This window comes from Sciurus carolinensis, chromosome 4, assembly GCF_902686445.1.
Source record: "Sciurus carolinensis chromosome 4, mSciCar1.2, whole genome shotgun sequence".
Lineage (NCBI taxonomy): Eukaryota > Metazoa > Chordata > Mammalia > Rodentia > Sciuridae > Sciurus > Sciurus carolinensis.
In genome coordinates, this window is record NC_062216.1 from 112988917 (window position 1) to 113094999 (window position 106083).

A 106083-nucleotide genomic window follows, 5' to 3' on the forward strand; every position below is an offset into this window, starting at 1 on the left:
GAGTCAGGGTGGAGCTAAGTTGCCCAACCTGCCTCCCATTTGCAATCCTACCTCAGTCTCCCGAGTTCCTGGGATTGCAGGTGTGCATCACTGACCTTGGCTTCCCTCTTTTCTTGAAAGACTATTTTCTTGGTCTCCCGACATCGCTGTCTGAGTTTCTTACCATTTCTCTGGTCACTCCTTCCTAATCTTCTTCATCAAATCCTTTTTTTATGTACCTGGAGCTTAAATTCCTAGTCCTTAAACTTGGCGGGTCACGTATCCCTTTGAGATTCTAAAGCATAATCCCATCCTGCCTGCCTTCTCCCGTACAATTCCAGGGGCACTTGGACTCAGGGATACCCACTCACAGGGCCCAGATTAGGAGGTTCAGCCTTGAAAGCTGGAGTCTGTCTCCACCTCTTCTTCTGGGTAATGCCATCCACCGTTAGGAATGATGGCTTCTAGATCAAAATCCAACTCTCATGGAAGCCATTTTCTCTTCTTTTCTTTTCTTTTTTATTTTTTCATTTTTCCCCTGTACCAGGTATTGAACCCAGGATACTTAACCACTGAGTCACATCCCCAGGTCTTTTTTTAATTTTTTTTATTTAGAGGCAGGATCTCACTAAATTACTGAGGCTGGCCTCAAACTTGAGATCTCCCTGCCTCAGCCTCCCAAGTCCCTGGGATTACAGGCGTGCGCCACTGCCCCCAGTTCCATTTTCAGTTTTTCACCTGGACGTCCCACCAAGGCCTCAAACGCATGAGCTCCATTTTAGTCTGGGTTTTGTTTGTTTGTTTGTTTTGTTTTTCTGCTGTGACTAGAAGATCTGACCAGAACAATTTTAGGGAAAGAAAAGTTTTTTGGAGGCTCACAGTTTCAGAGGTCTCAATCCATAGACAGCAGCCTCCATTCCTTGGAGCTCAAGGTGAGGCTGAACATCATGGCAGAACAGGGTGGCAGAGGGAAGCAGCTCATATTATGATCAGCAAGCAGACAGAAACTCCACTCACCAGATACACAATATATACCCCATAGCCACGCCCCCAATGAAACCTCCTCCTCCAGCCACACCCGACCTCAACTTCGTTACCACTCGGTTAATCCCATCAGGGATCAATTCACTGATCAGGCTAAGGCTATGACCCAATCATTTCTCCTCTGATCCTTCTTGCATTGTCTCATGTGTGAACTTTTGGGGGAACCACATCTAAACCATAATAGGCTCCAAACTGAAATCATTATCTAATGCCACCCTCCAGGTTCCCTGTCTGGGCAACATCACTCCATCTCCAAAGAAAGAAACCAGACATCACCTGCAGTCCTGAGGATGCTACTAGAAGCTGCCTCACAACCTTGTTATGAGGTTAAATAACGTGATACAGGAAAAGCACTAGTCATGCCTGGCCCATCCTGGCTGCTTGGTGTGTGCCAGTTACTGTCGTTGCTGCTGTATTGCTTTTTCTTTCCCCTTCTGCCCGCTTAGACACCAAGTCCTGCCAATTCCATCTTCTGAATGTCCCTCAAGTTCACCTTTTTTGCTCTATTTCTATGGATTCTCTCTTAGTTTAAGTACTTATTATCAGTGGTAGAGGATTGTAAGTTACCTCCACTCTTATCCCTTCAAATCTAAGCCAGCTAGAATCCGTTTGCCCAAATGCAATTCTGATCATGACAATTCTTTTTCTTTTTTCTGGTCTGCTACTGGGGATTGAACCCAGGGGCACTTTACCACTAAGCTATATCCCTAGCCCTTCTTATTTTTAATTTTGAGACAGAGTCTCACTAAACTGTTTAGGGCCTAAGTTGCTGAGGCTGGTCTCGAATTTACAATCCTCCTGCCTCAGCCTGCAGAGTCACTGGTATGACAGGTGCACATCACAGTACCCACACCAATCATGACAATTCTTTCGGTTAAGCCTCAGTATCTCCAGAGATCCTGAAACAGTGGCCCTGAGCCCTTGGTGCATTCCTACAGAAATTATTATAAGTACAGGCCCAGACTCCAGAGAGTTTGATTCTGCACATCCGATGTTTACCCGAGCACCTGCATTCCAAATGCACTGCCAGCACCCCGTTATAAAACGAAGTTGAGAATCAGGGAAGTGCGAACTCTTTGTGGTAGACAAGGCCCTTCTTGACCTGGCCCCCACAAACTTTCCCACTTCACCCACTCCTTCTTCCTTTCTCCACTATTTATTGGTTCCTCATATATTTAACAAATATTTACTGAGTGAGCACTTAATAAGCACAGGTACTGAGAACACAATGATAAGCAAAATAGACACAACCCCTGGCTTATAAAACAGTTGGAAAGATAGATAGTGACAGAATTTTTAAAAATGCAAAACAAAAAAATGAATTACTGAATTCACTTACAAATACAATGGTATCTATCTTAAAACAAGATTGAAATGAAAAATAAAAAAACGTATATCCATGTGAAAAGAAGAGAAAGATACTGACTGAATAATAAACACTAAGGAAAGGCTTGGGGTGTAGATCAGGAGTAGAAGGTTTGCCTAGCATATATGAGGCCCTGGATTTAATCCCCAGTACAACAAAATAAAAATAAATAAATAGGGTGGGCTCAGTGGAACACACCTGTAATCCCAGTGGCTTGGGAGGCTGAGGCAGTAGGAAAGCAAGTTCAAAGCCAGCCTCAGCAACCTAGTGAGGCCCTGTCTCAAAATAAAAAATAAAAAGGGCTGGAGATGTAGCTCAGTGCTTAAGTGCCCCTGGGTTTAATCCTTGGTGCAAAAAAAAAAAAAAAAAAAAGTAAAAAATAAATAATTTAAAAAACAACTAATGAAAATGTAAACACAAACTGCTATAAATAATTTTTAATGAAACATGACACTATGAGAGTACATTACAAAGAAAACTGACCTTAAATTGAAGGCATGGGAAACTCCCTAAGGAAGCAATATTTGAACTGAGATAGAAGGATAAGTTCATTGAAAAAGCTGCAGTATGTCAGGTATGGTGGGGCACACCTGAAATCCCAGCAGTTTGGGAGGCTGAGGCAGGAGGATCTCAAATTCGAGGCCAGCCTCAGCAACTTAGCAAGGACCTAAGCAATTTAGCAAGACTCTTTCTTGGGCTGGGGATATAGCTCAGTTGATAGAGTGCTTGCCTTGCAGGCACAAGGCCCTGGGTTCAATCCCCAGCACCACCACCAAAAAAATCTTTCTTAAAATAAAAAAGGGCTGGGGATCTGGCTCAGTAGGTAAGTGTTGCTGGGTTCAGTCCCTAGTACCCCCCCCCAAAAAAAAAGGAGGAGGGGGTGGAGGAGAAATAGCTGGGTGCCATGTCTCGTACCTGTAATCCCAGAGACTCAGGAGGCTGAGGCAGGAGGATCACAAATTCTAGGCCATCCTTGGCAATTTATTGAAACTCGGTTAAAAAATAAAAGATTTGGGGATGTGGTTGGGTGGTAAAGTGTCTCTGGGTTTAATCCCCAGTACCAACAGAGAAAAAGAAAGAAAAAAAATGGTTTGTCAGTTTCTTACAAACATACCCTTATCATGCAACCCAGCAAACCATTCCTGGGCATTTTATCCACATGAGAACATATATTCACACAGAGATGAACAGCTTTATTCATAATGACTAAAAATTTGGAACAACACTGATCCATCTAGTGGTAAATGAATTAAATAAACTGTAATAACTCCCTACAACAGACAATAGGGGACAATTTTTAAAGCAGGGGGAAGGTGACTACTGACAATTACAACATAGGTGAACCCCAAAACAATGTGTTAAGCTAGACAGTCAGAAAAAGAAAGCTACATAGCAAATGATCCCATTCATGAGATAATCTGGAAAAGGAAAAACTGTAGGGACAGAGAACATATTCGTGGCAGCCAGAGCTGGAGGCGGAGGGTGAGAGACCCCTCTGAAGGAGAGTGACAAACACGTCGAGGTGATGAAATGTTCTGTTTTGATCACAGAGCGGCCCCACAACTGCATTCATTTATTCATTTGTCACGTCCCATTGAACTGTATGCCTAAAAAGGGCGAATGACCTGTGTGCGGAGTATACCTCAATACATCTAAAATTTTTAAAGCAGGAAGAAGAAGAGGAAAAAAAAAAAAAAAAAAAAAAAGACAGATGTGGGATGATCACAGGTTAAAGAGTTATATGGATAAATTTGGGGATAATATCCAGCGATGGCAGGACATACAGATCTGAAACTCAGAAGAGTTTGTATGCTGCTGGATACCACATCATGTCACAGTGTATTCCGCTTAATCCCTGTGTCTCCCAAGAAAGTTCCTACCTCTTTTTTTTTTTTTTTTGTGCCAGGGATTGAACCCAGCACTTGACCACTGAGCAATATCCCCAGTCCTTTTATGTTTTGTTTTGATACAGGGTCTCCCTAAATCGCTTAGGGCCTCAATTTGCTGAGGCTGACCTTGAACCTATGATTCTCCAGTCTCAGCCTCCCAAGATGCTGGGATTACAGGTGTGCACCACCATGCCCAGCTGCCTCAGCCTCTTGGGCTGTTGGGATTACAGGCATGCACCACCGTGTCTGGTGCTACCCATTTTTTTTAATCCCTGCACAAGCATTCCCCCTCCATGAGGTTCTCTGTGACCCCCATTCTTCAGCACCTGGATTGGGATCTTCTTTGGAGCAGCAACTCCATCCTGGCTCCTCTTTGCTCTATACCCAGAGTCTAGACTACACCTGGCATATAGCAGGAGCCTTACAAATAGTAAATGGATTAAAGAGTTACTCTGTCCTCTGACAGTACCTTGGACCTTTTCATAGCACCAATCATACTGTATTTTCTTTAGTCAATTATCTCTCCCCTCTAATGATCCCTTTTATTATTGTCTCCCCCAGTTCTCCCCCACCACGGCACTGGGGATTGAACTCAGGGGCACTCTACCACTGAGCTACATCTCCAGCACTTTTCTTTTTTGTTTTTTTTTTTTTTTTAATTTTGAGATAGGGTCTCATCAAATTGCTGAAGCTGACCTTAAACTTGTGATCCTCCTGTCTCAACCTCTCAAACCACTGGAATTACAGGCATGTGCCACCCAGGCCAACCTTTTTATTTTGAGACAGGTGTCATTAAGTTGCCAAAGCAAGACTTGAATTTGCAATTCTCTTGCCTCAGCCACCAGAGTCACTGGGATTTTTTTTTTTTTTTTTTGAAATGGGGTCTCAAAGCTGGCATCCAACTTGAGATCCTCCTGCTTCAGCCTCCTGGGTAGCAATGTCCAGCTATTATTGTACATTTTATTTGTCTTTGTATTTCCAGCTCACTGTGGAACCGAAACAAATTAAAAGACTTCAACCTCCAGGTTGGTGATTCATCCAGGAAAAGGGGCAGAGGAGTACCCTTGAAAAGCACCTGCCATGCCTGGGTCCTATTGTGCACATTTAATCCCTGCAAGGCAGACAAAACACACTATTTTGGGTACCTGACTTGATCAAGGTCACTCAATGAATAAACAAGCCAGGCTTCAAACTCAGATTTGTCTGACTCAGAAGGCTATGCTTTTTTCCCATCCTCTCTTTTCTTTAAAATCCTTAATTCCATCATTGTCAATGCTTTCAGTCCCCCCCCCCTTTTTTTTTTTTTTGCCATGCTGGGGATTGAACCCAGAACCCTGATGCTTGCAAGGCAAGCACTCTACCAACTGAGCTATATCCCCAGCCCTTCAGCCCCCTCTTAAATGACTATTCTGAACCCAAATTCCTCCGATAATCCCTCTTTAACATTCCACAGCGCCTTTGTTTGTTCATTTGTTTATTTTGAGATCATCCGCTTTGTTGCCCAATCTGGCCTTGAACTCCTGACTCAAGAGATCCTCCTGCCTCTGCCTCCCAAGTAGCTAGAACTAGAGGCATACACCACGATGCCTGGCTGACAAAAGTCACATGAGCCCCCAGTGCCTGTACTCCTCCTTTTCAACGGAGATCTTCTGGTTTTCTTTATTTCCTCACCCACCTGCCCCAGGGTCAGCCACTTCAATAATGTTTGAGACCCAGATTCTTGCTCTCTCACCTCAGGGAAGCCCACCATTTTCCCTCCCTCCCCTAGGATACAGAGTATTTCTTATGTGGTTGTATTGTCATAAAGCCACACTGTGTGACCTTCGATGGGATCTCAAAAGCATTCCACATCCTTTTATGCGTCGTGGGTGGATCACACAGCTTGCCACGTGTGTCCCATTCTCCTGCATCTGGCCCACTCTTGGAATTGGAGGACAGCAGGCACAAATCCCAGCTTTGCCACTTACTAGTGCTATCATTTTCAAGATTCAGCTTCAATGTCACCTCCCCAAGATTCTTGGGCTAGATCAGTGGTTAGTGCTACTGGTGTCCACGGTTCCCTGGACTCAGCCTAGCAGAGCAGCAACCACGCTGTGTTGTCCTTGCTGGGGTAACTGCCATCAGCCTGGCTACCCAATACCACCCTAGCTAAGGAAACCTCCATCCCCTCTCTGCACCTAAGATGAGATGTCCTCCTGTTGGCTCCTTTCCTTCTTGACAAACTTCTTGAAAGAGTAGTGTACACTCTGTCCCCATGTAGGCACGCGCTGCCTCCTCCTCAGCCCTCTGCCACCCTGCTCCAGGCTCCATCCTTCTGCTGGAAGTGTTTTGCCTGCCCTCATCGTCCATGTCCTTGGTCACTTTGTTCATCTGACCCTGTGGACTGCCCCTCCATGAGAGTCGTCCTCCCTGGCTTTTGTGACTACTGGTTCTCCTGATATCTTCCAAGGAACTGACTAGGGTGTGGGGCCTCTCTTTCTCCTTTTCTTGACTCAAGTCCCCTGGTACAGACTGTCACTTCTTTTCTCTGATCCTTGTCCTTCCCTCTCCCACCTCAACACACAGTTGATTTGCACCCAGATTCCTTCAGTGGGTGGTTCCAGAGGGGATTCCTGCCTAGAGCTGTGCAGGGTGTTCTGTGCGCCAGGACACCTGGCCGAGCAGACAGCACAGAAGCTGCCTTTTCCAAGCTGTACACAGGCTCCCCAGGCTGGACCTGCTGCTGGGTGCTCTCCGGAGCTTTGCTGTCGCAGCTGCTCACAGGCTCACAGCACAGCCCCCTAGGCACTTCTGGCAGATCAGCTGAAGCGAAAGCAGGGAGAGCTGACCGAGATGTGAGTCATGGCTGATTGACCTGATGATTTTGAAATCGGTTCTCTGGTCACTCTTCTCTTCCATTTCTCTTCCACATCCCCTCTTTTCCAGAGACTTGTTTCAGTCACCCTGTCCTATGCCTACACTGAAAGGAAAGAAATAGCAATGAGCAGGAAGCAAAAGGAAGAGGAGTAAAAGGTAGAAGCAAACCAGACAAGAAAGGAGACCGCTGGCTTTTCAATTGTCCCAAAGTTCTTGGAGCACATTGCCTCATTCGATCCCTGTGGAACTTTTTTTTTTTTTTTTTTAACTGTACCAGGGATTAAACCAGGGGCGCTTAACCACAGAACCACATCCCCAGCTTCCATTTTATAAATTTAATTTTATTTTTTAATAGAGACAGGGTTTCACTGAACTGTTTAGGGCCTCACTAAGTTGCTGAGACTGGCTTTGAACTCAAAATCCTCTGCCTCCCAAACATGGGATTACGGGCCTGGGCCACTGAGCCCAGCTCCCTGGAAACTCTTGAAGCAGACATTGCTATTGTCCTTACTCTCCAACCAAGGAGTTGAAGGCTAGTACAAGTTACCCAAGGCCATGCAGAGAGCAGTGGAAATCCATGTCTTTTGATGCCAAGTGCCATGTTCACCCTTGGGTGCCAATGTTCTCTGGGCAGAGCCCAGTGAGTTAGTCGTCTGTGGGAATGGCATTGGGGTATTGGAATTACACCTGAGGAGAGACCAGGAGCACCAGGGTCAGAAGGGGAGAGGATATGAAAAGAGGTGAGGCTACCTCTTCGTGGGGACAGGTGACTTTGCCAGAGAAGGTTGGAGGAGTGGGAGCTGAGGGGGCTCCCAGAATTCACTCTAAGCTTCGACACCTACAGCATCCCGGGCAGCTAAGTGTTCTGGACACTGACTTTTCCTTTTTATTCTTGGGGAACAATCCCAACTGAATCAAATAAAAAGTGAACATTCTTTCATTCTTGCATCCTTCCTGCCCCAAGCCCTCAGAGCATAGACCCAACGCCAGCCTGCAAAGAATGCCAGGGCCTTCAAATGCACAGGGGTGCCTCCAGAGAAATTCCCGATGTCTAAGGTTCAGACTGGTCCTGTACACCCACCCCTGCTGCACCCCCTCACCTCTGCCTCCACAGCTGCATCTGAAGTCCTACCTCTTTATCCCCTTCCCTGTCTCTCCTCAGTCTACTCAGCTGCACTTTTTGGTTCCTGCCCCACCTCTCTTAGTACCTCTCTTGCGTTATTTAAACCTAAACTGTGTCTGGAGCTCCCCCCACATGCCCATTCTGCACCTGAGTCCTTTTCCTGTCAGTTCCACCCCATCCCTCCTGCCTCAGAGGCTCTGCCCCACCTCAGAACCCCTGGGTTCCTGCTTGCAGGGGTCCTGCAGCGGGGCTCAGCTGAGGGAAGCCTCACAGGTGACCCCCTCACCCTCCCACTCCTCCAACCCCTTCTATCGCATCACCCCTCCTTTTATTTATTTATTAGCACATTTAATTGTCCAACTGAATGTGGACTCCTCACTTTCTCCAACACACTGATGTCCCTCAATCCTTGAAGAGGATGGGAATCAGTCCCTCCTTATTTCATCTAGAGACCCCACACTCAGTTGCTATTCTAAACATCTCCCTCCTCAGGACTGGGCAAGAAACTTCCAGTCTAAATGATAAATAGAACTAAAGGACTCCAGACCCTCACAATCCTCCCTAATCCTCTAATCTCCCACCATCTAGTTTTCCCAGTGCAGCCAGCTTCAGCCCGCGGTGGGGGAATGTAGAGGGGGTAGCAGGAGTGACCCACCATATCTGAGTCATCTGTGAGTTAAACCTGCCTTGCAGGTTCCCCTCCCCCTCAGCAGGATTCGGGAATGCAGGACAGATGGGGGAGAACTATTTCCCTTTCTTCAGGTCCCTCCTCTGCTCAGGCTCTTTACACATCTTTGTTCTGGGAAGCTTCTCACCAGGAGCCCTCCTCCTCTGCCCTCTCCCAGGACTGGTTTCACAACCACCCTATTCCCCTCTACACCTTGCCTCTTCCCCCACTCCAGAACCCCAGTGTTGGAATCCAGGGGGTGAACTCCTCCCTCATGCCCCTCTCTCCACCTCTCCCAGAAGCTATCAGACTGAGTGAAAGTCTTGAACCAGAGAGGAATCTGGAAGTGGTGGAAAAGGGCAGGCTGGCACTGGATGTCTGTGGTCGGTATTTGCCCCCTATGCTGCAAGAGGTCAGGAATGTGGTCATCAACGTTAGCTATGGGAGATAAAGTGCAACTGGCAGCTCTCCACCCCCAGGCCTCAGACTGAGCCTCCACAGGCCCCAGAAGGCCCCAAACAGCTGAGGTGGGGCAAGGATTAGAATGGGATCTGCACAAGGGCCTCCATAAGAATTCTTGATCTGTTTCATTATTAACAAACTTCAAAGTCCCTCAGGAGTCTTACATGATTTACAGACCTCATATCCCTTGAGCCATCTTTAAAATAGTGCAGTGGCGCAAGTCTATAACCCAGAGGCTCAGGAGGCTGAATAGGAGGATCGCAAGTTCAAAACCAGTCTCAGCAACTTAGCGAGGTTCTAAGCAACTGAGGGAGGCCCTGTCTCAAAATAAAATATAAAAAGGACTGGGGATGTGGCTCAGTGGTTAAGCACCCCTGGTTCAATCCTTGTTAATAAATAAATAGGGCTGGGGCTGGATGTAGTGGTGAAATGCCCCAGGGTTCAATCTGTGATACAAAAAAGAAAAAAAAAAAAATCAACATTCTCTGCCTCTTCAGTGTGTTGCTCTGCATTACATGATTCGTATTTGTTCAAGGAGTGAGCAAATGACAACTAACATTCACATTCATTGCCACACAAAGAGACAGATTGGACAGACTTTATTATATTCAGTGAAGAAACTGAATTTTGGAGTTAAGTGACTTCTCCGAGGCCACACAGCCAGCAAAGTACCCAAGTTGGCTGACTTAAAGTTTAAAAGCAGCAAAAGGCTGTCAAAACTCTTTATTGTACAATTCTTGTATGATTCTGCACAAAATGACAGTTCTGGAACCCGGTGGGAGTGAAGGTGAAAGCAGGCTGGAACCAGTAAGGTCCCAGAAGTCTTCATGCAAAACCAGTGGGCATGGTTTGTATGTTATTTTGTATCCCATTTGCTTCCCAGTTTTCCAGGCCCTGACCCTCCCCTGACCAGTTTCCCTTTAGTACTGTGGGGTTTTCCCCACCAGAAGGCTGCAGGCCTGGAACAATCCAGAATCACACCCTGTGCCTCCACTTGGCTGGTCCCCTGACCAGGAACCTCCCAGGGTCCCTTCCCCTCTCAAGCCTACCCTCCTGTCTGGCCCCACCGCCTCAGTTCACCTGGCAGCTCGATAAGAATCAATAGGTCCACTCCAGAGCAAAGATCAAGACGGAGTGTGCAGAACCAGGTCCTGCCAGAAAAACGAGCTGCCAGCACTGATGACTTGAACTTGGAGATTCTCCCAGTTCATTTAGCAGGGGGGCGGGGACAAGCTTGAAATTCCGAGAGCATTATGAAGAGGGGCAGGAAAAGAAAAAGAAAGTCCTAATAAGGAGGGGAACTGGTAACCAAGGTAGAATCTCAGCTAGAATGTCTCTAGGTGTTGTCTGCCCTCTCAGGTCTCAAACCGTGTGGGACCCATCACAATCCTCAGGAAGGATTTTGGTCTCTTATAGTCACTGCTGTTTTTCTTGCTCCTAGAACAAGGCCTGGTGCACAGTAGGTAGCCAATAAATATTCAAATCGTAAGTGCTTCTGAAGCATGTTTACCCGAGAAGGTTGGTAAACCTGATAAGAGGGGTGCAGAAGTGGTCATGTGCCCCCTGTCCAAATCACCAAGTGTTCCACTTTGCCAAGGCTCCCAGGAATAAATTGGGGGAGGGAAAGCTGTAGGAGGGGGTTGAGAGACTGAGTTTATTTTCAGGAGTCTGAACCTATTTGATGAGGGAATGTGTCCCTTGTATTTGAGAATACACATTTGTATGTATGGCCGGGCCTGCCAGCGTGCAAGTGGATTAGCGCAGACCCCAGTGTTTGGGAACCAAGTGCAGAGAGTGTGTAAAACAGGACATCTGAGGCTAAGGATTGAGCTGCTCTTCCTCTTCTCCAGTTCCCGGCTTTTCTTCCCCAGGCCTCCTGGAGCTTCAGGAACCCCCAAAGATCCCCTGTTACGCGAAGGGAACTTGGGAGGCAGGTTGAGGATCGCCAGAGAGACCCACATCCCACTCCACCTCGTACAAGAAACCCCCAAATTTTCAACCTACCAGTACCTCCTCTACCTGGGAAGGGGAGTACTAGAAACGTCATTTCCTGCCTGACCACAGCCAAAAACACCTGCTGCCCTTTGCGACCCTGATTAGTCACCCCTTTCTGAGGAACAAGGGTGGCCTTCGCAGGGCTGTGCTGAGGGTGCGGGGGTCGGGGTGGAGGTGGGTCAGGAGGGCGGGAACCCAGGGCGCACAGCCCCCGCCGCGGTCCACCTGTGGCTCAGGCTGCAGAGGCGGCACCGGTGGCAGAGGCGGGGCCTGTTCGGAGAGGTCCCCACCTCCTGCCTCGGGGATATAACTTGGGTCGCCGACCGCCACCGTCTGCGGCCTGAACCTGAGTCCTGGTCTCTCGCCATCCTATCCGATAACATGAGCTTCACCACCCACTCCACCACCTTCTCCACCAACTACCGGTCCCTGGGGTCCGTCCGGTCGCCCAGCCACCGGGTCCGGCCCGCCAGCAGCGCGGCCAGCGTCTATGCAGGCGCCGGGGGCTCAGGCTCCCGGATCTCAGTGTCCCGCTCCACCAGCTTCCGGGGCGGCTGGGGGTCCGGGAGCTCGGCGGCGGGAATGGCTGGGGGTCTGGCGGGAATGGGCGGCATCCAGAGCGAGAAGGAGACCATGCAAGACCTGAACGATCGCCTGGCTTCCTACCTGGACAGAGTGAGAAGCCTGGAAACTGATAATCGGAGGCTGGAGAGCAAAATCCGAGAACATCTGGAGAAGAAGGGGCCCCAGATCAGAGACTGGGGGCATTACTTCAAGACCATCGAGGAGCTGAGAGCTCAGGTAAACGGGTGCGGAGGGAGGGCACCCAACTCCCTGAGGACGTGCCGCCATTCATTATCTCTCCTCCCCACCCCCCAGCTATAGGAACTTTACTGGAGTGGGGTGCACTGACTCCTTCCACCCTTTCATTATCCATCTCACCCCCTAGCCTCAAAAACCCCAAGGATAGTGGGTAGACGTGGGAGACCTCCTCCCCCGGGGATGGTAGGAAGGGGACAGGCATGAGAGCTATGCAGGAGTGGACAGTGTGGCAGAAGGTGAGAAAAGAGCTATAAAGTGGACCTAGTCACTGGCTTCTGGCTAAGTGGGGACAGTTGGAGGGTTAAACGGATGTGGCTAAGGCTGAGTCATCCAGGAGCAAACAGAAGGCCTACCTGTGGGAGGGGCCAATCCTGAGGTGGGGGGCCCAGAGCAGGGGGTGAGCAGGTGCACTGGGAAAAAATGCCAGGAGAGGGCCAGGGAAAGAACTTGCTAGTAACTGTTCACTTCCTCTAGCAGGCCATCCTGTCTGGGTCCAGCAGCAGGGGCAGAGTGCCGGGATTAGGGAGTTCATGAAATGGGAAGTGGGGCAAGCCTCTGGCTACTTCTGGGACTGGGAAGTTTTCACGGAAACTCATAACATCATCATACACTCAGCCCACCCATCATTGACTTTCCTCTCACCGAGCAATCTCTGTCCACAATCCCCCCCAGATCTTTGCAAATTCCGTGGACAACGCTCGCATCGTTCTGCAGATTGACAATGCTCGTCTGGCTGCTGATGACTTTAGAGTCAAGTAAGTCTGGGGGTTTGGAGAGTGGGGGCTAGAGCTAAGAATGGTCTGCTTCTAGGGCTGGGTTAGGTAGAGGCTTTCCAGGGATCTTACTCAGGTGTGAGTGGAGAGTTAAGGTTCATTTACTCATTTAACTATTCACGCTTGTCCCCCACCATGTGCTGGAGGATTACCACCCAATTCCTGACTCAGGTTGCTGGTTCACAATGGGCACAGGAGGTGGCACAAGTTGAGAAGGTTCTGGGTCAGAGATGGGGGACCCCTCTGATCACCTCTACACCTGCAGGTATGAAACAGAGCTGGCTATGCGGCAGTCTGTGGAGAGTGACATCCATGGGCTCCGCAAGGTCATTGATGACACCAATATCACTCGGCTGCAGCTGGAGACGGAAATTGAGACTCTCAAGGAGGAGCTGCTCTTCATGAAGAAGAACCATGAGGAGGCAAGCAGGGCCACTGACCTGGCCAGGGACCCAAGGGACTGAAATAAGGGGAGGCAGGGAATAAATGGAGCAGGCCAACAGCAAGCCACCTTGTAGGGAAATTTAGAACCAACAGCCCTCCAGGCTGGGACTGTAGTTCAGTGGTAGAGCACTTGCCTAGCCTGCGCCAGGCAAAAAAACCTACCAGTCTGAACGTCAATCAGCCTCCTCCAGTGGAACACATGTGCTCTGTGGATCACCAGAATTACGATGTGAAGAGGCCAAGATGGTGTGGGCAAGAGGAGATGAGGACACAGAGACAAGCAACCAGCACTGAGATTTAGGATTGATGGCAGAACCAATAGGGTTTTCTAGAAGAGGTCTAAGTAGCAGGTTGATGGAAGGAGGGTAAATGAAAGGACCTGGTGAAGTGAAGAGAGAGAAAAACCACCTGTGAGTGATAGACTTAGGCAGGGAGTGGGTGGCATTGCTTTTGGAGAAGTCCAGAACTAGCATTTTGGAGAGTACAAGCCCTGAGCTCCCTCTGGCCTCTTCTCCAACTGCTCCCGTCAGCCTCCAAGAAAAGCCTACCATAGATGGAGGGCCTGGTTGTAACTCTGATCCTGAGTCCTGTCTCCTTTAGGAAGTCAAAGGCCTTCAAGCCCAGATTGCCAGCTCTGGGTTGACTGTGGAGGTGGATGCTCCCAAATCTCAGGACCTCAGCAAGATCATGGCAGACATCCGGGCCCAGTATGATGAGCTGGCTCAGAAGAACCGAGAGGAGCTGGACAAGTATTGGTCCCAGCAGGTGTGCAGTGGGAAGGGCTGGCTGCTAGGGTATGGAGGGAGGCAACCAGGGAAGGGGAGACCTGATGACCCTAACCCTCTGCAGATTGAGGAGAGCACCACAGTGGTCACCTCGCAGTCAGCGGAGATTGGAGCTGCTGAGATGACACTCACAGAGCTGAGACGCACAATCCAGTCCTTGGAGATTGACCTGGACTCCATGAGAAATCTGGTAAGCACCTTCTCATCATCACCTATGCCAGCTCCTCTGGCCTTGGGCACAACTCTGTCTCAGCCCAAATCTTCCCATCATGAGTTTCCTTAGAGCATCATTTCTCTTTGTATTTCCCACAACTCCTATCTCCACCTCCCACCCAGCACTTGGCAAACAGGAGGTCCTCAAAAAATGTTTCAGGGCCAGGTGTAGTGGCACACATATGTGTGTAACCCCAGCTATTCAGGAGGCAGAGGCAGGAGAATCATAAGTTGGGAGCCAGCCTCAGCAACTTAGTGAGACCCTGTCTCAAAAACAAAAACTCTTTTAAAAAGGGCTGGGGGTAGGCTGGGATTGTGGCTCAGTGGTAGAGAACTTGCCTAGCACATGTGAGGCCCTGGGTTTGACCCTCAGCACCACATAAAATAAATAGATCAAATAAAGGTATTGTGTCCATCTACAACTAAAAAATGTTAAAAAAAAAAAAAAACAAAGAAAGAAAAGGGGCTGGGGATGTAGCTCAGTGGTAGAGCTCAATGGTAGGTAGCACCACTGGACTCAATCCCCAGTACCGTAAAAGAAAAAAATGTTTCAGAGAGTAAGGGATGAGGAGTGGACTCAACTTGCCCTGCCCCTCCCTTCTGTGCTCTGCAGAAGGCCAGCTTAGAGAATAGCCTGAGGGAAGTGGAGGCCCGCTACACCATGCAGATGGAGCAGCTCAATGGAGTCCTGCTGCACTTGGAGTCAGAGCTGGCACAGACCCGGGCAGAGGGGCAGCGCCAGGCCCAGGACTATGAGGCCCTGCTGAACATCAAGGTCAAACTGGAGGCTGAGATTGCCACTTACCGCCGCCTGTTGGAAGACGGAGAGGACTTCAGGTGAGTAGGGACTCCCACCCACACAAGCAGGGGAGTCTTCCCCCCAAATCTAGAGTTTTTAGAAGCCCCTAAGGAGCTGTTCATTGGTATCCACTGAGCACTGGGCTGCTGGTCTGTGGGTGTTCCTGAGTCTTCAAGGGAATGATGGTTACAGAAGTTCCCTCCCTTGAGAAGGGAATGACTCGGTATTGCCCCTAGCTATACTTGGGTACAAGTAAGATTTGGCTTTGGGTTTTCCTCTTCTGGAGGCCGGGACTGAGGGAAATTGGAACATAAATTTAAGGGCCAGGAGACTTTTATCTCTACCTTCCTTGTCTACCTTCTCCTCTGTGGGGCTGTTCATCGTCACGGTTTGGTCTTCTGTTACAGTCTCAATGATGCCCTGGACAGCAGCAACTCTATGCAAACCATCCAAAAGACCACCACCCGCAGGATCGTGGATGGCAAAATAGTGTCAGAGACCAATGACACCAAAGTGCTGAGGCGCTGAGGCAGCAGGAGCAGGGGACTCTCAGGGAACAGGAGAACAATAAAAGTTCAGAGCATTACACATCACTTTGCATCTTCTTTGGCTTTTTCTTACAGTGCAAATGCCTTGATCCTACAGTCCCATCTCTGACCAGGCAGAAATTCCCTCTGACCCCAGGGGTTTTAGATGAGTGTGAGAAAGTAGGCGGAAGAGGGTCTGGATTCTTGGAAATACCCAGAGGGAGCAGCAGAAGGGAGGGTGTATGTCCCTCAGCAGTGGGGAGACCACAAAAGACTTGTGAAATCTTTCCCTTGAGGCCTAGTGATGATATAGGACCTCTGACTGGCAGCTGTTCAGTAGCAGAAATCTGAGCCAGAGGAGGACGTGGGGCCAAAGATGAGGGCCCAGGAGGGAGCAGGAGGCAGGACCAGAGCACTGACCCCACCCTACCTTGCCACTCTGCATCCTTGGCCCATCACCCAGGGCTTCCCATGCAGTATACTCCAGTCCCAACCTGCACTCTTGTCCCCAAACCTGTGGTCCCCTAGTCTCTGCTCCTACATTTGATGGGAATGTAGTTTTTAGAAGTCTGTAACACAAAATCCCTGTTCTGTGACACTTACATTTTGGTGATGGGAAATAGATAACAAACAATAAGGATAATAAATATGCAAATTATATAGCATGTTAGAGGGTGATAAGTGTTCCAGGCTGGGAGGAAGAAGGCAATGGGATTGGTCGATGAGGGAAGATGATGTGTGATGACCTTATGAATTTTCAACTAAAGCAGAAGATGGTTTTTACCTAAAAAATGCAGCCACATTTACTCTGCAAAGTAAGAATATGGGTGTCTTTAGTGGAGAAAAGTTAAAGGCAGCACCACTGAGGCCTATATTCCCTAGGAGAGACCTAGAGGACGCCAGGACAGGAAATCTCCGGAGGGACAGGGTGGAAATCATCCATGCAGGGCCCTGAGAGAAGGGTTAGGAAAGGATGGGAAGCAAAGGGAGTAAGGCCACCCTGAACAAGGTCTGAGCCGAGTTACAGGAGAGGTTAACTGTGCAGGCCAGGTCCCCTGCCCTCTGGGTTTCAGGACCCTTTAAATGCAGGAAAACATCCTATCCAAGAACAAGGGGCTCTGGTGAGATGCTTCTCACCCTTTTAAAATGTACCTTCCCTTGGGCTGGGGTCATCGTTCAGTGGTAGAGCACTTACCTAGCACGCATGAGGCACTGGGTTCGATTCTCAACACCACATAAAAATAAATAAAATAAAGGTATTCAAAAGTGTACCTTCCCTGGAGAAAGAAAAAAAAAAAAAAACAATTATTTGCTTCACTTCTGTCTGTTCTCTCCCTAACCCCCACTTGGTTTCCACCTCCCCCAACTTTTGTTTTGTTTTATTTTTTTGTACTGAGGATTGAACCTAGGGGCATTCAACCATTAAGGCACATCCCCAGCCCTTTTTTATATTTTGTTTAGAGACAGGATCTCACTAAATTGCTTAGGTTCTCACTAAATTGCTGAGGCTGACTTTGAACTTGCAATCCTCCTATCCCAGCCTCTGGTGCCACTGGGATTACGGGTGTGCCCCACCACGCCTGGCCATCTCCCCATTGTTCAGGGGTCTGCAGGAGACAAACATTAGGGGGAAAATGATTGAACTTTACTTTTCTGAGACTTGTGTTAGGGAAGCACTCCAGATGGTTTCTTGCCCCCTCACTCTCCACCATCTTCCAGAAATCTAAGTACAGCATTGAATGAGCTTCCTCAAAATCATACAGGAGACCCTGAGGTTCCAGGAACCACTCCAAAGGGTTGTGCCACCCTGGCTGGCAATCTAATTCCTAAGAGGGAATCCAGCTTTCCTGGGTCCCTGAAAGAGAGACACAGATGGCCCAGCTGCCAGGGGTTGGGATGGGAAGCAAACAGGCATAAGAAAGTTACAGGACGCAGACCTGCCTGAAGGTAAGACAGAAAGTCCCTGGCAGCACCTGAACAGTACTTAGAGTTGAGTCAAGCTGATCAGAGAAACCCAAGAAGGTGCACCTGATACGATTATCCCTCCCATTAGACAATGTCTTACAGTTCCCAGGGCGCTTATACATTTGATCCTCATTACAATCCTGTGAGGTATGCAAGGCAGTGGATATTATTGGCTCTGGCTCAGAGAGTAGGATAGTGAGGGTCACAGAGATCATGTGACGTGTCTGAGGTCATAGAGCTGGAAGCTTAAAGTAGGAAACCACATTTGCAGGTTCCTTCCAAGTTCCTTCCTCAGTGTGCTGTAACTCACTGGCTGGCTGCACTTTAGAATCACCTGGGGAGCCATACAAAAATACTGAGGCCTGGGGGCCTCTTCCCCAGAGATTCTGATTCAGTTGTTCTAAGGTGAGGCCCCCCAAAGTGAAGACTTGGGAAATGTTTGAAAAGCTCTGTAGGCAATTCCAATAGGCAACCAAGTCTAGAGCCAGAGCAGACCTGTCCCCAGGAGCAGTACCAAGGCATTCCTTCCTGACTCCAGTCAAGGCAGAACCTATTTTAAACAAAACCCCAGGTCGCTAGGGCAATCCTCATTCTCCAACAGGTGAAGGTGACCACCTGAGGGGCAGTTCATTTTGTACTCCAAGCACCAAAGGGAAAAATTAGCTATCCCAAAGCTGTGATGGAGAGTTTCTTGTCCCATTTTGTATTCATCCCATTTCATCCATCCCCTGCCCAGATGATCAGTTTATAAGTGGTACTAGAAGGTATAAAACAACATATATCATACAGTGCCACATGTACAAAAATAAAAGACAACTAGTATTAAGTATGAGACCTTCAAGAAAAGGCTCTGACAGTGGTTTCTCCAAAGTTGACTGGGTTTGAAAGCAGCAAGGTCCTAGTTACCTTCTAAAAACTGGCAAAAACTTCATTTATGACCTGGGGCTCCATGAAATGATTGGCCTGTGGACAAGAAGACTTCGGGAGACTACAGTTGTTGGTGGGAAAAGGAAATCAAAGGCTCTGGTATGGTCTGGCTGCTTGAACTGCACTGGTGAGCTTAGAGAAAGAACGCAGCAAGTTCAAAATTCTAAATTCTTAGCCTAGGAGGATCAGTGTGCTTCCAAGACTGCCTAAGTGAATATTTCAACTCCTGTGGTCATTGATTGATATAGCTAAAACCTCACCTGCAGGTTGGTAATTATATCCCAAGTTAAAATCACAACCTTGCCAGAACTTAGTGAAATCCCAAGGTACTGATTGAGGCAGGATCCCATGAATGAGGAGACAGGCTTTGCGATATCATTAGGGATGCTGAAAGACCAGACCCAACTAAATCTCACTGGCTGGCAGAGGTAACCCACTCTTCTCTGTCTGATGAGGCTGGTCCTGTCTTGCTTGGAGATACTGTAATGGCTTCACCTGAGGTCGTTAAAATGCAATGGGTGCCTCAGATGTATAAGAGGGGGACCAATAGAAAGCCTTTTTGTTGTTGTTGCTGTGCTGAGGATCAAACCCAAGGCCTCACATATGCTAGGCAAGTGCTCTACCACTGAACTGCATCCTCAGTCTCTCACCATTTTTTCTAAAATATTTTGCTGCAGACCAAAATAATGTTTTTTTGTTGTTGTTGTTTTTGTTTTTTTTCAGGGATTGAAACCAGGGGCGCTTAACCACTGAGCCACATCCCTAGCCCTTTTTATATTCTATTTAGAGACAGGGTCTTGCTAAGAGCCTCACTAAATTGCTGAGGCTGACCTCAAACAGGTAATCCTCCAGCTTTAGCCTTCTGAGTAGCTGGAATTACAGGCATGTGCCACCACACCCAACTAAATTGTGTTGTTTCTTGATTTTAATGTCCTCTTGGACAAACTAAAACATCTCTAGAACTAGTGAGTAGAGTCCTGTCTTGAACCATTAGTAAATAGAACTGATCATCCCTTACCTTATTCCAGATTTGAGTCAATTCACAGACTCAAAGACCCCTAATCAGGGGGAGTTCTAGTATTTTTAAGTATGTACTGTAGATTTTCCTTATAGCTTTCCAAGGTACCTCCACTTCTTTACCAGATAACTGGGAATAGGAAAATGCACACAACTTTCAGAGACAGAGCCACCATATTGCACAATTTCAAGGCACCCCACTCCCACGTTTGCAATCTTGCAGCTCTGCTTAAGGATCACCAGATGCTAACTCTGCAAATAAGATCTACCAGTTAGAATGAAAGGTTATGAGAGCCGGACATGGAGCCGTCTGCCTGTAATCCCAACAACTGGGGAGGCTGAGGAAGGAGAACTGTGAATTCAAAGCCAGCCTCAGCAACTAGCAAGGTCCTGAGCAACTTGTAGAGATCCTGTCTCATAATAAAAAAATAAAATTAAAAAAAAAAAAAAAGGTGAGGATGTGGTTCAGGATAAAGCACCCCTAGGTTCAAAACCCAGAACCAAATAAATAAGTAAACTATAGAGTTGCTTGAATATTTTTTTTCTGTCTACCAATAAGCAAAAAAATCACCAAAAGATATTTGCTTTTTCTCGGCAGGGGCAGTAATACAACATCTTTATTCTACCACAGTATTTCATCAGCTCTCTGGCTCTCTGGCAAAGGTTGGCCTGCAGGAAACTTGACCGTCTCACCATCTTCCCACAGGACAATGTACTGGCACACTATATGGATGACATCATGTTAATAGACCTTAGATGCTTTGGTAAGACACATAACACACCAGAAGGAGGAAATTCAAAGACTTCACACCTCAGTAAAGTTCTAGAGTTCAGGGATCTGGGATGTTGGAACAGCTCCTTCAGAGTGAAAAATATGTTGCTTGCTGACCTTATAATCCCTACCACTAAGAAAGAAGCACAAGACAAGATAAACTGCTCTGCCCCATTTGCCAAAAACCATTAAGACTGAAAACTTCAATGCAAGGGTCTGCAGCTAATCTGGGCTGGAATGCAAGTAACTCTGCCACATGGCTTTATGAACTTCCTTTCAATAAATAGCTCTTGACACCTGACTACAGGACATCACCTAAGTATTTTGAATCGCCCAACACAAACCAGTCTTATCTAAAGCCTTAGAATTGGGTGTGTGGAGCACATTTAGATCCTTCTCAAACCTTTCCTGAAGGTGTAACTAACCATATCGCACATCCAGGAAGCCCAGACTTAGTGGAACCTGCTCCTACATTGCTTTCCTCCCATACCCCCACCTTTTGGGCTCTTTAGAAGTTCCCTGTGAACAATTGATCAAGAAAAAAAAATTCAGTCCAAGCCCTGAAAAACAACAAGGAAGGAAAAATCCTCCCAGTGGGCAGAACTTCAAAAGATACATATGTTTGTTAATTATGGCCAGAGATAAGATCTATACCAATTCATGGACAGTGGCTAATATTTTGACCAGATAATAAAGGACTCAGAAGGAAAAAAACTTCAGGGTTAGTGACAAGGAGTTCACTATGGGGGGATATGGGTTGGCCTCTAAGAATGGGCCCAAGATATGACTATTTGCATGTAACACGAATGTTCAACAAAAGGGCCATCACTAAAGATAAGACTCTTAAAAATCAGTAGATCATCTGGGCTATTCTGTTGATTTGGTGAGCTCCTTTTCTCAGCCACCTCTGTGCTTTGCCCCATGGCTTCATGAACACAGTGGCCAGGGTGGCAAGGACAGAGGTTATTATATGGGCTCATGAACATGTGCCTCTCCTCATCAAAGTTATTCACTTATTGTCACTGATGAATACCCAGTGTGACAAGTCACCTTTGAGCCCCTGACATGGAGCCAATCCTTGGCAAAGGAATTAGCCACTTGAGGTGGGTTATTACATTGGATGGCTTTTATCAAGGGGGATACAGTAATTTGTTCTCTCCAAAAGAGACACTTTGGACATGGATTTGCTTCCCTGAGAGCATCATCCAAGGACTTTGTTGAATATCTTATTCACCATTATAGCCATTACAGCATGCCATGCCCAGCATTGCTTCAACTCTTTCATAGGAAATCCAGAGAGGAATACCACCAGTCAGCACGTCAATTTTAGCCCAGTGAGACTTGTGTCGAACTTCTAACCTATGGAGCTGCTACGTGAAAAAATGTGTGTTGTTTTTAAACTACTAAGGTTGTAAGACTTTGTTACAAGAGCAAAAGATAACCAAGACACCCTCAGTGGACAACTCGTCTTCTCTCATTTCCAGGTAATCTATGTAATGTACTTGTGGTTAAAGGACAAGGTTAGAAAAGAGACCGAGAGCTGTGCCCAAAGCAGTGAGCTTTGCAACAGACCAGACTGGAACATGTCAGAAGGTTACGGGAGACAGACCTTCAGGAAGGTGAGATGTGTCTGAACAAATCAAGAAAAGATTAAATACTGTCAGAGAGAAGTACATAGAGATCCCTGAAGATTTATGATTTAAAAAAAATCAATAACCTAGGACTGAGGGTAGGACTCTGGTAGAGAGCACTGCCTGCCATGCACCAGGCCCTGTGTTCCAGCCCTAGCATTGTACAAATAAAAATAAAAACAGAAATAAAATAACCTTCACTATCTCTGGGGAAAACAAAACAGTGGTGTAGAAAGGAAGAGTAGCCATGATATATCAAAGAACTCTTGTGCAAATCAGATTCGCAGAGTCATAATAATGGCAATGCCCAAAACTGCTGTATCTAAAATCCTAACATTGCTGTATTGGGAAGATGAGGAGATGGGAAGCGGGTATGTGTGTCTCTGTGTTGGCAGTAGGCCTACCCTTAAAGAATGGCTAAAGAAAGTTCTCTGGACAGAAAGGAAATGACAAAAAGAGGAATCTTAGAAAATTAGGAAGGAAAAGAAACGAAGAATTAAAATATGGGTAACTATATTTTCTTTTTCTTCTTGAGTTTCCTAAATTGTTTAATGTCTGAAGTAAAAACCACAACACTGTCTGATATGTTTCTATATTATACAGGAAGAAATTAAGATAATTGTATTACACAGAAAACAAGGTAAAAAAGAAAAGCATAAAGAGACACACCTATAATGTCAGCTACTAGGGAGGCTGAGGCAGAAGGCTGGCAAGCTGTACCACTGAGCTACACTTCCGTCCTCAGTTCTTTTTTTCTTTTTTATCTTTTTGGTGAGACAGGTTTTCACAAAGTTGATTCTCCTGCCTCAGCCTCCCAAGTCACTGGGATTACAGGCACGCATCAACATGCCCAGAAAACACATTATTTTCAAGTGCTTACTGAATATATGCCAAGATTAATCATATCCTAGACTATAAGACAAATCTCAAATAATTGAAAAGAATTAAATCATATAGAATGCTCTCAGACCAGTGAGCCAATCTGGAAACCAACAACAGAAAGATAACAGAAAAACCTCTAAACACTTAACTTGGGAACTAAATGATACATGTCTAAAATAACCATGGGTCAAAGAAGTCTCAAAATAAATTTAAAAATACACTGAGCTGGGCATAGGGGGGCACACCTGTAATCCCAGCAGTTTGGGAGACTGAGGCAGGAGGATCTCAAGTTCAAAACCAGCTTCAGGCCTGAGTGAGGCCCTAAGCAATTCAGCAAGACCTTGTCTCAAAATCAAAAAATAAAAAGGGCTCTCTCTGCTTCCTATAGCCATGTCTTGAGCTGCTTTCCTCTGCCACACTCTTCCATCATGTTCTGCCTCACCTCAGACCCCAAGGAATGGAGTTGACCATCTATGGACTAAGACTTCTGAAACCAGTCACCATGCATCCAAGAAACTTCACTCAAATTAAGTTGGCCTGGAATCAAGAGTACCAGTTTGTTGTCTGGATGATTTGGCTGATATGGAGAGAGAGAAGAACAAGCCAGGGCCACTGCAGTACTAAGCACCAATGTTACCACAGAAATCTAAAAAAAAAAAAAAAAAAAAAAAAAAAAAATTGAACTTGCCTGGCTCAGTGGCACCTGTAATCTCAGTGACTCAGGAGACTGAGTTAGGAGGATCACAAGTTTGAGGCCAACCCAGCAACTTAGTGAGACCCTTAACTTAGCAAGACCCTGTCTCAAAAAATAAAAAGGACTGGGATGTAGCTCAGTGATAAAGCTCCCCTGGGTTCAAGCCCTAGTAGAAATAAATAAATAAATAAATAAATAAGCAAATAAATAAATAAACTTAACAAAAATTAAAGTAGAATATATCAAAATGTTCTAGAACATATCAAAATGGTAAACAAATATAGCAGTGTCAACAGGAAAATTTATGTTTAGGTTAGAAAAGAGGGAAAGTAAGTCTCGAATTAATAATCTCAGCTCCCACTTCAAGAACCTAGGAAAGTAGAACAAATAAAAATAAATAAGAGCAAATAAACCCCAAGCAAGCAAAAGGAAAGAAATTGTAAAGGTAAGAGCAGAAGTCAGAGTTGGGGATATACTCAGTGGCAGAGCACTGACCAAACATTCATGAAGCCTTGAGTTTGATCCCTAATTTTTTTTTTTTTTTTTTGGTTTTGTTTGTTTGTTTGTTTTTTTGTTTTTTATGTTTCTGTTTGTTTGTTTGTTTGTTTGTTACCAGGGATTGAACCGAGGGGCACTTAACCACTTAGCCACGTACATCCTGGCCATCCTTTATTTTATTATTTTTTTAATTTTATTTAAAGACAGAGTCTGGCTAAGTCGCTTAAGTCTCTGCTAGATTGCTGAAGTTGGCTTTGAACTTGTCGTCCTCCTGCCTCAGCCTCCCTAGCCACTGGGATTACAGGCATGGTTCACAATTTGATCCCTGGTACCTCAAGAAAAAAAGCAGAAATCAATGAAGTTGAAAACAGAAAAGCAGTACAAAGAAAAGAAAGAAACAAAGAAACAAAGAACTACGTCTTTGAAAAAAGTAATAAAGTTGACAAATCTTTAGCAAAACTGACAAGTTTTAAAAGACAAATAACCAATGTCAGCGATAAAATGGGATTTTTTTTGGTAGATATAGACAAGCTTACTTTAAAATATATGTGGATTGTGTGGTATTAGTACAGGTACAGACACAGATCAAGGGAACACCACCAAGAACCCAGAAACAGGCCCACAAGAATACACCCAACTGATTTTTGACAAAAGTAAAAAATCAATGCAGAAAGCATCATCTTTTCAAGAAATAGTGATGGAGAAACTGGACATCCACAGGCAAAGACCTTGAGCCATCTCGCATTTTATGTAAAAATTAACTAAAACTTGCTGGGTGTGGTGGCATACACTAGTAGTCCCAGCCTGGGCAATTTACTGAAACTCGTCAGATAGATGGAAGGACAGATAGGTAAACAGGGCTGGGGATGTGGCTCAGTGGTAGAGCAGGTGGGGTTCAATCCCTAATACTGGGGGGAAACAAAGTTTTATAAAGAGCTCCCCGCTCTTCTTTTAGGAGACTTTGGGGAGGTTGGAAGGGGGCTGCCAGAGCCAGGGAACTCGCCAAGGGCTCTCCCAGGAGTTCAAGGACGAACTGGAAACCAGGAGACTCTCACCTGGGTTGCTGGGGAAGGCGTCGCTCAGGGCCTTAGCCCAGTCTCAGGGCGAGGGACACCCAGGCGCCACCTGCTGACCGGCAGGGCCGCAGCGCCTTCGCCTGTCGGGATCCAGAGTTGCCAGGATCCCAGGACGCAGCGGGAAAGCGGGCGTAGGCAGGAACGCAGCTTCCCCACGCAGCTTGCTGGGCTCTGAGCCGAGAGGGCGGGAGGCGCAGAGCCAGGGCAGTTCCCCAAACCGCACACCAAGTTCCTTAAAGGGGGTCCCGCCTTCCAGCCCGTCTGTCCTCGTTCCGGTTGAGTCCAGCTCACTCTGTCCTCCCCTTGGGTCCCGGGCTTTGATGCCATCTCTCTGTCCCTGCTGGCACCCGCATCCTGCTTTAACATTGGCAGAGGCTTTAAGGGGAATCCCACCCCGCCTCAAACTGCTTTCTCTTCCCGTTCCTTCTCACCTCCTTGATTGAGGTTTGCAGGGGCCTCCAATCTGGTCAGACTGGAAGAGGAACCGGCAGGTACCAGGGTAGTGAGTTGGCCAGGAGTCCACTGAAGGCGATCAGAAGGAAAGAGGGCCTCTGGAGCCAGACGTGACCGGGGCCAACGTATCTGAGAGGCAGACTTCAAGTAAGACTACCTGGGCTCAAATCCCTGGTGAGTCAGTCACTTGCTGGATGAACTTCATGGAAATTCCTTAACCTCTCAGTTCCTTAAATTTCTTTGGTCCAAAATAGGACTTAAAAGTGCATTCTTAGTTGGGAGTGGTGGCCCTGTAATCCCATCTCCAGAGGAGGTTGAGGCAGGTGGATGGAAAGTTCAAAGCCAACCTCAGCAATGTAGCAATGCGCTAAGCAATTTAGTGAGACCCTGTCTCAAAATAAAAAGGTCTGGGGATGTAGCTTATGGTTAAGCTCTCCTGGGTTCAATCCCAGGGGAGGGGGAGGAATGCATTCTTAGCAGGGCACAGTGCCTCACACCTGTAATCACAGTGACTCTGGAGGCTGAGGTGGGAAGATGGCAAGTTCTCGGCCAGCCTCAGCCATTTAGACCCTATCTCAAAATAAAAATTAAAACGACTGGGGATGTAGCACAGTGGTAGAGTATCCCTGGGTTCCATTCTCAGTTTGGACAGGAGAAGGGGGTCAGAATACGTTTAGAATACATTCTTGAGTCTGTTGGGAGGATTAAATGAGTTAATATATGTAAAATGTTATATATGTATATATGTAAAATATATTTTTTGTTTATATATGTATATATATATGTATATGTGTGTGTGTGTATATATATATATATATATATATTTTTTTTTTTTTTTTTTTTTTTTTTAATCTGGTCCACAGTAAGGGCTGTATAAAGTGTGATATTAAGTTACTTTGGGTACCAAAATTTCAGTGTCTTCTTCCCAGGTTCCAGGATGGCTCCTGCCCCTTCCCTCTCTGGAAAACTTGCCATAGTATGCCCAATGGACATCGAGGATGAGAAGGGTTGTGTTTAGAACCCCACCCTACACCCAGCCAGTCCCTCACCTAAGAGGGGGTCTCTCCCCACTCCAAACCCCGAGGAAATCCTTAGCTAACTTTGGTGAATGGAGGTATGGAGAGGGATGATCCAGCTCCACCTAGTCTGGGTTACCCACCATAATGAAAACAGGGCCTCTACAATCTGAACCCTTGTCCCAACCCTTTCTACCTCTACACCCTTGAGTCGACCACCTTCTGGCCTTGGGTTTTGATTTTGTTGTTGTTGTTGTTCTGTTTTGTTTTTTCATGAGAAAAATAAAGTTTTTCATGGCTGGGGGTATAGCTCAGTAGTAAAGTGTTTGCCTATCATGTGTGAGACCTTGGGTTCCATCCCAGCACCAAAGAAAAGGAGAAAGAAAGAAAAAAAAAGAAAGAAAGAAAGAGAGAAGGGAGGGGGAGGGAGGGAGGGAGGGAAGGGGAAGGAAGGAAGGAAGGAAGGAAGGAAGGAAGGGAGGGAGGAAGGAAGGAAGGAATAGTTCTTTCTTGAGCACACATTTAAATGCAAGACACTGGGTTGATCTACCCCAACTGTATGAAGGGAAGTTGGAAGATCACCTAAAGTAATACAGATAGAAGTGAGTCAGGAAGTTCTACACAGTTCCACACATTCTGCAATCCTGGAATTCTAGAAAACTCTCCCCATCTCCCTCTGCCTGTCTCTCACTCCCCTCCCATTACTCATGTCAGTCCAGGAAAATAGGGAATTTTGTCTGTTTGATCCTCAAATATGACCCCAGCACTTTGTACAATACCTGGCACATGGTAGGTGGTCAATAAACGTGTTCTGAATTACTGAAAGAATGGTCCAAAGTTTGGTCTTTTCAAGTCAGAATCCTCTTTGTAACTTTTTTTTTTTTGGGGGGGGGGGCGGGGGTACAGGGGACGGAACCCAGGGTCACTTAACCACTGAGCCACATCCCCAGCCCTTTTTTTATATTTTATTTTGAGACAGAGTCTCACTGAGTTGCTTAGAACCTGGCTAAGTTGCTGAGGCTGTCTTTGAACTGTGATCCTCCTGCCTCAGCCTCCCAAGTTGCTAGGGTTACAGGCGTGCACCACCATGCCCAGCTCTCTTTGTGCCTTTTCTGACATCTGGCCTCTGTGTGAAGACTTCACCACAGTGCAGCCACCTAATTACTGGAACATGACTGCTCTTTCTGCTGAGCTGAAATCAACCTTTTAGCCTTCTGGACCAGCTCTCCTGACTAGAGTTGCACAGAACTCCCTCTCCCATATTTTTCACGTGGGAGGAATTTTCACCTGGGTAGAAGGAGCCCTGAGCACAGGGTCAAGGTGTAACTCCACTGCTGCCCTGGATGCCACCTGCCTGGAGTTGAGCCCTGCAGCCCTCTAAGGAACAGCTATAGAAATTGAATTACAAGGTGCTGAGGTTGTGGCTCAGTGGTAGAGTACTTGCTTAGCACTTGGGAGGCACTGGGTTCGATCCTTAGCACCACATTAAAAAAATAATGATAAATAAAATAATAATAATAATAATAATGAAAAAAGAAACTAAATTACAGGAATCCTCAGATCTCAGGAGGTTATTTCTCCACTAAAGACCCTGGTCAGAACATGTTAAAGTACACCAGCTGGAGGGATTTAGGATAAGATGTTGGGAGACTCTCAGGGCATCACCATGCTCTGAGCCTATAGCACACAGTTCTCCTTCCTTACCCTGCAACCCACCAGGAGCAGCGGGGTCACTGAGTCCCTGCAGACTAGTTGACACTTCCCCATCCCCCATCCCCCTGAAGATCTTTTTTGATGGTACTGAGGATTGAAACCAGAGCCTCATGCGTGCTAGGCAAGCTCTCTACCACTGAGCTGTGTTCCCCGGCTACCTGCCTGAGGCCCTTCGTTAACATTGTTAGGATTCCTCCAGGCCCTTCCCACACATGCCTGTGATGAAGGCCTGCTTTGTGTCCACTGCTAGAGCTAATGATTTACAGTCAAGGCCAAACCGAAGAGCTTGGGAGCCAAGATGGGCAGAAGAGGCGGGAAGGCCCCAGGTGTGGGGAATGAATTTTCAGCCCCTAGTGTCCTAAGCCCTCCAGCCCAAGGTATTTCCTTTACTACATCGTTCCCTCTGCTCCTCCTAAAAGCCACTGCCCTCTCCCTGAAGCCTCCCTCAGCTGCACCACTGTTCTGTTCTCTACCTCATCATCCTGCCCACTATGGTCTAAAGCAGGATTTTTTAGAATGAGACATACAACCAGAAAAGTTGGCTAGCCAGTACATAAATATATTTTCTAATATAATTAATGAAATAGGGTAGGACAGACTGGATCAGAGTACATTCCATATGATAGGGTTCTTAAAATCCCTTTGGATTCTAATTTTAAAAAGTATAAAGTCACCAGTCTAGAACACTTGGTTCCATCATTTAGAAGGTCAAGTTTACTTGGGTTGCAGTGGTGCACACCAGTGATCCCAGCAACCGGGAGGATGAGGCAGAAGGATGGGGTAGAGCACTATGGGTTCAAACCCCAAACCTAAAAATAAAATAATTAAAAAAAAATTTTTTAAAGTCTAGATGAATGATCCATCTGCTTTACCTCTTCCTCTTCCTCCTCTTGCCTTGATGCAGCACCTCCAATAGAACTTTCTGCAGTAATGGAAGTGTACTTCATCTGTGCTGACCAATAATGGAAGTCATTAACCGCATATGGCTTAATCTATGGCTAGTGTGACTAAAGAAACAATTTTCAACTTCTATTTAATTTCAATTAATTTAAATAAGTCCAGTAGTAACTAACAGTTAATGGCTACCATATTGGACAGATAGTACAACTCAAGACCGTAAATTCCCTGTGAGCAGACTATCTTGCTCAGGATTATATCCTGGTATTTAGCACTATTTCCACACACATTAAGTCACTAATAAACTAAGTTGTTGTTTTCCTTTTTTTTTTTTTTTTTTTTTGTGAGGCTGGGGATTGAACACATGACCTCATGCATGCTAAGCAAGTGTTTACCACTGAGTCACATACCCGAACCTTTTTATTTTTTTTTTATTTTAAGACAGGGTCTCACTGAGTTGCTTAGGGCCTTGCTAAATTGCTGAGACTGGCTTTGAACTCATGATCCTCCTGCCTCAGCCTCCCAAACTGCTGGAATTACAGGCATGCACCACCATGCCCGGCTGTTGTTTCCTTTTTTAAAGACAAAAATAATAATAATAAAAATAAGGTAGCCCTGTTAGTGTAGAGTTTGCCAGTTTCCAAGGTATAAATATTCCCATTGTGATCAGTTTCAAGCTGCTGTGGTTTCATTATGGCAAGAAAAAATTTAAAATTTAACAATCTGCTCTCACCAACTTCTACATAAATGAAAAAAGGAATGAATGAATAAGAAGCAAATAAACCACTAAGATTAGGGGTCTGCAGGCAGAACACCCAGGGGAAGGAGGAATCAGGAGAGCAGAGGCTCTTTTAAGATGTTAGCATTTTGAATGTTGGGGGCTGGGGAGATAGCTCAGTCGGTAGAGTGCTTGCCTTGCAAACACAAAGCCCTGGGTTCGATTCCCCGCCACGGCAAAAAAAAAAAAAAAAAAAAAAAAAAAAAGATGTTAGCAGACAACTAACTTTACCCTTGGAGCCCCTCTTTGTCCCAGGACAAAACCTAGTGGAAGAATGTTTGAATTTCCACAGCCCATGACCCCACTATACACACACCCCAACTTTCAGAAAACCCAAGAGCCTTGTGGCAGGCCTCAGCCTAAGTCACTCAAGCCAGAGGAAAATCCCGTACTGTATGAAAGCTGTAGAATGAATTCTAAAACTTACAGAAGGAATAGTAAACTCAAGTAAACTCAAGCAGTTTTTTAAAACTTTCCCAGGTAGAGCACAGCATTCCTCCTCACCTAAACAGCCTTGTAATAGGAAGGTACTAAAACTATAAATCTTCCTGTCTTAGAAATGCTCTATGCAAATGTTTATAGGCCCCAGGCACCAATTGCTACCTCTGCTTCTGAAGTGCTTTACCACCCTCCCCAGGGTCACTTCTGCATTCCAGACGTGTTCAGGGAAGGAGGGGCAGTCAATCTTTTAGTGGGACAGCTTGGATCTAGGGCCAGACCCTCAATTTCAGCCCTAACTGATTTGAAACACAAAGCATTACTAAAAACAAAAGAAAGTCAAGCAAAAAACACAAGATACAAGAAAAATCACAGGTTAATTCAGACCCAAGGACTGGCAAGGCAGTAAATGCTAACAGGTGCTCAGGAAAAAAATGGTGATGGTGATTCACGGCGGAAGTGAAACATGGCAGACACTAGGGCTTGTGCAATGAGAGGGTTGTACATTCCAGATGCAAAAATAATAGAAGAATGTCTCTAAGGTTCAATTGCATTCCTAGCACCTAGTACGTACTCAGTAAATACAAGCTCATTGGCTTTACTTGAATTGTGTGACTAGGATTCCAGAGACTCTAAATCTTCACTCCAGGCCGCAACAGTGGCGAGAGAGTGTGGTGGGCAATGCCCAGCTTCAGGTAGTGCGTCCTGGACCAGGGAGATAACCTTGAATTAGCAGGAATAGCCTTGAATTAGCAGGAATAGCCAGGCATGCAGTGGGGCTAAGCTGAGCCAAAAGCATCAACAGAAGGGTCTTGTCCCTGCAGCTAGTATCAGGGATGCCAGCCCTCCACCTGTCCCCAAGGCCCCAGGCCCAGATAAGGAGATGACATCCTACCTAAAGAACACAGCTCTGCCCACCAACTCTCAAAACCCTACACCTTGGCACCTTGGCACTGCCATGAGTGCTGTCTAGCACAGGGCCTGGCCACGTGGTGCTTCTCAAGGCTTTGAGATTCCTCTGTTGGCTGGATAGTCACAGCCCTGATCAAATCCAAGTCGTCCTGAGATCTCCCACAGCTTCTCCCACCTGCCACCACTTCCAGGCTTTTATCTCTCCAGCCCAACCCCTCTCAGAAAGTTCTCTGGCTTGTGTAGACTCTCACCAACTAATACAAAATCATTTGTAAAGGCAATATAGTCATATTCAATCTCTTATCCAACTATTCCAAACTCTAGAAAGCTCTAAACCCCCCACCCAAATTCTTGGTAACTCACACGTAGAACCTGTCATAAGGCTATTTATAGGGGTTTTTTTGTTTTGTTTTGTTGTTTTTTGTTTGTTTGTTTGTTTGTTTTGTGGTGCTAGGGATTGAACCCAGGGCCTTGTGCTTGCAAGGCAAGCACTCTACCAACTAAGCCATATCCCCAGCCCCACTATTTATAGTTTTATATGCCCCATTTAGTGTGAACATTCACACATCTCAATGCAAAAATATCATTGTGGCTGATTCCATGATTCCAGGTGCTACCTCAGACCCCACTGTGGTTTTCCTTATTATATGTACCACATTTCTCTTCTAAAATCAAAAAGATTCTGAGCTGGGTATGGTGGCACATACCTGTAATCCCAGTTACTTGGGAAGAGGATTGCAACTTTGAGACTAACCTCAGCAACTTAGTGAGACCCTGTCTCAAAATAAAAAAACAAGGGCTAGAGATGTAGTTCAGTAGTAGAATGCTTGCCTAGTATGCGCAATACTCTGGGTTCATTCCCCAGTGCTGCAAAAGAAAAAAAAAAAAAAAAAAAAAAAAGCAAGATTCCAAATACTGAGCGTCCTCTGGATCCAAGAGTTCCATTAAGGAAAGGTGGACTTGCAGCCTAAACCCAGGTTTAAGTTTAGACTGAAGAGATTGGAAGGTTAAATGCCTGCTCCACTCAGAGATGCACAGGCCCCTGCCAGGCAGAACAGACAGGGCCTTGGAGCTGTTGGGCAGAGGGGTCCCAGGAAGACGAGAAAGGGTGGGAGACCTGGGACAGCACAGGACAGTGGCTACTTACTTGTTGCACACAAGCACAGTGCTTTAATGCTGTCACCACCCTGTGGCAGCCTGGGGGTGTACCTGCTACTCACAGTCATGGCCTTGCCTGTCTCTCCCTGTAGCCAGACCTTGAGCAACACACTTATCTTCTTGCCTGTGCTTCCTTTTTTTTTTTTTTTTTTTTTTTTTTTTGTGGTACTGGGATTGAATCCAGGGCCCTGTGCTTTCCTGGGCTTCTTTGTCTTTTAAAGGAACCTATCCAGGAGCACTGGGGAGAGATGGAAGGACTGAAGCATGGAAAACACTTAAGGAACTCAGTGGGCACCAGCTACTTCGCTTGCTCCTTTCTCCAGTGAGTACGCCTAGACCACTCTGTACCATGCCAGGCCCCTGTGGGCAAGACAGAGCGTAAGTTACAGTCTGAACTCAATGAGAGACAGAATGTGTTCAATTAAAAGCAAATTTGGACTGAACAGATTAAAGTAAGATTTCAGAAGAGAGCTCTGCCTGGAGAAACAGCAGTGTGGCCAATAAGAAAGGTGCCCCAGGCTGTCAGGAGACCAGTGTCCGGGCTGACTCGCTGCGCAACTGGAACGAGACTTATTTTTTTTTCTCAGCCCAGTTTTCCTCACTGACAAAATGCAGATCTAGCCTTTGGTCTCCTCAAAGGTCATTCCACTTTGATGCCAGATACCTTCAGGACTGCCTCTTAGGAGTCTAATTTATCTTCCGATGAATTCCCAAGGTTACCACCAAACCCAAATGCAGAAGCCAAAGGAGGCAGGTTTCTGCTCAAAGGAAGGACTTTTAGTGGGGGGTATTGAGGATTGAGCCCAGGGCTGCTTTACCACTGAGCTATATCCCCAGCCCTTTTTTAATTTCATGACATGGTCTCACTAAGTTGCTTAGAGCCTTGCTAATTTGCTGAGCCTGGCCTCGGACTTCTGTTTCTCCTGCCTCAGCTCCTGAATTGCTGGGATTGCAGGAGTGCACCACTGCATCACTCGACTCAAATGAAGGACTTTCTAAGGTGTTCTACAGTTAGAAAGGGAGCTTGCCTCTCCTCATCCCAGGGAGATAGGTTGGGGTTTGTTCTTGGGTAGGGAGTCAGAGCAGATGACCAAATGGTCACTTCCTTCTGAAATTCCATAAGCTCTGACTCAAAGGAGGCATTGGGTTTGCAGAGTATTTACCAATTTACCAGGCAAATCTGTTTATCTTTGTAGCCAGTCTAGAAGACAGAGGGGCCAGAACTCAAGTCCTGGGCCTCAGGAAAAAGGAAGTTGTCGGGGGCAGGAGGGAAGAGCAGAAATACCCTCCAGGACACCTGGATATGATGTGGCCCATATTAAGGGAGGGGAATTTATAGTACATGTGTTCTAGTTTAGATATGAGGTGTCCACCAAAAGTTCTTTTGCGAGACAATTCAAGACAATTTAGAGATGGAATGACTGAGTTGTGAGAGTTTTAACCTAATCAGTGCATTAATTCTCTAATAGGGATTAACTGGGTAGTAACTGGAGGCAGGTAGGGTGTAGCTGCAAGAGCTGGCTCATTGGAAGGTGTGCCTTTCGGGTATATATTTTGTTCTTGGCAACTAAAACTCTCCGTCCACTTCTGGTGCCATGTGTGAGCTGCTTTCCTCCTCCACATCCTCTGCCATGGTGTCCTGCCTCATCAGGGCCAAAAGCAATGGAGTTGACCATCTATGGACTGCGGCCTCTGAAACCATGAGCCCCCAAATAAACTTTTCCTTCTCTAAAATTGTTCTTGTTGGGTCTTTTGATCACAGAAGTGAAAAGTTGAGTGAAACCACAATTAATACACAAAATACAAATTATTGGGCAGGAGGTGTAATTTAGTGGCAGGGTGTCTGCTTAGCATGTACAACAGCCTGGGTTAGCACCAAAGAATAATCATAATTGACTGAGGCTATAGCTCAATGGCAGAGTACTTGCTTAGCCTGCACAAGGCCCTAAGTTTGAGTGCCAGCACTGCAAAAAATATATATAAATATAATAATATGACAAATTATACACCAAATAGAATATAGATAGTGTGTCAATGTAGGGTTAGAGGCAATTTGGACTGGCAGGGGGATGGGGAAGGAGGGTACAGACTCCCCTTGATAGGACATTCCTGTCCCTGCTCTCTGTGATTGTCTCTGCCTCTCATACATACACACCCCTCCTTCTGGTCCCTTGAAGACACATGATCTCCATCCACCTCAACTTTGGCCAGACCCCAGGGAGGAGATGCCACCCTGCCCCTTGAGACTGTAAGTACAGCTGGGCAAACACCAGGCAGACCCACAGGAAACCCCAAGACACTGTGGTCTAACAGAGTCTGCTCTGCTTTGTCACCAGAGACAAAGGAGTATACCAAAGATTACAGAGGAGAAGGGACAGGCAAAGAAGCAAGGGGCGGGCTCCCTGGAGGTGGCGGGCAGCATGCTGACAGAGGAGGATGAGTGGAGCCTGGGTGGGCAGGCAGTGGGACAGGGAATGATGGCAGGAGCACCAGGAGTGAGGGCTTGTAGAGCCACCTGCCCTGGCCTGAGGACAACTCACCTTCCAGAATTAACGCAGAGGAAATTGTGGAAGGGGTTAGGACATTATGGAGGCAGAGCAATGATTTAAAAATATGAAAACACCTCCTCCCCTAACATTTGGAAATATATATATATATATATCTGGCTCATGAGCCACAGAGGAGCCGGATTACCCACCCCCAAGACTGTGGGCCTGCACAGATGTATTTCATGCTTGAGTTTCCTCCCTCAGTGTGTGACTCACATCATATCCAGATGCACCAGGCTCAGAGCTAAGTCTGGTATCCCTCACCTTTCCAGCCCTGTCCAGAAGAAATGGGGTAGGTGGGGGATCCAGGCCTCGAAGAAAGACATGTGGGGTGGCCTGGGACAAAGAGAGGGTGAAGGAAAATGGCAGGGCCTGGCATCCCAGCACGCCACTAAATTTTTTCTCCCTTCCTATATAATAGCAGCTCCAAATGGCCCAGTCCCAGCTTCCCAGAGAGATGCCCCTGAAACAACCCAGGAGAGACTGCTGCCTCCATTCTTCCTCTTGCATCCTCCCACACCCAGGAATCCTTGCAGGTCTGCACTCTGGTGCCCCTGATTCCCGGGTCCTGACTTCTAGATGGGTGGAGGTGGAGGCCTGGATCCAGGGGACACAGGAGAGAAAGGAGACACTCTGGGAAATTCTGTGAGTGGACTGGACCTCTGGGGTGCCCCCATGGGCCCAGTATAGTCACCTGTTGCAAAACATCCCCTGTGCTCATTCACTTGACCCTCCAACTTCTTTATTCCCTACTCCCACCTTGCCAGTCTGGGTTCAGGTGAAATTCTGCAGAAGTCCTTCCCTGGACAGTGCCAGGACCTCTGGCCCAGAATAGGGCATCCTGTCCTGTGCTACCCAGGAAGCAAGGAAGGCTTTGGGTCCCGCTCTGGAGTGGACAGAGCTTTGGCCAAGCGTGGACATGCAAGTCAGACAACCCCAGGACTGGGAGACAAAAGAGGGTATCTCTCATGGCTCCCTCAGTCCCAGACATCGGGGTCCTCACTCAAGGTACTCTGGGCTTATTGAGTGGCCTGAGGCAAAGGTTGAGGGGAGGAGTCGAGAGATAAGTGTGAGACCCTCATCTCTGCCCTGTCCAGTTAACAATCTACACACTAATTCCAGGGTTGTCTTTAAATCCCTCTCTCGCCACTCCCTCCCAACTCTGTAAACATATTTATGGCTCCTCATTGTTAAAAGAATAAAATCTGATCTTATCCCTGCATTCCAGCTCTCCCACCCCCATTTTTGTCTCCGTCCTTAACTCTCCAGTCTCCTCCTCTGAACCCTCTGCCACCTGCACTGATCTCAAACTGTGCTTCCTAAACCGCCTCCTGCCAGGAGTGCTCCTCATCCTGTTTTCTGCAACCACACTGCTCTCCAGGCTCACAAATCACACCTTCTCCCTGAAGCCTCCCCATAACTGCACAACACAGGTGCTCTGACACACTCATCCCGATTGTTCCTTTACTACTTGGGAAACCTGGCCCCAGCCAACCGTGCCTCTGACCTCTCCGCTTGCCATGTGGGGCATGTTTTATTTGATAAACACTATCAGTGCAACGATGGTCTGCTCTAAACTCCTAGAAGAGTTTAATCAGGGAAGAGAATCCCACAGCAGAGATGAAAAAACTTCCAGCTTGAACACAAGAGATGTCCATATACGGAAGTCAAGTGAGAGGTCCCCCTCTGGTTTGCAATGTCTGTGTTCTGCGTTAGAGGAGGAAAGCCGGGAAGGATGCAGAGAGAGTCCCAAAGAGGGAGACAAAAGTTAGAGAAAGGGGGAATGAACTGAGAGTTGAAGACTGCAGGGGCTAAAGGGGCCCTGAAACTAAGCCTTGGGAAAGAATGTGTGCCATTGAGATAAAAGAAATGGAAGCTTCCTGGGAGGAGGGGTGTCTGGTCTTATCTGATGTTTACATTCCAGAGGGTCCTGCTGCTTCTCTTCTTAATTAGAAATACCTGGAGAGTGTTCTTCCTGCACGATGCAGGGACAGAGGAATTCCGGAGCCTCCCTCCCTCCCAGGCCTGCTCCCCTTCGCCTCTGACCACCCCTGGCCTGCAGTGTGGGTGGACTGCTGGGGAGCGGGCTTCTGTCTTGATTTTATGTTTCTGTGTCTACATTGGCCCCATCCCTTAAGCTGCATTCCTTGAGAAGCAATGTGAGAGAGTCTGAAACTATCATGTCACTGCAACAAAAAACCCCAAACACAAAAATATATCAGAAATAGCCAGTGAGAGAAACAGCCGATTCTCTCAGTCTGCCATCCCCTCCATTACCCCACCACCACCATAAGGTCAAGGGAGCTGACATTTCCCCCTTTCCTCCCCCAGCTGTCCTACCATGTATGTGTGAGACTCCATGTGGGCACACACTCCGTGATGGTCTCTGTCCTCAGGAATAGATGATAAAGTCAAGATCCAGCTCTAACCATGCCATGAACAGGGAGAGACAAAGTTGTCTTGGAGGACTAGGCAAGGTCCCAGAAAGCAACAATATCTGAGTGGTCGCTGAAGGACCCATAGGTGGTGGGAGGGCTGTGAGACAGGGAAGAGCATCTTAGGCAGAGGGAAAGGTCTGGGCAAAGGTCTGGACCCCACTCCTCCTTGAAATACCAGTTGACCCTCCCCCACTTCACGGATTCCCACGCATTCTGCTACATCTTTCCCACTAACATTCTTGAAATGTTCTACAGTTGCCCGCTTTGAAACATCCTCCCTGGACATGTCCCCCAGCAGCTCCTTCCCCAGCTCTCTTGATTCTTCTCACAGCTGAGTGATTCACATTATTCTGGAAAGAGGTCTGCATACCTCTGCTCTCTCCTTGCCCCACTCACACTTCAGCCTTGGTTTAAATCACTACTTGGAAGCTGCATTAGCCAAGGTTCCAGAGACTTCCACACCAATGGCCACTGGTCATCCCTTCTGTTCCTTGACCTCTTCCAGCAACATAGTGCTTCCTACTTCTGGAAAACACTGTTCTTCCTGGTAACCTTGATGCTTCATGCCAGATTTTCCTTCTCAGATGATCCTCTTTTACCAGATCAACAAAGGCTAAGTTCCTCAGGGTTGGGTCCTAGGTCCTCTTCTTTTATTAATTGTACTATTTTATCTCCATCTATTTCCATGGCTTTAATCACATCTTCTACATATCAAAGGTTTCCAGCTAATTCCGTAAATGTCCAGCTAAGTCCTTTCTGAAATAGTCTATGAAACTTCCTACTTGATGCTTCCTTTCAGATGTCTCTTAGGCATCTCAAAGTTAACCTGTTCAAAACTGAATTATTGGTCTTAGCCCCCACCAGCTCCTTTTTAATTATGACTCACTTAGAAAATGACAAACCAAGCAGGAGTGGCACATACCTGTAATCTCAGTGACTCAGGAGGGCTGAGGCAGGAGGATCCCAAGTTCAAGGCCAGCCTCAGCAATTTTAGCAAGGCCCTGAGCAACTTAGTGAGACTCTGTCTCAAAATAAAAATAAAAATAAAAACGGGCAGGGAATGTGGCTCAGTGGCAAAGCCCCCAGGGTTCAATCCCCAGTATTAGAAAGAGAAGAAAGAGAAGAAAAAGAAAGAAAGAAAGAGAGAAAGAAAGAAAGAAAGAAAGAAAGAAAGAAAGAAAGAAAGAAAGAAAGGAAGGAAGAGGAGGAGAGGGGAGGGGAAAGGAGGAGAGGAGAGTAGAAGAAAAGAGAAAAAAAGAGAAGAGAAACAAATGACAACCCTCCATCCAATTGCTCATGCTGGAAACCTGGGAATCAATCTCTCTCTCTCTCTCTCTCTCTCTCTCACACACACACACACACACACACACACACACACACACATCTCCCCAGCCCAGTGCTGGGCCTTGATCTCTGGGTCTCACACACATTAGACAAGCACTACCACACCAAGATGCACCCCGCAGGCTGCATCAACACCTACTTCTTCCTACGCCTCCCCGCACCTCATGCATCTAATGAATTGCTAAGTCTTCTTCCAAAGTACGTTCAAATCTACTCCCTTCTCCCCACCTACACACTATGTCCAGGCTGCAGCCATCTTTTCTCAGTACACACCTTCCTACAGAAGGTCTTCATGTGGTCACCATAACCCTTCAGCCTTCTGCCACATACCATCCAGTCTGGTCTTTAAAAATAAATCTTATCATGTCCCTTGCCTACTCAGAATCCTTCATTTAAGCAGGAGGCATCACAATACCAGATCTTAAACTATACTACAGAGTAATAGGAACAAAACAGCATAGTATTGGCACCAAAATAGACACATAGACCAACGGTACAGAATAGAAGACACAGAGACAAATCCACATAAATACAGTTATCTCATACTATACAAAGGTGCCAAAAATACACATTGAAGTAAAGATAGCCTCTTTAACAAATGGTACTGGCAAAACTGGAAATTCATATGTAACAAAATGAAATTAAACCCCTATCTTTCACCCTGCGCAAAAATCAACTCAAAGTGGATCAAGGACTTAGGCACTAGAACGGAGAACTTGCACCCAATTGAAGAAAAAGTAGGCCACCACATCAGCTTGGGACCTGACTTCCTTAACATTTAAGACTCCTAAAGCACAAGAAGTAAAACCAAGAATCAATAAATGGGATGGAATCAAACTAAAAAGCTTCACAGCAAAAGAAACAATAACATGAAGAGAGAGGTCTACAGAATGGGAGAAAATCTTTACCACATGCACCTCAGATAGAACATGAATCTCCAGGATACATAAAAAACTCAAAAAACTGAACACCAAAAAAACAAATAACTCAATCAATAAATGGGCTAAGGATCTGAACAGATACTTCACAGAAGAAATACAATCAACAAATATATGAAAAAATGTTCAGCATCTCTAGCAATTAGAGAAATACAAATCAAAACTACACTAAGATTTCATCTCACTTCAGTCAGAATGGTAATTATCAAGAACACAAGCGGGGCTGGGGAGATAACTCAGTTGGTAGAGTGCTTGCCTTGTAAGCACAAGGCCCTGAGTTCGATCCCCAGCACCCCAAAAAAAAAAAAAAAAAAGAACACAAGCAACAAAATGTATTCTACTATCATGTACAACTAATTAGAACAAATAAAATAATAAAATTTAGAAAAAAAGAATGCAAGCAACAATAAATGTTGACAAGGATGTGGGGAAAAGGTACACTCATACATTGCTGGTGGGATTGCAAATTGGCGTGACCACTGTGGAAAGTAGTATGGAGATTCCTCAGAAAACTTGGAATGGAACCACCATTTGACCCATTCTACTCCTCAGTATATACCCAAAGGAATGAAAAAATTGGCATACTACAATGACCCAACCACATCAATGTTTATAACAGCTCAATTCACAATAGCTAAGCTATGCAACCAACCTAGATGCCCTTCAACAGATGAATGGATAAAGAAAATCCATTGGTATATATACACAAGAAATTATTATTCAGTCATAAAGAAGACTGAAATTATGGCATTTGCCGGTAAATGGATGGAGTTGGATAATATTATGCTAAGCAAAATAAGCCAATCCCAAAGAACCAAAGGTTGAATGTTTTCTCTGATATGTGGATGCCTATTCCTAATGGGGCTGCTAGGGAAGAACAGAGGTACTTCAGATTAGACAGAGGGGAGTGAAGGGAGGGGAGGGGGTATACGGGTAGAAGGACAGTGGAATGAATCAAGCATATATCACTATACGACCAATGTGATTCTACATCATGTACTAGCAGAAGAATGAGAAGTTATGCTCCATTCATGTATGATGTGTCAAAATGCATTCTGCTGTCATATATAACTAATAAGAATTTTAAAATTATTAAAAAAAGAATCCTTCATTTGTCTAGGAAGTGTACAGCCTACTTGGTCAGCCTCCTGACCCTCTAGCCCCACCTATTCCAGTCCCCTCCCCCACCCCCACCCCACATTGACCAACCTTCAGCAACAATGGGCTTCACTTGGTTCTTCTAACTAGCCACATTAGGGAGAGAGATTCCTGAGGATGAGATGAAAGGGGCCTGATTCATCAATTGCATCTCTCTCTCTCTCTCTCTCTCTCTCTCTCATACATACGTACACATACAGACACACACACGCGTGCGCACACATACACACACACACACACACACACACACACACACACCTCAATCAGGCCCCTTCCATCTCATCCTCAGGAATCTCTCTCCCTAATCTTTCCTTGAATTTTGGGGAAGGGAATGGGAAACAGAGAGGAAAAGGGTACAGTCTAGTTCAGAGCAAGGAGCCATGTGAAGAGCAGTGGGGGCTAAGGGTTGGTTCCTGTAATCGTTTCATTCCAGGATTTGCAGCTTGAGTTACTGTTTTGTCCCTGGTATTTCATGGTTAAAACCATTCTTTTTTTGAAAGACCTCTGATGGCTTTGTTGATTGATGACTCCAGGGGCTCTTTATAAGCAGCCCTTACCTTCCTCTGCCCCCTGGTGGCCGCCTAGGTGCAGAGACGGTTGGTCCCGTCTAACCCTGGGCCAATATGCTTGGGCTTTGATTTCCTGACTTATAGCACCACCATTTGGACAAACTGCAAACAGTTGACTGTTCCACCCACATTCACTTCCAATTTCTTTCAATCTTCCATGGGTAGTTTGTAAAATTAGGTCCTCCTGGAGTGCAAGCAACCTCGATGGATATAAGTCCCTTCTGGAGCCTCATCTGTGCTTGAAGTTCATTCTGGAGAACCATGCTAGAGGTGTGGATAAAGTGGCAAATGACCTAGGCACGTGGCAGAAGCCTAATCCCAGCGACTCAGGAGGCTAAGGCAGGATCACAGATTCAGGGCCTGCCTCAGCAACTTAGGAGGGGAGGAGAGGACAATGACCAGGGTTCAGGAGTCAATGAACTGGCCATATGAATGTAGGGCATGGCCCCAACCCCTGTCATCTCGCTTGTACCAAAGCTATCCCATGTTTCCTGGTCCTGCCCCCATCCGTCCTCTCCCCACACTTCTCTCATCCTCCTTCAAGCTGGGGGTGGGAGTGGGGAGAAGTCCCCAACTCCTCCTCATGCTTCCCAGAGTAGCTCATATTAACCCAATCTTGGATTTCTGCCCATCTGTCACCACAATTTTTAAAAATAAGGTTTTAGTTTTTCCTTATTACAAAAGGAAGACACGTTCATTGTAGAAAATCAGAAAACGCAGATGAACAGAAATAAGAAAATCTTAAAACTTTCAAAATACCACTACCTACAGGTAACCATTGTTAATACCTTCAAGGTTTTTTTTTTTTTTTTTTTTTGGGGGGGGGGCAGGTACCTGGGATTGAACTCAGGAGCCCTCAACCACTGAGCCATATCACCAGCCCTATTTTGTATTTTATTTAGAGACAGGGTCTCACTGAGTTGCTTAGCTCCTTGATTTTGCTGAGGCTGGCTTTGAACTCATGATTCCCTACCTCAGCTTCCAAGTCACTGAGATACAGGCTTGCACCACTGCCCCGCACCTTCAAGATCTTTTAACATACTTTTTTTTTTTAAATATATATTTTAGTTGTTGATGGACCTCTACTTATTTATATGCTGCTGATAATTGAACCAGTGTCTCACACATGCTAGGCAAACACTCTACTTCTGAGCCACACCCAGCCCCCTTTTAACATAATTTTTGTTTCACAAAAGTGAGATTGATCATCTACCCAATGCATTGTAAGTCTAGACTCCTCTTTACACGGAACATATATAATACGGATATCTTTTCTTGTCAATAAATACCATCTACAGGGGCTGGGATTATGTTTCAGTGGTAGAGCGTTTGCCTAGTATGTGTCAAGACACTGGGTTCGATTCTCAGCACCACGTATAAATATGTAAATAAAGGTCCATTGACAACTAAAAAATATTTTTTAAAAAATAAAAATAAATAAATATATAAACAAATACTCGGGGGCCCAGACGCTTCCTCACTGGTGAGGGTGCTGAGCTACTCCGCCAAGTTGGCGAGGGGTGTCTGCCCAGACCTACTCCACCATGTCGAAGGTTTCCTTTAAGATCACGCTGACGTCGGACCCATGGCTGCCATATAAAGTACTTAGTGTTCCTGAGAGTACACCTTTTACAGCTGTCTTAAAATTTGCGGCAGAAGAATTTAAAGTTCCTGCAGCAACAAGTGCAATTATTACCAATGATGGAATAGGAATAAATCCTGCACAGACTGCTGGAAATGTTTTTCTAAAACAGGTTCAGAACTTCGAATTATTCCTAGAGATCGTGTTGGAAGTTGTTAATATCTGCTACTTGGAACATACAATTACTTTTCAGAATAAATATTGGTATTTTTGGTTGTTGTAAATGTGAAATCAGGCATTTAATATACTATGAAAACACCAGAAGTCAATGAAACAATGAAAGGTGGACTCTTCTGGTCCCTTCTTTGTTCATGATCTTCATGTGCAGAGGAAATGCTTGTGAGTAAAGGGTACCGCTACCACAGACGGTCATAGAGTTGTTGATTGCTACCTCACAACACAAGTAGGGAGTTCATTTGTGAAAAATGGATTATCCAACTGTGTTTTTTACCTGGAGGATGATTCTGATAATTCTTTCTGAAAACTTTTGGAAAATTGAAGGTTACTGAACCTCACTTATTTGTATTTGAGTTAAAAATGTAAAAGGATATAAGTCATAGATGGCAGTTTGCTGGATAGCATCTGACTCACAGACTCATAGTTTGATTCTTAGTGTATAGTTTATGATGACAATAATAGACCTGTCACTGATGGTTAACTATCTTGATTTTATCATTTAGGTTTTGTATGTTTCAAACTTCATGTGTCTTATAAATTTAATTGAGTACCAGAGAGTGAAAAATATTACTTTTGGTCTAATCTTTATGTATATAGATTCACATCCCACAACAAATAAGTTTTAACAGTCATCTTGCAGAATCCAGCATATGTAATGGTGGAAATTGACAGTGCAGTACAAGCATCTTTACTGAGTTATGCATTCCTTTATCAATCTTGTTTAGTACAACTTTGGAGAGAGAAGTCCTCTAGAAACCATTGTCCTTTGGAGGATAATATTTCTGAATAACTAAAGAAAAGAGTATAGTTACAGAGAAAATATGAAGATTATAACAAAGGTTAATGATACCAATTGAAAATCTCAATGAATTACACTTATCGAAGAACTGACTTAAAGAAGTGCCAATATTTTTCACCCAAATGGATAAGAAACCAAGTAAGGGAAGATGAGAAAGTCTGGTTGACCAGGCTTTCCCAAGGAGGAAAGCAACAAGTACACAGTGAAGAGGAACAACTGTCACAAAGTGTCACAGAAAGAGCCAGCTGGTTGGACAGAGCTGCAGAGTATGTTGGAGAAAACAAAGGGAAAACAAAATACTAGACCAGTCTTAAGTAGCAGAAGGCATTTAGAGAAAAGGACTTTGTCAACATGTAGATTTCAAAGTACCCCTTATGACAATACAAAGAACATAATAAAAGATTTTACTTGACCTTACAGAGGATATCAGTATCTGTATATCTTGAAAGATAAAATCAAGGCTTTTAATGATTCAGAATCATTTCTTGACCTGCTATATTTTAAATGATGAACTTGTCATGTCATATTACTTCTAGAACTGGAAGTATAGTAGACTTTCAGTAAATACTTGATGAATCATTCATGAATTAAGTCTTAAGAGTTTTTATCTAGCATGTGTCAGTGTCTTCCCTGGTATAGTTCGTAGGTTTCATGGGGAAGAAATGAATTATAAGAAAATGCAACTGAGTGTCTGGGGCTGTGTCTTAGTGGTAGAGCACTTGCCTAGCATGTGTGAGGCACTGGGTTCAATCCTCAGCTCCACATATAAATAAATAAAATAAAGGTCCTTCAGCAACGAAAAAAAAATATTAAAAAAAAAAAGAAGAAGAAAATGCAACTGGATCATCTTAAGGGTAACATCAGTGGTTTAAAAATTACCAAATATTCACAGATTGATGAACAGCAGGATTCTGAATTATCAAAGGAAGAACTTTTGCTGAGATAAAAAAATATGTGTATATATATATATATATATATATATATATATATATATTGCTAATGTTTGGAATGTTTTTATTTTATAAAAAAAAAAAACAATAATGATCTGATGTGTAAAGGCCCTCGTTTCTTAAAATCAAGACTAAGTTAACCAGAAATTTATGAAACCTATTCCCTGAGTTTAGAGCTTAGTTTAAATTCTCCTCCATTTTGCTTCTAACGCAAAAACCTGCCTGCTGTTCGCCTCGATAAGTTATTGTGTTCTGTGCCATAAAGTGATTTATTTAATACTTTTGTCTTCAGTTTTGAAAATTAGATTATAGTTCCCCAAAACCTTTCATTAAGCAAGGCATTTTGTTACTAAACAATTGTAATCTGTAAGCTGTTTGTTCAAAATGTTTTGAAGTATTGTATTTTGGTTCAAATGTATTAATAGTCCATGATTAATATCTTATGAAAATACATTCTGTTGTACTGTAAAAAAATAAAATAAAAAAAAATAAAAAAATACTCACCTACAAAGATCCTAAAATTTTCATTTTTATTGATTGATTATGGTACTGGGGATTGAATCCAGGGGTGCTCTACCACTGAGCAATATGACCAACCCCCCCCCCCTTTTTTTTTTTTTTCTTTTTTCTTTTGAGACAGGGTCTTACTAAGTTGCTGAGGCTGGCCTTATACTTGCAATCCCCCTACTTCAGCCTCTCAAGTTGCTGGATTACAGGGGTGTGATCCTCTGAAATCCTGAGCCTCAAATAAACCTTTCCTCCTCTAAGTGGTTCTCATTAGGTATTTTGGCACAGCAAGAAAAACCTAACTAAAACACTACCTTCTGTTGAAGAAACTTCAAAATATTTTGATCGTGTTTTTCACTCTATGGCAAACTTTCTAATCTATCATTTGATGATCATCACCGATCAGCCAGCCTGTACTTATTGAATACCTACAGACTAGACATGGTCCTGGATGCCAAAGTATAATCAACTCTAAGATCCAGTCTCTTGTCAGAAAAAAAAAGTGAATAACTCACGAAATTAGCAAAGGACTATGGGGTGTCTTTTCAATGGAATGTTGGGCTTTGTCTAAGGACCCTTAAGTGTATTTGACTTTAAAGAGGTCCTCCCTGCCCCTTCTTTCTTCTGTATAAGTTTATGTATCATGTGTGGAGGGGAGCAGGGCTGTCCATGGCATCTGTTTTCTCATGGTGACCAGGATGATGTGCAGCTCCTCTCCAGTCTGCTTGGCTTGGACATGTATCCTCACCCTTTTCTTAATGAACTTGAGAACCCATTTGACCTTGGAGACCTTGAGCAGTACATGGCAAAGTCACACACCTTTTGTTTCCTATCTCACAGGAACTTGGTGTTTATTTTGTTAATATTTTTTAGTTGTAAATGGACACAATACCTACATTTTATTTATTTTTATGTGGTGCTGAGGATTGAACCCAGTGCCTCACATGTGCCAGGCAAGTGTTCTACCACTGAGCTACAACCCAAGCCTCCTGGTGTGTTTATTTTATATTTTATCTTTTATTTTGTTTTGTTTTTGTTTATTTTTTTGTAGTGCTGAGGATCAAACCCAGGGTTTTACACATGCTAAGCACACACTCCAACAATGAGCTACACCCCAACTCCAAGTTTTGTGTATTTGGTGAGGCACCCACAGCCAATGGCTGTGCCTGGGCTTACTCACATTCTTGGTGGTCACCTTGTGGCCCTCACTGAGGCCTATGGCCATGGGGTATTGCAGAGCCATGACTATTACTCTTCAATGCCTACTGTGACGGAATGATGGTTGATTTTTGAAAAATTTACAAAAAAAATTTAAAGATTCCTGGTAGAATTTCAACATCTATTTCAGATATACCAAGAAGAACATCCCTGTGTTCAGTATAACCTTTGATTGTTTTTTACTAGACTTATAGTTCTGAGTTGGAAAACTGACAGTAATGCAAATGATTGTGAATGTAAATGCAAATGAATTTTTTCCTTCAAGAGAAAAATGGGTTTCTGCCTAGTAGAATAGATGATTGTAAATATTCTTTTTTAATTATCTTTAGGATGTTAATCAGTTTTTGTACCTATTATGTGAAAGCACCCAGAAACCACTCCGGACGCGGGAGCTCACGCAAAAGATTTTATTAAGCAGACAGGTAGAGTTGCCCGCAGGGTGAGAGAGAGTGAGAGTGACAGAGTGAGAAAGAGAGTGCACAAGAGCCACAGCAAGGGAGAGAGAGAGAATGGCGGGTGAGCCATTCTTAAGCAGTCGAATTTCGCAGGCTAATAACAAAGGACCAATGGCTGGCTAGGAAGTTCCTGGTCTAACAATCTGGGTTGTAAAGTGGTATGGGGGAGGGAGAATAATGGCGGCAGATCTGATGCCAATATTATGTTGTCTATAAATGTCTGCTCTTCAGATTTTCCTTTCAACCTTTTTTTTTCCCCCAGTACTGAGGACTGAACCCAGGGCCTCCGTAGGCTAGGCAAGCAGTCTGCCACTGAGCTACTCCAGCCCTCCTTTCAATCACTTTATATAAATTCCACCTAATTGATGATTAACTAAAATTGTTGATGTATTTACTTCATATTTGAGCAAGAGTCGTTATTTTGATCCTTTGAATTTTGTTTTGTTTTGTACTGGGGATTGAACCCCAGAGCACTTTAGCACTGAGCTACATTCCCAGTCCTTTTTACCTTGAGACAAATTCTCCCTGAGTTGCTGAGGCTAGCTTCAAACTTGCTATCCTCCCGCCACAGTCTCCAGTCTCCACTACACCCAGTTGAAAACTGAATGTTTCCTCATCTGTAAAATGGCAATAACAACAATAGTACCTTCCTTATAGGATTTTTAGATGGATGAAATTAGATTTCATTCATATAATTACAGTACTAAACTCATAATATAAGTCTTTTTTTTTTTTCTTTTACCTGCATTGCCATGTTTATTGTGGCACTGTTTATGGAGCTAAGATATGGAATAACAGCACATGTATGTATACATATACACACATGCATATGTAATGAAAAACTATTCAGCCATAAAGAAGAATTTGCAGCAAATTAGATGGAACTAAGGATATTATATTAGGTGAAATAAGCCAGACACAGAAAGACAAGTACTGCATGCTCTTTCCTCAAATGTGGAAGCCCAAATATGTCAACCAGAATAGAACACTGTAGAATTAGTGATTACTAGAGGTTGGGAAGGGGTTGGGGAGAGGGTGGATAAAAGGCACCTGGGTCTTATCAATGCGTGATCTACACAGTGCTGAAATGCCACTGAGGCAGAGTGCACTGGTGCATGCCTGTAATCTTAGTGACTTGGGAGGCTGAGGCGGGAGGTTCACAAGTTCAAGGACAGCCTCAGCTACTTAGGGAGACCCTGCCTCAAGATAAAAAAATTGAAGAGGGCTGTGGATTAACTCAGTGGTAAAATCCCCCTGGATTCAATCCCCAGTTCCCAATAATAATAATAATAATAATAATAATAATATCACAGTAAAGCCCATTAATATCAACATATACATATTTATCAAAGATAAAATATTTTAAAATATTTTAAAGGAAAACAGATGGCCAAGTACAAGAAAAACTTGGTCATATGGAATAAGAAAAACAAAGACAAAAGCAACCAAACGTATCTTTGACTTCATTTGTAATCTGGGTAATTAAAACCACAAGGAGATACCATTTTATTCTCACCAATATAGCAAAAGAAAAGAGTCTGATGACAGCAAGTGTTGGCAAGGAGGTGGGGTCACAGTGACTCCAATCCCCACTGTGGGAATGTGTGTTAGTTCAACCACGTCAAGTAGCAGTTTGGTAATTACATGGCAAAATGAGAAAAGTGCCTGTCTATCTGGGGAAATTTTTATTTATTGTTTGTTCTATTTAGTTTTACATGACAGCAGAATGCATTTTCAATCACTGTTTACAAATGGGAGTACAACTTTTCATTTCTCTGGTTGTACATGATGTAGATTCATACCATGTGTAACCATACACATAATAGGGTAATGTCTGTCTCATTCCACCATTTTTCTTTCCCCCTGCTCCCTCCCTGTAATACAAAACCAATACTCTGCACTTCCAGGTGCAGCCATTTCTCCCCGCCTCCTAACCACTTGCAATCTGTGCTCTGCCCTCCTCTTACACTACAGGAATTTCCGGCCTACGATACAGTCATTTTCCTGCTTCCCATGTTACCTCCTAACATGCTAGCTAGCTATTGGTTCATCAGCCAGCTTGCAAGTATTCTCCTCTGCTATTGGTTCCTTCCAGCCCGGGAGATTCCAATATCTGGGAAAAGCGTCCATGCCATCTTTCTCTTTTTCCTTTCTTTCACCCCAGATCAGATGCGCTAGTCATCTGCATAATAAAGTCTCTTGCATGAGGCCTGTGTCCGCCGTGGATTTTTCTGGGAGCTATTGTGGAGCCACAACTGAGACTGGGCGTGCGCAGCGGCAGTTCGCGGGAGGGGCTGGAACTGCCGCGGTCCGGGCTGAGCTGCATTTTTCCTTACACTCCCCACCCCTCATCTCCCTCTACACAATCCAACATTCCTCTATTCTTACCTTATCCCCTCCCCTCCCCATTATGTATCAGCATCCACTTATCACAGAAAACATTCGGCCTTCAGTTTTTGGGCTTGGTCTACTTCACTTATCATGATATTCTCCAACTCCATCCATTTACCATTTATGGCAAATGCCATAATTTTATTCTCCTTTATGACTGAGTAATGTTCCATTGTGTACATGTACCATAGTTTCTTTATCTTCTACTGAAGAGCATCTAGGTTGGTTCCACAATCTAGATATTGTGAATTGAGCTGCTATAAACACTGATGTGGCTGTGTCACTGTAGTATGCTGATTTTTAAGTCCTTTGGGACTGAGGAGGTGGGATAGCTGGGTCAAATGGTGGGTCCATTCCAAGTTTTCTGAGGAATCTCCTACTGCTTTCCAAAGTGTTACACCAATTTGCAACCCCACCAGCAATGTATGCCTTTTTCTTACATCCTCACCAATACTTATCATTGCTTCCATTCTTGATAATTGCCATTCTGACTGGAGATGAAATATTAAAGTAGTTTTGATTTGTATATCTCTAATTGCAGGAGATGGTGAACATTTTTTCTTATGTTTGATCAATTGTACTTCTTCTGTGAAGTGTCTGTTCAGATCCTTAGCCCATTTATTGAATGGGTTATTTTTTTTTTTGGTGTTCAGTTTTTGAGTTCTTAATATATCTTGGAGATCAGTGCTCTATCTGAGGTGCGTGTGGTAAAGATTTTTTTCCCATTCTGTAGGTTCTCTCTTCATGTTATTGTTTCCTTTGCTGAGAAGCTTTTTAGTTTGAATTCATCCCATTTATTAATTCTTAATTTTACTTTTGCACTTTACGAGTCTTGTTAAGGAAGTCAGGTCCTAAGCCAACGTGATGAAGATTTGGGCCTACTTTTCTTCTATTAGGCGCAGAGTCTCTGTTCTAGTGCCTAAGTCTCTGATCCATTTTGAGTTGATTTTTGTGCAGGGTGAGAGACAAGAGGTTTAATTTCATTTTGTTACATATGGATTTCCAGTTTCCCCAGCACCATTTGTTGAAGAGACTATCTTTTCTCCAATGTGTATTTTTGACACCTTTGTCTAGTATATGAGATAACCATATTTATGTGGGTTTGTCTGTGTCTTCTATTTTGTACCATTGGTCTACATGTCTGTTTTGGTGCCAATACCATGCCATTTTTGTTACTACTGCTCTGTAGTATAGTTTAAGGTCTGGTAGTGTGATGCTTTCTACTTCACTCTTCTTGCTAAGAATTGCCTTGGTTATTCTAGGTCTCTTATTTTTCCAAATGAATTTCATGATTGCCTTTTCTATTTCTATGAAGAATGTCATTGGGATTTGAATAGGAATTGCATGAATTTGTATAACACTTTGATAGTATGGCCATTTTGACATTATTAATTCTGTCTATCCAAGAGAATGGAGATCTTCCAATCTTCTAAGGTCTTCTTCAATTTCTTTCTTAGTGTTCTGTAGTTTTCATTGTACAGGTCTTTCACCTCTTTTGTTAGATTAATTATGTTTGCTGAGGCTATTGTGAATGGGATAGTTTTCCTAATTTCTCTTGCAGTGTATTCATCACTTATGTAAAGAAATGCATTTGATTTATGGGTATTGGTTTTATATCCTGCTACTTTGCTGAATTCATTTATGAGTTCTAGAAGTTTTCTGGTGGAAATTTTTTGGATCTTCTAAATATGGAATCATGTCATCAGCAAATAGTGAAAGTTTGAGTTCTTCTTTTCCTATTCGTATACCTTTAATTTCTTTCATCTGTCTGATGCTCTGGTTAGAGAATCTCTATCTCTTTGTTGAAATGATCTTTTGCTTCCTCCAGTTGCTCTTTCAACTGCTTTTTGGAGTGATCATTTTCATTGCCTGCATTTGCTCTCTTATCTCATTCTTTGCTTCACCAATCATTTTAATTATGTATATTCTGAACTCCTTTCTGATATTTCTTCTACCATGCTGTCACTGGATTCTATTAATATAGAATCTAGGTTTGTTTGGCAACATTTTCTTCCCTTGTTTTTTCATGTTGTTCATGTACCTTTCCTCTAGCATTACAGATCTGGGGTATTGCAGTTTCCCCCCTAGAGGCTTATAGTGCCCTATAGGTTTCCAAACCTTTACTTTAAGGGGGAGATCAATATTAACAGTGTCAGTACAGACAATATGCAACCCTAAACCAAACAGCCCCTATGAAGACATTGACAATATTGTCATAATAAACAGAATGAGTTCAATTATTATCTACAGCATAAGAAACAGATCTGCAATAAGTTCTGCAGTTTCCAATAGAGAACAAAGAGGATGGGGAGGGGTGTAGGAATGTAGCCATGAATGGGATAAGAAAAGAGTATATAGAAGTTCTAGATCATAGAAAGAATAAAAAGTGTAATCAAAAGAAGTTGGTTGTTAGCATGAGAAAAGGGAGAAAAGACTCTGAGGAAACAGGTAAACAAAAGGAAAATAGAGCAAAAAAGTAAAGAAATAAAAACTTTAAATTTTCAAAAAGGAGAAGAAAAAAGAAAGAAAAACTACACTATAACAGTCCATATACTATTCAACCTCCCAGTCGTCAGTAGCCTGATGTATGAGAGAAACCTGACAATGAGCTTCCAGTCTCCAGCAGTGTCTCAGGATGAGATTTGCCCCACCTAAAGATGGGAGCTTCTGCTTCCAGGATAATCCAAGATGGCCACTCTGGCTTCCAAATGTGTTGGGCAAATGGGGAGTGGGGTGTGGGCATGGTCAGCTCGAGGTCCTGGAGGTTGTGGTGCAGTTGGTGGAGGCAGGGGTCCTGAAGGTAGGGTGTGGCTGGTCTGTTTGAGGGATCCTGCAGGTACTGTGACAGTGAACTCCCAGGCAACAGCAGGCAGCTGGCAATTCACTGGTAGTCTGTGGTCGGTCCGCTGGCTGCTGTCAGACAATCAGCAGGTGAACCTCAAGTGGTGGGTGATGGGTAGGTGAAAGGCAGGCGATGGACCTGCAAGAGGCAGGCAAATGGAGAATGATAGGCAACAGTCAGTAAGCAATCGAGAGAAACGAGATATCCTCTGCTTGAAACCCGAGTTATGTAGCAACAAGGAATGCAGCCTCCCTCTAGTCCTCCATCTTCTGCTCTGGTTAGAGTTTCAAGGACATGTTGAATACAAGTGGTGAAAGAGGGCATCCCTGTCTTTTTCCAGTTCTTAGAAGAAATGCTTTCAATTTTTCTCCATTTAGAATGATGTTGCCCATGGGCTAGGCATAGATAGATTTACAATGTTGGCGTGATGTTCCTACTATCCCTAGTTTTTCTAGTGTTTTGAATATGAAGAGGCACTGTATTTGGTCAAATGCTACCTCTGCATCTATTGAGATAATCATATAATTCTTGTCATTAAGTCTATGAAGTGATGTATTACATTATTGATTTCCTTATGTTGAACCAAGCTTGCATTACAGGGATGAACCCCACTTGACCATGGTGCACTATCTTTTTAATATGTGTTTGCATGCGATTTGCCAGAATTTTATTGAGAATTTTTGCATCTATGTTCATGAGGGATATTGGTCTGAAGTTTTCTTTCCTTGTGTCTTTGTTTTTGGTATAAGGGTGATACTAGCCTCATAGAATGAGTTTGGAAGGGTTAACTCCTATTTAATGGAATAATTTGAGGAGTATTGGTGTTAATTCTTCTTTGAAGGTCTTGTAGAACTCGGCTGAGAATCCATCTGGTCCAGGGCTTTTCTTGGCTGGTATGCTTTTGATGATGTCTTCTATTTCTTTGCTTGAAATTGATCTGTTTAAATTGTGTATGTCCTCCAGCATTACTTTGGGTAGATCACATGTCTCTAGAAATTTCTCAATGTCTTCAAGTTTTTGTTTTATTTGAGTATAACTTTTCAAAATAATTTCTAATTATCTTCTGTATTTCAGTAGTATCTGTCATGATATTTCCTTTTTCACGATGAATTTTAGTAATTTGAGTTTTTTCTCTCTCCTTGTTAGTGTGGTAAGGGTTTATAAATTTTATTAATTTTTTCAAAGAACCAACTTTTTTTAAGAACGTACTTTTTGTTTTGTCAATTTTTTAATTGTTTCTTTTGTTTCAATTTCTTTGATTTCAGCTCTGATTATAATTATTTCCTGTCTTCTGCTGCTTTTGGTGTTGATTTGTTCTTTTCTAGGACTTTGAGATGTAATATGAGGTCATTTCTTTGTTGGCTTTTTATTTTAATGTATGAGTTCAATGAAATGAACTTTCCTCTTAGCACTGCCTTCATAGCGTCCCAGAGATTTTGATAGGTTGTATCAGAGTTCTGATTTACTGCTAAGTATGTTTTTATTTCCTCCTTGATTTCTTCTTTTATCCATTCATCATTCAATAGCATACTATTTAGTCTCCAGGTGTTGGAGTAGCTTCTATTTCTTATTTTATCATTGATTTTTAGTTTCATTCCATATGATCTGATAGAATGCAGAGTAGTATTTCTTTTCTTTTTCTTTTTTTTTTTTTAATTTGCCAAGTAGCTTTGTGGCATAACATGTGGTCTATTTTGGAGAAAAATCCATATGCCTCTAAGAAGAAAGTGTATTCACTCAATGATGGATGAAATACTCTATATATGTCTGTTAACTCTAAATCTTGATAGTATTTTAATTCTATAGTTTTTTTAGGTTTTTGTTTTTTGGAAGATCTATCCAGTAATGAGAGAGGTGTGTTAAAGTCACCCAGTATTATTGTGTTGTGGTCTATTTGATTCTTGAAATTGAGAAGGGTTTGTTTGAGGTATGTGGATGCTCCATTGTTTGGGGCATATATATTTATGGTTTGTTATGTCCTGTTGGTGTATGATTCCCTTAAGCAGTATAAAATGTCCTTCTTTATTCCTTCTAATTTTGGTTTGAATTCCACTTTGTCTGATATGAGGATGGAAACCGCTGCTTGTTTATGCAGTCCACGTGAGTGATATGTTTTTCCCAACCTTTCACCTTCAGTCTGTGGATGTCTTCTCCTAGGAGGTGAGTCTTTTGAAGACAGCAAATTGTTGGATCTTTTTTTTTTTTTTTTTTTTTTAATCCAATCTGCCAGGTTATGTCTTTTGGTTGATGAGTTTAGGCCACTAACAGTCAGAGTTATTATTGAGATATGATTTGTATTCCTGGTCATTTTGGTTTATTTTGGTTTTTAACTTGACTTACTTTCTCCTTTAATTGACCTTTCCTTTGGTGTAGTTTCTCCCTTTGCTGGTTTTCACTGTTTTTTTTTTTTTTCTTTCTTTTCATTTCCTCCTCATAGAATATTTTGCTGAGAAAATTCTGTAGTGCTGGATTTCTAATTATGATTCTTTCAACTTTTGTTTATCATGGAAGGTTTTTATTTCATCTTCAAATCTGAAGCTTGATTTTGCTGATATAAAATTCTCGGTTGGCATCCATTCTCTTTCAGAACTGACATAGGTTATTCCAGGACCTCCTGGCATTGAAGGTCTGGGTTGAGAAACCAGCTGAGATCCGAATCAATTTCCCACTATATGTAATTTCATTTCTTTTCTCTCACAATCTTTAAATTCTTTCTTCTGTTAGTCCATTCTCATTATAATGTGACTTGGTGTGGGTCTGTTTAATTTGTATATTTGAGGTCCTGTAAGCCTCTTGTAGTTCATTTAATTCTCTAGATTTGGGGAGTTTTTTGATATTATATCATTGAAAAGACTGTGCATTCCTTTGGTTTGTATCTCTATGCCTTCATCTATTCCAATAAATCTTAAATTTGGTCTTTTCATTTTATCCATATTGGAAATTCTGTTCATGGCTTCTTACCATCTTCTCTGTGCAGTCAACTTTATCTTCAAGAGTATATATTTTGTCTTCATTGTCTGAGGTTCTGTCTTCCCAAGTGGTCTAGTCTGTTGGTGATACTTTCCATTGAATTTTTAATTTGGCTTACTGTTCCTTCATTTTGAGGATTTCTGCTTCATTCCTTTTAATAATCTCTGCCTCTTTATTGAAGTGATCTTTCACTTGCAGTATTTTCTCTCCAATACCATTCTTTATTTCAAAGATCAATCTAACTATGTATTTCTAAGCTCCTCTCTGATATTTCTTCTACTGTGTTGTTTATAGATTCTATTGTTGGAACAACTTGGTTTGTTTGAGGCACTTTGTTCCCTTATTTTTTCATGTTGTTGTGTGTCTTCTCAACTAGCAGTATGAGTTGAGGCAGTACAGATTCTACCCTATAGTCTTTCAGTGTCCCTGAAGGCTTCCAGTACCTCCCCTTTAAGGGGAGACCAATATTAACAGCACCCAAGGCAAACCATATATCACCTTAAACAAATGGCTCCTACTAAGATGTTTACAGTTTTTTCACAATAGACAGAAACAAAGTGTTCAATTATTGTCTGCACTATAAACAGTAAGTTTGCTAAAAGGGTTTACCTTTTTAAATGATGAATAAGAGAAGTAGTGCAAGATGTGATGTTTATAAGAGAGAGGGAGAGAAGACAGAGGTAAAAATTTATAGTAAGAGCAAGGGAGGAATTAATAGAGGTTGGTTGTTAGTATGAGATAAATGAGAAAGAGAATCCAGGAAGACAGGTATGTGAAAGAAAAAACATGTACAGATTTTTTTCTTTTTTTTCTTTTATTTTTTTAGATGTTGATAGACGTTTAATTCATCTATTCATATGTGGTGTGGAGAATCGAACCCAGTGCTTCACAATTGCCAGGCAAGCACTCTACCACTGAGCCACAACCCCTTCCTCGGATTTTTTTTAAAGTAAAAATATAAGAATACACAACAAAACTGTCATATATTATTCAGACATCCCATTCCTCAATAAATTGATGCATGAAAAATATCTGGATTCAAAGATGGTAGAGGTATGAGAGGGTGAAAAAAGAAAAAAAAAAAAAAAGGAGGAAAAGTCTCAATGGAAAATTGAATGATTGCTTCTGTTGGCTTTCAAAAATTTTCTCAGCTTCCCTTTTCCACAATAGGTGAGGTTGTCTGAAGTTTGATGTTAGCTCCAGTCCAGTTGGTACCAGACCTGTTGGGTGGGTGAGCTGACAGCAAGATGCCCTCACACCCTCTTACAGTCTTCCCACCCATTATAGTTGGCCCCTTCCATTCCTGCACACTTCAGGACTCACTGACCTGGAGAGAGCCCAGTTCTCCCCAGTTTCTTCAACCTGTGCTCTTCCCAGGAAACTGTTCCTAGTCTCCGGCTTTCCATAGGCTTGCCAGACCCAGATTGGCCCACATAAACTCAGCTGCAATCTGATGGACCTGGGCTTCAGCTTCCCCAGGCCTTGTCTTGCTGCTGTCCAAAGATCCCAATGCCCTTTCTACTAGCAGAGAGACCAACAGGGATGCACTCACAGAAAGGAGCAACCCTGCAAAGAGGCAGCCAGATGGCAGCCACTACCACACTGAACAGAAAGACCTCAGGTGCAACCAGACCTGCAGGTACCCCAGTATATCTCCAGGCCCTGGCCTGGATCCCTGAGATGGCAGCAGCCATGGCAGCAAACCTGCAGGCCCTGGCTGTTGTCCCAAAGTGGCAGCAGTCACATGTAACAAACCTGCAGGTACTGTGACAGTGGACTTCCAGGAAACAGCAGGGCAGCAGGCGATCCACTGGCGGTCTGCAGGCAGTCTGCAGGCTAATGCAATCAAAGGGTAGACGTCGGGTGGTGGGTGATGGGCAGGCAAGAGGCAGGCAAACTGGTAAATGGCAGATGATAGGTGGTAGTCAGTGAGGGATCCGAACTCAAAAAGCAGGTGATATGCTAGCAGATGGCCGGTGATTGCGGTGGATGAATAGGGTAAACAGCAGGGGGATGGGTAAGCATCCAAGACTGACTGGCAGAGAAACAGTATTTCCTGTTTGAATCCTGAGTTACAAAGTGACAAGGAATGCAGTCTCCCTCTAGTCCACCATCTTGGATCTCTTCATAATAGTGATTTTTGTTTTGTTTTGAGATGGAGTCTTACTATATTACCCAGGTTGGTCTCAAACTTGTGAATTCAAGCAATTCTCCTGCCTCAGCTTTCAGAGTAGTTGAAAGACTACAGGGGCATGCCACTGCACCTAGCCTAATAAATTCTTAATAAATATTAGCTGGGAATGTGGGAATTTAGTTGGAAAATTACCCAAAACAGCAACAGAGACAGGAACACCATTAACCTCTAAACTGTGTAGCAAAGGGTATTAATCCCAAGTATTCAAAACTGATTAATGAACAAGAGTCCTTGTAGAAGGCTTTCTGGAGGCAGTGTGGTTTTTGAAGAACCTTGAAAGTTGGACAAAGTTTATATAAGCAAAGAAAAGAAAGACTATCCCAAACCAGGCAAAGATCCATGGCTGAATGTTTTTGCCTGCCACCAACCATCACAAAAAAAATTCATGTTGAAGCCTAAGTGTTGGTGTTTGAAGGTGGAGTCTTTGGGCTATAATTCTGTCATTAGGGTGGAGACCTCATGAATGGGATTAATGTCCTTTTAAGAAGAGATGAGCTTCCTCTTTCTGTTCTCTGCCACGTGAGGATACAAGACAAGCAACCTGCAAACCAAGAAGCAGGTCCTCATCAGACATGGACTATCTAGTCTCCAGAACTATAAGATATAAATGTTTTTCAGCCATCCAATCTATGATCATCTGTACAGCAGAACTGACAAAGACATGAGATCAAGGTAGGAGAGAGCATAACTTGGCCAAGCTCTATGATGAGTCCATTCCTAGTTCCTTCCTGTACTGTTTACCCATGATTTGTCTATCAGCACAAGCACATGCTATTGTTTTATATATTCATTTCTCATTTACACATAGGCATACAATAAAAAACTAATCAGGTGAATTATTTTCTTATCCACTAAGAGCACCTAATCAACTATAGGTCTATAAATTCCTGAGTTCAAGGGTTGGTTTTTTTGTTTGTTTGTTTGTTTGGTACCGGAGAGTGAACCCAGGGTGCTTAACCACTGAGCCATATCTCCAGTCCTTTTATATTTATTTAGAGATAGGACTCACTGAGTTGCTTAGAGCCTCACTAAGTTGCTGAGGCAAGCTTTGAACTCAAGATCTTCCTGCCTCAGCCCTCCTGAGCTTCTGGGATTACAGGCATGTGCCACCACACCCAGCAGTGTTGGTTCTTTAGTTGCTTCTCAAACACACCCTGGCATTTAAAAAGTGTAGACTGGAAAGTGAGAAGGAAAAGAGGGAGAATTTTAGCATGCTACTGACAAATAAACCTGTCCTCATGCATAACCCCAAACTGTCTCCCAGCTGAGTCAAGGGTTGAGTTTGAGTTTGAAGTGCTATCTGCAAATCTCTAGCCCAATCCCACCATTTATTCTTTTGACTAACCTTCTCCATCCCAGGAAATGAGACTGATATCTTTAGTGGAGAAGGTTGGATTTACACAAGAACCCACCCACACTCACCCAGCAAACATCTTCATCAAACCAAAAAGGTACAGTTACAGGGTATAGGAGAAGAGGAAAACCAACATGTATAAAAATACCTTCTGCAGTTTATCATCTGATTAGCAGGATAAAATGAAGCAAGTACGTAACTAAATGGTGGTCCAGGTCAAGGAGATATCTTAGGAAGATGTCTTGAAGTCTGGTAGGCTCCTCCTGCAAAGGCTTGGGCTAGACTGAGAGGACAGGCACACTAGGTTAAGAAAATTGTGAGCAGCATGGGAAAGCTCTGGGTAGGACAGATGCTGGGGGTGACAGGCAGGTTTCAAGAAGGAAGTGGAGCTGGGCACAGTGGCACACATTTGTAATCCTAGAAGCTCGGGAGGCTGAGGCAGAAGGATTGCGAGTTCAAAGCCAGTCTCAGTAATTTTAGCAAGGCCCTGAGCAACTTAGCAAGACCCTATCTCAACATAAAAAATAAAAAGCTCTTGGGTTCAATATCTGGTACAAAAAAAAAAAAAAAAAGGAGGAAGTAGAAGACAGATTAAGCAATGCTTCTACCACTAGGGAGTGAGGCTTTGGAAAGAGATGGAGTGATGTGGTATGAGCCCCCCAATTTTTCTGGTACCAGAGATTAAACCCAAGGGTACTTAACCACTAGCCAAATCACTAGCCCTTTCTACTTTGAGACAGGATCTTCCTAAGTTGCTTAGGGTTTTGCTAAATTACCCAGACTAGCCTTGAATTTGCCATCCTCCTGCCTCAGCCTCCCAAGTCACTGGGATTATAGGTATGATACACATGCCTGGCAGGAACCCCTCTTTAAGATTAATCCAGGCTTATGTGCTGGATGGATGGGGGGAGATGAACTTGAGTGGGGACAACTCGTAAAGCAATCCAGAGATGAAGAGAGTCACACCAGAGCAGAGCATGGGTCAGGAGGCGAACAGAGGGATAAGAGAGATGGGCAACAAACCCTACTACCCTTCTCCCTTGCATGCCAAGCTCCAGCCACAGTGGTTTCCTCACTGACCTCACACATACCAGGCATGCTTCCACTTCTGCCCCAGAAATCTGTAGGCCTCACTCCCTTCTCCCTAGTACCTTCATCTCTATTCAAGTCTCCTTGTCATCTGGACCACCCATATGAAAGAGCACCCTTCCCTTCCCATTCATTTTTTTTTTTTTTTTGTCAGTGTTGAGGATTGAACCACGGCCTCCTCAAGCATGACAGACATGTGCTCTACCACTGGAGCCACACCTCCAGCACATCTCTCGTTTTACATTTCCCATGGTACTTATTACCACTGACCTAGCAGATTTTGTTATTGTTGTCTGGTCCATACCCAAAACAATGTAGTTCCATAGAACCCAGATTTTTTTTAGTTCACACATTATATCCCCTGTCCCTTACCAAGTACTTCGAGGGAATTCAATGAATAATTGGCTTGGTGTTGGGTAGGGAAAATAACATGACACCAAGGGTCTGAGACTGGGACTTTGAAGATAGCAGTACCATTAACAGAATAGGAAAGCTGAGATAAAAGCATGAATTTGTTCAACTTGAGATGCTGAATTTGAGATGTGTGAGAGGGATGAATTGAAATTCAGGAGAGACCTGTGAGAGCAGTGGAAGAAAGAATCCAAATCCCCAAAGAGTAAAAAGACTGGGGTAAAAAATAGTTTAATCAGAGTAGTACAATGGCATGTCAAGGTTCAAAAGGGTAACAACACAAAGCCATAAATGGGAAAATAAATTGCTAGGTCAGTGTTGAGGGCCGTCTTGGACAAGATGGCGCCTGGCAATGAGCCAAAGGGCACTGGGTACCAAAATAAGGAAGTACCATAAAGGTTGCTTGCCTACTAGTTCCTTGAGACTTATGACGTGTTGACGCCAGGCTCAAGGATTGGCTATCTAATAATCATGCCGCGCGTGGACAGCTCGTGACCCATATAGTGCTATGCTGACATTCCTCTGCATGCTCTCCTGTGTGAGAGAAAGCTTTGCTATAATTGGCTGATAAGCTAGGAGCCTGGGGGAGGAGAGAAGGAGAGGGAAGAAGAAGGGAGATAGTAGAAGAACAAAGGAGGCAGAAAAACAGGAAGGATGCAATAAATCTGGTCAACTAAAGATTGGTGGTGTCTCCTTTCTCTGCGCTGGTTCCGCTGGATGGAACAGGTCAGAAACTGAAAAATGTTAATTGTTGAATATGAAATGGGTTAAGGAGATTGGGGTCAAGTCATGAAAAGAATCCATAGGTTCCTAACAGTTTGTGCTGGCTGTGGGGTAGGACTGGTAGGTTGAGTATGCAAGAGCCAGGTTGTTGTTGCAAGCCTGTAATCCAAACAGCTCAGGAAGCTGAGGCAGGAGGATTCACAGTCAAAGTCAGCCTCAGTATTTAATGAGGCTGTGAGCAACTTAGTGAGAACTTGCCTCAAAAAAAAAAAAAAAAAAAAAAAAAAAAGCAGGAGTGGGGTGGGGATTGGTTTAGCAGTTAGGCACCCCTGGGTTTAACCTGGGTATTCAAAAAAAGTATGCAGGACGAGCACTCCAGGACCTTGCTCAACTCCTGAACCCAGTCCTTGCCTGAGTTTTTAATTCTTGCTTTAGTTAAGAATATACATCTTTAAAGTCTGACACAGTGGCACACACCTGTAATCCCTAATCCCAGCTGCTCAGGAGGCTGTGGCAGGAGGATTGAAAGTTCAAAGCCAGCCTCAGGAAAAGCAAGGCGCTGAGCAACTCAGTGAGACCCTGTCTCTAAATAAAATACAAAATAAGGTTGGGAATGGGGCTCACTGGCAGAGTGCTCCTGAGTTCAATCTCTGGTACTTCCCCCCGAAAAAAAAAGACTATACATCTTTTAACTTTTACAGCCTACTCAGTTAATATAGTGCCTCTTTATATAGGATGTGGAAACCTTACACCCATTAGAGGTCCATTTACCACCCATGCCTTGCTGTTTTTTATGCTGTAGTTGCAGTGTATGTATTACATCTAAATATATTGCCGGGCTGGGGTTGTGGCTCAGTGGTAGTGCATTCACCTAGTATTCTTGAAGTCCTGAGTTCGATCCTCAGCACCACATAAAAATAAAGGTATTGTGTCCACATGTAACTAAAAAACTTACTAAAAAATACCTACAAAATTCCAAGACAATGTTCTAATATTTGCTTTTAATAGATGTGTTTTTAAAGAAATTAATAGAAAAAAAACCTTTTTATTTATTTACCTAGTGATTTACTATTTCTGATACTGCCCTTCCTTGCTGAAGATCTGAGTTTCTTTCTGGACTCATTTCCCCTCAGCTTGAACAACTTCCTTTAGCTTTGGCTGTAATATAATTCTACTGGAAAAGAGTTCTTCATTGTCTAGTATCTGAAAATGTGTTTGCCTTCATTTCCAAAAACAGCTTTGAGCTGTAATTCACACAATTCAGGCTGGGCACAGTGGCACACACGTGTAATCCCAGCAGCTCAAGAGGCTGAAGCTGGAGTATTGTATGCTGGAGGCCAGAATCAGCAATTTAAGGAGACCCTCAGTGACCTAGAGACACTATGTCTCCAAAGAGGAAAAAACAAAACAACAACAACCACACCCCCCAGGACTGTGAGGTGTAGTTCAGTGGAAAAGCACCCATGGGTTCAATCCCCAGGGTAAAGAAGGAATGAAATGGTCGCTGGTGAGCTAGGGTTGGTGGACCCAGCAGGAGTGAAGGTTTTGAGGGTAGGCTCTGTCCTGCACCTCTTTCCTGGTGCTTTCAAGCTGCTGGCAGATGCATCCTGGCCACGCTCGGGAATCCCAGGCAGGTGCATGGCTTGCCTTCCGCCCTGAGCTGGCCTTTCAAAGGACTGGGCCCCTGGTGCACTCCACCTGGTACTCACATTTAGGAGCTTAAGCCGGGGACGATGGTGTGCATTGTCCTTGTATCGTCATTCCAGTTCTGCTCTGGATCTACAAAAAAATTCCTGGAGCTGGACCATATACCAAATGACTTCCCCCTTTGCATTTGGATATGGCTAGAAACCTGTACAAGAATCCAATTTAAAAACAAAGGTAGAGATCCAAGATGGAGGACTAGAGGGAGGCTGCTTTTCCTTGTCACTCCATAACTCGGGTTTCAAGCAGAGGATATCTATTTCTCTGTGAGGCAGTCTTTGCTGCTTATCAATCCCCTGATGTTTACCCCATTTGTCCACCTCAGTCACCCACAGTCTGCCCAGCATATCAACTACTTTTGAGTGCAGACTGCTCACTGACTGGTGCCTATTATCTGTCATTTGCCTGCCTCTTGCCTGCTCATTGCTTGCCTTTCACCTACCATCACCCACCGCCCGAGGTCCACCTGCTGATCATACCGCCGGTAGCCAGTAGACCAACTGCAAACTGCTAGCAGATCGCCAGCTGCCTGATGTTGCCTGGAAGTCCACTGTCACAGTACCCGCAGGTTTGGTTACATGTGGCTGCTGCCATTTTGAGACAACAGAAGGACCTGCAGGACCCCCAGCCCGACTGATCGCACCCCACCTCCAGGACCCCTCAACCAGACCAACCATACCCTGCCTCCAGCACCCCTGCCTGAACAACCACACCCGGCATTCAGGACCCCCAGCCCGACCACACCCACAGCCCCGAGCTGCAGTTCCCCATTTGCCAACATGTATGGAAGCCATACAGTCATCTTGGATTATCCTGGAAGCAGAAGCTCCCATCTTTATGTGGGGCAAATTCCAACCTGAGACACCTGCTGGAGACTGGAAGCTCATTGTCAGGTATCTCTCATACATCAGGCTACTGAAGACTGGAAGGTTTGAATAGTATATGACTGTTATAGTGTAGGTTTTTTTTTCTTTTTTCCTTTTTGAAAAATTTTAGTTATTTATTTATTTTCTTGTTCTATTTTCCTTTTATTTACCTGTTTCCTCAGAGTTTCTTTCTCCCTTTTCTCATGCTAACAACCAACTTCTTTGATTACACTTTTAGTCTTTCTACAATCCAGAACTTCTATATACTCTTTTCTTATCCCATTAACAGTTACATCCTACACCCCTCCCCATCCTCTTGTACTGCATTAGAAACTGCAGAACTTTTGGCAGGTCTATTTGTTATACTGTACATAATAATTGAACTCATCCTCTCTGTTTATTATGACAATATTGTTAATGTCTTCATAGGGGCTATTTGGTTTAGGGCTGTATATCGTCTGTATTGGGTGCTAATATTGATCTCCCCCTTAAAGAAAAGGTTTTGGAAACCTATAGGGTCACTATAAGCCTCTAGGGGGGAATTGCAATACCCCAGATCTGTAGTGCTAGAGGGGAAGGTACATGAACAACATGAAAAACAAGGGAAGAAAATGTTCCAAACAAACCTAGATTCTATATTAATAGAATCCAGTGACAGCATGATAGAAGAAATGTCAGAAAAGGAGTTTGGAATATGCATAATTAAAATGATTGGTGAAGCAAAGAATGAGATAAGAGAGCAAATGCAGGCAATGGAATGATCACTCCAAAAAGCAGTTGAAAGAGCAACTGGAGGAAGCAAAAGATCATTTCAACAAAGAGAGATTCTCAACAAAACAAACAAAAAAAAAAAACCAGAAATCCTTGAAATGAAGGAAACAATAAACCAAATAAAAAACTCAATGGAAATCATCACCAATAGACTAGATCACTTGGAAGACAGAACCTCAGACAATGAAGACAAAATATTTAATCTTGAAGACAAAATATTTAATCTTGAAGACAAAATATTTAATCTTGAAAACCAAAGTTGACCAACAGAGAAGATGGTAAGAATTAGGAACAGAAACCTCCAAGAACTATTAATACCACAAAAAGACCAAATTTAGAATTATCGGGATTAAGGAAGGCACAGAGATACAAACCAAAGGAATGAATAACATATTCAATGAAATAATAGCAGAAAATTTCCCAACCTGAAAAATGAAATAGATAATCAAATACAAGAGGTTTATAGAACACCAAATGCACAAAATTACAACAAATTCACACCAAGGCACATCATAATGAAAAAATGCTAACATACAAATAAAGATAGAATTTTGAAGGCTCCGAGAGCAAAGCATGGATTATATATAGAGGTAAACAAATAATGATATTGGCAGATTTCTTGGCCCAGACCCTAAAAGCTAGAAAGGCTTGGAACAATATATTTCAAGCTCTGAAAAAAACATGGTTGCCAACCAAGAATCTTATACCCAGCAAAATTAACCTTCAGATTTGAAGACAAAACAAAATCCTTCCATGATAAACGAAAGTTAAAAGAACTTACAAATAGAAAGCCTGCACTACAGAACATTCTCAGCAAAATATTCCATGAGGAGGAAATGAAAAACCATTTAGGTCAGCAAATGGAGGAACTACCTAAAAGGAAAAACAATCAAAGGAGAAACCAAGTCAAGTTAAAAACCAAAAAATAAGTCAAAATGACTGGGAATACCAATCATATCTCAATAATAACCCTGATGTTAATGGCCTAACTCATCAATCAAAAGACAAAGACTGGCAGATTAGATTAAAAAGAAAGACCCAACAATATGCTGCCTTCAAGAAACTCATCTCATAGAAAAGGACATCCACAGACTAAAGGTGAAAGGATGGGGAAAAATCTACCATGCACATGGACTCAGTAAAAAAGCAGGGGTTTTCATCCTTATATCAGATAAAGTGGACTCAAGCCAAAGTTAGTCAGAAGGGAATAAAGAAGGACATTTCATACTGCTTAAGGGAACCATAAATCAGGAAGACATAACGATTGTAAATATTTTTGCCCCAAACAATGGTATGTCCATGTACATCAAACAATTCTTCTCAATTCCAGGAATCAAAAAGACCACAACACAAAATTTTGGGTGACTTTAACACACCGCTGTCACTACTGGATAGATCTTCCAAACAAAACTAAACAAAGAAACCACAGAACTCAATAACACAATAACTTAGTCTTAACAGACATATATACAATATCCATCCATCAGTGAGCAAATACACTTTCTTCTCAGCAGCACATGGATCCTCAAAATAGATCATATGTTATGCCACAAAGCAGCCCTTAGTAAATGCAAAAAATAGAGACACTACCTTGTGTTCTATCAGATCATTATGGAGTGAAATTAGAAATCAATGACAAAATAAAACAGAAAGTACTCCAATATCTGGAGACTAATAATATGCTATTGAATGAAGCATGGATAACAGAAAACATTAAGGGACTTACAGGTAAATGAGAATGATGATAAAACATATCAAAATCTCTGGGACACCATGAAAGCAGTACTAAGAGGAAAATTCATTGCATGGAGCGCAGTCAAGAAAAGAATAAAAAAAAGTCAACAAACTAAATGACCTAACATTACATCTAAAAGCCCTAGAAAAAAAAGAACAGAACAACACCAAAAGTAGTAGAAGACAGGAATAATTAAAATCGAATCTGAAATCAATAAAATTTGAACAAAAGAAACAATTCAAAAAATTCACAAAACAAAAAGTTGGTTCTTTGAAAAAGTAAATGAAACAGATAAGCCCTTAGCCACACTAACAAAGAGAGAGAAAACTCAAATTACTAAAATTCATGATGAAAAAGGAATATCACAACAGATACCACTGAAATACATAACATAATTAGAAGCTACTTTGAAAATCTACATTCCAATAAAATAGAAAATATCGAAGACATCAACAAATTTCTAGAGATATATGATCCAAACTGAACCAGGAGGATATACACAATTTAAACAGATCAATTTCAAGCAGTGAAATAGAAGAAGCCATCAAAAGCCTATCAACCAAGAAAAGCCCAGGATCAGACGGATTCTCAGCCGGTTCTACAAGACCTTCAAAGAAGAACTTATACCAGTACTCCTCAAGGTATTTCATGAAATAGAAAAGGAGGGAACCCTTCCAAATTCATTCTATGAAGCGTAGTATCACTCTGATACCAAAACCAGATAAGATACATCAAAGAAAGAAAATTTTAGACCGATATCTCTGATGAATATAGACACAACAATCCTTAACAAAATTCTGGCAAATCACATACAAAAACATATTAAGAAAATAGTGCACCACGACCACATGGGGTTCATCCCAGGGATGCAAGGTTGGTTCAACATCCGGAAATCAATAAATGTAATTCATCACATCAATAGACTTAAGGTTAAGAATCATATGATTATTTCAATATATGCAGAGAAAGTGTTTGACAGAATATAACACCCCTTCATGCTCAAAAGACTGGAAAAACTAGGGATAATAGGAACATACCTCAACATTGTAAAGGCTATTTATGCTAAGCCCATGGCCAACATCATTCTTAATGGAAAAATAACTGAAAGAATTCCCTTTAAAAACTGGACAAGACAGGGATGCCCTCTTCACTACTTCTATTCAACATCATCCTTGAAATACTAGCCAGAGCAAGTAGACCAAAGAAATTAACGGGGTACAAATAGGAAAACAAGAACTCAAGCTGTCACTATTTGCTGATGACATGATTCTATATTTAGAGGATACAAAAAACTCCACCAGAAAACTTCTAGACCTAATAAATGACTTCAGCAAAATAGCAGGATATAAAATCAACATGCATAAATCTAAAGCATTTTTAGTCATAAGTGATGAATCATCTGAAACGAAAATGAGGAAAACAATTCTGTTCACGATAGCCTCAAAAAATAAAATAAAATACTTGGGAATCAATCTAACCAAAGAAGTGAAAGATCTCTACAATGAAAACTACAGAACACTAAAGAAAGAAATTGAAGAAGACCTTAGAAGATGGAAAGATCTTCCATGTTCTTGGATAGACAGAATTAGTATCATCAAAATGGTCATACTTCTAAAGGCCCTATATAGATTTAACACAATTCCAATTAAAATCCCAATGACAGGGCTGGGGTTGTGGCTCAGTGGTACAGCACATGTCTAGCACATGTGAAGCACTGGGTTCAATCCACAGCACCACATATAATTAAAAAAAAGGTACGGTATCCATATACAACTAAAATTTTTTTAAATCCCAATGACATTTCTCATAGGAATAGAGAAAGCAATCACGAAATTCATCTGGAAGAACAAAAGACCCAGAATAACCAAAGCAATCCTGGGCAGGAAGAGTGATGCAGGAGGTAGCACAATACCAGACCTTAAACTCTATTATAGAGCAATAGTAACAAAACAGCATGGTATCAGCACCAAAATAGGTAGACCAAAGGTACAGGATAGAAGACATGGAGACATACCCACATAAGTACAGTTATCTCATACTAGACAAAGGTGCCAAAAACATACAATGGAGAAAAGATAGCCTCTTCAACAAATGATGCTGGCAAAACTGGAAATCCATATGAGTAAAATGAAATTAAGCCCCTATCTCTCCCCCTGTACAAAACTCAACACAAAATGGATCAAGGATATAGGAATTAGACCTGACACCCTTCACCAAGTAGAAGAAAAAGTAGGCCTGAATCTCCATCACATTGGCTTAGGACCAGACTTCCTAAACAAGACCCACTTCCCACAGCTCAAGAAATAAAAGCAAGAATCAATAAATGGGATAGATTCAAACTAAAAAGCTTTTACTCAGCACAGGAAACAATCAATAATGTGAAAAGAGAGCCTATGAAGTGGGAGGAAATCTTTTCCACACACACTTCAGACAGAGCACTCATCTCCAAAATTTATAAAGAACTTAAAAAAACTTCACACCAAAAATACAAAGAACCCAATCAATAAATGGGCTAAGGAAATGGGCAGACACTTCACAGAAGAAGATATACAGGTGATCAACAAATATATGAAAAGTGCTCATCACCTCTAGTAATTAGAGAAATGCAAATTAAAACCACCCTAAGATTTCAACTAACTTCAATTAGAATGGCTATTATCAAGAACACAAGCAATAATAATTGTTGGTGTGGATATAGGGGGAAAAGGCACACTCATACATTGCTGGTAGAGTTGCAAATTGGTGCAGCCACTCTGGAAAGTAGTATGGAGATTCCTCAAAAGACTTGGAAAGGACCCACCATTTGACCCAGCTATCTCACTCCTTGGTTTATATCTAAAGGACTTAAAATCAGCATACTACAGTGATGCAGTCAAATCAATGTTCGTAGCTGCTAAATTCACAATATCTAGATTGTGGAACCAATCGAGATGCCCTTCAATTGACGAATGGATAAAGAAACTGTGGTATATATACACAATGGAATATTACTCAGCCATAAAGAATAATAAAATTATGGCATTCACCATAAATGGATGGATGGAGTAAATGGTAAATGGATGGAGTTGGAGAATATCATGCTAAGTGAAATAGGCCAAGCCCCAAAAACCAAAGGCCAAATGTTTTCTCTGATAAGTAGATGACGATACATAACAAGGGGTGGTGGTGGCAGGGGGAAGAGAAGAATGAAGGAACTTTGGATGGTGTAGAGGAAAATGGAGTGGGAGGGAGTGGGGAAAGGAAAGATAGTAGAATGAGACAGATAGTATTACCCTATGAATATGTATGATTACATGAATGTGTGTCTACATTGTGTACAACCATAGAAATGAAAAGTTACACCCCATTTGTGTACAATGAATCAAAATGCAGTCTGTAAAAATAAAAATGAAAAAAAAAAAAAAAAGGCAAAGTGGACTTAACAGTGCAGACAGAAATAGATTGTCAACAACAGGGCCACAGGAATCTATGATAAAAAGGAGAACTAATGCAATTTTCCCAAAGCATCTCAACTGTTTTAAAAATGGGTCTGATTATACAAAGCACTTTCTTTGTAATTACCTCTGACCTTTTTCTCTGAAGATAGAAATTTATTTACCTGAAACTTACCAGGAAATATGTGGTATTTGTATTTAAAATGTAGTTAGTTATATTTAACAACCACATCCCTAGGCTCTATTTCATTGCAGCAGCTTTCATTTCTATTATTGCCATTTTAATAATATGAATAAATAGGCATATCCCAATAAACATTCAATACTTAAAAAAGTCCTTGGGCTTCTAGCACTTATTCAAATAAATCTGACTGCTGTTTGCTCTAATTCTATGTGTCCTTCTAATTTGAGTGGAGCAAATTTTATTGTGGAATAGTACAGATGATAATGATGTGAAACAGAGAAAAGTGCCAAGCACAGCAGTGTACACCTGTAATCCCAGCTACTCAAGAGGCTGAGGCAGGAGGATCGCTAGTTCAAAGCCAGTCTCAGCAATTTAACAAAGCCCCAAGCAACTTAGTGAGACCCTGTCTCAAAATAAAATATAATAAAGGGGTGGGGATATGACTCAGCAGTTAAACACCCCTGGTTCAATCGCTGGTACCAAATAAATAAATAAATAAATAAAGGCAAGGTAAAAGATTGTCCCCTAAGGCCTCTAGAAGAAACACAGTCCTGTAGACATGTTGATTTTAGCTCAGTGAGACCCATGTCAGATTTCTAACCTCCAGAAATGTATGAGAATAAATCTGATTATTGTAATCCTCTAAGTCTGCACTTATTTGTTGTTATAGCAAGAAAAATACACCCTTCAAAATGTTGATGTTGATATTTTTATTTCAGCCAGCAACTAATTGATTAGATTCAGACTGCACACGCACTCTCATTTGTGGTAGACAGAATGATTTGTAGCCTGTTCCATGCAGGCATAGCCCAAAGACCAGACAGTAACTTGGGCAGAAACCACACACAGAATTCTGAATCTCTTCTTTTCAATATTCTCCCCTTATCTTCAATAGCTAAGACTTCCCTGGGCAATTCCTTCCTGAGGACAGAAATAGGGTAGGTTTTCTAGCAAAACTTAAAGCCACCAACCTCTGCTCTTACCTGTGCATTCCCCACAGCTCTCAGATACCTGTGTTTGTTTTTGTTTTTTTGTTTTGGTCCAGAATTTGTTTATTGGATAGTTGATCTATTGAGAACTTATTACCATACCAGAAATAGGACCCATCCCTATTATCTAAATAATAATTAAATTATTAATTTAATTATTAAGGGGTTCTCTACCACTGAGTTACATCCCCAGCCCTTTTAATTTTTTTATTTTGTGAAGGATCTTACAAGTTGCTGAAGGCTTCACTAAATTGCCTAGGCTGGCCTCCCACTTGTCATCATCCTGAGTAACTGGGATTACAAGCCTGCACCACTTCACCTGGCAAGAAATATACATTGATATATTTTGTTTGGCTAGTGAGGAGATAAAAGGAGAAAACGATAATATTTGATTAGTTACCCAAGCTTAACAAAACAAATAACTGTCACATAAACCATATTCCATGATTAACAGATTAACTTAGTCCTGGTTACATGAGAACCATCTGTTAGCTTTACTAGGAAAAAGATCATAATATCCACAATTTGCATCACAGACTCATAAAATAACAAAAAATTAGAAATCATCTAGTTTAATGTTCTCATTTTACATATTAAAATTCTAAGACTCAGAGATAAAAAAAGAATGCTCTAAAATTTATTGGTTAATGTAACTGAAATGTAATTGTTTTTTCAGTACTGGTGATTGAACTCAGGGATGCTCCACCACAGCCCTTTTTATTTTTTATTTGAGACAGGGTCTTGCTAAACTGAAGAGGCTGGCCTTGAACCTGTGATTCTCCTGCCTCACCCACCAAAGCTGCCTAGTAAGATTTAGTGTTTAAAGCTGCCAGGTATAAAACAAGGTATTATTAAAAGAAAATCTGGACAATTTCAGACAAGTGATTGTAAGAACATAAAATACTAATTAAGCAAACTAGCTTATTAAATTCAGAATGTGCAAATTTACATTCATTTGCTTATTTACTTTGTTTTTAACTTAGTTTCTTGGCTTCAAGTTGTCTAAAGGAACAAATTTTTTTTTTGCTTTATTCCTATTAAAGAGGCCACTATAGTGTTATATTACCAATATTATTGAGGCATAATTGACGAACAAAAATTATACATATTTAAAGTATACAATCTGGGGTGGGTACTGAGGATTGAATCCAAGGATGCTTTACCACTGAACTACATCTCCAGTCCTTTTTAATTTTTATTATTATTTTTTTAGACAGGGTCTCCCTAAGTTTCTTAGGGTCTCCCTATGTTTCTGAGACTGGTTTGAACTTTTGATCCTTCTGCCTCACATCCTGAATCGTTGGGACTCCAGGCATGTGCCATCACACCCAATCTGATGTTTTGATAGGCATATACATTATGAAACATTATCACAATCAACTAATCCATCCATCACCTCACATAGGAACCTGTTTTTCACTTTTGCAGTGCTGGAGAGCAAACCAGATACTCATATTTACCAAGTATGTGTGTGTTGTGCGCAAATACTTAAAAATCTCTCTCAGTAGGATTCGAGGACACAATCAGTATTATTAACTATTGTTATTATGCTGTACATTAGGTCTCTAGAACTTATTTATCTTACAACATAAACTTGTACCATTTGACCTTCATCTCTCCATTTTCCCCACCTTTCATCCCCTGGCAATTACCTTTCTACCCTTAGTGTTTATGAGCAAAATTTAGATTTCACATATAAGTGAGACACTCAGTATTTGTCTTCTGTATCTGGCTTATTTCACCTGGCAAAATGCTCTCCAGGTTCATCCTTATCATAAATGACATGATTCCCTTTGTTCTTAAAGGCTGCATAATATTATAATGTGGGTATGTGGATACATACACCTTTTACTCTTTTCACTCATCTGTCAATGAACACTTAGGTTATTGCTATACCTTGATGCCAATGGCACATTTTCCAGTTCAATTAGCACCAAACAAATCCAAGTAAGTTAATATGCACTACGACAAGCTCTTGAAAATCCCCTCAATGAATGCACCACGTCTTGAAAGTCTGGTTTTCACCCTGACTTTTAGCATCAACAAATGAGTGAGCACCAGCAAAGTTCCAGATGCTAATGCACAGAAAGCACAAAGCTAAATCAACAGGGATCCTGAGCTTTAAGCTAGTGATAGGTAAGACAATTCAAGGAGGACGGTGACAAAAGGTCCAGGCAACAGTCCTAGTGTTGAGAAGGGGAAAAAATTCCTGGAAAAGATGACATTGGAAGAGTCCTTAAAGGATAGATTTTTGTTGTTGTTGACTCATTCAGCAGTGAAGGAAGAAAGACTATTCCAGGCAGAGAGAAAAGAAAGCACAGTGTACACAGTTAGAACATAAGTGGACAAGGGAGGATAGAAGGGAATAAATTTGAACCAGCAATTTGGAGCCAGAGTATACACAGCCTCAAATGTCTGTCTAGGCCATGTAAACTCTTAGAATGTTTGTCAGCAAGAGAACATCTGCTTTAGCAAAATAATGTGACAACCATATACTACATGGATTGAATTAGAGAAAGTCTGTAAGCAGAAAGCCTGGTTGGGAGGTGACTGCAGAGATCAAGGTGAGAAATGCCAAGGAAAACGAAGAAGATACAGATTTAAGACACTGCAAATATCAAGTCTTGGCAAGTAATTTTCAATAATCAATTTCTGATCCTCAGAAAATTATAAGATAATAAGTGTTGTTTTTTGTTTTATGCCAATAAGTTTTGGAGTAATATTTTATATTGCAACAGATAAATAACACAGTTTATTTCCTCTGGATTTCTTCAGAACAAATGGTACAACTTGGTTGTCACAGACTCATTTTGCAAGTTTTACAGTTTTCTTTTTTTGGTGTTGGGGATTGAACCCAAAGGTGATTAAACACTGAACCACATCCGCAGCCCTTTTAAAAAAAATATGCATTTCATTACTCCGCTAGAGAGGTTAGCTGAGTTGCTAAGTGCCTCTCTAAGTTGCTAAGACTGACTTTGAATTTGCGATCCTCCAGCATCAGCCTCCAAAGCTGCTGGGATGCACCACCACACCCAGCCAGCATTCTTTATTTTTAAAGTAATCTCTGGGAAACAGGAAAAACTTGGATCTGACAGACGGCTATGCCTCTGTAGCTCTACTGCTTGCTGGCTGTGTGCCCCTTGTCAAGAACTTAGTGTTTGAGTCTCAAGATCATAATCTAAAAACAAGACCAATAATATCAACATTGTAGGGCCACTGTGAGGACTAAATAAGTTAATGCATTAAGTGTTTGGCAAAACACTGGAACACTTTAGATACAGCAATAACAGAACATCTCTTCCTACCCCATACATGCCTATCTTGTTTGGCTTCTCTCTCAACTTTCTGAAACCTATGGTCTCTGATTGTCAACTTAATTCTTATTGCAGTCATCTTTTTTTAAAATGTTTTTTAGTTGACAGACTTCCCTCCCCTCCCTTCCTTTCTTTCTTTTTATGTGGTGCTGAGAATTCAACTCAGTGCCTCATGTGCTAGGCAAGCATTCTACCACTGAGCTACAACTCCAGACCCTTGTCTTTTTAATTCCAGGGTAGCATTCTATTTTATTGGTCCAAACCAGAAAAAATTCAAAATCTCAGGTCTCACCCAGTCTCACTGGATTGGAATCTGAGTTTCAACCAATTCTCCAGGTGATTTATAAGCACATTAAAATCTAAGCAGCAATGAACTAGTAGGTATCTCAAACTTAATAGGGTCAAAAACCTCTTCAAACTGCTCCACCCCAGGCTTTGCCATTTAAATAAATAGCATCACCCATGTGTTCATGCTAAGAACTTGGGAGTTATCTTTGATAATTAGTTATCTAGGCAAAAGCGCCTGAAGCCCATGTAATCATGTGATCTACCAGCAACCTTTTAACTGTTTTTTATCTTCCATTATTGCACCCGTATAACTCACTCACCAGTCAGTAACCTGAGTAAACTTTTTATTTCCATTAAGATGACTTAAAGTACACAAATCTTAATCATACAATCTGACTGTTACTAGAGGTATTCATATAACTACTACTTGCATCAAGACACCAAGTAATCCTTTGTAAAATTTTACCTCAAATCATGACATTTCCCTGCTTAGAATCATTCCATGCGTTCCCAATCCGCTTGGAATAAAATCCAAACTCCCGAACCTGGACTACAAATTCTCATATGATCCAATCCCTACTATCAAATTTCCTTTCGTCTCCTCTCCCTTACCATACTATCTGACTTTAAACTTCTCATCTTGCAAAGATGTTCCTGCTTTGGAGCCTTTCATCCAGCTCTGCATCCTGAGTTGTCTTCTCCTAAAGTTCAGTTTGAAGGCATTCCCCCGGCTGGCAGCTTGTTAGCTATTTTGCAGTACTGGGCTTAAACCCAGAGGCGCTCTATCACTGGGCTACATCTCCAGCCTTTTTCGTTTCATTTTAAGAAAGGCTCTCGCTAAATTGCCCAGGCAGGCCTCACCCTCCCCAGTCACTGGGATTACCAGTGTGCACCACCATGCCAGGTTGGCAGTTTATAATTTAAATCTGTCTTAATTTCACTTCTTCAGAGGCCTTCCATGACCAGGTAATCTGAAGCTGAACTAAACTACCTTTTATTATACCCCATTAATTACCTTCAGAGTGCTTATTATTCCAATATTTTATTAGTCGCTTACTGCCTGTCTTTCCCTTACTAGAATATAGCCTCCTCTGGGGCAGCTGCTGTTGTTATGCCCATAAGTCTATTACGGCGTGGCACGTGGCTGATGCTCAACAAACATTTTCACTAAATGAAATACCAATATATGACAAAATAGAGCATTAGTTAGAGGAAACAAGGCTAACAGCTCTAAACCTAGCCAAAACAAAACACACACAAATAAACAAAAAAAAAAAAAACTGGAGGATTAAACAAGGCAAAAAACCTATGGCAATTAGTGTTCAATATTTGTTACCTTATTTTTTCCTTCTAAACACGTCTAATTAAAATCATCTTTACACGGGATGTTGGTCTCCTTTTGTCTTTACATAAAGTGACTTAAAAAGAATTCAGAATTTTCCCGTTCAGAAAATCAATTGTGGCACACCCATTCTAGATTCCGGCCCGCCTCTATTCCATGGAACCAGAAACCCAACCCCGCCCTTTCCACTGAACGCTCCCAGCCGGAAGACGACACATCACGAGACCCCGAGCTCAGAGCCGGCCCGGCAGCCTCGCGCAGCCTTACGTAAAGCGTGAGGAGTTTCGCGACAGCCCAGGCCCCACCCCTTTGGCCACATGTCGCGCAGTTCTTCCCGTCGGACGCCGCGCCACCTCCTCGCGCTGCTTTACGAACCTAAAGCAGCGGCGCCCCGCCTCCTGTCTCCGGTCCTCACCTCCCCGCCCCCTCCCAGTTTCGCGTCTCCTAGCCCGACGCGCCCGCTATAAATCACGTGATTGCCTCATCCGGGTCCTTTGCGTTCTCTCTCCCTCTCCCAACATGGCGGCCTCAGGTGAGTGAGCGGCCGAGCGCGGCCAAGGACTGGGCTCTGAAACCACTCTCCGGGCCTGATCCACTCATTCCTGGAGTCGGGGAGTGGGTGGCAACCGGCTCCCTTCGGGCTTGGGGACTGCGGCAGGCTGGCAGCGTGGCTGTGTTAGGTTATCGCCCCGGGATGTTTGGGGGGAGGGGAAAGTGTCCGTCCCCTCCCCCCCTCACACCCTTTTCACCCCGTCTGCGCGAGGTTGGAGTAGGCAGTAATGGTGGACTCTGAGTTGAATTGAAGGAGGGAGCGCTGAAAGAATCTGGGGGAGGCACGAGGCCGCTCATAGTCATGAAGTACTATGCCCGCGTGAAGGCGTGGAGGAAGGAAGAAGGCGGTTGGCGCGCGGACGTGTGCACATTAGACTAGGTCTCCGAGGCGCGAGGCCGTTGCGGACGGGAGTGGGGGCAGGGGAATGGGGGGGCAGTTAGAACGCTAGCGCGAGTCGGTGGAGGGGCGGAGGAGGGCAGTAGTGCGCGTGCGCGGTAGGAGAGCCAGGGGGTAGTGGAGTCGGCGCGCCTTAGAAGCATGCGCTGGAGTCCAGATGGGGAGCTTTTACTCGTCGGTGTTGGGCTGTTTATGTCCCTCCGGTTATACAGTGTGTCTTCCCATACTTCACGGGGACTAGTGTTAGGTTTGGAGGTTGGCGCTACTGAGGTTCGACGTGGGGAATTCAGTGTGCTGTGCCCACGTGTTGGAGAAGAGGAAGCCGGAGTGGGCACTTAGATTTCCCTCTAGTCTTTTCTTGCTTCATTCCATCAGTACATTTTTACTGAGAGCAAACTATATGCCAGGCACAGTTCTTAAGTTTTGGAAGATAAAGTGGTGGGCAAGAACAGATCCTCTTCTTATGGTACTTCCATTTGACTGAATTTTGGCAGTTTCATTGTAGGGCTCAGCTCTTGTTTTCTTTTTTCCTTAACTCAAACTTCTAAGAGGTGCTATTAAAATAATACTTGATGTTTTCTTTCTTTTCTTTTTTTTAAAAAGACTTCTTTGGCGAGGGGAGTATCACTATTGTGCAAGTTTACTTGCATTTGTAATGAACTTAAAAGAACAGCAGTGGGCCTTATAACATGCTGTGACATTAATTTTAGTTTTAGGAATATAGTTTTCTTTTCCCTGGTCTGACTCTCGTTCTGCAAAATATGTTTTAAGTTGTCTTTAGACACAAGTTTCTCAACCAGGAATTTACCTTCTCTATTATTACTGGGGAATTAAGAATTATGGTAGCCTTTAAAAAAGGTGACTGATTTGATTGCATTTGAGCAAAACAGCTTTGGTGTAGTACTCTGTTTCTTGTCTCATTTGATTGTCTTGTGAGGGAATGGTATCTCCCAGCTGAGGAAAGTGAAAGATTTGTTCAAGGTTGCACTGTTTGCAGGTGGCTGAGCAAGATCAAAATCTTAGGCTCCTTACTCCTCCTCTCCAACTTGGAAGTATGAAGTTGTCATCCTCAGTTTTAATTGCTGCCCCAAAACATCATCTGAAGTTTACTGAAAATGTATTTTAAGTTAATTATGTACTTGTTTGGCCTAGATTTGCCACCTTGACAGTTAAGTATCAGTTTAGTGAAAAATCTGTATTCCCCTTCTCCATAGTGTCTGTGAAGTATTTAGAGGTGAAAAATATAGTGATTTGTGTCCTTAGTTTTATCCTGTTAGCGAAATCCAGACTGGTTAGAGATTTGTTCATTAATGTCCCTTCTTGTTCTTATCTACACCTTGGAAACTCTTAACTCCTTTAATTCTGCTCAGTAAATCTTTTTAGCTTGCACTTGAGACTAAGCACAAGGTTACATTTTAGTGAGATTTGTAGTTTATCAAATTTCTTTACCCTATCTTAGTCTTTTCCTATGGCATTGACTTTGTTGAGTTACCAATATTCCCAGAAGTTGGAAATGGGTTTTTATTTTCTCTCCGGAGATACATAACACAATGTCATAGGTCTTTTTCGTTTTCTTGTTTTTGTTCATGGTACTGGGGGGTTGAACCCAGGGCTTCTGCAGTCTTAGACAAGTGCTCTACCATTGGACTGTATCCCCATTTCTTATTTTATTTTGAGATAGGATCTTGCTAAGTTGCCCAGGTCAGCCTCTAACTTTCTTTTTAGCAGTACAAGTTTCCAGTGTAAACCTATTACTGACTTTCGGTAACTGAAAGTATCTAAGAATGACTATTGATTGAGAATAGTTTAAATTCCTAGGAACCTGACACATTGAGCTTGGGCTTTTAATTTCTTAGTAGACCTCTTTAAAAGAATGCTCCTTTAAAATGTGAGATTCTGGGGCTGGGGATATAGCTCAGTTGGTAGAGTTCCTGCGTCGCATGCACAAGGCCCTGGGTTCAATCCCCAGCACCACAAAAAAAAAAAAAGTGAGATTTTAGTCGGGCACAGCTGCACACCCTTGTAATCCCAGCTACTATCACAAGTTCTAGACAAACGTGTGCACCTTAGTGATACCCTGTCTCAAGATGAAATAAAAAGGGATGGGGATGTAACTTGGCAGTAAAGTTCCCCTGGGTTGAGGGTGTTTTCGGTCTTAAATTTTCTTTTCTTTTTTTGTACCTGGGATTGAACCCAGAGGCATTTAACCATTGAGTCACATCCTCAGCCCTTTTTTTATTTTGAGACCCTCTCTTAAGTTGCTTGGGCCTCACTAAATTATTGAAGCTGGCCTTGACTTTCCATCCTCCTGCCTCAGCCTCCCAAATTATAGGTGTGTGCCACCATGCCCAGCTTTCTTTTTTCTTTCAGTACTGTAGATGAATTCAGAGACGTTCTACCACTGAGCTACATATATCCCCAGCCCCTTTTGTTTTCTTTGAGACAGGGTCTCAGCCTCCTGGTTTACTAGGATTACATGTGTGCTCCATGCGACTGGCTCCTTAAATTTTCATTGTCACTGTTTTAGTCAGGTTAAAGCCTGACTAAAACACCTGCTGAGTCCCAGTTTCTTCATCTGTAAAGTGGACAGTTTATCTCCTCTCCCCTTATCAATAAGGAATCAAATATGTTTGATAATAGGATAACATTTAAAATTGTAAACAATGTATGTAAACTGTTAGGCCTTTCGTTTGCATAACTCTTCAGAATTCTTTGTTGTATGATTTTATGGGGAGAAGATGGTTAGAGATTGTTTTCATGTTATAGTGTTGGCCTTCCTAGTTAAAAAAAAAATGGTTTCAAGGGTTGCCATTATGTTTTTCACAAGTCAGATCCCATCCTTTACCATGTATTTGTTACTCTGAGAATAGGATACTTAGGTTCAGAAAGTCAAGACTAAAATTCCTTATGAAAGTTGAAATACAAATACAGTACTATCAGTTAAAGTAAAACAGTGTTCCTAAGATATGTCAGTGGAAAAAAGGGATACACATACTCACTTTAATGACAACTCCGGGGTATAATTCACAAGTCATATGTGAGTTTTGCTTTTTGTTTTTTTAAAGGCAACACAAGTGCTTATTTATGAGTACACACTCCCAAGTAGTTTCTTATGTTTATGAGATTTATAAGAGATATTGCTAAAATCCTAATAATAGGGAAATGTACAAAGCAAGAATCTTAACTTGTAATTTTTATAGCTCTTAAGTGTCCCTGGAGGGGCAAGAAAAAGGCAATATGGTACTCCTTATTATGTGAAGATGAAGAAATTGGACACAGAGGTCGTAGAACTAAACATGGGAGATGGAACTTATTAGTACTGGTTTAGTCTTTACTCTCTACTCTGCTAAGATATATAGTGCAGTAAAAGTGAGGCCTCTCAGCATGATAGTATGTCATTTGAAACTTTTATGGCTGAGCTTTAAACAGTATAATTAGTTTAATTCTGAGCGCTCTATTATTTGGGTAGATTTATTCAATGATGTTGCTTAAGGAAGCATTTGGTAATTGTTAAAGTACTTAATTTTGGAGAAATTGATGGCGCTCATTTTAATAACAGCTTCATTCAGATATTTATACACTGTAAAACATTTTATTTATCAATTGATTTATTTATTTTTGGTACATGGGTGGTACCCACGGGTACTTTACCTCTTAGGGCCTTGCTAAATTGCTGAGGGTGTCCTGAAACTTGTGATCCTCTTGCCTCAGCCTCCCTAGTTGCTAGGATTACAGGCGTACATGACCCCACACAGCTAAAATCTATCCTTTTAAAGTGTACAGTTTGATGGCATTTTCTGTCTAATTTGAAAATGTTTTCATTACCCTAAAAGCAAACTTTACCCATTAGCAGTCATTTCCCCCCTACCCAACCACTATCGTGCTACTGGGGATTGAACCCAAGGGTGCTCTACACTGAGTTCTATTCCCCAGCCTTTTTATTTTGTGGCAGGGTCTTACTAAGTTTCCCAGGCTGGCCTTAAACTTGAAATTCTCCTGCCTCAGTTTCCCAAGTTGGTATTACAGGCATGCACCACCACTCCTGACAAAAATTACATGTAATTTTAGGTCTTACCCCTTACAGGGTTTTAACCTTTCTGAAACTAAGTAATCTAAGAGAGTAAGAAAATGTCACCAAAACTTGTACAGGAGTGTTCATAGCAGCACTATTTATAAGGATGTAATACCATTTGTACCAATGTTCAGAGTAGGTAAATCCAAGCAAAAAGTAGAATAGGGGTTGAAAGCTAAATGCGATGAATCACACACTTGAGACCAGCCTCAACAATTTAGTGAGAGCCTGTCTCAAAATTAAGAAATAAAAGAACCTGGTGGTGTAGCCCAGTGGAGCCCCTGGGTTCGATCCCCAGTACCACCACCTAAAAAGTAATTTTTGATGAAACTTCATCTGAATGTTGAGAGCTATACACATTTTCTATCCTAGAGAAGAGATAGTCATGCAGAAATAGGGTTGCCTTTTACAAATAAGTTGTAAGTTTTATTGCGTACAGTATTTTAAGGTGTTATTTGTTTGGAAATACAGAACTAGCGGCCAGTCTAGATTTTTATCATTCCCAAAATATGTACTTGATTTGAGGGCAGATAAAAGAATTGGATGAATTCAGTCATTGTAGCAAAGGATCGATATACCTGGAGCATTAACAATACTTAGAATGCAGAAGAGAACACTGATGGAATCCTAAACATGTGTGAACCTAGGTATTAAATCTGTTTATATTGTGACCGAGTCAGTGTTGCTACTAAATGTAAGTAAGTTAGAGCTCTTAAAAAGGAATTTTAGCCTATCTTGAAGACTCATCCTACAGTAATTTCTCAACTGGAGGGAGTGAGAAGTGACAGGGAAGGGCAGATGTGCTATTTTTAAAAACTTTGAAATTAACAGTGGTTTTTAATATATTTAGTCATGCTAGTTTATTTCGAAATATCAAATAACATTAAATAAGAGTGTGAGGGCTGGGGTTGTGGCTCAGTGGTAGAGCGCTTGCCTGGCATGTATGAGGCACTGGGTTTGATTCTGAGCATCACATATAAATAAATTCACAAAATAAAGGCTCATTTTATATATATTATATATACTTTTTTTTTTAATTGTGAGACTTTTGTCTGTCAAGAGCGTGTTAACAGTTGAGAAACTCTGCTGGGTCTGTAGCTCAGTGGCAGCACTCTTGCCTACTGTGTGTGAGGCACTGGGTTTGATCCTTAGCACCACATTACAAATAAATGAATAAAACAAAGACATTCTGTCCATCTACAACTACAAAAAAAAAAATTGTAAGAGTTGAGAAACTGAGCTACAAAACTGTTTTAAGCCAAGTCAGACCAAAGGGCAGGTTAATTCTAGATTATGCTGTTTTGCTATGAGATACATAATACAGAACAAGGAGAAAGGGGGTGTGTCTTACTCGTATTCTTAACTTGTCTTTATGTTGAACTTGACCTCATTAATGTACTGACCTCCAGTTCTGTTTTAGTCTCCTGATTGTGGAACAGGTTAATAACTGGATATTAGGCAATGATACTAGATTAAGCCATATGAGGTAAGGGTATCTGGCAGGCATCATACTAATCCCAGACAATTTTTGCTTTTCAAAAAATTTATTTATTGATGCATTATATAATTGTACAAAATGGTGGGATTTGTTGTTACATATTTGTACATGCACAATATAACAATATTGGCCAATATCAGATAATGGTTTTTTAATTAAAGGATATGAAAAGGACTCAAATAAGCCCATGTACTCTTAAGTATTTTACCTTATGTCTTATTCACATTAGTTTATTAAATTTTTTCTAGATCTTTCCTTAAGAGCTGCACCAGAATCAGTGTGATAAGACCCAACTACTGCGTAACAATTTTCTTTTGAAGTTGTAGAATAGAATAGCTGTGGTCTGGTTGATCATAAAGGATACTTTGGAACCCGATTAATCTTAGTTTTGGAGCCAGGTTAATGATAAATCATGTGAGAAATATGGAAGCTTCACATTTTATGGCCTTTTATATTATTGCAGCCAGGTTGATTTGATTTGCACTTTGAGATCATAATACTTCACAGTCTTATATACAGAACGCTGTGTGTAACATTCATTGCAAACAGGTCACTTTTTTTTTTTTTTTTTAATAAACTGGCGTTTGAACTTTAAAAGACAGATACCAAGTGAGAGAGTACCTTCAGTTAAGCAAGTGGTGTGTTAAGTTACAGGTACCTATAGTCTTCTTGGTTGAAAATAAGACAAGAATTGGATTATGGAGAAAGAATTCATGATGATAAAAGCAATGAAGCCGGTCTTTGTTAGAACAAAGCCACTTGCTTTTTTTTTCAATCATGTAGTGACTGATGTTAGACCAGTTCTAGAATTTCACTTGGTCCCTTCTGTCCTTCTGAATTAGCTGTTGATTGTGCCATCTCAGAGTTCTGAGGATAGAGAGCCAGGGTCAGTCCACTAAATGGAGCCATTTGGAGATAACTGTATTTTTTGTAACCACAAAATTTAAATGTGTTGCTTGTTAGGGTTTTATATTTTTCTTTTAATGTCATATCTCATCTTAAGGAAAGATAAATTTATTTTCTAGAGGGCAGAGAGGTTTAGTGTATAAGTTTTAAATATTTAGACACTTGCAGATAACACTGAGTGCATCATTTTACTCTGGTTATGATAACCTGTCGTTAAATTAATAATAAGCTGCTTTGAGGCTAGGATACCTATGGTACAGTTGGAAAAGCCTTGGGTTTAATAGGATAAAAACATGAGCTTTAACTATAGCTCTGCCATCTACTCTTACTTTAGGCTAGTCATTTAACCTCTCTGAGACTTACTTTTCTTCTCTATAAATTGGTAATTAGGATTCCTCCCTTACATAGTTATTTTACAGGTATCCCAACAGTACTCAAAAGTGCCATACAAGCTGTGTTAGGGGTAAGGATTTTGTCTTGTTTATCTTTGTATCCAAACTACAATAAATGTAACCTGTTCTAAGTAGAAGTAGTTGCTACACTTAAAAATCTCAAGTGAAATTGAGGGTGTAGCTCAGCAATAGAGCACTTGCTTAGCATGTGGTAAGAACCAGTTCTATTCCAGCACCACACACAATCTCAAATGGTAATTGAGCAAATGTAACAGAAAGTAAAAGGTTCCCCCTACCCCAGTCATAAAGGGGAATGTTGGACAGCCTTCCCTTTTCCATGCATAAATGTGTATTTACACATAATATTTATCCTGCAGAGTTTTTCACTTAACTGTCGAATTCTTCTGTTAGGCTTTCTACATACTTATATCTGCACAGTATTTCTTCACGTTTCGTAATCCAATCCTTTGAACTTCATTGTTTTCTTTATCAATATATTTAAACTCTGTAAATAACCTGAGTAGTCATGCACAGTCTTTTTCTTGCCTTTTTAAAACAGCGAAAAAGAAGAATAAGAAGGGGAAGACTATCTCCCTAACAGACTTTCTGGCTGAGGATGGGGGGACTGGTGGAGGAAGCACCTATGTCCCCAAACCAGTCAGCTGGGCTGATGAAACAGACGACCTGGAAGGAGATGGTAATTTTTTTCTTTGTTGTCATGCTTGGAATTTTTTTATCTTCTAAACAAAGTGTTCTATAACAGTTTGCATCATTTGTAATGTGAAAGGCTCTTACTTTGAAGAACCTGAAATCTTAATTACATAGTCTTCAGTTTAATATCACTTTGTGGCAGGAAATGTAGGGGTCATGGACAATCAGGAGACCTTTTTCAGAGCTCTGGCTCTGGCATTGACAAACTTTTTTTCAAGTTTTAAGACCCAGTTGTTTTCCTTAAAAGTAAAGAATAGGTCGGGAGGTAGTTAACTGGGTATTGAACTGTATTCTACCTTTTTATTTTAGTTTTTATTTTCTTTCGAGACAGTCTTGCCTAGTTTCCCAGCCTAGCCTCAAACTTGCAGTCATCTTTCCTCAGCTCCCATGTAGCTGGGATTAAGGTTGTATGCCACCACACCCAGTTAGATTATCTTCCTTTCAGATCTAAAATTTTATGGTGTCCTCAAAAAGTGATGTTGCAGTGCAATCTATAAGCTTTGTATACCCGGAACTGAAGAACACTTAGTTCTAGAAGTTACTAGAATGAATTTAAGATGAAAGTGGTCTGAGGGAAAGGAATAGGAATAGTAGCTATGGTGGGGAAATACAGAAGAATCATTGGTCTGTCATTTCGTCAAGTTCTGCCTTCAGGGAGTAACCAGGAACAACATAGGAAGAGGTTTTTGTGATGCTGGGAATCAAAACCCAGGACCTTGTGCATATTAGGTAAGCACTCTACCACTAAGCTGCACCCTCAGCCTCTCACCATTTTTTCCTAAAATTCTTTACTGCAGACCAAAAGAACATTTTTTCCTTTTGTGCTCTATTTTCATAGTAAAAATAGGAAATTTCCCATAGGTTGTACATTCCCTGTGTGTTGGTATTTGAATTAAATTTTATGGACAGGACTGTAAGGAAGGTTCTGTACTGTTCATGACCTTGGACAAATTACTGTCTGATATTAGAGATTCAGTTTAGGTAGAATGAGGAATAACCTCACAGGATTGTTAAAAAGCTAAGATGGTATATAATGAATATAAAGTACTTGATACATAGTAATGTGCCTTCAATAATGTTTGATGTAAGAAATAAATACCATATTCTATTAACAAATGTCAGACCTTTAAAGGCCTGTGAGATACTCAGAAACAAAACCCAGATACTAAGTACTGTTTTTGTACTTTTACATTTTGATACTAACATTTCAAAAACTTAAAAGTACTTTCATTACTGCTGGGCACAGTGGCACAGGCCTGTAATCCCAGCAGGTAGGGAAGCTGAGGCAGGAAGATCATGAGTTCAAAGCCAGCCTCAACAAAAGTGAGGCACTAAGCAACTCAGTGAGACCCTATTTCTAAATAAAATACAAAATGGGGCTGGGGATGTGGCTCTGTGGTTAAGCGCTCCTGGGTTTAATTCCCAGTACCAGGAAAAAAAAAAAAAATAGTATTTTCATTACCAAGTCCCCACCTCCTTTAGGCTGTTTATTTTGATTCAGTATTTTTAATACTTAACCACTTAGCATGGATCCTCTTGTTCTAGGATGGTCGTAAGGGAGTTTTCCTCTAATTTCCTTTATTGGCTCTTCTATCCTAGTTTCAACCACTTGGCATAGTAATGATGATGATGTGTACAGGGCACCTCCAATTGACCGTTCCATCCTTCCCACTGCTCCACGGGCTGCTCGGGAACCCAATATTGACCGGAGCCGACTTCCCAAATCGCCACCCTACACTGCTTTTCTAGGGAACCTGCCCTATGATGTGACAGAAGACTCCATTAAGGAATTCTTTAGAGGATTAAATGTAAGTATAAACACTTTAGATTGTCCAAAGTAACAGCAGGAGTGTGAGAGTTGTCAGTAGTGGTTAAATACAAGTGGACTGAAAGAGATGCAGATTTGAATTTACACTCTTATTTCACCATCCATGCATGTCCTTAAGCAAATTACTGTCTGAAACTAGATGTTGAAGGCAGTGACTAAAATTAACTTTGGAAGGACAGTTGCTCTTAATAAAACCACAAAAGATTATAAAAATATTGCAGAAAGCAAAGTTAGAAATAAAAGGAATACACTGAAAACATGTTGGGTGTTGTTTCTTTGAGGAAGGGAAGTTTTTTCTATTGGCCTACACTAGATTTCCTACTGGCAAGAGATCCAGGTTCTTGTGTATTCTTCAGAGAAATTCATTGCATGTATAATGATGCTTATGTGATCCCTAAAAAACTTCTCTTTTATTTATACAGATCAGTGCCGTACGTTTACCACGGGAACCCAGCAATCCAGAGAGGTTGAAAGGTTTTGGCTATGCTGAGTTTGAGGACCTGGATTCCCTGCTCAGTGCCCTGAGTCTCAATGAAGAGGTAAAGAAATTAAGGGGACGGGGGAGGGTTTGAGGTGGGAGCTCACAAATCTCTTATTTGTCAAACAGGTTTGTTTGCTTTTGTTTTTATTTGCAGTATTGGGGTTGAACTCAGGGCCTCTACCACAGAGCTACACCCTCAGTCCCTTTTTAAAAAAATTTGAGACAGGGTCTAACCAGGTTGCCCGGACCAACCTCAAATTTCCCATCTTCCTGCCTCAGCCTGCAAAGTAAAATCCCTTGGATTAAGAGTACAGGTCCAGATAAAACTGATACTTTTTAGTTTGGATGAGCAGCTGTTTCAGAGGTTCCCATAATATCCCCAAAGAAGAGCCTACATTATTTAACAAAGTATCATTTAACATTCAGCATCTAGCAAGTCACACTTAAGCAAATACAATGATTCAAATAATTCAGGGAAACACTTAAATGTAAAACTGGCAGAAACCCAACACATTAAGTGCCCATTAAAATGGGGTCCTGGCTCAGTGGTAGAACATTTGCCTAGCATGTATGAGGCACCGGGTTTGATTCTCAGCACTGCGTATAAATAAATTAATTAATTAAAGGTCCTTTGACAACTAGAAAAAAATATATTTTTAAAAAATCTACATTGATTCACTCTGCTTTGCTTCACATCTTATAACTTAATCTTTTCAAAATCATCTGACTTGATAGAGGCAAACAAAAAATCAAGTTAACCGGCTTAGTGTTAAAAGGCATTATTTTAGGGGGCTGGGGCTGTAGCTCAGTGGTAGAGCCCTTGCCTTGCCTGTGTGAGGCACTGGGTTTGATCCTCAATACCACATAAAAATAAATTTAAAAAATAAAGGTATTGTGTCCATTTATAACTTTAAAAAGTACTTTTAAAAAGGTAGACATTATCTCAGGTGTGAGGTTGCAACTCAGTGGTAGAGCACTAGCACACATAAGGCCCTGGTTTTGATTTCCCCAGCAACACACACACACACACAGTGCTATCTTTTTTTTTTTTTTTTTTTTTTTTTTTTTTTTTTTGCGGTGCTGGGGATCAAACCCAGGGCCTTGTGCTTGTAAGGCGAGCACTCTACCGACTGAGCTATCTCCCCAGCCCACTATCTCATTTTTAAGAGTATTGTAGTGGTGGTTTTTGGTAATTTAAGAGGACTTGGAAACATTTCTTACTGAGATGTTCTTTGTAATATGTGTTTCTAGAAATGTTTTATAGAAAGACAGTCAACATTAAGTCCTTACACTTTGCTGCTTTTTTTTTATACTGGGGATTGAACCTATCTTTACCGCTGAGCTACAGTCCCAGCCCTTTTTTAAATTCTATGACAGAGCCAAGCACAGTGGCGCACACCTGTAACCCCAGCGGCTCAGAAGGCTGAGACAGGAGAATCTTGAGTTCAAAGCCAGCCTCAGCAACTTAGGCCCTGAGCAACTAGCCATCCTCCTGTCTCATCCTCCCATATTGCTGGGATTACAGTTGTGCACTACTGCACTCAACATTCCTTCTTATTAACATAGTTAAATAAATGTTTTCCTACCAGAGACACAAGAAGTTTATACTTAGGAAGGTGGGAAAATGTTTTTTTTATTCTCTTTTGACTACAGAAACAAAGAAACCCTTCATTATTTCTTAGAAAGGTTCCCGTTCCATAATTCTGTCATTCAGACCTGACATTTGACAATTCTTCTTGGATCATTTTCAGATTTCATTAACATTACCTGTCTTTAACTCTGTTCAGTCTAGATGAGAAAAATACCAGCTGGTATGGTGGTGTACACCTAAAGTTCCAGCAACTCTGGATGCTGAGGCAAGAGGGTAGAAAATTTGAGGCCAGCCAGGGCCACTAAGCAAGACCCTGTCTCAAAATAAAAAATGCAGTGGACTGGGAGTAATAGCCCAGTGGTAAAGCATCCTAGGTTCAATTCCTAGTACCACAAAATAAAAAGAATATCATGTAGTTGTTACTATCTAAGGTTGGCTGAATTAACTTTAAAGTATTACCATGGTTCAGACTTAGGAGTTACTTTGTTATTTAGGGATTTTATCATGGTGGCATTTTATGTAATGTGGGATGTTGAAAGTCATTGTTGTCCTTCATCTATAACTTCTATGAAATGAGGAAAAATCAGCAGAGAATTAATTGGGCTCAAAGCAGTTAAGTAATGATGTGGGGGGGATATTATAGGGCATCCCTGGAGGAACTGATTAATCCAAAGGTAATATTGAGTTAAATAATCCAAGATCATAACACATTTTATGCAGTTTTGCTGGTCCACAGTAGGACTGTGCAAATGTTTGAACAAATGATTGCTTTGACACCATATATGCCTTTTATTTAGCTAAATGGGAATTATTTCTGGTTCATTATGTTTCATAGATTGCCTTGAATAGTTAAAAAGTTGGTTCTGTTCTGTAACATTTGGCTTTGTAAAAGTAGTAAGTTAATTGGCCTAATACTCATTTAAAACCAAATTAAATTTGTGAGTTTTAAGAGGTTATTTCAGTTTTCAAGTCTTTATAAAAGGCTTCTTTAGCCAACAAATTAGGAGTGTTGGCTAGATTACAGTGTTTTTCCTTTATCTTCCTCCCCCCAGTGCTTTTGCTATGCCCAGACATTCAAGGTCACTCCAATGGGATTTGTGCATAATGGGGCAAAAGGTTCGTTAATATGGTTCTATGCTCTCAGTCTCTAGGTAACAGGAGAATTCGAGTGGATGTTGCTGATCAAGCACAGGATAAAGGTAAGAAAACTGGTAGAACTTTGCTGTTTGGTAGTGGTCCTAGAATGACAAAATAAAATAGAAATTGTGGTGAGCCTATCTGAATCTAGAGTAACAGTTCTCATTAATTTTGTTCCACAGGGGATTTGTACTATGTTTGAGGGCATTTTGGGTTGTTAAAACTGAAGGGAGTGCTGCTAGTATGTAGTAAGTAGAATCTAGGGATTAACCTACGTTAGGACAGCCCTTCCACATCCAGGAATTATTCAACCCAAAATGTTAGTAGTGTTGAAATTGAGACGCCCTGACAGATCTAAATGGACATTAAATCTGTAAAAAATAGATTAGCTATCTAGCAGTATATTGGGCACAAGAGGAACCTCATTCATGTATGTTTCAGGGACTCCTGTACTACACAGAATATGAGAGAGAGATGCATTCAACTGGTAGGAATAATGTGAGGAAAAGAATAATCTGGTTACGTTTCAAAGTATTCTTACAGGGGCAACTTTGTGATGACAGTGTGATATAAAAGAGGGATTATTACAATGGTGTTTGCTGTGTGAGAAACAGTGGGAAAGTCTTAATGAGGTATCTTGTGGATTTTTGTTTTACTCTTATCTATAGATAGGGATGATCGTTCCTTTGGCCGAGATAGAAATCGGGATTCTGACAAAACAGACACAGACTGGAGGGCCCGTCCTGCCACAGACAGCTTTGACGACTATCCACCTAGAAGAGGTGATGACAGCTTTGGAGACAGTAAGTTTGTTTTTATGAAGTTAGTTTTTTTCCTGTATTCTTGGAATCTGTGTGGTGATAGGACAGTGTATTTTTGTACAAGATTACATTAACAGATAGAATAATGTAGTAGATGTAGTTGTGGCTTTTGATTGTTTGTTTTTAAGAGACAGGGTCTCCCTGTGTTGCCCAAGCTGGCCTCAAGTTATCCTCCTGCCTCAGCCTCCCTATTACCTGGGACCACAGGCACATGCCATCATGCCCAGCTTAGAAAAAACATTTTATAATGTCCAAAAGACTTGGTAGATGCAAAAGGAGAATTTGACTTTCATATTTTAAAACCTTACTAAAAAAAGGACAAATGGGACAGACATTTCTCTTTGGGGATGATTTGTTTATGAATAAACACAACAGGTAAACTAGTTGAGTCAAGTAAGAGTTTAGCAAGGTTGCTATGTAAAGAACTTCTCTACAAGCATCAACTGCATTAACTACATACATAAATTAAAATGTCATTTTACATAAACCACCTAAATCTAGACTAAAACCATTATGGGGATGATTATATAAGCTCATTAAAATACATGGAAAAAGTCTGAATATTGTTAATAATGTTTGGAAAGTAATGAAATCCTTTATCTAATATACTATAACAATTAGGATAAAATTTAAGACCTGTTATCCCAAGGGAGGAAATCACATATGTATAAAAATATGAAAATAATAGTGTTAGTAATACATTGTAAAATTATAAAAATACACCTGATAGACCAAGTGCAGTGGTACACACCTATAATCCCACCAGCTTGGGAGGCTGAGGCAGGAGGATCATGAGTTCAAAGCCAGCCTCAGCAAAAGTAAGGCAATAAGCAACTCAGTGAGACTGTCTCTAAATAAAATACTAAATAGGGCTGGAGATGTGGCAGAGGGGATTTTGGTTTTATAGGGTACAATGATGTAATCATTGGAAGCTGTGTCTGTGCAGCTTTGACCGTCAGGGGTAGTTGAACAGGTTAAAATCTTAATATAGGAGAGTAGTTGTAAAAAGGTTGAAACTCATTATTGTCTGGGAAAATAAGAGCCCATATCCAAGGGATGAGTACTCAAATCTTGTCCATGGGGGAAGGTCAAGGCTTAGGACCCAGCATTCAGTATCTGTCCCTTCCCCCGCCAGGGCACATTGTTATCAGGAAAGAATGCTCTAGGAGAGGTTTAATGTTTGGCCAATTTTCTCCTCCCAAGCTATGCTGTCCCTCTGTTTTTCTTGGGGAACTGTCTTATAGGAATATTATTTTCCATAACCCTTCATATGGTAATGTAACTGCCCTCATGATCATAGACGGGAGTTAGGGATACTACTAAATCTATAGTATATTACCTTTTTTTGTACTAGGGATTGAACCCCGGGTGCTTTACAACTAAGCTACATATAGCCAGTCCTTTTTTATTTTTTAAGACATGGTCTTGCTAAGTCATTGAGGCTGCCCTCAAACTTGTGATCCTCCTTCCTTAGCCTTCCAGGTGACTGAGATTATAGACATGTGTCCTGCTAAGGTATTTAAAAAAGAAGAAGAAATATAAAATATTTATATCCACTGAACCTAACATGGGATGGAATCATATTTGTTATAATTGCTTTTTTTTAATGTTTGAAATATTTTAAATAAAAAGAAACATGAAGAACAGACATTTAGGTTTTGCAAGACACTTGGTGAACTCTATCAAATGAGATTGGGGTCACAATAATAGGTACCTCCTATTAGAGGAGAGTTTTCCTTAATGTGTTGAAGAAGGAGGAACAAAAGTGGCAGAGGTCAAAAGGAAGGCTAAATCTACAACTTTATAATCTGACTTTACCATGTGATATATATAACCCAACAAAACCTTGGGGAGAACTACACTTCTCTTCAGCATTTATGCAAGAGATTCTGTTGTTAATAGGAAGAAATGGCTCTTGAAAGAAAAAGCAGATGGACCAAGGGTCCTGTTTTGAGTCAAGGAACATGACTATTTTCTCACCTGACACCTTAAGGGAATTTAGAACAAGCTGGATGGATAATAATAGAGTGAGTATGCTGTTGTTATTCAAAACTGCCCCAAAGTCAGCCTTTAGTTAACAGGAGTTAGAGGTCCCAGACAACACCCATAGGGCAGAAGCTCCTATCTAATACATTAGGCCAGAAAAAAGACAATGTAAGGGAAAGGTATTATTACACTCAATATTACTACAAAATCTCAACAGCATACTGATGTGCTTCTTTTTTTTTTTTTTTTTTTTTGCAAGAGAGTACTAGAGATTGGACCAGGGGCACTTAACCACTGAGCCACATTCCCAGCCCTTTTTTATTTTGAGACAGGGTCTTGCCAAGTTGCTTAGGACCTCACTTAATTGCTGAGGCTGGCCTCAAACTCATGATCATCCTGCTTTAGCCTCCCAAACTACTGGAATTTGCACACCCATGTAATGTGCTTCATTTCTTAACTTTGGGTCTGGTTTTTTCTCAGAAAATGCAAGCTTATTGTAATTTTGTATTATCTAAATAATAAATCAAGTACTTAGTTCATCAATCTCTCCAGAAATTAAAAATAGATTTCAAAACGAAGCACATGGTTGGTTTTGAACTTGTGTACTATTTTAGATTCTCATTCTGTGCACAATTATTTTGTTAACATTAGCTTTCCTTCGATTTTATTTTATTTATTAATATGTGGTGCTGAGTAACCCAGGGCCTCACATATCAGGCAAGCGCTCAACCACTGAGCCACACCTCCTTTAATTTTTTATTTTTTTTTATTTTTTTTTTTTGGGGGGGTGCTGGGGTTCGAACCCAGGGCCTTGTGCTTACAAGGCAAGCACTCTACCAACTGAGCTATCTCCCCAGCCCCTTAATTTTGTAATAAGATTTAAAATACCAGGGACTCTTATGTCTGGTCACATAAAAATAGCGATGTAGTTTCCAGAAAGAAATCATTATTTTTAAAAGGCAGTGATGAGCTGAGTGCAATTGTGCATGCCTGTAATCCCAGCAGCTCAGAAGGCTGAGGCAGGAGGATCTCAAGTTCAAAGCCAGCCTCAGCAACAGCAAGGTGCTAAGCAACTCAGTGAGACCCTGCCTCTAAATAAAATACAAAATAGGGCTGAGGATGTGGCTCAATGGTTAAGCACCCCTGGGTTCAATCCCCAGTAACTGCACCCCACCCCACCCCCAAGAGAAAAGGCAGTAGTGACAAGAGACCTGTTTCACCGGCACAAATAAATTGTTGACCCTCAGAATATTTTTATGAGTTTATATTTAGAGATTAAGATTTGTCATTAAAATGTTGGTTTCTGGTTTATCTTAGAAAATTGGAAGAACTGACAGCAGACAACTGGAGCAAACTATTCCTTTTTTTAATTGTAGATGGACACAATACATTTATTTTCTTTATTTTTATGTGGTAATGAGGAACAAACCCAGGGCTTCACACGTGCCAGGCAAGCACTCTGCCACTGAGCCACAACCCCAGCCCCCTGAACTACTATGACTTCTATTTCCCTGTCTGCCACTAGATCTACTACATTATATATTATACAGATTTCTGGGCTAGGGTGTGTGGCTTAATGATAGAGAGCTTGCTTGTATGCATGAGACCCTGGGTTCTATCCCAACACCTCAAATATAGGAGACTAACATTTCTGGTTTGGGGGGCTTCTGATACTAATAAGCATGTGTATGCATGTATATAAAGTACATTTAGTAAGTGATTGTTTTAATAGATGCTTTAGTTGGAGTCCTATTATTTATTTCATATACAGCTTGTGTGCTTCACAGTTTTATTGCCATAAACAGTATTGCAGTGAATATCCTTGTATGTACATCTTTGTTATAAGTTAGTTTTTCTAAATTCTTAGAAATTGTTTTAAACAGTGATCAGCAGTGCAGGAACTAACTTATGCCCCTAAACTTTACCAACCCCATATGTTTAATCTTTGCCATTTTGGTTGTAGAAAATGATACCCTCCTAGTTTCCATTAAAAGATCATTTTTTAAGTTATATGTCACACTTTTTTTTTTTTTAACTATTGTTTGCCTTTCGGATTTATGGTTTGTGTGTTTTCCCATGTTAGACTTTTTAAACCAGTCTTTGACTGGATCTTTGGTGTTAAGCATGGAAAGTTCCAACTATATTTTGCTAATGATTGTGCTTACTCCCCTTACCCCTTCACCCCTCCCTCCTCGACACGGTCTCAAACTTGTAATCTCCTAGCCTTAGCCTCCCAAGTACGTGGTATTTCAGGTGTGCATCATTACACCTGACTGCGATTACTTCTTGTGGGGGCGGGGTTTAAACCTAAACCTTTTTAAGTTTTTGGAAATTTTTTTTTTTTAAGGAATGAGACTTTTCTAATTTTTATTTTTAGTTGTGGATGGACCTTTATTTAATTAACTAATTTATCTATATGTGGTGCTGAGATTCGAACTCAGTGCCTCACACATGCCAGGCAAGTGTTCTACCACTGAACCACAACCCCAGCCCTTGGAAATTTATTATGGAATATATAGGAATTTTTACATGTTCCCTCCTCCAAATTGTTGACCTAGCAAAATTAAGAAAAATCATGAATTCTTATTCTTTGTAAATAATGATTTATCTTTATAAACATTGAGATAGCAGTGAATAAGAACTCATGATTCAGTGTATTACTGTTTCTTTTTACAGTGTGAAAGAAAAAAGGAATGGTGTTAACTATCTCTTTTTTCCTCTAGAGTATCGAGATCGCTATGATTCAGACCGATATCGGGATGGGTATCGAGATGGATATCGTGATGGCCCACGCCGGGACATGGATCGATATGGGGGCCGGGATCGCTACGATGACCGAGGCAGCAGAGACTATGATAGGGGTAATTATAATATAGTTTAGTTAAAGTTTTGTTTCAAGAATTCGTTCTTGTTTTCATTTGGGGGTTTTGGGTTTTTTGTTTGATTTTTGCCTTTTTCCCCCTCTGTACGATGATGACAATTTGTGATGTTATTTTCAGGCTATGATTCCAGGATAGGCAGTGGCAGAAGAGCATTTGGTAGTGGGTACCGAAGGGATGATGACTACAGAGGAGGTGGGGACCGGTATGAAGACCGGTATGACAGACGGGACGATCGGTCATGGAGCTCCAGAGATGATTACTCTCGGGATGATTATAGGCGTGATGATAGAGGTAAACATTTTCTTTTGCTTTTGGACACTGGGAAATTTGCAGTTTAAATTTGTACCCACTTCCAGTTTTGAAACATAATTTATGCATTGCTACAGAGCTTAGAAAGACTGTTGGATAAAGATGCCGTGATGGAAATAAAGTCTAATTCTTTTCATCGTATATGCTTTGCATATATTTTTTTTTTTTTTTTTGTTAAAATATATTGGAAAAGAAAACGTGTTAGACTTCTTTTTTATCCCCCCTTTTCTTTTTGATGGTGGTGGTACTGAGGATTGAACCCGGGAGCACTCAGCCACTGTGCTATGCTACATCCCTAGCTGTTTTATTTTTTAAATTGCCCAGGCTGGCCTCAAACTTGACCTTCTACCTCAGCCTGAATTGCTGGGATTATAAGTTTGTGCCACTGTGCCCAGCTTTGTCATGTTGTGATACTATTTTACAAATTACACTTAAAATCAATGGTGTTAAACTCATTTCTCAAAGGAAAGAAATCAAATATTAAGTATGGTCTAATTGTTGATAACTGGCACAGTGAGGTTAAAAAACGATGCTGGGTGTGATGAGCCATGCCTGTAATCCCGGCTGAATAGAAGGATCAAAGATTGAAAGCCAGCCTCAGCAACTTAGCAAGGCCCTGTCTCAAAATAAAAAATAAACTGGGGATGTGGCTCAGTAGTTAAGCACCCCTGGGTTTGATCCTTCATGTAGAAAGAGAAAAAGTTTTGCTAACTATAGTTCCTTGTGCCACAACAATTGATGTTCACTAATTAGAATTAAGTATTCTAAAATGACCCTAATATACTATATTATAAATCCTAATTTTTTAACTTTTTATATTAAAACTGAACTTTGCCCAAGGCTTTAATATCCACTATTTTTTCCAATTCCATTCAGTGTTTCTGGGCAGCACTTTACCACTGCACTACTCCCCAGCCCTTTTATTTTGAGACAGGGTCTCACTAAATTGCCAGGTTGGCCTCAGAATCCTTCTGCCTCATTCTCCCAAGCAACTGAGACTACCAGTATGCACCATTATGCGTGGCTTTATCTTTAGAGTATTCTGATACCAAGGATGAAATCTACTTCCCTCAGAGTTCGTATTATAGTTAAGAGTCTTCCTTAAGCTCTTCTTCTACCTATCGAAAGACACCCATCTTCCACAGCTCATCCTCCTCCCAGCACCTCTGTTCTCTTCATGTCAGACGGGTAATGTGCCAATGTTATAGCAAGGCTTAGAGAGAGGTATATCTCACACAGCAGCATGAACACCCAATCATTACACTTATGAACCACAAAGGACCACAACCCATTCTTAAAATCAAGATAATTTTGTCCAGTAGTTTATTGTGGCTGAACATTTCTTCCTGGGTAAAAGTAAACAAGATGAAATGGTTAATTTATAGCTTATATTTGTATCTTTGGGGGGCCTTTCCTGCAGTCTCTGTCATAATGGTAGAGGAAAGAGTAATGGAACTTGATATTTAAGTTGCCCATTTTCTGATCTCCCATTCTCTGCTGGGTTGGCTGGGCCACTAACCTGAATCCCATGTAGCATTTCATAAGAGCTATGTCTGGGAATCTGGCTTGCAGTCATTAGCTTCTGATGATTTGGAAAACTATTACTTAGAGTTTCATTTAACTTAGGTCCCCCCCAAAGACCCAAACTGAATCTAAAGCCTCGGAGTACTCCTAAGGAAGATGATTCCTCTGCTAGCACCTCCCAGTCCAGTCGAGCAGCTTCCATCTTTGGAGGGGCAAAACCTGTTGACACAGCTGCTAGAGAAAGAGAAGTAGAAGAACGGCTACAGAAGGAGCAGGAGAAAATTACAGCGCCAGTTGGATGAGCCAAAACTAGAGCGGCGGCCTAGGGAGAGGTGAGGTTTGTTTTTTGGTTTTGGTATCGAGGGGCCTTACGCATGCTAGGCAAGCACTCTACCATTGAACTGCAACCCCAGCCCCAATGAGGTATTCTGTAGTTACAGATTTTCCATTCGTATTTTTAGTGCTGCTTAATGGGGGCATTTGGGAAATTTGTGTTCTTTTGGTGGTCACTGATAAGCATTTAGTGGGCTCTGGGATGTTAGGCAATCTGGAGTGTATGGAACACTTTAATACCATACAGAGTACCCCATTCCTCATAATTTTAGAAAGGCCTTTGCTATACCTGCCACAATGTAAATTGGTGGCACTTTAATACAAAAGTGAGCAAATTATGGTCTGTGTCTGTTTTTATAGATGAGTATTAGTCCTCCAAGAAAAAAAATGCCAGTTCTTTTATTTATTGAATAAAACCCCACTGTGGTACAATAAGTCGAATCCAAAAAATTTCATTAGCTATAGAGATGATGTTACGAAATTAATAAAAATTACATTTACCTCTTTTTCAAGTTATTGGAGTTGGCATAGAAAGTGTTTTCTCTTGGTTAAGTGTGGGCTTGGAATTCATTTGCATTAATTTTGGTGTGTCTTTACTTAGAGTTTTATTATAAGTATTATTTCAGGATAGTAAAAAAAATCATTACACACACCTATAATCCCAGCAGCTCGAGAGGCTGAGGCAGGAGGATCACAAGTTCAAAGCCAGTCTCAGCAACAGCAAGGTGCTAAGCAACACAGTGAGACCCTGTCTCTAAATAGACTGGGGATGTGACTCAGTGGTTGAATGCCCGTGAGTTCAATCCCTGGTACACCCCAACTCCGCAAAAAAAAAAAAAAAAAGAAAGAAAGAAAGAAAGAAATCATTATAACAGGTATTTATTTAAAGAGTGGCATTCTATGTAGTAGTGCAGAACCCTATAATATAGTTTTTTGTTTTTTTAATGTATATATTTCTTAGTTGTAGGTGGACACAATGCCTTTATTTTATTTTTATGTGGTGCCGAGAATTGAACCCAGGGCCTCATGCATGCTAGATGGGCACTCTACTGCTGAGCCACAACCCCAAGCCCATATAATATAGTCTTGAAAAGCAAGGCCCTATTATGAATGGCTTGTAGGATTGTGTTAATAAAAGATGATGATGTTGGAGGTGACGGAGGATTTTCATAACCTTATAGTTTGAAGAGAAGATACACACATGCACCTATAGAAGAAGCAAGTCTGATAAAATAATTGCTGGTTCTTGGGAGTTAGCACAGCTCCAGATGAGCCTTCATTGAGCTGGACACAACGTATTTCTTGTTAAATGTCTTTCGTGCAGACACCCAAGCTGGCGAAGTGAAGAAACTCAGGAACGGGAACGGTCAAGGACAGGAAGTGAATCATCACAGACTGGAACCTCAGCCACATCTGGCAGAAGTAAGTCAGACCAGGGTGGGTATCACCTTATTGCTGTTTTCAGTGAACTGTTCATAACCAAAGTATGCAGAGACTTTTCTTTATTAAATTCAGTCAAATTCCTAATTTCGTGGACTGATCTGGTACTAGGAATTGAACCCAGGGGCACTTTACCACTGAATCTATATCCCTAGTTGTTGTTGGTGGTGGTGGTGGTGGTGGTGGTTGTTGTTTAAGGTAGGGTCTCACTAAGTTGCTGAGGCTGGCCTTGAACTTGGGATACTCCTGCCTACCAGATGCTGGTATTACAGTCATGTACCACCAAACCCAGCAGATAGCTATTTGTGAAGATATATACAATCATTATTTTTCCTATTCTCTGCATCAGTAAAGCATTTTTCTCAAAATTACATATGAGAGCCTTAGTTTAGGGATAATTCCATTCATTAGCAGCCAAAACAGGATCATTCATTTAAGAATGATGATGGAAAGCATTAAATATCGATGTGTGGACCATTTTCTACCCTGTTGTGATCTTGGTAGACGCTAGGACAATAAGTCAGTGTGTCTTTTTTGTTTCTCGCTCTCTTTCATAAGTTGACCTTCCCACTCTTGACTTCACAGATGCACGAAGGAGAGAGAGTGAGAAATCTCTAGAAAATGAAACACTCAATAAGGAGGAAGACTGTCACTCTCCAACTTCTAAGCCTCCCAAACCTGATCAGCCTCTAAAGGTAATGCCAGCCCCTCCACCAAAGGAGAATGCGTGGGTGAAGCGAAGTTCTAACCCTCCTGCTCGATCTCAGAGCTCAGACACAGAGCAGCAATCCCCCACAAGGTGAGTCAGCTTGAAGCAGCAGCTGGTTAGCCTTAAATAATAAATGTAATACAACAATGGAAAATGCCCTTTGGACATTGGCCTCACGGAGTGTATAAGTTATGTTGTCGTGGTTCTGAGTTCAGATTCATAGGTGTATTGGAGCTGGCTCGTAAAAGCCAGTTGTTCCATTTTCTGAACTTTTATTGTGGGGCTGGATATCAGGGATTGAACTCAGGGGCACTCCACCACTGAGCCACATCCTCAGCCCTGTTTTTGTATTTCATTTAGAAACAGGGTCTGACTGAGTTGCCTAGCACCTCGCTTTTGCTAAGGCTGGCTTTGAACTCATGATCCTCCTGCTTCAGACTCCCAAGTGCTGGGATTACAGGTGTGCACCACTGCACCAGGCCCATTTTCTGAACTTTTGATAGCCGATTATCACTCCACTGGCTTGAAATCAGTCATGATGGAGTATTTATGCCACATAAATCTGCAAACACTTACATGAATCAGTCGTTTCCCTGCCACATATTGGCAGTATGACCATGGGAGGTCACTTTACTAAAGTCTTAGATCTTTGTCTTTCCTCTTTTGTAAAAAAGGATACTACTACTAACCTGTACAATTGTGATAATTCTAAAATACATAGCAGTTAATAAACATTATTGCTTTCATTGTTTTTTCTGTATTTTAATAGTCTGTAACGTTAAAGATGGGACTTCTTGTTTTCTGTAAAGCTTACCGCATGTGCAGAGTAATTGTAAGTTTCTTATGTGTTCTTTTCCTGAAACAAGGGATGATTGTAATCATGTTTTCCTTCTAGTGGTGCCGGGAAAGTAGCTCCAGGTCAGCCATCTGAGGAAGGACCGGCAAGGAAAGGTAAGACCATACCTAGGGTAATGTTTTCATCTACATACCTAAATGAAAATACACCCAGGATAAACGCCCAGTCCAAAAAATCCAAGAAACTTGGATCAGTGCCACTTGCTTTCCCAAAAGCTTTGTGTTGGATTGTCTACCTTTTCCTGCCGGTAGAGGGCAGGAGTGGTCTCTTCAGAGAAAGGGTTTGAAGCCCTACCCTTTTCTGGTAAAACCTTTCTTTGGAAGGAAATTAACATATTTATAGCATAGTAAGTCCAGATTGGAAATGTCACCATCAGCAAGGTCAAAGTTACTATAGAACATCATGGTCCTTGTTTCCAGATTGCTTTTTCAAATGGTATAACCCTATAGTGGGGCTTTTTTTTCTTTTTTTTCCCCCTTCCCGTATTGGGGGTTGATTTCAGGGGTTCTTTGCCACTGAACTCAACCCTTTTTATTTTATTTTTTTTATTTTGAGACAGGGTCTCACTAAATTGTCTAGGGTGACCTTGAACTTAGGATCCTCTTTCCTCAGTGTTTCAAGTGGTTGGGATTATAGGTATGCATCATCGTCCCAGCCAGTGGGTCTTGTTTGGTTTAGGTGTGTATGTGTCATAAAAGTGACATAGGAAGAAGAGCTTTAGGGGAAAAGACTGGCTTGGGGTTAGGTTTGATTTCCCTCATTGTATGTGGGCACAGTTTTTTTTCTACTTGAGGGTAACCTCAGACAGGAAGAGTAGTTATTTCACTTGTCTTTGTTTTTGCATTTCTGCTCAAGCAGAAGAAAATAAAATAGATGGAATGAGTGTCCCAAAAGGCCAAACTGGGAACTCCAGCCGTGGTCCAGGAGATGGAGGGAACAAAGATCACTGGAAGGAGTCAGATAGGTATGCATGTTTTCTTTCTCATCGTCGGCAATTTTTTGATCTGGTTTTAGATAACATGGGTCTTTGTAATTAAGTTCTTGGTTGTCCAAGCACTACCAGATCTCTCATTGCAAACAAGCCAAAGTCATCACAAAATAAAAAGTTACATTCAGAGCACGCGATGTCCATATAGCATGAACTGTTAACAGATGTACCTGCTCTTTGAGTCAAAACTACATTCTTGCTTGTGTGTGTTGGGGGAGTCCCCTCCAAAGATGCAATTTTATAAAAGCTTACATCTCTGTAGGAAAGAGGGCAAAAAAGATCAAGACTCCAGATCTGCACCTGAGCCAAAGAAACCTGAGGAAAATCCAGCCTCCGTAAGTAACTAATGGCTTAACCTCAGCTTGTCAGCTTCCTTTGCCTATTGGCCTCCTTTGCATTTGGGACTGCAGAGTGGTTGGAGATAAGACATCATCCGTGTTGTTCAGACTAATGAAAGAAGTTGAGATAAGCTTTTTCCTCCTTGCCAAGCCTTCTACTCTCTCATGCCTCCTGCAAGGTAAAGTGGTTTATGACACGTGTGCCTCTGGCCCTCTTCCTGACAGCTCTGCTGGAAAATGCTGTGAGCGAGCAAGTGGGTGTAGTCTGGACTGTCATCCCATTTGCCAAAGTATTTGCATTCTCTCTTGGTGTCTTTTTTTTTATTTATTTTTTATTTATTTATTTTTTTTTTTTGCGGTGCTGGGGGTCGAACCCAGGGCGTTGTGCTTGCGAGGCACTCTGCCAACTGAGCTATCTCCCCAGCCCCTGTCTTGGTTTTCGATGTGGGAATCTAAGACCTTGGTTATCTTGTCGCTCTCGTCTGTTGCAGAAGTTCAGTTCTGCAAGCAAGTATGCTGCGCTCTCTGTGGATGGTGAAGATGAAAATGAGGGAGAAGACTACACTGAATAGACCTCTGCGTCCTGTGCTTTCTCCTAGTCTCTCCACCCTGGAACGTTCAAGAGCAAATCAAACCTCTATCCAGACAAGACAAATAAAACTCACCATCTCCTGGAGACCTTTCTTAACTTTTTTTTAAAAAATGAAATGAAATTCTTTTGCATGCTGCTGCAGCCTTTAAAGTATTGAAGTTACCGGAGAATCGCCAATGTAGCCAGAGAGACAGAAACTACAGCTTTTTAATGGAAAAGTTGTGGTGTGTTCTTACGATACCATGCAGTTGCCTGTGTGATTAGTGCCTAGGGGGCCTCCATTTAGAAGAAATGGTAATGACAGTGGTAAAATGTCTGGATCGGTTGGGCAGTAGGGGAGGTATAAGGAAGTGTGAGATTTCTACCTTTTAATTCTTAATCTATTGTGGCATATATGAATTCTCAAACATTATCTGAATAAATTTTCCATCCTTGGAAAGGTAGATTTAGTCTCTCAAATTGTTTAGTCTCCAGGAGGCTGCCAGCCCTTCCTCTTACTTTAATTCTGAGTTACTGGGGCCAGCCTAGGGGAAATTCCTTTATTTTTTTACCCCCCAGGGGGGTAGTTGGGATTGAGTCTACAGGCCACTAAAGAAGAGGACTGCTTGGGGACCAAAATAAATGGGGAAATCGTGGTTTGAAAAGAAGCTTTTGGGAGGTGATGGATTAGTTTGCACTGGGTAGTAGGTGTGACCTCCAGTAAACACTTTATTTCCTGGAGCAGGAAGCACTTAAGGGTCACGGGAATTCCCAGTCTTTTGTGTGTCCTGGTTTTGCCCTTTCTAAACTAAACTGCTATCCTTTTTTGAAAGTTCAAATGCATCCATATTCTGTTGAAACCTTGAAGCTTTAAAAAATTCACTCTTGTCATCTCATGTTCTTCACACTACTTTCACCTCCCAAAAAGCAATCCATTTAATTCACGGATCTGCTCTCTCAGGCATTTTACATCTCAGCCACTGGAAGCTGTGACATGGGGAATCACTGCTTTTCTCAAAACAAATCAGCTCCTTGATGTCTTTTGATTCTCATTCCTTCCCTCCATCCATGCCTGCTCCTGCTGCTTTGACCCCTCTTACAGATCAGAGTAGTCTAGAATTGATGGTCTTGGGTGGTGAATAAGGATGGGTAAACAGAGACAGTTAAATTGGAAGACTTTCTTATGACTTTGGGGGGGTTTTTACAAGTTTTCTTCTCCACTGAAATCCCACACCAGTGCTTGGATTTATAATGTGGCCTAGACCAATGTGGTTATTTTGCTTTTTGGAGTTTGTTTTTTTATCTTCCTATGAGAGAATAAATGATAATGGAAAGAACTATTTAACAAGGTCCTGGTTTCTCTTGCAACACAGTAGCTTAATTTGTCTGCTTTTATATGCACCTTTGTAGGAGTCAACTTGGTAGATGGAATTCTTCCCCCTCATGGGCAGTACTGCTATATTGCGGACAAATGACTCCTTGGTCTCTTGTTTGCAAGTCCTTCTGTCTTCAGTCTCAGTCTAAAGCCTGGCTAGCCCTGCAGAATGTTGGTCTGTGTGCTGCAGCAGTGGGCATAAGGAACCATTTACCCAGTGGGCAAAAGGCATGTCCAGGGAATTCACCTCCAGTAATTGTCAGGGTCGGCTAGTAACTAGAAGTGGGCTTTTAGAGAACCAAGATCAAACAGGGTTTTTAAACCATTGGTTGCAGATAATGGAAAGGTAGAGTTTGCCTTCTTCATGTCTACTCCCAAATAGTTAAATCCAAAAAAGTGCTGTTTTGTCCCCTACCCTACCCTACCCCCTGTTAAAATAGAAACAGGGGTTGACTTATATCCCACCCTGAATACATGTAAAATTTGTACAAAAATATCTTCTATGAAAATGATTTGTAATCTGTAGACTTACTACCTGGAAGATGTCTTGAGATGTAAAATCCCATCCTTTGGGTTGTGGGTTTTTTGTTTTCTCCAAATAAATCTGATCTTTAAAGTTCATTTTAATGCTGAAATTCTTTTGACATACTCCACTCTCAGTGCTTTTAACTTAATTGCCCAGTGCCAACCTGCTCCTCCTCCCCCACCATCTCAAATTATTCAGCACTGGATACCATTTTGTGCAAAGGGAGGGTGGGTTACAAGGAAAATGTACTTCAATGCTTCTGAGGCCCCAGCTCCCTCCAGCATTTTCCTTGTGTTAACTTCTATTGCCGAAGCATTCCTGTAGTCCTGTGCTGCTTATTTTGGTCATAAGATATGATCGGGTCCTTGGGGCAGTTCCTTCTTAAGGCCCCACCCTCACTTAAACCATCTTACTAGACTAAGGTGCTCCTCTGGTGGCTGCAGTTTTGGATGGCAGGCTGCTCCTGAATCATACCTGAGATTTAATGGGAATTTTCCAAACAGCTAAGGACAGGCTGGTCATTGTTTAAAGGCAGGAAAGGGGTTAGGACAGTGGCAGAGAATCTGAGGTCACAAAACTGGTGGAACATAGAAAGGAGCCCAGGAAACCAGTCCAGTTTGGGGACAGCCAAGTGGAAGGAGGGGCTGTGAGGGGAACTGGGAGCAAACAATTAGCTTTGCCGGCCAATCCAAGCAGCTGCTTTTCTGGTTCCTAGCAAGTCCACTGACCAGTGTTCTCCAAAATTGGAAAGAGGCGGAATTACAGGCTCATCGAGCTGTGATGTGAGAGCCACTGAAGTGTGTGTGGTGTTAGGCAGGGAGACGTGTTGCTGCTGCTTGAGCACCTGCGCAACCTATATAGCAAAGCTCCTTGTTGCAGCTCCACCCCAAGTGTCTCAGGTCCCAGTCTTCCTTTTGAGCCACTCCAGTTGTGAAGAAGTCTGGGTAAAAAGTGGAAAGGCGTATCAAGAGACTCATGGTGGTACACAGAAAGGGCAGGAACTCCCTGGACTATGTCCCAAGAGGCAACTAAAGTTGGCTCTGGCATGGTCGTGTCCTCAGTCATAACCATGTGTGGACCATCCCCAAGTCAGCCCTCTGCCACAACCTCCTGTAAATCCTGAGCTAGCAGGAGTGGGGAAAGTACAGAAAAGGTGTCCTACACAACAAGGGTGGACACTGGGCTGGCTGGCATGTGTTCTCTAGGGCAGAGCCTGGTTTCTTTTAACAGAATCAAGCGCTGCTCTGGATCCCAAGGCGATGACAGTCCCAGTTCAGCACCTGGAGTGCCACGAGCTCACAGCATCTGATTTCTTGGTAAGTGAGTGAGCTACACATCTGCTCCAAGGAAGCAGTGTTTGTCAAATAAGTCCTGTTTCTCAGCAACCATGGTAGCCTCCAGGGCCACAAGTGAAGGGGGGTGGGCTTGCCTTCCCTCCCCTCACCCTCCCGCCTCCCCAGAAAGAAGTCTGGAAGAGACTACTGCTCCCCGCCCAGCTGCAGCAACCTCACAGTTGGACAATACACCCTCTGTCCTGGGCCAAGAGATCCGCCTCTGGAGTCGCTCTGCCCCTTCCCCCGTTCTTCTGGTTCCCAGTGTCCAAACCCTCATAGTTCTCCTGACCCAGTGGTCGTCTTCCATCAGGATAGCCCCATACCCTCAAACCTTCCACTTGCAGTCACCCCACCCCCAAAGACCTAAGTGCACCCAGCTACAGGCATGGGATCACCCCAGACCATGGAAGAGGAGGTTCTGCTTTTGGTACCAAGATGGGCCTCCCTCTGCGGAGTCAAGGTAAGAAAACCTGCATGGAGGGAGATCAGAGGGGATTCCTGAAATCCTGTTTCACCTCTATCAACAGCAGCCTGGCTTTCTTCTCCCCCCACTTCTGAAACTACTGCTCTGATAATCAAGATGCCTGGCTAGGCAGAGTGGCACGTGCCT

General features: G+C 42.2%; 2 protein-coding genes, 2 long non-coding RNA genes, 2 other non-coding genes and 1 pseudogene across 6 annotated transcripts; 4 read left to right on the top strand and 3 right to left on the bottom strand.

Moving 5' to 3' along the window:
- Nucleotides 1–11702: 11702 nt before the first annotated feature.
- Nucleotides 11703–15824, top strand: Krt18 (keratin 18). Its single transcript, XM_047548785.1, has 7 exons — nt 11703–12182; nt 12876–12958; nt 13242–13398; nt 14021–14185; nt 14270–14395; nt 15032–15255; nt 15625–15824. Exons 1-7 carry the CDS (start codon nt 11763–11765, stop codon nt 15743–15745), a joined length of 1296 nt encoding a protein of 431 aa, XP_047404741.1. The 5' UTR covers nt 11703–11762; the 3' UTR covers nt 15746–15824.
- A 9513-nt stretch (nt 15825–25337) lies between these two features.
- LOC124982340 (uncharacterized) lies at nt 25338–26992 on the top strand. Its single transcript, XR_007108252.1, has 2 exons — nt 25338–25833; nt 26589–26992. It is a non-coding gene; the product is annotated as an uncharacterized LOC124982340 (long non-coding RNA).
- A 16041-nt stretch (nt 26993–43033) lies between these two features.
- Nucleotides 43034–43594, top strand: LOC124982336 (ubiquitin-fold modifier 1-like; annotated as a pseudogene).
- Nucleotides 43595–56618: 13024 nt separating this feature from the next.
- LOC124982339 (uncharacterized) lies at nt 56619–76045 on the bottom strand. The gene is made up of 3 exons (XR_007108251.1): nt 75911–76045; nt 59215–59349; nt 56619–58253 (listed from the first exon to the last, which is right to left on the bottom strand). It is a non-coding gene; the product is annotated as an uncharacterized LOC124982339 (long non-coding RNA).
- Nucleotides 76046–76301: 256 nt separating this feature from the next.
- Eif4b (eukaryotic translation initiation factor 4B) lies at nt 76302–104234 on the top strand. Its single transcript, XM_047548782.1, is given in 16 exon segments — nt 76302–76448; nt 84293–84430; nt 86044–86252; nt 86695–86811; nt 89489–89543; nt 90150–90284; nt 95012–95149; nt 95288–95461; nt 97106–97281; nt 97283–97335; nt 98661–98758; nt 99362–99575; nt 100381–100436; nt 101200–101305; nt 101592–101664; nt 102159–104234. Coding segments are annotated over 16 exon segments (1836 nt in total). The 5' UTR covers nt 76302–76435; the 3' UTR covers nt 102240–104234.
- Nucleotides 93069–93143, bottom strand: Trnat-ugu (transfer RNA threonine (anticodon UGU)). Its single transcript has one exon. It is a non-coding gene; the product is annotated as a tRNA-Thr (tRNA).
- On the bottom strand, nt 96658–96761 carry LOC124984149 (small nucleolar RNA U13). The gene has a single exon (XR_007108608.1). It is a non-coding gene; the product is annotated as a small nucleolar RNA U13 (small nucleolar RNA).
- Nucleotides 104235–106083: the final 1849 nt, after the last annotated feature.

What these genes read in the sequence shown, in the direction of transcription:
- Krt18 (XM_047548785.1), top strand. Translation starts at nt 11,763, where the DNA reads ATGAGCTTCACCACCCACTCCACCACCTTCTCCACCAACTACCGGTCC. An exon ending in TCGAGGAGCTGAGAGCTCAG is followed by an intron (nt 12,183 to 12,875) that starts GTAAACGGGTGC and finishes AATCCCCCCCAG; the next exon opens with ATCTTTGCAAATTCCGTGGA. An exon ending in GCTGATGACTTTAGAGTCAA is followed by an intron (nt 12,959 to 13,241) that starts GTAAGTCTGGGG and finishes CTACACCTGCAG; the next exon opens with GTATGAAACAGAGCTGGCTA.